The sequence below is a fragment of the Crocodylus siamensis genome, chromosome 8, assembly GCF_052110815.1.
Source record: "Crocodylus siamensis isolate JL-2025a chromosome 8, ASM5211081v1, whole genome shotgun sequence".
In the NCBI taxonomy this organism is placed as follows: Eukaryota; Metazoa; Chordata; order Crocodylia; family Crocodylidae; genus Crocodylus; species Crocodylus siamensis.
Window position 1 is genome coordinate 51,222,751 of NC_143402.1, and position 121,896 is coordinate 51,344,646.

General features: G+C 47.7%; 1 protein-coding gene and 1 pseudogene across 3 annotated transcripts; both read right to left on the reverse strand.

Moving 5' to 3' along the window:
• Positions 1 to 10,657: 10,657 nt before the first annotated feature.
• On the reverse strand, positions 10,658 to 11,676 carry LOC149858451 (olfactory receptor 2D3-like; annotated as a pseudogene).
• Positions 11,677 to 43,438: 31,762 nt separating this feature from the next.
• On the reverse strand, positions 43,439 to 121,331 carry LOC149858452 (rho GTPase-activating protein 6-like). 3 transcript variants are annotated; one of them, XR_016443882.1, is made up of 11 exons: positions 121,227 to 121,331; positions 106,718 to 106,874; positions 97,076 to 97,138; positions 84,619 to 84,872; positions 74,052 to 74,247; positions 72,261 to 72,316; positions 69,595 to 69,745; positions 56,378 to 56,526; positions 55,114 to 55,284; positions 48,830 to 49,036; positions 43,439 to 44,188 (listed from the first exon to the last, which is right to left on the reverse strand). XR_016443882.1 is itself a non-coding variant. In XM_090060479.1 (11 exons), the coding sequence occupies exons 2-11, from the start codon at positions 106,830 to 106,832 to the stop codon at positions 44,143 to 44,145; spliced, it is 1,299 nt and encodes a 432-aa protein (XP_089916605.1). In that variant the 5' UTR covers positions 106,833 to 106,874; positions 121,227 to 121,331; the 3' UTR covers positions 43,439 to 44,142. The 3 variants fall into 3 exon arrangements, 2 of the variants coding, with proteins under 2 accessions (XP_089916605.1, XP_089916606.1); XM_090060479.1 differs by having other exon boundaries at positions 48,939 to 49,036; XM_090060480.1 differs by having other exon boundaries at positions 43,439 to 49,036.
• Between the last annotated feature and the right edge of the window lie 565 nt (positions 121,332 to 121,896).

Here is a 121,896-nt window from a genome sequence, read left to right on the forward strand (position 1 = left end):
CCCTTCCCGCCCCCCCCATCCCTGAGCATGTGTATAGACAGCCTTAGAGCTTTTGATGGATTTGTATGAATTCAAGTCAATAGAGTCTGATGAACTTCATCCCATGAAGGAGCTGTTAGAGGAGATTTTGGAGCCCTTGGCAATAATATTTATGAAGTTGTGGGAGAAGGATGAGGCACCAGAGGACTGAAAAAAGACCAACTCCTTTTTGCCCTTGTTAAAGACCCTCTTTAAAAAGGGCAAAAAGGAGGACCCAGGGAACTATAGACCAGTTAGCCTTAGCTCAATACCTAGGAAGTTAGGGAGAAGGTTAGAAAGGCTAAGGCAGCAACTGAATTTAATCTAGTGACAGAAATCAAGGACAATAAAAAGTCTTTTAGATAGGTAGGGAACAGGAGGAAAACAAATGAAAGCATGGAGCCATTGCTTAACAACTCAGGACAGCTGATTACCAATGCTCAGGAGAAAACTGAACTAAATGACTACTTTGCTTCAGTATTTCACCAAACTAAGGGGAAGATCAGATTAGATAAGGTTCAGAATGGGCATGGTGGGAATGACTGCCTTCCTACTGTTGATGTTGAACTGGTGTGTGATCAGTAAGAAAAGTTAAACATTTATAAGTCAACAGGACCAGATGAACTTCATCTGAGAGTGCTAAAGGAGCTGCCCGAAGTTACCATGGAACCCGCCCCTGGTGAAGCTCCTCCAAAACTCGTGGCACATGGTGGAGGTCCCTGAAGATGGAAAGAGGGCCAATGTTGTGCCTATCTTCAAGAAGGGGAGGAGGGAGAGAGGACCTAAGCAACTATAAACCAATAGTTGTAGAAGGTGGGATTCTGAATGACTGCCAGCATGGCTTCATTGTGGGCAGGTCTTGTCTTACCAAAATCATCTCCATCTATGACCAGGTAACTCACCACCTGGATACAAGGGCGGTCATCATCATATACCTAGACTTCCAAAAGACCTTTGACTTGGTATCCCATGATGTTCTCATGGGAAAATTGGTGGACTGGGGGCTTAATTGCTCGATAGTCAGGTGGGTAGGAAGCTGGCTACAGAGTAGGACCCAGAGAGTTCTAATGAATGGATCTGTGTCGTCCTGGTGAGAAGGGGCCAGTGGTGTCCCTCAGGGGTCCGTGCTTGGTCCAGTACTTTTCAACATCTTTCTCAATTATTTGGATGTAGGGGTGAAGAGCTTACTAAGTTATGGGGGAATCTATGAAGTTACTGGAGCACATCATAAGGAAGTCCCTTTACAAGTGTCACGGAGTCACAGAGGTGCCCCGTGATTCTGAGGCTGATTGGCAGGGCTGCCAATCACCCAGGCAGCTCAGGTGCCGGGTTACCAGGGCAACCAGGCGGTCACATGACCGGAAGGGGGCAGGGCCAGGCCTTTAAAACCAGCTCAGGCCAGAGCCTGAAACACAGTTCCCTTCTGGCTGCCGCAGGAGCAGGAGCTCTGCGGCTGAGCTGAGCGGCCGGGGTTAGTGGCTGCTACTTCATGGCGCTAACCGGCCGCAATGATGCAGGGAACAGCATCGCCCTGACTGGAGGTAGGATTGCGGGCCCTGGTGGGGCTTGGAGTTGTTAGGCGTGTGGAGCCTTTGTATTTATGTTATAGCCAGATGGCTGGAGTATTAAGTTACAGTTTATCCGGAGGACCGGGGAGGCTGTAGGGGAGCGAGGAGGCCTCAGGGGAGCTCCCCAACAGCTTGGGGGTTCCCAGGGCCCAGTTGAGGCACAGTGCCGGGGGCACTAGTGTCAGTGCGGCTGGGCATGGTATTGCGCCAGGGAGGTGCAGTGTGCGGGGTTATAGACCCCAGCCCATAAGGGCGGTGTTTAGCCCCGGAGCGGGGCAGGGCCAGGGCGCCAGAGGCGCGGAAGTCAGCCCCGAGAGGGCAAGGCCCCGGAGCGGGGCAGAGACAGGGCGCCAGGGGCGCGGAGTCAGCCCGAGAGGGCAAGGCCCGGAGCAGGGCAGAGACAGAGCGCGGCGAGAGCGGCCTAGCTAGCCACCCGAGGGCGCTGAGATTAGGGCGGCGATAGTGAGCCGGCCCGAGGGCGCCGAGGCCAGGGCGGCGATAGAGCTTAGGCCAGGGCGGCGATAGTGCCAGCCACCCGAGGGCGCCGAGATTAGGGCGGCGGTAGTGCCGGCCCAAGGGCGCCGAGACTAGGGCGGCAATTGAGCCAAGGCTAGCGCGGCGAGAGCAGCCTAGCTAGCCACTCGAGGGCGCCGAGACTAGGGCGGCGATTGAGCCAAGGCTAGCACGGCGAGAGCAGCCTAGCTAGCCACTCGAGGGCGCCGAGACTAGGGCGGCGATTGAGCCAAGGCTAGCGCGGCGAGAGCAGCCTAGCTAGCCACTCGAGGGCGCCGAGACTAGGGCGGCGATTGAGCCAAGGCTAGTGCGGCGAGACCAGCCTAGCTAGCCACCCGAGGGCGCCGAGACGAGGGCGGCGGTAGTGCTTGCCCAAGGGCGCCGAGACTAGGGTGGCGAGAGACCCGAGATCCGGGCGCAGGGAGTGAGCCGGCCCGAGGGCGCCGAGGCTAGGGCGGCGAGAGTGAGCCGGCCCGAGGGCGCTGAGGCTAGGGCGGCGAGAGTGCTCCAGGCTCAGGCAGAGCCGGCGATTAGCCAGGCGCCGGCTAGAACCCGGCCCAGGGGGCCGGTAGTGAGCGGCGCTGGAGGAGCCGACCCAGGAGGCGCCAGCAAGTGGCTGGGCGCCAGCGTGATAGGCCCAGGGCGTGGGGAACGGGCCAGAGATTGGGGCCCGGCCCAAGGAGGCGCCAGGTGGGCGAAGAGCCCCGGTGCCCGAGAGTGAGAACAAGGGCACCCGAGGGGCGAGGGACCATACAAGCGTCCCCCGCTGCGAGGCTTGGGGCGTGCTAAGGGGGAGGCTTGGAGGCACGCATTGCCCTTAAGGCAGGACGCTTATCAAATACCCGTCTGGGAATAGGGACGACTAACAAGACCGTCCATTAGGGAAACTGGCAGCCTCCACATCATATATCTTAACATCAAAGTCGTGGCGGGCGAGATTCTGAGGGTGCTACGTCACCCTAACGTGACGGTAGGCGGCGCCAGGGAGTTCACGGCCGCCCCTAGTTGCCGCTCCCGCACAACAAGCATCTGGAGAAGGAAAGGCTCATCATAAACAGCCAGCATGGATTTACTATGAACAAATCATGCCAAACAAACTCGATCTCCTTCTTGGACAAGATAACTAATTGGGTGGAAGAATGTAATACACTATATTCATTGTATCTGGATTCCAGCAAAGATTTTGACAAAGTCCCACATGACCATCTCATAAATAAATTGCAAAATGTGGGCTAGATAAAACTAACATAATTTTGTCCCCTTTAAGAGTGCCTCTTCTTTCTGACTTGGTGATCTATCATAAATCCCCACCATTATATTGATGCTGTATCATTCACCTCTTATCTCCTGGCTGGGTAGCCTCTAACACTTCTTGAAGTCTGCAATAGTGTTCTTTTGGAGGAGTTCAAGATAATAATATCTTCCATAGCAATGTCCACATCATGAATATGCTCATAAATAGTGTGTATGGCTTTATGATACACTTCAGGAGTGGAGGCAATACCGAAAAAATAGACTTAGAAATCTATAACTTTCAAATGCAGTATTTAATTACATAATTGAAAAAAATCTTACCTTTGTGAATTGGGTCTTAATCTCTTTTCTAGGTGGAAATTTATAATGTTATCATTTGATAGTCTTATCAAAGTGCATCAAATCCAGATACATATAAAACCAGTCTCTTGTTTTTCCTCAATAATAATTACAGAGTTCATTAATTCTTTAGGTTCCTGGATTTTCTGTATCACTTTTACATTTTCTATTCTTGTTAACTCTGCCTTAAGTTTATCACAAAAAGCAAAAGGCACCTTTCTGCATGGCTGAACAATGGGAGGCACATGCTTATTTATTTGACTTACATATTCACCTGGCAAGGAACCTATCCCTTCAAATAAATCCTTGTACTTTGACATGGGTATCTCATATTCTTGGCCCATGTCTTCTGACATTGCAAGCACACACTTAGCTTGTGAGAAATTGAATCTAGTTGCCAGATGCAAAATCTGTGTCACCTCCCTAGGTACAACAACAAATGTAGTTTATATACAGTACTCTACTCTTATACTGGTCAATGCCACACCACAAGCCATGATGCTTCCTCCCTTAGCTTTCTCCTTCAAGCTCTATCAGATGGCTTGGGTTCCTCCTGTTTTGTCTCCTGCAGCCATCTCCTTTTTCTTACTTTACATTAATTTCCTTGATAAATAAACTCTGTATTAGGTTTTGCCATTCTAACATGTGGGTCCCATTTTGATTTTAATCAAGCATCTTTTGGCAATGGAATTTTCCTCTGTTCTCTCCCATTAAACATTTCTAATTTAATAATATTGGGAGCTGTAATGTGCTGTATATTAAACAGAAAACCTATGTTATCTGTAAAACCAGCGGACCAGAATTTGCCATATTACATAATGACTTCTCAGACAAATTCCATGACTGAGGTAAAGTGTGAATACATATATACATATATATTAGGCCTGTGCAAAGCAGCTAGTATTCACTTTGGATATGGATTTGGCCGATTCGGTTTGATCATTTGAATCACTGTCCTGAATTGATTCAGCCAAATCTGATTTGGAGATTCAGCTGCTGCCAAATCTCCAAATCACCCAAGCCCATCCCTCGCCCACTCTCCCAGCCTGACTCTTCCATGAGCCCCTCAAAGCCCCGAGGCCATGGGGAGTCCAGAGTGGCCCTCAGGGGGCGTTTCTAGACGGGCCAGAGCTGGGCTCTGTGGGGCAGCCATGGGGAAGGCTGGGGGAGTAGGCAGCTCATGGAAGAGCCCCCCCATACAGTATAGGGCAGGGGGGAAGTGGGGATCACCTCCCCACACCCAGCAGCACCCGGTGAGTGGGGGCTTTTTTTTAAAGCACTGGGAGCTGGGGCAGGAAAAGCAGCGGGCAGGGGATGGGGCCTAGCAAGGGTCTCCCCGTGGTCCCCTCACTCTCCCCCTGGTGTGGAGTCTGGCTCCAGCTCCCTGCTGCAGCAGGCGGGGGCTGCCCAAATCATCAAAGCTCTCTGAATCTTTTCTGAAGATTTGGAGAGCTTTGAATCAATTCAGACCTTTTTATTGGTCCCCTGATACACTTCAGATTTGGAGATTTGACCACCAAATTGGGCTGAATCTCCTCTGAATTGAATCAGCACCCAAAGCTTCACACAGCCCTAATGTATATGTATATATGAATATAAACACAGTTGGCCAGATTCCGTTGCAGCTTTTAGGCACATAACTGGACTTAGTCAGGTGACTATTCCACCCCATTAAGGTCCCTTAAAAATCCATAATGAATCTATTTATGTAATATAGTGTCATCTGACTATTGAGGCTGATTCACAATAAAGTAGTGAGCCAAGGCTTCTGTTACAGTAAAGGGAAAGCACAGCAAGCTAAGCTTGCCGTGGGAAGCTAGCTATACTGCAATAAGCAGCCAAGGGGAAGCTCCCAGGCAGGGCAGGAGTAAAGACTGAAAGCAGCTGGGCTAACCTGCAGCAGAGGAGGACAGGCTGGCCATCAAGACAAAAAAAAACTCCTGTGTGCAGCTGGAGAGCCACCTAACAGAAAGGTGTGGGGCTTTGGAGCACATAAGACCAGCATCTGAGAGCAAGTGGACAGTCTTTCCCTGCGGGCTTTCCCAGGGTAGCTACAGGGTAGAATGGAGGACAGAAATACTGCCCGTAAGTCAACTGGTGCCTTGAGGCCCTAATAGGGCCAGGAGGGCCACAATTTAGTGCCCAAGAGCAAGGCTAAGGTGAACTGGGGCCTCACTCTGGAGCTCTGGGTCAGCTTCCCTAAACTCCATAAAAATTCCATCAAGATGTGGCAAGCAAAGAAAAAAGGAAGGGTGCCCTGCACAGCTGGAGTGGGGCAGGAGTCATGTGGGCACCATGGGGCACCACAGCTTCCTTTGGGGGCAGACCTGCTACATAAGAGGACTCACCCACCTTTTGCATTAACTGTTTCTCAGAAGAAACATGCTCAGGTGCATAAGTTCCATTGTGGCTATGGAGCTGTTGAACTCTGTGTAGGATGCCAGAAGTGTTCCACACAGCTCACATAACAGGAGTACAAAGTGCAGTTCCATGCATACTCTGATTTAAAAACATGGGCAGAGATTCAGATAGGAATGTTACGTAAGAGATCATTTGTTAGAACACTCGCTCGGGGTCCTGACTGTCCATGCTCTGACATTCCACCAGGTCTCCCAAACCAAATGGCTCCAGAATAGCACCTAAGAGGGAATTCTGTACCCATTATGCTGAAACTATATAATAGAAAGAATGCAAAACTTCCAGGTTCAGAACCACGGCCTGCAACAAGATCTGTGACTGTGGCTCTAACATAAGCGCCACCCTCTTGGGTTTTTCTTCCTGCACTATCATAATAAACCCAGTAGTTTGGTTACTCATATAAAGGACTCAGCAAGAGTACTATATTATCAACAATTTACTGTGCCCACATGAGCCAGATTCATTCCCAGTTTATTGCCCATTTGTTTGTTGTTCACTTCATTATTATTAATTTCTTCCCTACTGCTCAGATACCTGGAAGGCACAGCTGGATAACTGCCACTAAATCATCCACAATATATTGCCCAAACAGGAAAAATGTGTGCCAGATTTAAATCTTGTGTCTTTATTAAAGCCCAAGTCAACAGTAGCACAATTGTGTATCTCCATATTTCTTTCACGTGCAACTGGGAATATAATTCTCAATATATTGCCATACTATAGTTGTCATGAGAGCAAAAACAAGCATCCTAGTCACGTAGAAGACAACGTAACATTACCTTTTGAGCCTTGTGTGGGGTTGTGTCAGATTACTTAACAAAGGGTAGAACAGAAAATTTCTTGGCCAGGATCATAGGTATCACAATCACTTGTGGGGATGTCCAAGTGGTAGTCCCAACTCTCAACTGCCACACCTTGATATTGAAAGATCTATATCGGGGAGGAGTTATTCATAAACACCACTTGACATTGGGCTATCAGGTCGGGTTCTCTTGGGGCTGCAACCTCCCCTATACCACAGCCTAGGATAACCCAGCTGTAAACCTGACTTTCATTAATCAGGATCTCACACAGGTCTTTCTTTTCAATATTTTTCTTTTATTTATTAAATTGCTTTCCTTTGTTTTAGGTTCTCACAGTTCTGGCCGATTGTAGCAGCAGACTTCAGTATCCACAGACTGTCAGATTGCCTCTTCTGGCTCAGGTGAGCCTAATGTCCAGTCTCTCTAGAGATAAAACCCATTTTTGCAATAGGAATTGTAAAAGAAAATTACTAACAAAATGAAAGAAAGCCCATCTGGGCTGCAGTCATTCAATTTTCCCTTATCTTCAGGGTGTATCAATCCCATCCAGGAGGGTGTCTTTCCCCCTATAACCCGGCAGGCTGCTTCAGGTTGTCTGATACATTAATTCATCACCCAGCAGAGACTCCAGTTCAGTGTATCTCAAAAATAAAATAAAAGTGAAAGGAAAACTTTACTTGGTTCAGTAGGGGTTCAGCCACACTCCCCTAAGCTAGTCCCGCCTCTCTGGGCCATCAGTTCATCTCTGGCACTGCCCCCTCTGCTGTGTTTCTCCTGCCAGTGGAACTCCTCAAAGCGCCTCTGCCAGCTTGTTGCTGGCTTGCTGCCTCCAGGGCCGTCCCACCCATCTTTTGGGGTTTTGGAACACGTGTCCTTCCCCCTCATCTCCACATCCAGATTCTCTCCCCACTCCTGGGGCCTCTCTAGTGTTATGCAGCAGCTGCTCCAGAACCACAGTTCCTGGGGAGCATTTTTTACTTTTGCTGGTTCCTGCTGGCACTCAGTAAGTATCCTCATAGTCTCCTCTTCCCTACAACTTGGTAATGCCAATAAATGTAAAAGAAACACAAATACAGGTCCCAATGTATCTCTAACATAGACAGATTACAGAAAAGTAATAAAACAAATCCCCACAAAATTCCCATATGTAGAGAAAACAGCCTCACTATCACAAGCTATCATGGCATTATGCTCCTATTTAGTTTGTAATATATAATACCACAATATGAAATTTCAAATGTAGCCCACCTGGAAAGCACAACTATGATATTCCTTTAGTATCTTGCTACACATGTATAAGTGCAGCAATTTTTCACATCATTATCAGACTATCTCTTGAATACCCCAGCACCAACATTTCCTTTTTAGACACTGTGATCACTATCCAAAATGGTAAAATACAGGCTACCATATACAAGAAACCCACAGACCAACATACATACATACCTGCACAGAACCAGCAATCACCCTAAACACACCAAGAAAGCTGTAATATACAGCTAAGCCCTCCAATACCACTGAATTTTCACCTCACAAATCTCAAAGGGGCTTTCACTCAACAAAGACACTCCTCAGGAAAGACTAGATCACACTTTTGAAAGAGCCACCCATATAAGACATAAAGAATCACTGCAGAACAGAAACAAAACCCCCATGAATCACGCACCACTAGTTATGACATATCATCCCTCCCTAGAACCTCTACAGAAAATCCTCAATAATTGCAACCCATACTAGAAGAAGACCCAATTCTTAAAGAGATCTTCCTAGAACCACACATCCTAGCCTTTAAACAAGCACTGAACCTCGCCAACCTCATCACCAGAAGCAAAGTTTCTATGGCCCAAAACACCAAATGGATCCAAACCATGCCATGACAAGAAATGTAAAACCTGTCAACATATCTCCATCATTGTCACAATAACTCCACCCCACAACAGAACCATCAGGATTCCTGGATCTTACACCTCCAGAAATATAATACATCTCATCCTGTGCACCAAATACCCTGATGGAAAATACATAGGAGAAACCAAACAACAACTGTGTACCAGAAGAAACACACACCAAAAATCCATCAGAGACAAGAATACCCAATTACCTGTGGGGGCACATTTCTCACAAAAAAAAACACTCTCTCTCTCCAATGTCTCAGTTCTAATCCTCAAGGGGAATTTACAAAACCTTTTGCAGATGAGCCTACAAACTTCACCTCATCAGCCTACTGAATACAAAAAAAAATCATGAACTAAATATAGACATTGTATTTATGACACATTATAACCTGTCTAAATCTGATACCCCAGGTAACCTTGCTACTATCTACCAGCTATATTCTTATCACCAGGTCTACATTCCTCCCCCTTCCCACTCCCCACCTGTCTCTCAGCCATTGACAGCTTCAATTAGCATTTTCACTGACTGGCATTCTCGCATGCATACTGGCCTCTGACTTCTATTCTATTCCATCCAGGAAGAGCACAGACCAACTACAGATACTTCCTCAGCCTGAAGAAGGGTGTTCATACCCAAAAGCTTGCAAAGAAGAATTTTTTCAACTATTTTAGTAGGTCTAATAAAAGATATCGGATTTACCCAAAATCCTTGTCTTGCTTTGTATGGGACTCTGTGTCAAGACTTGTTAGAAATACGTATGCAAGACATTGGTAAGTTTTAGGTATGCTGTGATCATACTGGTATGAGTTTACTGCATGCTTAGTAATCCGTGACAGCTTCTCATGTAGGAATTATTGGCAAGTAGTATACCTGAGTTAGGGGAGACTCGGGCAGTAGCCCCAGGCATCACAATTTGAGGGGGGTGAGGGAGTGGACACAATAGCCAGTCAGTGATCCCCCATGCACTGCTGCTGCCCAGAACACAGAGAAGTGCTGTTCCACCTCTGGTATCAGGGTTACTCTTTGCTTATCCTTATCCACCTAGGTGACACTTATCTGCATAACCACAATGTTATGCAGGAGGCCCAGTCCCTGAAACGAGGCAGAAACTGCCTCAGTACGTTTTATTTGATTCACTTTGAATATAAAGTGCAGCAGGGGCCAGAACCCCAGATAAGGGTTCTTTTCCATTTTACTTCTGGCAGGTCTACATGCATCTGAACAGTCCTACCATGGCACAGATGGAGAAAGAAGCAAACCTTTATGAATGCCCCAACTTGCAGCTAGATGGTTAAAGGCCACTTGGGCATGTAAATGTGAAACTGGATTTAGGCACTAGTGTGCAGTAAGCAAGCCACTATACACTTACTGCATGTTACAAATTTTCATGCTCAGAATGAGCATAGAATAGCTAAGCATAAATATAAATTCACCTTTTACTGAATTTTACAATAACCATAGATAAGGCCACACTTGCTGCAGGAGATGTTTTCCATCCAGAGAGGATCTTTGGTGAGATTTTTGTTTTGTTTTTAATACAAACAAACAAACAAAAAGCTTCTTTTTATCAGGGATCATGGGACCCTAAACTTTCATGCAGGAGAATGGGAGCCTGTCAGCTGAAAAGGGAGCCAGCATTTCATGTTGTGAAAAGTCCCCTTGGCCCAAGACAAAAGGGCTGCACAGGCACAGCACAGATTACATATCCTGTGATGTCCTGCAGCTACTGTCTGCCAAGTCTTTTGTGGACCAGAGAAGAAAAATCCAAAATATGCTTGGTCAGAAAATGTGCCAAAAGCAGAGGCTTCCTGGTAAGTGGCACCGCCACTCATACCTGGGCCTTCCCAGATTCAGGATCTGCTCAGGGTCTTCTCTGTGAGGAAGGGAAAAGGCCTGGCCACAGGAGGCCAGCAGCCCAGGAGGTGAGTCACATCTCTGTGAAGATTTTCCTGGTGGCAAGTTTTCTCAGTGCACCCTTCACCTCCTTGTTCCTCAGACTGTAGATCAGTGGATTCAGCATGGGAGTAACTACTGTGTAGAAGATGGAGACCGCCTTGGCCTGGCCTGTGGATGAGGTTGCTGAGGTGGGCCTCATGTAGGCAAAGACAGCTGTGCCATAGAAGAGGCTCACCACCAGCAAGTGGGAGGCACAGATGGAGGCAGCCTGGCGGCGACCTTCCACTGAGTGAATGCGCAGTATGGCAGCAAGAATACGGCCATAGGAGGCAGTGATGAGCAGGAAGGGTACCAGTAGTAGCAGGGTCCCAAAGACAAACACCACCACTTCTGCTGTGGTAGTGTCAGCTGATGCCAGTTTAATGACAGCTGGCACTTCACAGAAGAACTGGTTGATGCGATTGGGGCCCTGGTAGGGCAGGTGCAATGCAAAGCCATTGACAATCAGAGAGTTGAGGAAGCCACTGATCCAAGCTGCAGCTGCCAACCTGCTGCAAAGGTGCCGACTCATGATGGTGCCATAGTGCAGGGGGTAGCAGATGGCCACATATCGGTCATAGGCCATGATGGCAAGCAGCACACACTCAGCCATCCCAAAGGCCAGAAAGATGTACATCTGCAGAGCACAGCGAGCAAAGGGCAGAGCCTTGTGTACTGAAAGCAGATGCACTAGCATCTGGGGCACTGTGACAGAGGAGTAGCACATATCTAGCAGTGAAAGATGCAACAGGAAAAAATACGGTGCGGAGGTATGGATCAACCCCAATCAGCAGAACCATCACGGCATTCCCTGACAGGGTCACCAGGTACATAACTAGGAAGAGCACAAAGAGCAGTGTCTGTAGAGCCATGCTCTCAGCCAGTCCCAGCAGCACAAACTCCACCACGGTGCTTCGGTTTTCCACTCCCATATGCCTGACTGCCACCTGGAAAGAAGCAGAGAGCGTGGAGTTCATAGCCAAGATGTCCAGAGCCATGTCAGCAGCTTCATCCAAATCAACCACATCAAGATGCCCCCTGTTGTCGGATCCCAGTGACCTCTCCCCAGAGGAAGATGCTCTACCACACCAGCTAGGCCCTCAAGGAGCCCTCCCTGCAATGCAGGATGCAGCTGCCTCCCTCTAAAAACCCCCACTTTCACTAGAAAGCTTTAACTGAGTGCAAGCAGCTTCACATGGGTATTTGCAACCTTTTTGAAGAAAGGATCATTCTAAGGGGGTGTAATCCTGCTCCTATGGCCACAGAAGCATGCCACTGTAGCGTGGGTGCCACCAGCTACAGTGCTGTGTGTCCTTTATTAAGCATGGAGTCATACAGGTGACCAGAGAGCAGCTGGTGGCCTTAATTCATGGTTTGCCTGTTATGTCTGCAGAAGGAAAGGAAACAAGAAAGATATCACCGCAACAGGGCCTAAGAAACTGAACACCCCAAAAGGTACCCAGAAAATCCAATAGTTAAGCCTGCTTCTGACCAGCCATGTGTCCAAGAGCAGACATGAAATCAGGCTTGCATGTGGGGCAGGAGAGCAAGATGGTTTCCCACCACAAATATAAAAAAGGTGTCTGTAAATAGATTATCCAAATGGAAATTAACCCCCACCCCCCCCAAAGAAATTTAGAAGTTCAATGGAAGTCACTGAAAGGAAATTTGAGGCAACAAAAAACAACAAACACAGAAAAATGTGTAGCTAAAGACTACATCATTCTCTCTGTCCAGGCAATTTGCAGATGAGGTTGTGGGTTCTAATGAAAAATGTTTTCATCATATACATTCTGCATAGCTGAAAACTTTTTTCCACCAAAAAGTTCAAAATAGACACTTCTCTAGCTTCCTGGGTTTTCAGCTCTTTGCAGTATATAAAGATGAGTAGCAGATGAATAAAGTATTTCATTTTATTCAATGTAGAGTAGGGATGGGCAAAATATCATCCGTGGGCTGGATGCAGCCTACCAGGCCATTCAATCCAGCCTGTGGGGCCCCTAAAAATTTAGAAAAATAATATTTATCTGTCCCTGGCTGCCTGTCAAAGATGACAGGAGACAAGGGAAGTAGGACCCAGGGGAAGTCACCAGTAGGATCAAGTGACTGCAGAAGCAAGGCCTGGCAGACACCCCCGCCCCCCAAAGAAGCCCCATGAGAAGCAGCTTCTGGCTTGGGCCCCTGGGGCTGCTCCTGCCCCCCTGTACCAGAGGGAAATTCAGATAAGGTGGGGTGGAGAATGAAGGGAAGGACTGCAGGTGATCACCCCAGTCCTTAGGGTTGGGCCGAGCTGGCTGCTGTGGTCCTAGTGCTGCAGCCAGGAGCCACATACTGCCAGAGTGGCTGGCAGGGGTGCAGAGGAGTGGTGGCAGCCATAGGCAGGGAAGCTGTGAAAGTGGCAGCAGGCAGGGGAAAGGGGCAGTGAGCAGGCACGCAGAGCTCAGCAACAGCTGGATGGGAGTGTGGGTTCCATGCCAGTGCAAGATGGCAGGACCATGGGGCCAGACTGGCAGGGCTCTGGAGCCAGGCCAGCTCCCCTTCTCCCTGCTGGTGCAGCCCAGCCTGGCTCCACAGAGCCCTGCCAGCCCACGCCCTGTTCTCCCACTCTGAAGCACCCCATTCTGGGCCCTGTGCTTCTGCCCAGCTGTCACTGAGCTCCACACACCCACTCACTGCCACTTCCTCTGCCTTCCACCACCATTTGCTTGCCACTGGTACCACTCCCCTCCACACCTCTGCCAGTCGCTGCAGCACCATGTGGCTCCCGGCTGCAACGCTGGACAGCAGGATGCAGCAGGAGCTGGCCCAGCCCCTGTGATTCTCAGCTGGCCCCGTGTGGTGCCATCTGGGCTGTTCTGGCTCCTTCTGTATCCTGCAGTCTCATCCATGCAGCTAAGACATGGTGCCAAAGCAGTGAGCTGGAAGGTGGTGGGAAGTGGTGATAGACGGGGGGGTGGAAGTGGCTTTGAGTGGAAGCATGGCACCACACTGGTGCCTCAGAGTCAGGAGCAGCAGGAGAGCAGAGCCCCAGCTTGGAGAAGCACTGCAGAGGGGCTCTGGGCAAATCTTCCCCTCTCCACATGCCACAACCCACCCCAGCCACCTTCCCCCCCACACACTCACAGCCCCCCGCAAACCCCATACCCACCCACACCACATATCCACACATACACATGCTCCCCCACCTCACATACACACACAGCCACACCCCACACACACACCTACACCCACACTCTCCCTCACACCCACAACCCCCTACAATACAGGAAACCCTTGCTATTCACAAACTCGGGGTTTGAGGATTCAAATATTTGCGGGGGAGGGCAGAGCCGGGAGGTGGGCAGAAAGCAAGCACCAGGGAAATGGAGGTAGGCAGCGGCAGCAGCATCTTCTCCCCCAGAGGCAGCCGCAGTGCCACTCGGGGGCAAGGGATCAGTCCCCAGGCACTGCGGGGAAGCAGGGAGAGGCTGTGGGGTCTGATGGGGCACCCCGTCAGTCTGACAGGGTGCCCCATCAGTATTTGCGGGGATTTCCAGAACATACCCCTGTGAATGGCGAGGGTCTCCTGTATACAGGAATAAGACCGCATTTTAAGCTATTGTGTGATCACCTCTGTGTACACTACACAAACATATGTAAATCAGGACAAAAATATTTTTTAAAATCAAATAATGAATTTTGTCATAAATGTTTGATTTTTAGAATATAATTTGATATTTTTCTGGTTCCGAGATGGCAAACCCTTGCTAAAAGGAGTACTTCGGGGGGGGTAAGAGGGGGGTCCCAAGGTGGTGACCAGGGGGTGGGGCATCTGTCAAGGGGAGGGTCTACTCTTGTGGCCCTTGATGGCTTGCCAAAACTTGGTAGGTGACCCTCCGCACGAAATGATTGCCTGCCCCCGATGTAGAGTCTACAGCTTATTAATGTTACCTCTGTTGTGGCTTATGGTATGATGAATAACCTGGTTTGAGATATATATATATATCGAGGGGCAGCCTCGAGATATAATAATATATAATATATATCTCTCAGACTGACCCTGTAGCCCCAGCCCTGGGATTTCTATGTGCCCAAGGCCCTGCCTCTTCTGGTCAGCTGACCACCTGCAGGTGCAGGCTAATTCCCTCATTCCTGCTGCCACAGTAACCTGCAGCTGTGGGGTTCCTGCCTGACTGCTAGGGCCCTCCTTAGGTAGTTTCTGCCCTTAAAGGAGCAGGCGCATTAGTGCCCAGCAACACAGACAAGCTCACTTTATGTTTAAATTAAAAGTGAGCATAAAATGTCTTTTAAATTGAGGTACCTTACCAGTTGGTACTTCCACTTTCTGGATAAACAACAGGGGAAAAAAAATCCCAAGTATTAAAAAATAAACCTATCACCTCTGTACTGCTATGGAATAGAATAGAGTTCCTGGTTCACTGCTGACAATGAGGTTCATTCTTGCCCTGCAGTCTCTGCATTGATCAGAATTCTCACAATCATTAACTTTTTCCTTTAGAGTGAACACTTTGTAGGTCTGGACCCTGAACCCTGTGCATTTAAGAAAAATAATTATCATAAATAATTATTAAGACTCTTCCTCTCAAACTGCAAGGCAGACAGTGAGTGACCTTTCTTGTGGCATGTTGACTTATCACATGGCCAAGGTGCATTACCTTCTGCAAGAAAAACTTCTTTGGTAAACCGCTTGCTAACCACAAATGAAATAAAACTCTCCAATCTGGCTTGCAAGAAGCACCTGGGGTTTATTCAACACAACATTTTTAATTTATTCAAGAAATATGTCATTGTTCTGTTTGATCCAATCCATTTTTCTCCCTGTCATTTTGGTTTGACCTCCAAACCAACAAAATCCATCAGTCATGCGTTTTGACTGTGGAGTGTTTATGTATAGCTCAGCTTAATATTTCCTATATATCCAGGTACAGCTCTGAGCTTCCTGTCTCCATTTCCTTCTATACACAGTCTGATTAAGGACCTCATACAAAGTTCATCCAGGTAAGATCAAAGGTTCCCATTAACTACAGATCAGATGCAGGGGACTTTTTTCTGTAGTGTTTGATGGTAGAAGTGAAACTTTCCAATCATTCTTTAACTCTACATAGAGGCTTCTGCTCTAAATCCTTGGGCTACAATCCTGACCCAGCTGAGTTTTGCCATCCTTATCAGTTTTTCCTTTAGGTTTTCCCCATCTCTTTGGTTGGTCCATTTCAGCTGCCAAATGTTGATCCAACCTCTGGTACTGTTCTGATTTACAGGGAAAGATTCAACAAGGCCACAAGAGATTTCTGAATATCCTTCTTACAACTGCTACACTGGAACAGGCTAAGGCACTAAACCTTGTAGAGAAGGCCCAGTGATTTCAGCTCCTGCTCTTTGCAATCAGCATGACAGGCAGGTGCTCTGCATCCAGCAGAAGTCATTCATACCAGCTGTTGGATGATGACCTGCTGTTTATGCCTTCAGCCTGGAATGTGCAATGCAAAGGATTTTTGGAGATACCTTTTATTAGAGAAACTATATACTACAAAGAGATGTTGAAAAGCTTTTAGACACAAAATGCCCATTCTCAGGTCTTAAAGAGAAGAAGGTACAGCTTATTTCAATACACTTGGTCCAATAAAAGATATTACTAAAACCTTGCTTCTCACATTCCCTGGGCCATCACAGCTACAATACCTCAACCCTACTTCAATCCCAAAGCTCTTTGAGGTTGGTCATTAAGAGTATTCTCATTTTCCAGACTGGTAAACTATCATCACAGGCCACTGTCCAAGCTGGGAAAAGTGGTGAAGTCCTGATGCCTGCCCTGATCCCAAGCCTCTCCCACACACCATATCTACATCTAAAATTCCCCCAATTTGGGAAAAATCTTAAATCCTAAAAGGGACAAAATGCTTTAAACCTGGACACACCCTGAATTCCTGGACACTGTGCCCCCTCAAGGGGAAGTGGACATGGAAAGGGGCACAAGAAAAAATCAGCCTGTGCCACATCCAGCTCCAGTACCTCATAGGCAATGGGCCAGCTGAAGCCCCTTCCATTAACAATCCTATACTGTTCAGTTGACAGGCACTTGCACTAAAGGATGATGGCTTTGCAGAAGTAATAGAGCAACAGAAGCAGCCAGGAATTTCTCTGCGTCTTAGCTATTTATACACCTATCATCAATGTAGCTCAATACTTCACTGTCTATCACACATGCACAACTACCCTATAAGCCACATACTGTCTTTCACCTCATGGCATAGAAGCACAGAAAGGAAACATGATTTACCCAAAGTCCATGGTAAAGCAGGAGCAGAAACCCAATTCTCTCAAGCACAATACTAGTACTTGAACCACTGAACTGCTCTCTGGAAAGAATGAAGTAGGAGAAAAAGATGGAAAGCACAGGGCTTGGCTTAGTGTTGTCACAGGAATGACACTGTAAGAGTCTGAGAACAAGCTCAGAAATGTGAAGAGTGTAAACATGAAAGAGGGAGCTTTCCTTTTCTTTTCTTTTCTTTTCTGTTTAATAGAATGTGCTGCAGATGAGCTGAGCCAGGGCTACTGGGATAGAATTTAAAAATGGAAACTTTAACCTGAATGGCCAAAAAACCTCAAGTAAAGCCTGTCTCCACTTCTGTTTCCCTTCCTCCCTTTTGCTTGCCTCAGCTGCTTTAGAATAGAGCATGTGCCCTATTTTGGTAGGGTGGTGGGGGCTGGACCCAATAATCTCACAAGTTCCTTTCCAGCCCTAAACATCTGTAAATCTGTGAATCTGTGAGATGCTACTGCACAGTGGTTACTGCGCATTTATTTAATACTTGCATAAGCAAGTATTAAATAAATGCACAGTAACCAGAGTTACTGTGCAGTAGTGCCAGCAAACATCTTTTAAGTGATGCTACTGCGCAGTAGCCTGACAACACTGTGCAGTAGGATATTAGCACTGTCCATGTTGTGATGCACTAGTGTGCAGTACTGCTTGGCTACTGGAAAGTCAGTGTCTCATGTAGACATGCCCACCATGTCCAAATACCTTCAAATGGTTTAATAACTCATTTGGACATTGATACAAGATGTCTAGGCCACACTACATAGTAACACAAGGCAGTTAGTGAACTCATAAACTGATGAAAGAAATGCCCAGTAGTACTTACCTGTACAGGTGACATTTCAGCGTGGGGGGAACACCTGGCCGAAGACCCCATTTTATCTGCATTTGCTCAGTCAGTAAGACAACAGAAGCCTCTCTCCAATCTTGAAATTAGACAACTTTGAGATCAAGGAGATGTACTTGACAATTGTTGGAAGAATCTGGAGCCACATGGGAGTCCATACTTACACGACCCATCATTGTCAGACACATCTCGAAGTAAACAGTTGTTCAAATTGTCCTGGACACTGTTCAGCAATTCCCACTTTGGGAGACTTCAAAAACCAGCTTGTCCCTCAAGTATTTGTAACTTGGGACTTTTGTCACAAACAAAGGCTGAACTTTCAGCCTCCAGAGGGCTTAGCATCCAGGCCCTCAATTATATCATAAGTTTTATTGCTTAGCATGAAACTTTGAAAAAGTATGTAATGATGCTGAAGTGGCACTTGAATAAACAAGACTTTGTGAGTCTCTGGAATAAACAGGAGTTTGTGATTCTCTGGTGATCCTCTGCAGAGGCACTTAAGCCAAGGGATGTAGTTGTCATGGGTGATTTAAATTACCCGGACACCTGCTGGGAGGAACAGTCAGCCAGGTCAGACTGTTCCAGGAGGTTCCTGGCCAACATACAGGACCTCCACTTAATTCAGGAGGTGCACAGTCCCACCAGAGGAAATGCCCTGTTGGACCTGGTCCTGGCCACAGGCAAAGACCTGGTAAGGGGCCTCCAGGTTCTTGACCACCTGGGTGATAGTGATCATCGCTTGCTGAAATTCACCATCCAGCGCAGGGTGTCAAGGGCCTGCAGCAAGACGGTAGCCCTAGACTTTAGGAGGGCCAACTTCAACAAGTTGAGGAGACTAGTGGGTGAGGCGCTGGGGTCCTTGAGGGCAGGGGAACTCAGTGTCCAGGACGAGTGGTTGTTCCTTAAGGAAACGATACTCAGGGCCCAAGGGGAGGCCATCCCAACAAGATGCAAGGGGGGCAAGAGTGCCTGAAAGCCCCCCTGGCTCACCAAGGGCATCCGGGAATGCCTGCTTGCCAAAAAGGCAGCATACACCCAGTGGAAGGGGGGTGCTATCTCCAAAGAGGAGTATACCTCCTCTGCTCAGGCCTGTAGGAGGCCTGTCAGGAAAGCTAAGGCAGACATAGATCTAGGACTAGCATCCAAGATCAAGGATAATAAAAAGTCTTTTTTCAAATACATAGGGAGGATGAAGAAGGCACCAGGTAATGTGGGGCACCTGCAAAGTACACTGGGCAATCTGGTGGTTGCGCCAGAGGAGAAAGTGGAACTCTTTAACCGATTCTTCACGTCCATTTTCTTGTGCAGGGACCAGGACTTCCCCTCTGTGATGCCAGACGGACTTGAGGGGAACGCCTCCAGACCTCAGGTCGGGGAGGACCGGGTTAGAGAGCTTCTGGAGGGGCTGGACGTGTTCAAGTCAGCAGGTCCAGATGCTCTCCACCCCAGGGTGTTGAGGGAGCTAGCTGGGGTTATTGTAGGGCCCTTGGCATGGCTTTACGAGTGCTCGTGGTGCTTGGGCCAGGTGCCAGATGACCGGAAGATAGCCAACGTGGTCCTCATCTTCAAAAAAGGGAAGAGAGAGGACCCGGGCAACTATAGGCCCGTCAGTCTTATCTTTATCCTTGGGAAACTCTTTGAGAAGATCCTCAAGGAGCACATCTGTGATGGGCCGGCTTCAGGGATGATGCTCAAGGGCAACCAGCATGGTTTCATTAGGGACAGGTCATGTCAGACCAACTGATTGCCTTTTATGATCAAGTCACAAAGGCAATGGATGCAGGTGTTGCCATGGACGTAGTCTTTCTAGACTTCAGCAAGGCCTTTGACACCGTCTCCCACCCCATCCTCATTAAAAAACTAGGCGACTGTGGCATTGATGCCTACACAGTCAGATGGATTGCAGATTGGGTCAAGGGTCGTACTCAGAGCATGGTGGTGGATGGGTCATATTCAACCTGGGGGAAGTGGGCAGCGGAGTCCCCCAGGGCTCGGTCCTGGGGCCTGCGCTGTTCAATTTCATCATCAGCGATTTGGACGACAGGGTGAAATGCAACCTGTTTAAATTTGCTGATGATACCAAAATTTGGGGTGAGGTGAGCACACTAGTAGGGAGGGAAAGACTGCAACAAGACCTGGATAGGTTACAGGAGTGGGCTGACATAAACAGGATGCGTTTCAATACTGACAAGTGCAGGGTGCTGCACTTGGGCAGTAGAAACCAGCAGCACACTTATAGAATGGGAAACTCCCTTCTTGAGAGCACAGAGGCAGAAAGGGATCTTGGAGTCATTATTGACTCCAAGATGAACATGGGCTGACAATGCGAGGTCACAGTTGGCAGGGCTAACCGGACCTTGTTGTTCATCCACAGGTGCATCTCAAGCAGGGCCAAGGAGGTGATCCTCCCCCTCTATGCAACACTGGTCAGGCTGCAGCTGGAGTACTGGGTCCAGTTCTGTGCGCCCCACTTCAGGAGGGATGTGGACAACCTGGAGAGGGTCCAGAGGAGGGCCGCCCACATGATCTGGGGACAACAGGGCAGACCCTACAATGAGAGACTGCGGGACCTGAACCTGTTCAGCCTTCACAAGGGAAGGCTGAGGGGGGACCTGGTGACTATCTATAAACTCACTAGGGGGGACCAGAAGGGTTTGGGAGAGACCTTGTTTCCCCGAGCGCCCCCTGGCATAACAAGGAATAATGGCCATAAGTTGTTGGAGAGGAGGTTTAGATTAGACATCCATAAGAACTACTTCACAGTTAGGGCGGCTAGGATCTGGAACCAATTTCCAAGGGAAGCGGTGGTGGCTTCTACCCTGGGGGTCTTTAAGAGGAGGCTTGATGCCTACCTAGCTGGGATCATTGAAGCCCAGTTTTTTCTCCTGCCCAGGTGGGGGGGTCGGACTTGAAGATCTACAAGGTCCCTTCTGACCCTACTTCTATGATTCTATGAGTAAATAACAAGGTATTTAATAGGTAGTCAACCTTTTCTTGAAGGCCTGGTGAGGTGGCTGCCATTCTGCTTTTATGTCCAAAGTCACTAAACATGACAGTGTTCATCTCATAAAGACTTTATCTTAGCAAAAGCACAAGGCCTGATTCTTTTCTTACTCATTTCACTACAAATGTGATGGAACCCCATTGGAACCAGGTGGACTGGCTTCTCATTCATGCACTCTGGTACAAATCTGCCGTGGCCTAAGAAGTCAGTAGGCTTGACTCCTATTGTACTACAGTAGTTTATGAGGATTTTAGATTTTAGTTTTTGCAACAAGTGAAAGCTAAGGTTCAGGAAAGGCCTTAATTCCCTCCCTCGTGTCTGCTCCTGCATGGTTGTTTAAATAATACATCAAATAAGCAATAAAATAATCAAAACATCAAATAATCAAATAGTGAAAAATCTTACACACAGGCACACAGACACATGCACACACTACAGTAGTCTATGAGGATTTTAAATTTTAGTTTTTCAGGGGAAAAAAGTAATTTCCTCAGGTCTGAAACCTGTACCAGGTTTCTTCTTGTTTGCTGGCCAATACAAGACCTCCAGCAAATTCCCTCTTGGGGTCTGGGTAGTAGGCCCAGGCCTGTGGGCTCTTCACCCCACTTTCCCGCCTCTGCACCTACTCCTCCATCGCAGCCTTGAAACTTTTGAATCATTGCTGACAACAGAGTAAGCTGTGATCCTGAGCTACAAGACCCTATATGATATGACACTTCATATAGTCTTCTCTTCCTCCCAGCTATGACCTCTGCGGTCTGGGTAATAGGCTTTCTGCCCCACTTGCCCTCTGACTTATAATTACAGTTCAATTCCTTATGATGATAAATCACACACTGGGTGCAAGATCTGAAAATACCTTTTTAAGATTTCTAAATACCATTTTTTCCACCTCTCTGTTGCACCCTTGTAACTTTGGAATTCTTGCTGTACAATAAAACCCTGCCTGCTTCCTGCCCTTCCTCTTTGGGAGCCAGAACCACTGGAGTAGCAGAAGCTGAGGCTTCTTCACATGCTTTGGTGCAAGCATCAGCACTTGTTTCACCCTTGTAACTTTGAAGCTGGTGCTGGCCACAAAGCCTTCTTCTTGGTTGCGGGCCAAGACCTCTTCACCCCAGAAGTTCTTCACCTGCAGAAGTTCTGCAGGTCCACTTCATATAGTCTTGTCACACTCAACCCGGTTACTGGGCATGTACCTACCACCAAATTCATATTGGGGTACATATCTTCTGACACCTACCCACCACTCTGTCTCCTTGAGGGAGGGTTCTGTCTCCTTGGGTGGAGGTGTGGGCACAGAGAACATACACTATAGGTGGCATGGGGGCCCAAAGAATTAAGAGGGGGGCAGAAAATGAAGGGATTATTTTCTAAGCTTTCACCAAGGAAAGATTCCAAAGTTACAATGTGACTGACATGGAGAGTGAGTAGCATGGCCTGCCTCAGCCAGCCATGAGTTGGGCCATCCATCTGGACCTAAGGAGGCCTCAACCATGCCTGGAGGCTCCCACATGAGCGACCATGGCTGCTCCCCCCTCCTCCGTGTTCCTGCTGTGTGGGACATGCTCAGTAACCAGGAAGGGGGTGTGTGGGAAGGTCAGGAGTACCCACTTCATGGAAAGCCCCAACCGAGAAGATCTGTCTGGCCATTGCAGCCCCGCTGTGCTCTGGAGCGATCTCCCAGTCTGCCCCCATGGAGTTTTATCAATTTGCTGGGTGAACCAAATTGGTGCAATTACCTGGCCTGGAGCTATTTCTGGCAGTGGGCAGTGGTGAGAGGAGGAGGAGACGTAGAGGAGAGAGAGCAGGGGCAGCAGCGAGGGGAACCACCCACCTGCCGCCCAGGACTGAAGTCCCCAGGAATGGGGCAACAGACCCGTCGAGTCTTTAGAGCTCAGAGGAGCTCAGAAGAAAAGAAAAAAAAACCAAGACAGAATGAGAGAGCAAGAGTGGAAACCCTGGCTCCTCATTAATTGGCTGTGGCTGACATGTGATTAAGCCGGTGGGACAGCAATTAGTGGAGGAGAAAAGAAAAAAAAATGCCTGATCGCTGGAGTCGCTATCGAGAGACTCAGAAAGTGAACAAGGAAGGAGACAGGAAACGCCATTGGGACTTGGAGGGTATTTTCTTTATTTTTTCGTTTCCTTTATTTTGCCTGGTCGGACCATCCACCTGAACAAGTGTCAGCTGGCTTTGGGTCAGGAAAACTATCACCCTCCTAGGCTTAATCAAAAATCATCAAAGATGTGGCAGGAAAGATAACGGGGCAGGAGCCCAACCCAATTCTGCTGACTGGCACCTGCCCTGGTACCAGCAAGACAAGTGGATGTCCTCAGGACACTGGACCCCACGTCTGTATCCTGTGGTATCCTGGCATAGTGATGCATTGGCTGGAAACTCTGACAACGGCCAAGGGGAGTCTGAAAACATGGAAGTCACAATGGTGATGGCCGCAACTAGCACAGACCAGATTTAGCAGACACTACAGCTGATGGGGCAAGTCCTCCAGCAACAGCAACAGCAGTCAGCCTGTCAACTCACGCTGGAAGTAAGCTGGATACAGCAACAGGCCTGGCACCAGAGGAATGTGGTAGAGCTAAAGGTACCCAAGATGACCCTGAGGTATTCCTAGAAAGCTTTGAGCAGGCACCATTGGCAGCCAGGCTGGAGAAGTCTCGCTGGGTGGGACAGTTGGGAGTGTTGTTAATTGGAAATGCCCAAGCATCCTATGGGGCTATGACGTGAGAGTTTGCCACAGATTATGACAAGGTGAAGTGGAAGAACCTGTGTCGACTAGATATTAACCTGGAAACCTATCGACAGGTTTTCAGGGCTAAAAAGAAGAAGGAGATCCAAGGGCTTTGTTGCAGCGCTTGGCAGATCTGGTAACAAAGTTGTTGAAGCTTGCTGAAAGTTCGAAGACAGATATCTGTGTCAAGATCTTACTAGAGCAGTCCTGACAGACCTGGGTGAGGAAACCCAGAGCTGGGTCTGATATCACAGGCTGGTGTCTTCAGATGAGGCATTGCGGCTGGCCAAAAACTTAGCTGCTGCCATCAGGAGCCATAGCCACTGCATTGGCAGAAAATGGGGAGTGCAGGGCTTGCAGCAGGTGGAGAGTACCAGGGGGGCTGGAGGACAGGAGGGTACATGGGCAAGGGGAGAAGACATAGACAATAGGTGGGGGGGGGCAACAATTAAGAGGGGGTAGAAAATGATATTATTGCTCTCCCCCATTCTTTCAATCTTTTAAATAAAATAATAAAATAAGAATAATTGGTCAGTCCAGTCAACCAAGCCTGTCTTGACCTGACTGCAGAGGGAAGGGTGAGGAGTGAAAGGAGGTTAAAAAGAACACACAGCACCACCGACTGGCTAGAGGCTGGGATGCAGTGGCCCCTTGTGGCAAAGGGGGTTAATTACAAGTCTCTGGAGTCTGCCTATTTGCACTAACAAAATACACATTTGGAGTGGCATAACAGGAAAGGGACACAAATTAAAACATCTCTGAGTAGTTTTACTTTAAGGCACTAAATGGACTTTAAAGCAGTGGGAAATCCTGGGTCATGCAAAAACAAATACAGTTGCATCAATATAAATAGGAAATTTTGTTTCATCTACACATGCCCCTCTTCTCTAAACTAAATAAGCCCAGTTCCCTCAGTGTTTCCTCATAAACAAGGATCCTGGTTTTCACTGATAAAAAATTGAAAATTCTCTGATAAAATCCCCAAAATCCATTATTAAAATTAAAGCCCCCCACAGCCCTGATGGTGCCCCTCACTACCATCCCCCCAGCCTTTCCAGCCTTGCTGGTGTCCCTCTTTCCCCCCACTACAACCCCACAGCCCTGCTCATGTGTCCCTTGCCACCCACCCACAGGCCCTAGCCCCACAGCCCTGCCAGATTTCACAGTTTCATAATCTGTACAAACAGAACCAATTTGTTTAGGATCCAGTGCTCAAACAGTGCAGAGAAAATCAACTGCTGGCTGTTTACTTTTCATGCTGTACTGTCTCAATTTATCAGAAGCACTCTGAGCAGCTATGGATCCTCTCACATTATCAGCTGCTAAGACAAGATGCTCCAACCACGAAATTGTGCTACTGCTAACAGGCTGGCCAGTTCCCTCAGAACAGCTGTATCCCCTTGTTCTGTTTGTTCAAGTTTCACAAACCCATGGTAGAGCCAGGAGTACTGTGCATGGTACTTGACACAACTGAACCATGCGCTCACCTGGTCACAACTGGTTCTGGTGGAAGTGCTGGTGAATCAACACTCTGGTCCTCCAAGTATCTTAAGAACCATGCACGATGAGCTGGAGCTTTCACTAAAAGGAACTTCATTAAAGCTACAAAGCGATCCACTTGCTTGAAGGTCTCTCGCCAAGTAGTCCCTGCCAAAGCAACTATATGAGCATAGAAACAAATATGTATACAGTTTTACCACAGACCACAAAGCACATCATTCCAAGCCTTCACCATTTAGCTCACATTGTCTGTTACAAATGCCAATATTCACTGAAGCAGTATGGCAAATTCCATCAGACAAGGAATCAAGGCTTGTACAATGGTGGCATGATTAACTTTCCTCAGGCACACTGCCTTTACCAGATGTGGTGCAGGAATGCTTAGGAGGTTGTACCTTGAGCACCTGAAATAAAATGTTGAAAACTGGCCTGTTTTGGAAGTCAGTTGTTTCATCAGCAATTGCAGCAATGAAGTTTCCTTCAAAGTCTTCAAGAAGGCACTGTTTTTCCTCTTCAAAAAGAGCTGGTAGGTGGGAATACAACTGGTCTGACTTGGGAATGACACCCCTTCCATTAATGTATTTGCTCAAAAAATCCCTGACAACAGGTAAATCCATTTTATGCAGAGGAATGTCTGCTTTTAAACACATTCAAATAAAATCCAAAGTGATGGTGTCACAGTGGTCTTTAGCAGTGCATTGTTTCTTTGATGGTCCTGCTTTTTCAGTATCCTCTTTTCATCTCTTTTCATTCTGTTTATGGTTAACACTTTCCATGTGCTCCATACTCGTCTGCCTTTGAACGTGATCTACAGCTTTATTGCATGCAGCACAGTACCATCAGTGTAAACTTACCTTTGCCAAGTTCAGCAACATGGTCTTTAGGTGTGCGTTTCACTGTCCTTGGCTTATTTTCTGGACTTGAATACAATGTCTGGAGACTGAAGTAAAATTTGAGATGCATCAAACACACAAACCCTTGTACATAGGGACCAACTCAATTCGCAGTTGCACTTTTTTTTACTGAAAGTGTGAAACCAAGTATTTTCCATGAAAGAAAGTGAGCACACCCTGCATTTTTGTTGGGGCTGGGAAAACAAAAAGGGCACTTTCATTCTAAACAGAAAAGGTAGGAAGCCTTTCCCCCCTAGAGCAAAGTGTGACAAGATGAACTGAAGCCTTGAAATGCAGGGGCAGGGGTCTGGGGCAACATGGGGGGGCGGGGTAACACAGGACTGCCAGTGCCAGCTGGCACTGCCTGTGGGGCTTGGCTCAGTGCAGCCAGTCAGCAACTGCTGCAAGATTCCAAGCAGAGGCCATTGCCCCTACTGCAGAGGAAGACAAACCCCCATAGACTGTACCAATCTGACCAAGGGAAAATCATTCCTGATCCACAGCATCAGTCTGACCCTGAGCCAGATGGCCAAGACCCTGTAGCCAGGACCATTCAGGACTGAGTCTCAGGAGGAGCACTGGCACATCCCTGAATGGTGGCAGACCAACCTCTTCTTGAAAACCTCCAGTGCAGGACAGTTCATAGCTTTCCTGGGTGTCTGTCCTATTGCCCCTTGTTCCAACTGGGAGTCAAACTGGAACTGAACCAAAACCTAAGAACTGGTTAGAACTGGTGTTTGATTTTCCCCTGAACCATCAATTGCCCTGTCCTACTGAACCACAGTGGGAGGGAAACAAGCCACCAAAAATCACTGGGTTCACCAGCTAACCTTGCCTCACTGGTTAGGCTGGGGTTACTGGTTAAATGGAGGTCACTTGTTATCCCACAAGTCAGATTGAGGTGACCAATGCAGTCTTCATTAAACTGCCAATAACAATTTATTTAAACTATAAAACTATAAAAACCACTGGCTCACATCAAAACACACAAAGATAGAATGATATACTCACTGCTACCACAAAGACTCATCTCACTGTTCTACTGTGAATCCTGGGACTTTCTGATTTTGCAATTTCTATCACACTTCTCTTTCACCCCTTTAGTCTGTATACTTAACAGAGAATGGAGTTAAATGTATGTAAACAGCTGTTACTGTATGTATGTATCACACCTGAAGGGGAACCAACTCAGGGAGCTATGTATGCTCATCTGCAAGGCTTGGGTTGCCATGTAGGGGAGGAATGGAGCCACAGAGTGCATTGGGGCAGTAAATGGGCAGCCTTCTGCTTAATTAACATCTATCTCAATCAATTAAGATCAAGGCGTGGCAGGATAGAAGGTGAGCAGTTAGCCCAGAAACAGGTGGGCGGGCCACAGGGAGATAGGCCTTGAGCAGGCCTCCTGTTACAGGCTTATTATGCTATGGCTAGTAAAATGCTAGAGGGCATGTCAGAACTATTTTACCTTCATTTCAGTCCTACCTTACTGCCAGGTGGTGCTTTAGGACAAGAAACACCCAGCTGTGACATTTCTGCCACTCTCTTTTCCTGGGTGCAAGTTACACAGGAGATTCAGGGCGGCTAAGGGGTGCTTGGGGAAACTGAGGCATGAAATCTTTCCATACAAAGCTAACCCCCAAAACACGGGGTGCCTGGGCACTTTTTTTCTGGTGCCAAACTTTTCCATGCAAAGCCCCACAGGGTTCCCCAAATGTACACAAGCATCTCCCAAGGCTGGGTAAAGGGGGGGGGGGGTCACCATTCGGGTTGCACACTATATCTACAGGGTATTGGGTGCAGGGTACCCTTTGGGCTACTCCCAAGTGCTTTCATACAAAAGCACCCCAGAGGCTGCCTGCCTTCTGCCTTGCTTGCCCTGCTTCCCCTTACTTTTTTGGTGCTTGTTGAAACAGCCTCCCTCTTTTTCTGCATGCTTTTTTTGTCCCAGGTGCTGGGTGTTGGGTACCTTAGGGATACAAAAATGTATGCAAACATTGCATCTCCCATGCACCTGCTTTACAAAGCTTCATCAGCAAACTTTTTCCCAGCTACTTTTTGCATAGGGAAGAGTTGTTTTGGTGGGGTTTTTTGGGCTGTGCTTTTTGTGCACTTTTGCAGCCCACAGTGCTTTCCATGCTGTAGCAGGGCACTAAGGTGCCTGCTACTGATAACAGTAATATGGGCTCAGCTGCCACTTACTGGGGCAGCCCAGGTGTGGGTTGCTGAGACAACCAGTCTGGTCAGCTGACCAGAAGGGGGCAGGGCCTGGCCTATATAAACAGCGAGGCTGAGGCCAGAGTCAATTCCCCTTTGGCAGCCGAAGAAGTAGGAGCTCTGCTAGAGCAAGCAGGGTGGGCATAGCAGGGAAGCCTGATGGCCTGAGCAGTGTCAGCATGACGGCAGGGGGTGGAGAAAGCCCTGATAAGGATATGGATGAAGGATAGCCAGGTTGGCTTGGGATTTATGTTATAGCCCAGGGGCTTTGTGTTTTATATTTTGTTGTTGTGTTACACCAGAGGACCAGGTGAGGCTGTAGGGGTTGGAGGAGGCCTCATAGGAGCTCCCCAGTAGTGGGAGGGGGGGGTTCCTGGCACTGAAGAGGGCACTGCATTTTGGGGTGTCCCGACCCTGGCCCCAGTGTGGGCAGTATCGGGAGGAGCCCAGCGTGGGCGCATGCAAGAAGCCTCAGTGGGGCATAAGACCCGAGAGGGCGGGTCTGGGGGCCAGGTAAGGCCGAGGCTGCCTGAGCCCCAATTGTGAGGAGCCCAGTGCGGGCGGGAGCGCAAGCAAGGCCCTGGTGCGGGCGACAGTACAAGGGCACGCCCAGGGAGGGCAATGAGACAGAGCCCCAGTACATCAAGGCACCGTGCCAAGGAGGGCAAGAAGGCAGCCTCCCTTTAACGATATTTACCAGCAAGACGTGGCGGGCAAGATAAAGAGGGTGCATTTAGACCCGATTTTGGCACAGTAGGTAGGGGCACTAGGGGAGTTCACAGCACCCCTAGGGTGCGCTGCGACACATGCCTGCACCAGACTGTCTCTGGGGTTGGTTTTGTTTTTGTTTTTTTACACCAGAATGAGGCCAGTAGTGGTGGGGTCTCTAAATTCAGACTCAGCCCAGTGAGAACCAGTTTGACTGGTTCTATGCTTGTTGCCAATGTCTAGTGCAGTGCAGCATATCCTAGAACAAGAGACTTTCGTGGCGGATGGGACAAATGGCCGGCATGACCCCCACTGAAGTGTAGAAAGAAAAAAACCTCCCCAGGTGCAATGAATTCCCCCCCCCCCCCCATCCCCTGCCAATCGCCACAGTGGCCAGAATTAAGAGGCTGCACTGCTGGGGATGGTGGTGGTTACCAGGCTATTGTTGAATCAATTAGTCTATTTGCATGTGAATCCTATTACAGTTTGCAGTCATGCAAACCAAAGTGGTTTTAGACCTGCTTGTCTTCTCAAGTTGCCTGCCACTACAAACCCATCCCCCCTGCCACCCACCCAATGCACCCCCTCCCCTCCATCCTGCATCCCAGACAGACACCTCCCCTTTATGAACCCATTATACAAGACAACTTTTTATAAAAAGGACTTTATTCAATGAGAAATTAATATGAAATGGAACATTAATGATAAAAAGGATCAAGTCACACAGAGCACATTCCCCCTACAAAGTGGCACTTCCGTGTGCCACCAGATGATTTCTGATCACAGCACCCTTCCCACTATTTGCCTGTATCTCTAGCCCCCCATGCTCAACTGCTTCTCTGCTGTTTAAGGTTACGGCTTGTGTCAATTCTCTTAACTGATTACTCCCAAGCGTCACTGAAGACCTTGCCCCTGGTTTCACAGATATTATGCAGGACAAATGCTACCACTGCGTAAGGGGTAATGTTATCAGTATCAACTTCTAGCCTGTAGTTGAGTGATCTCCAACGGGCTTTCAAGTGCCCAAATGCACACTCTACACTCATGCAGCACTTACTTAGCTGCTTGTTCAACAGCAATTTCTGTGGGTCACTCACTCGCCCTGCATACGGCTTCATGAGCCAGGAAAGAAGCGGGTAGTCACATCAGCTAGTACTGGGGGGCACTGAAACACCCTGGATGACCTCCTCCTCCTGCCCTAGGGCATATTCACCCTTGTCCATCATCTCAGGAGTGGTGAGTTTCAAAACACACAAGCATCATGTGCGCTTCCTGCCCATCCCATGTAAATGTAAATCTTCTTCTGTGGTCCAAGACAGCTTGCAGAATCACAGAAGGAAACCCCTTTATGTTTATGAATGAATGTTTGTCCTGGGACCAGTTTAGGATGGGAATGTGTGTGCTGTCAAGTGGTCCTACACAGTTAGGGAAGCCCACTTTGTGGTATCCTTCTACCACCTCACGGGGGATTCCTAGACATATGAATTTGTTTGCTGCCAGGTCCTGTAGCAGTTGGCAAACCTCACTGATGCCCCTCCCAACAGTGCAGGGAGCCACGCTGAACTGATTTGCAATGTGGCACAGGCTTGTTGGAGTGGCCAGTTTCATGATGGCCAAGGCAACACGCTTCTCTGGGCTGATGGGCTTCCATATGACAGTCATCTGATGGTGGATGTGTGGGGTCAGCAAGCTAACAATGTGGAAGAACATCTCTTTGCTCATTCTGAATGTTTCTAGCCACTGGTCATCATTCCATGTTGACATGGCCAGGAAGCAGCTATAGTCTTTGGCAACCATGCTTTCTGTTTGTTGCAACACAAGAGCAACTTCCCCACTTCAAATAATAGCATCCTCCTCACAGCAAACCTGTGAGTTTACTCTTCATGAGTTTTAAAATCCCACACCAGAGGTACATCAAGTTTCTGAATACCACCAGTAGAACCATATGTCTGTGATGTGAATATTTGACAGCCTTCAAGATTAACCTCTACTTTCTCTGTAGTCCCTCAGGATTCAAGGAAGACATTGTCTTTAGCAAAATTTGGGGCTGTGGAGTGACCTCTGTCTCAAATGTCTACAAAAAGTCACTCTCCTAAATTAGCATGAAATCACTCCTGTCATTTATATGTCAATAGCTACTGAAACCATGTGCTCCCTACAACTGAAGTCTGCCTGCATTTCTTGAAAAGAGCTGAGATGTTACCACATACTAAACATGGGATCCTGTGTGCTTCAATACTCTTGAACAAACCATACATGTCCCATACATGAGAGAGCCCTTCGGTACCACCACCCCCATTCCCCCCCTCCCCCCACACAGTAAGAGCGAGCCCTGATCACCCTTGTGGAAAATGCAAAGAAAGGATTTGTTTTGGTCCACATATCTAAAGGAAATGAGTGTCTTTGAGCCATTTGAACAGCTTCACACTTTCTCACCTAAAATGATAACCCAGGATTTTAAAGAATTTCCAGCACAATAGTAGTGTGGGTATGCTTCTGAATGCCGTGGGCTAGACCATCAAAAGTGAAGAATTGCCTCAAATGTCTGGAGACTGGACAAATCACACTTCTTTTATGCATCTCTTAATAAAAGGTTCACACGTCCCAGAACAGGTCCTAGAACAGTTCCTAACAGCAGGCACAGGCTGTTGTGTGTATCATCTGCTCTGCTTAATGTTTTGTTGGCCATGGAGGGGAGCAAGAAAAGTCAAATTTTGGAAGACATGATGGATCCTTCACAAGGACAGGGACCAAACTGGACTTATGCAGAAGCTGAGGCACTGATTGACATTTGGAGTGAAGGGAGTGTCATGACACACCTGGGAAACCGCAGGAATAAACCTGCTTATGTCTCTATTTCTGAACAATTAGGGAAACTTGGCATCAAACATGACTGGGAATGGTGTTGCAGTAAGACAAAGACCTTAAAGTGTGCCTTCCATCACATCAAGGACAATAATTCTCAGTCTGGTGCCTCACGTAGAATGATTCCATTTTACAACAAGCTGTCTATCATCCTTAAAGGAGATGCTTCAGAGGCTTGCGTGACTGAGTTTGGGACAAGAAGTATCTATCACAAGCAACCAGAAACTCCCCAGTGCCAAAGTACTTGTCAAGCCACAGCCACTTTGCAAGTTCCATGCAATCAGCCTCCTCCTCAAGAACAGAATCAGTCACAGACCAACAACCTCAGTTGGGACTGCTCAAGGGACCTCTTCAGCACACAGCCAGAAATGAGCTCCCCCTCTACTGTACTCCACCCACGTGTTTTGGTACCAGACACCCAGAAGACTCAACCAATGCTCAAAAGAAATAGCTCTCCTGTTCATGATGAGGAAGAGGAGGAGTCCAACTCAACCTTCATTGTGTTGCACGACTCGTCAGATTCCAAAAGGAGTACTGTGTCAGGGAGGCAACAGCAGAGTCCTGAGATGGAGACTCCAGCACAGCTCTCACCCCATGCAGGGCTGCTGCAGCAAGGGCTGGCTGACAGCCACCTGCAGAGCTAGCTGATTTTTGGTGAGGTATGGGCACGCAGCTGGGGGGAAAGGGCGCAGATCTTGATTCAACGTGCAACCCAGGAAGCGGGGTGCATGCTGTGGTGCTGGGACAAATATTTCAGGTGAACAGACTTAAGAAAATGGTTGGGTGAGAGACACTGGTTCTCACTGGGCTGTCAGTAGTAATTATTGAAGTGGCAGTCATGTTAAAATAATTTAAGAATGACTCACTGTTCTTTACAACTGTTCAAGAACTGATGAGAGCTTTCTTTTTGTCTGTGGACAGGTGCTTCTTCATCTTCATCTTCAAGAGCAGCTGGAAATGCTCAAGGTCAACCTACTTATTGAAAAAAATCAACAAGAAGCTAAAGAAAATATTCTTCATCTACTGACAGACACATCTGAAAGCATAGCTACATCCAGTGCAGAAATGACATCCGAATTGAAAGATGTGTTCAATGTGGTAAAGTGTAGTGAGCAAGCAAATTTGGATGTTATGAAATCCTCTAATAATGAAATGGTACAATGTTTTAAAGAATTTAATCAGTTGCTTGATCTCATTTTGAGTGGGGATCAAAGGTTCAGACAGGAATTTGTAACAGAATTCATGAATGCCAATGTGTACTGGGAGAAGCACTGACAGTAGCCCACCCAAAGAAACTCTCCAGTCTCTTGCAAAGGAGAGCCATGCCTCATGTAGTCACAAAAGGAGAGCCCCAAGGCACTTCAGGGATGAAGAGGAGGAAGAGGAGGAGGGGGATGCTGATGTAACCCGGGAAGGGTGCAGGAGGGGGGCATCTCATGGGGGGAGCAGGTTCTTGTCAGTAGAGTCTTTTATGACCCCCCCCAGGATTGGTGTGCTTTTTCCTCCCTCATGTACTGCCAACCCAGTATTCGCAAAGCAGATTGCACTTCAATATACCACGGGCTGCATGGGATCTGTGTAACCCAGTTTAGGTTCACAATCCATATGTCACTTTTATATACTGGGTGGGCTCCAGAGGTACACAGGGGGGCTGCCTGGCCTGCACACACAAAGGCTCCCTCCTCTGTCATCCCCCACTCCCAGCCTGGCTTGCTTTTTTGCAAGCTACCACCAAGCAGCCACTTGCACAGGTACATTGTGTATACAGGGGAGCTTCTTCATTCTCTTTCTTGGCTCACATTTAATAGATTTCATAGACCTTAGGGCTGGAAGGGACCTCGGAAGATCATCCAGTCCAGCCCCCACCCCCCCAACCCAGGCAGGAAGTCAGCTGGGGTCATAGGATACCAGCAAGATAAGCATCCAATTTTCGCTTAAAGGCATTCAAAGTAGGTGCTCGAACCACCTCCGATGGCAGGCTGTTCCAGACCTTGGGGGCTCGGAAAGTAAAGAAATTCTTCCTTATGTCCAGCCTGAAACGGTCTTGCAGGAGCTTATAACTGTTCGACCTTGTTGTCCCTTGGGGAGCTCTGGTTAAAAAACATTCCCCCAGATCCTGGTGGACCCCCTTTATAAACTTATAGGTGGCCATCAGATTGCCCCCTGCACTTTTCCAGGCTGAAGAGTCCCATAGCTCTCAGCCTGTTGTCATAAGGTCTGTTTTCTTGACCTCTGATCATGCGCGTGGCTCTCCTCTGGACTCTCTCAAGCTTCTCCACATCCTGTTTGAATTGTGGAGCCCAAAACTGGACACAGTACTCCAGCTGTGGCCTCACCAAGGCCGAGTACAATGGGAAGTATTGTCCTGGGATTTGCTTGAGAAGCATCTATGGATGCAAGCCAGCATTTTGCTTGCTTTACTAGCTGCAGCATCGCATTGAAGGCTCATGTTCATCTTGTGGTCAGTCATGACCCCCAAATCCCTTTCATCCGTAGTGCTAGCCAGCGTAGCACTGCTGAGCCTATAAGGATGCTGCAGGTTTTTCCTCCCAAGGTGGAGAACCATGCATTTTTCAGTGTTCACCATCAGGTTCTCGTCCACCCATTTCCTTAGCCTGTCGAGGTCAGCCTGGATCACCCTCCTATCCCCAGGTGTGGATATGTCGCAGAGCACTTAGGTGCCCTGCGCCGGAAAACAGGGATGGCTCCAGAGGGTCCCCTAGCAGTGAGAAGGGGGAGGCGCAGCCACCAGTCACCAGGGCAACACAAGTGCTGGTTGCCAGGGCAACCGGCAAAACCCCCTGACAGGAAGGGGCAGGACTTAGCCCTTCTTAAACCCAGGCAGGAGGCTAGGGTGGCAGTTCCTCCTCTTACAGCCAAGGAGTGAGGAGCTCAGCCAGTGCAGAGAGAAGGCCAAGGTTTGGCTGCACGAGTATCTGTGGGTTGCTGCCATGAGCTGGAGTATTTTTGCCTGGTAGGGATTAACTGTTGTCTGACCAGACGGTTTAGCTTTATGTTATAGCCCGGGGGCTTTGCATTTTGTGTTTATTGTTTAACCGGAGGACCGGGTGAGGCTATTAGGGGTGGAGGAGGCCTCATAGGGACTCCCCAGTAGCAGGGTGGGGGTTCCCGGTGTCGGAGAGGCGCAGTATGTTGTGGGGTGCATTGGCCTAGCCCCGAGAGTGCAGAGGAGCCCCGAGAGTGCAGAGGGGCAGCGAGGAGCCCCGGGAGAAAGAGAGAGAGAGGGGGCAGCGAGGAGTTCTGAGAGCAAAAGGAGGGCTGAGACATAACAGGGCCAAAGTCAGATCACACCAGCACTATCTGCAAAGCTTGGGCTGCGGTGTAGGGAAGGAAAAGAAGCTGCAGATAGCGCCCCCTGTCATCGGGGCGTGTAGAAATGGGCAGCCTCCTGCTAATTACAACAATCTATTAATTAAATAAGATCAAGGCATGGCAGGAGAGTAAGCAGGCAGTTGGCCCATTACAGGAGGGCAGAGCCATACCCGGAGAGGCTCCAATAGTGACACTCCTGTCACAGGATGCTTTACCCCAAAGTTTGGTATCATCAGCAAACTTGGCCAGTCCACTTCTGACTCCAATGTCCAGGTCATTAATGAAGATATTGAACAATACAGGTCCAAGGACAGATCCTTGAGGGACCCCACTGGTCACAGGGCACCATGACAATTGACTTCTGTCATCCACCAACCACATAGCCAATTCCCCAGCTAGCAAATCAAGGTGGACCCAAGGCCACATTTGGCCAGTTTTGCCAAAATGTGATCATGGGATACCAGATCTAAGGCTTTTTTAAAGTCAAGATATACAACATCAATCTCCTCTCCCTTGTCCAGGTGATTGGTCACCTGGTCATAAAAGAAAATAAGACTGGTCAAGCAAGACCTACCCAAAACAAACCCATGCTGGCTATTCCTCAGGATGTTGCCATTGGCCAGTTCGTTAAGGATGGCCTTTTTGATAATCTTTTCTAAAACTTTCCCTGGGCTGATGGGCTTGTAGTTTGCCAGATCCACTTTCCTGCCTTTCTTGAAGATAGGCACCACATTGGCCTTCTTCCAGTCTTCAGGCACTTCACCAGAGTGCCAGCAGTTCTCAAATATCTGTGCCAGGGGCTGAGCTATGATTCTAGCCATCTCCTTGAGTACCCTGTGGTGTAAACTGTCGGGGCTGGCTGACTTGAAGGTATCCAACCTCTCAAGGTGTTCCTTCATGAGGTCAGCATTCATGGAGGGTAAGGGATCTTCCTCACTTGGGCCTCCCTCTCCCATGATGGGCAGAGATGTCCCATGGGATTGGTGAAAGAACGATGCAAAGTACCCATTTAGTAGGTTGGCTTTTTTCTGGGCGTCAGTCATCAGTTGTCCCATCTGGTTTAGCAGGGGTCCAATGTTGCCCTTGTGTTTCCTCCAGCTCCCCACATATCTAAAAATGGACTTTTTATTATCCTTGATCCTAGTAGCCAGTTGGAGTTCTGTTGCAGCCTTGGCTTTCCTGGTTCACTCCCTGCAGGTCCAGAGCAGTGCAGAATATTCCTCCTTGGAGGTGGATCCAGTCCTCCCTCCTTTATTAGTCTTTCTTTTTAGACACAGGAGGTCCGCTAGTTCCTTGCTGATCCAAGGGGGCTACTGTGCCCTTTTGCTGCCTTTCCTCCAAGATGGAATAGCCTTAGCTTGTGCATCTAGGATCACTCCTTTGAGAAGCAACCATTCTTCCTGAACTCCCCTCCCCTTGGGGTCATGCTCTCTTAGGGCCTCACTGACAAGCCTCCTAAGCTTATCAAAGTCAGCTTTCCTGAAGTCAAGGACTTCTGTATTGCTGACTGACTAGCCAGCTTTACGGCAGATGGTGAAGGCGATCAGCTCATGGCTACTGTCACCCAGCTTCCCCTTGATCATTAGGTTGCTGATTAGGTTGTCCTCAGTTGCCAGTACCAGGTTGAGCAGCATTTTACTTCTCATTGGCCCGTAGACTTTTTGTGTCATATAGAGGTCATCCACGCACAAAAGGAAGCTTTTTGACTGCTCAGATTTGGCCAACTGCTCTTCCCATGAGATGTCTGGGTAGTTGAAGTCTCCCATGACAACCATGGACCAGGAACATGCAGCCTCAGCCAGTTCCCTGGTGAACTCCTGGTCAAGCTCTTGACTTTGGGTGAGAGGTCTGTAGTGGACTCCCACCATTGTGTCCAGTGTGCCATGTTCCCCACGGATTTAACTCGGAGGGTCTCCAGTCATCCACCCTGGTCATCAATATCAGCTTGCAGGGATGCGTAGCTCTCCTAGACATAGAGAGCTACACCCCCACCCCTTTTATCCCCTTGATCTCTCCTGTACAGGGTATAGCCATCTATACCTGCGGTCCAGTCATGGGTGGAGTCCCACCAGGTCTCCATTATCCCTATGACATAGTATTCCTTTATGTTAAGCAGGAGGACAAGTCCCTCCTGTTAATTCCCCAAGCTCCTGGCATTTGTGTACGGGTAGGCAAGTGTCCCCTTGGGGGCCCTTGCCTTGCCTACAGATTGTTTCAGGGCTGAGGCCAGGGTGGGCTCCCTTAAGTGCCTTGGCCTGCTGGCTTTGCAGGGGTTGCTCAGCAGGCCAGCAGTGGTGGTAATCCCCCCATCCCCTGGCAGGCTTAGTTTAAAGCCCAGTGGAGCAGGTCAGCCAGTCTGGCTGAGAAGAGCCTCCTCCCCAGGGGAGAGAGGTGGAGGCCATCTCTTCCCAGCAGCTTGCTGCCTCTCTTACCAAAGAGCAGACTGTGGTCATGAAAGCCAAAGCCTTCCCAATGACACCAGCGCCGCAGTCTTTGATTCACTACCTGGATCCTCCTCTCCCTCCTTGGCCCATAACCTGAGACTGAGAGGATCGAAGAAAACACCACCTGTGCCCCCAGACCCTTAAGCCCCACTCCCAAATCCCTGTAGCACTTCATGACCCAGCTGGGAGCACTCCAAGTCATGTTATTGGTGCCCACATGGATAAGGAGCATAGGATAGTGGTTAGTGGGCTGGAGGAGTTTAGGGATCTTCTCTGCAATGTCTCAGATGCGGGCTCCCAGAAAGCAACAGACTTCCCGGGTTAAAGGGTCAGGGTGGCAAATTGTGTCCTCAGTCTCTCTCAGGCTGGAGTCTCCCATGATAAACACTTTGTGTTTTGTCTTGGGGAGAGTGGGGGCAGTAGCTACAGTAGAGCTGTGTTGCCTGCAGGAGCTGGCAACTCAGCAGGCTCTGCTGGGGCTGCAAGAGGTTCATACCTGTTGCAAAGCTCCAGTGGGGCAGGGACCTTGGTCACCTTGGTCCAAGCCCTGGGCTGAACAGAATGGGAGGTCTCTGAGTCCTCCCTTGTCCTGGAGGGAGACTATAGTCTACCCTCCACCTCCCAGGGAAGAAGGGCCTGGCAGTAGGAGTCGATCTCCTGCTCACAGTCCCTGGTAGCTGGAGCTCCTCCAGCTGGTGCACCAGAGACCTTCTGCCAGAATTCCTTGTGCCAGACACCAGTGTGTGTGGGACACCTGATTGAGGCTGTTGTTGCGGGGGTGAGGGGGCGGGCACCTGGGTTTGCAGCTTTGCTTGCACACAAACCCAGGGACTTTGCAAACTGTCCTGCCTTTTTTTCATGCCTTTTTTCAGCCTGGCACCAGACTGTCTGGTTTTGTTTCCATTCCACACCAAATTGAGCCTGCCAGGGGGAGGGGGTAAACCTGCTCAAGCACTATAAATTGTGGGAGCAGAGGTCAGGGTCCACATTTGCTGTATCAGTGAGGGAGGTTTGAGGCAGGTGAGGGACAAAAGCACACAGTGGGGGCAGAGGAGGACTCATCCCAGGAACGAGACTTGCCCCTGGGGGACACAGCAATGTGAATCCGGGGTTCATGAAGACTGCAGGCTGATCAAGTGAAGTTTTGATGTTCGCACCTGTGCTGTGACATTCAACTTGAAAAAGGGCTTGGTGATGTCCAACTGTTGTAACACCTGACACTTGTCTGTGCCCTGAGGGGCCACGAATACAAGTTCACCAACTCACCTCCACCACGGCCACAGCACGCAGGATTGACTGTACAGTGGGGAGGAGGGGACACTGGTTTATTTGCCCAAAGCCCTGCTCAGCATTGTCCCTTTTCCAGCCCTGTCTGAGCCCACATCCCTACCAGTTGAGGCAGAGCAGCCCCCAAATCCTACAGGTGCCATGCCTACAAAGTCTAAAATGGAGACTGGTCATCTGGTATAGTGTGTGTGAGAGATAAAATCATAAATTAGGTTTGGAAAGTAACACAGGAGGTCATTTTCATCCAACCCACTGCTCAAAGCAGGACCACTCTCAACTAGATCATCCCAGCTAAGGCTTTCTCTAGCTCAGTGGTTCCCAACCTTGTTTTGCTATGACCCCTAAATTGGCCACCAACAGGACCTCCAGTGCTGCGGGGGCTGCTAGGAGTAGAGTGCGGCAGTGGTGGTGGCAGGAGAGCTGCCATTGCCCCCTTTCTGCACGGTGGCCCCGCCCCACCCTCCACTCCCAGGTCACGTGCATGTGTGCACAGACCCTTCATGACCCTACTGAGGAACTCACATGACCCTGACTTGGATCTCACCCCAAGGTTGGGAACCAATGCTGTAGCTGGATCTTAAAAACCTCCAAGGATGGAGATTCCATGTCTCTAGGTAATCAGCTCCACTACTTTACTACCTTCCTCATGAGAGAGGTTTTCCTAATATCTAACCTAAACTTCCCTTGCTGCAACTTGAAACCATTGCTCCTTATTCTGTCATCTGCCACCACTGAGAACAGTCTAGCTCCATCCTCTTTGGAACCACCCTTCAGGCAGTTGAAGGCTGACATGAAATCCCCTCTCAATCTTCTCCACTCTAAATAAGCCAAGTCCCCTCAGCCTCTCCTCAGAAGTCATGTGTCCCAGCCCCAAAACCATTTTCATTGCCCTCTGCTGGAATCTCTCCAATTTGGCTACATCCTTTCTGTACTGGAAGGGGCCAAAGCTGAACACAATATTCCACATGTGACCTCACCAGTTCCAAACAGAGGAGAAGAATCACTTCCTTGATCTGCTAGAAACACTCCTACTAATGCAGCCAGTATGCTGTTAGCCTTCTTGGCACACTGCTGTCTCCTATTCCACTTATTGTCTACTAGAACCCTCACATCCTTCTCTGCAGAGGCGCTGCTTTACTAGTCAGTCCCCAACCTGTACTGGTGCATGAGATTCTTCCGTCCTATAAAGCAGGACTTTGCACTTGTCCTTGAACCTCATGAGATTCCTTTTGGCCCAACCCTTCAATTAGTTGAGGTGTCTCTGAATGCTAGCCCTACTCTCCAGTGTATTTACGGGACAGGCTGGGCATAAGGAAGAACTTCTTTACTGTCCGAGCCCCCAAGGTTTGGAATAGACTGCCACCAGAGGTGGTTCAAGCACCCACTTTGAACGCCTTCAAGACACTTTTGGATGGTTACCTTACTGGGATCCTATGATCCGTGCTGACTTCCTGCCCCTGGGCAGGGGGCAGGACTCGATGATCCTCCAGGATCCCTTCCAGCCCCAATGTCTATGAAGTCTACTGCCCCCACCTTGATGTCATCTACAAACTGGCAGAGGGTGCACTCCATCCTATCCTCCAGGTGGTTGATGAAGATATTGAATAAAACTGGTCCCAGGACTGAGCCCTGGGGCACTCCTCTTGATATTTGCTGCCAGCTAGACATCAAGCCATTGATTACTATTCTCTGAGCCCAATGATCCAGCCAGTTTTCTGTCCACCTTTCAGTACATTCATCTAACCCATACCTCTTCAGCTTGCTTGTGAGAATGTTGTGAAGACCATATTAGAAGCTTTGCTAAAGTCAAGGTATATCACTTCCACTGCTCTTTCCATATCCACAGAACCAGTCACCTCATCACAGAAGGCAATCAGGCTGGTCAGACATGACTCACCCTTGGTGAATTCATGCTGACTGTCCCTAATCACCATCTCCTCCAAGTGCTTAGAAATTGATTCCTTGAGGGTCTGCCCCATGATTTTTCAAAGGACTGAGGTGAGGCTGACCAGTCCATAGTTCCCTGGATCTTCCTTCTTCCCTTTCTTAAAGATGGGCACTATATCTGCCCTTTTGCAATCATCCAGGACCTTTCCCAATCACCATGAGTTTTCAAAGATGATAACCAGTGGCTCTGCAATCACATCACCCAACTCCCCCAGCACCCTTAGGTGCATCACATGCAGCCCTATAGACTTGTACACATTTAGCTTTGCTAAATAGTCCCTAACCTATTCTTTCATCACTGTTAGCTGCTCACCTCCTCCCCAAACTGTGCTGCCAGGTGCTGTAGTCTTAGAGTTGACCTTGCCTTTGAAGACTGAGATGAAAAAGGCATTAAGTACTTCAGCCTTTTCTGGATCCTGTCACTAAATTGCCTCCCCCATGATATTCCTCTTATTCCTGGCATACTTGTAGAAACCCTTCTTTTTACCCTCCATATCCCTTGCTAATTGCCATTCCAATTTTGCTATGGCCTTCCTGATTTCATCTCTGCATGCTGAAGCAATCCGCTTATACTCCCTAGTTTGTCCAAGTTTCCACTTCCTGTAAGCTTCATTTTTGTGTTTTAGTTCACCAAAGCCAACATTGTCTTTTGCCATACTTGCTACTCTTCTTGGGATGGATTGTTCCTGTGCCCTCAGTAAGGTTTCTTCAAAGTACAGTCAGCTCTCCTGGACTCCTTTCTCCCTGATCACCTCCCAGGGGATCTGCCCATCAGTTCCCTGAGTGAGTTGAAGTCTGCTCTTTCTAAGTTCAGGATGCTTACCCCATTGCTCGCCTTCATTCCTTTCCTTAGGTTCCTGAAGTCAATCATCTCATGGTCACTGCTGCCCAAGTTGCCATCCACAGTTATATTCCCCACCAATCCTTCCCTGTTCATGAGCAGCAGGTCAAGAAGAGCATGGCTCACAGATGGCCTCTCCAACACTTGCAACACAAAGTTGTCCCCAGCACTCTTCAAAAACTTCTTGGATTGCCTGTGCACAGCTGTATTGCCCTCCCAGCAGCTGTCAGGGTGTCTGAAATCCCCCAAGAGAACCAGGACCTGTGTTTGGGCAACTTTCACTAGTTTTTTAAAGAAAGCCTAACCCCCCTTATCTTCCTGATCTGCTGGTTTATAGTAGACCCCATGATGACATCACCCTTGTTGCTCTCCCATCTTACCCGAACCCAGAGATTTTCAGCAGGCCTTCCTCCAGTTTCATATTGGAGCCCTGAGCAATCATACAGCTCTTGTACATAAAGCACAACTCCCCCTCTTCTCCTCTGCCTGTCCTTCCTGAATACTTTATACCTATCTATGAGTGTTCCAGTCAGGTGAGCTATCATAGTTTCAGTTATCCCAGTCACATCATAGTTCTGTGACTGTAAGGGGACTTACAGTTCTTCATGTTTGTTTCCCAAGCTCCATGCATTTGTGTTCAGACACCTGATAGAACTAACTAGTCAACTGCCCTACTTTCTCAAAAAGAAAGAGAAGGCCTCCCCTGTTTCTCCCTCCTGCTTGTGCTTCCTCCACGTCAACCACTTCCCTGCATATCTCAAGGCTTTGGTCTCCATCCCCTGGCAGACTTAAAGCCTTCCTCACCAAGTTAGTGAGCCTGTCTGTGTAGATGTTCTGCCCTCTCTTCATCAGGTGGACCCTGGCTCTTCTTAGCAATCCTTCTTCTTGGAACCCTGTGGTGAAAGAAGGCAAAGCCTTGCTGGCAACACCATCTGTGCAGCCATGCATTGACCTGCAGCCCTCCTGCCAGGCCCCTTCTCCTTGACAAAAAGGATCAAGGAGAATACCACCTGACCCTCACCCCCTTCATCCTTGCACCCAGAACCTTATAGTCACTTTTGATCTCCTTAGGGTGTCTCTCAGCAGTATCATTGGTGCTCACATGGATAAGCAGCATGGGGTAGTAGTCAGAGGGCTGGATAAGTCTTGATAATCCATCCATGACATCTCAGATCTGGGCTCTGAGCAAGCAGGAGACCTCCTAAGACAACAGGTCAGGCTGGCAGATAGATGCCTCCATCCCCCACATAAGGCAGTCGCCAACCACCACCACCCATTGCTTCTTCATGGTGGTTTTAGTCTCAATCCTTCCAAACTTGGGGAGGCCTGTTCTGTCCGAGTCCACCAATGGAACATGCTCCTCCTCCTCTGTTGCTAGATGCACTGACTGACCACTTTTCCAGACTCTAGGCTGAAGGTGATAAATAGCAGAATGATGTAATCTAGCTGATTAAATACTGTCAACTGAACTCTTGCTTTCACGTGTTTGTGGGAGGAGGGGAGGAATGTGCCAGGTGGGTACATTATGGGGCTGGGGAGTTGTAAATTTTCAACTGATTGCTGAGCTGTGTTCTTGGGGATGTTGAGGGAAGGAGGGAAGGGAGCTGATGGAGCTTGGGCTGTGTAAGGCTGTAGGCTCTGCACAGAGACCCAGGAGGAGGGAAATAGACAAGGAAGGAGGAACTGTCTCTTTCAGTTCATCCTTGCCCAGTTTTTTTAAGTGACGTGGCCATAATTTTGAAAACAGGCAGATCTTTTATTAAACAAAATAGAATGTGGAAACAGGAGCACAAGTAAGTAAATAGCTGCAACAAAGTAAACAGATACAATATTTTTAAAAAGCAAGAACCTTAATGATGTTTTTAATGAATGCTTTTACTCCCCACAGGCCTGGTGTGGCCAAAAAACATGCATATGGTGTGTCCTCAGATGGCAGCAGCCACTGCTGAAAGATTGTTCAGGCCAGGGGGTCCACCTGCCTGAAGGCTAGTGGGTGCTTACTCATATTTCTGCCAAGGGGAACACCTGTGGAACAGTGAAGCCCAGTGGCAGCACATACCCACAGGAGCAACTAGACAGTCCCACTTGCGGGTTAAATTGTGGGGTGATGTGGAGAGCACCAGGTTCATGGCAGACATGAGGCAATCCACAGGCTCCCTGAGCATCTCATTTGTACACTCAGAAATGTCTGTGTAGTGCTCCTCAGCCTCTTCATGCCACCTGGGAAGACACACAGCAGAGCAATATAATTCCTTGGTCCCCTGCCTGACAGTGGCCAAGCACTGGAGGTGCTGCATTAGCTCTTCTTCCCTCTATTGCCTGCCCTCTGAGACCCAGGAGTGCCTGACCTCTGCCAGAGAAGCCAGCAAGTCCATCTTTGTGCAGACACAGGTTTACCTCTGCCTGGAAGTTCTGGGCACCAGTCTCTGACCTCATCTTCAGTTCATTATCTGGTTCCAAGGTGCCATTGCCACCACTTGCAGGTGTCTGGCCTGAAAGTACAGAAGGACGACTAGAATCTCATTGTTTTCCTTGCTGTTTCCTGATTGCATGTAGAACTTTTCTGCAAAAGTTGGAACTTGCAAGGCCACCCAGCCAGTGGGCAGGTTCATTCAGCCAGCAGACTCAACATGGTAAGTTTGATCTCCTTTGGGCTCCCTAGGGATCTGCAGAAGCAGAAAGTGTGCTTGGGCTGCCACAGGAAAACAACTAAGGGGTTCAGCAAGGGCCAATATGGTACAGCCTGGGCCTCTAGCTCCTATAGGGCCTATGAAACACAGCAGGCCAGTTGAGTGGGGTAGGGGAAATCTGCTGAGCATGGTCTGTTTACCTGGGACCCCCTACTTCCCCTTCTCTATAACTGCAGGTTGGCACCCTCACCAATGCCATCCTGATCCATCTGAGCCCACAGCAGAGATGGCACCTGTTCATTGATGTGCATGGCAGTCCAGTGGTCTTTGCTTGTCTCTTGCTACAAGAGATGATTGTCTCTGATGACTTTGACTCATGGGTGAACGTGCTACAATGGCTCCCCAGTGTGTTTCACTCTTCCTAAAATGTCAGGAAACACCTGATGGTGTACTTTACTACCCACTACAACCACCCTGCACAGTCCAACAAAGGCATGTCTCTACCCTGCCTGTCAGCCAATAAATCACAAGGGCTTCAGAAATGGAGCTGCTGCACCACTGAAAATGCACGGCTTAAGCAAATATCCCCCCTCCCATCCACTCCTGCCTTAAGGGGAAGGTGAAAAAAGCCTACCTGTACAAGCTATAGAGGGTGTGTGGAAGAATTGGGGGGGGGAGGGGGGCAAAAAACCTTTCAGGGTTGGAGAATCTGCCACCACCACCTCTCATTCTCTTTCTTCACATCTCATATGGATTCAGGGTCTCTGGTTCACTCTGTGAACCATCCTCTTCCCCTGAGTTCACTAGGATAGAGGACCAGAGGGAGTTTGAACAGACAATTGTGGCTGGCAGTATTTAGAAGAGTCCAAGACAGTACAACCAAAGCTGGGGCCAGTTACAGGGGAACCTGAACTCCCATGGTGGTCTGCACCAATTCACCAAGCAGCAGACCTGATGATTTAAAAGCTGTTTATTTTATCCTTTCCCTGCTGCTGGCTTGCAATTCACTGACTGTAATAAACCGCCTTTGTTTCTCCTTAATACCTTGTCTGCATGGGTGTCAACTGCTTGAATTCTGCTGCTCAAATTCTGCTGAACCAATTGCTCCTTGTTGCTTAGGAAATCCTTCCTGAGTCTCAATGCGGCTTCATACCATCAAAAGGCACTGTGGACATGCTTTCTGTGCCACAGCAGATCCAGGAAAAAGCCAAAAACAACACCAGGAACTGAATATGGCTTTTATTGATTTGACTGAAGACTTTGACTCTGTTAACCATAAGGCTTTATGGAAGATCTTATCAAAGTTTGGCTGCCCAGGGAAATTTATCACCATCCTAAGACTCCTTCATGACCAAATGACTTCCTCCATCCTGTGCAATGACTCTGCTACAGAGCCCTTTGCCATTCAAACTGGTGTCAAGCAAGGCTGCATGATCATACCAATTTTGTTTTCCATCTTTCTTGCAGTCACCAAGATGCTCACCTATGACCATCTGCCACATGGCATCAGCAATGAGCACAGGATGGATGAAAACCTATTCAGTCTCTCCCACCTCTGAGCCAAAACCAAAATTACTTTGGCCTCAATGTCAGAACTTCAGTATACTGATGATTGTGCTGTTGTTGCACATATTGAGGAGGACCTACAAACAGCCCTTAACTGCTTCTCTCAGGCATACCAGTGACCCTTAACATCAGAAAAACAAAGATGCTCCACTAGCTTTTTCTGGGCCAATTAACTCCCCCAGCAAAGATCTTCATTGATGGACAGGAGTTGGATAATGTTGAATACTTTGCATGCCTTGGCAGCCATCTCTCAAAGAAGGCTAACATCAACAAGGAGATCCAGTATATGATCCAACGTGCCAGCTCTGCCTTCGGAGGACTGCATCATTGTGTATTCAATGATCATGACATCAGGATTTGAACAAACTCCTATTATATAAGGCTGTGGTAATCCCAACTATTCTGTACAGCTATGAAGCTTGGGTAACCTACAGGGACCACCTGAAAAGCATGGAACACCTTCACCAACTCTACCTGTGGACAATCCTTGGTATAAAGTAGGAGGATTGTCACACACATGCCAGTGTCCTCACCAGTGCTACACCACTGTAAAACAGTAAAAAGTCCATGCATGTGCCATATGACTAGAGGTAAGAAGTTTCTAGAGGGTTTGAACTCTCAAACTTGATGAAGTCATGACCTACTTTTAAGGGCTGGGCATGCACAGTATATAATGATATTGCTTGTACTGAGTTGAAATAGTTTGAATTGATTGGTCCTTTTAAGCACTGTCCAGATTTGAATTTGATTGGGTATTGTGCAAAGGGCGGTGATTGGTCCATTGGGTGTGACAGAAGGTATGATTAGAAGGCCATAAATCCTGTCCAGAGCAGCCAGCAGGACCTCTGGGGTCTCAGACAAACATCTCACATTGGAGGCAGAAAAATGACAGAAATGAAAGTAAACAAGACCAAGAAATCCATGGTCCAACCCCCCTTTAACCACCACCTGTGGGATTTGCCAGAGTCTGTAACTCTAGGATCAGCCTTCTTAGCCATCAACAGAGTCATTTACAACCCTTTACTAGACCTGTGGGAGTGATCATCCTTGATTGTGAGGGATCACTGATGATGACAAGGCCACTGATGCTACTTTCTCAGCGTGGGAGCCAATGCAAAAAGCTGAAGGGTCTGGGAAAGGGGGGGGGGGAGAAGTGCCTTGTGGTAGTGCTTCATTGCTTCATTGCCCTAACATCTGGGCATAAAGCCAGGATTAACATGTTATCTTGAGCTCTAGAAGCTGCAGGGAGGGTCCCTACTTTTGTGTGCTACTGTATTTCTAGTACAGGAATGGATGAGGTGTCAAGTGGGCAATTAGCTTAAGCAGTATTAACTGGACAATTAAAGATGCCCCTCCAAAAACAAGGCTAGTTTTATTAATTGTCCACTTTGCCTAAAATAGTACCTATTACCACACCATACTTGCATATAGGATGGCCACTGGGGAAATGGGAGCAGTCCCAAGGAAAGCCATGAGATTCCACCACAGCAGCCACATATTGCATTCTGCAGGGGGCCAGGGAAGGGGACAAGGGGTCATGGTTTAAATGCTGCAGATGCCCACTGAGCCATTAAGTTCCAGAGAGCTCTGACTCCTTGCCCACTCACCTCCCATTTCCTGACTTTTCCTAACCCAGCCATAATGGTGGCCTCCCACTTTCCATCCCCATTGATGGGGATATCCCATTGTAGCCTGGGTCTTCTGGGGCACTGGGACTGTGTTGGGAGAGAGATGGCTGGATGGGGTGATGAACATGGTCAGGGCGGCTAGGATCTGGAACGAACTTCCAAGAGAAGTGGTGCTGGCTCCTACCCTGGGGTTCTTTAAGAGGAGGCTAGATGTACACCTTGTTGGGGTCGTTTGACCCCAGTACTCTTTGCTGCCATGGCAGGGGGTTGGACTTGATGATCTACTCAGGCCGCTTCCAACCCTAGAAACTATGAAACACTGGGGGAAGGCAGGATGCTCCAGGCCCTCATTGTTCAAGCCCAAGTCCATTTCAGAGTCCGCACAGCTTTGGCAGATGGCTGGTGAGTCTGTGCGCCTCAACAGGATAGACTGGATGTTCCAGATCTGGCTCATCACTGTGATGACCTGAAAAGGTTGCATGTCTTCACCCATGGTTGGAATCCTCATCACTCTCCTGGATAGCACAGGCCACCATGTCCACCATGTTTTCTGACATGACCACAAAGACATGAGAGAGTGCCTTACAGTGGATGTATCTGCATGGTTACTGTCTCATGTCCTTGCAAACTGCTGCCTCAGTACCTGGCACTTGTCCATGAATGGGCTGCATACCAGTCTAAATGCCCAGGTTGTCATTTCCTTTGCAATCCATTCATAGAATGCCTTGTTTTGGTGGCTTGTACCTTCTGATTCTCAATCTAATCCTAGATAATGATGAGATCTGCTAACTCCTCTCTGGTCCAGTTGTTGCCACAGCTGTTCACAGCATTTAAGTTGTTGGACTGAGGGGCCATGGTGGAGGGAAGATGGATGGGTGTGTGGGGGTATGAAAGTCCAAACTTGCCTTGGATGAGTGGTGGTTGGGTCCACTAGGGCCTCCCTAACAACTGGATGGTTTGTTGGATGGAGGTTCCCAGGGGCTGTGGTGATTAAAGTTGGTTCAGTGGCTGCTGTTTCCGATGCTGATCCTGGAGGGGTGATGAGTATGGAATGGCTGGCAAGCAATCACGCAGGGCAATTAACAGGAAGGGGTGGCCACCTGGGGCCTGACAGCTCTGGGCAGTAGAGTTCTATGGTCAGGGCCAAAGCAGCTGCACAGAGTTCTAAAGGAGCCAGGATTGGGACTAAAGCAGTGTATTGTAGGATGCCTGGAGGACCAACTGGTCCATTTGCCCCACAGTGATACTGAAAGACAACCATTCAAGCAACTCTCATGATAACATGGGACAAAGTATAAGTATCTCTTACCCCACAAGCATTTGGGAGTATTTGTCCCATGGGAAACAGTAAAGATGTCTGAAAGCTTGCATTCTGTCTTGCAAGAATATATTTGTGTTCTTTCCTGACAAGGACTTACAGAGTGGTTTTAAACTTTCTGCGTAGGAGATAGTCAATTACATCAGGATCTGTTTGAAACAGACTCCTCAGGATGTCCTGTTGCACCTCTGTGGATACCTGGAATAGTTACAGAGACATGTAAAATGGTATTTGCACTGTTTAGAGGAGAAAAAGAGAAATCACTAAGGCTGCTAATCTCCAGGCCCAACACGAAACAACCAAACCCTTATGCTATTTAACACAATGCGGTGATACTGCAGGGATGTTATGTTGTCCATTTTTTTCCGGTTAGTCTGACTAGAACAAAGCCAAGCTTGCACTACATTCTGGGAGACCTAGACAATGATCAGAGCAGATGCTAAAGAACTGAACAGCTATCCAGCAGCTGACTAGGGTAGTTCCCCCAACATTATATAGGTTCACACTAAAGGCAGATTTATACATTTCTCACTTCCAGAGCACTGCTCATCTTACTCACCCACAGAGATGCCCCTTCTTTTTTCCTCATTTCTGATTTCATGAATCTTTCCTTCTTGGCTTCCCAGTGGTCTGGCTTCAACAAGAAGCTCCTGGATGCTACTACCCCTTGGTCTGGTGGATATATCTTTTGCTAGAAAGTGACAAATGTAGGCTCAACCCTTCCACCTCTTAATTCCACCCACCACCATGGGTTTCAGGAGCCTAAAAACTGGGTCTCCCACTATGTAGCCAGCTGCACTAGCCTGTTGGGCCAAAGGGATCTCCCCTCCTCCAAATGTTCTCTAGTTGTGGGGTTCATTTTCAACTGTTTTCAGGGCCTTGAATGTAGCTCCGTGCCTTTCCAGGCAGAATGGGATCTTAGCAGAGCAAAATTTGCCATAGCAGATGTCTTGGACATGTTCAGAAGAGAAGTCAAGTTCCTTAGCAGGAGACTGGGATCCAAGAGAAATCCTGCTCAATCATCTGAATCTCAGAGGTGGCTTCTCCACTAGCATACAAGTAGCCCCAAGCATCACTTACATAGTGTAGATGCTTAAGTAACACTTAGCTGCAAAAAGGGGTGGTTGGATTTGCTGCAGCACTTAGCACTTGATGGTGGTGGAAGTCCCTGCAGAATCTGTGGAGAACTAGAGAGCAAAACTACCACATTATGGATTTACTCTTACAACTTTACCCTCATGGAGCAGCTGTGTCTGCACGCTATGCCTGAGTGATATTTACTGAATGGAGTTCTGTTTATAGAACTAGCTCCTGACCATAAATGGAAGGGCTGCATTGTGGAAGTTGGCTTCCCTGGATAGTTATCACTGGGTGCTGCTATTCTGGGAACCTGCACAGTATTACACATAGTAGCTAAAGGACATGAGATCATGAGAGCAAGCAAAAAGATTTTTGAGGCATTCAAATAATCAAACTTCATTATCTGTGCCGGCAATATAGAGAGGCAGATACTGTTTGGTAATGTAATTTCCTGGCCATATATCTAGAGCACCTGACAAAAAGCTCACCGCTACAATCATGAAAAACTGGGCTGAAATTTGAGTGTAGTACACAGAGGTTCATTTTCAGTGTATGATGTTAATGGGATATCCAGCCCATGATGGCATTCCCAGATTACAGAGAGGACATGGAGATGCATTCAATTGGGGCACAATGCTGTCAGAGTGTGTTTTTAGGAAAAAAGGTAACGTAGAGATGGCTGAAAAATGCAGTAACTAGTACTATTGCATTGCTTCTATTGCATAATCCATAATCCTCTGAAAGCAGAGGTGAAGAGGAGTTAAGAGCTGCAGATTATGTATGTCTGGAAAGATGTATGTTGCCTTCCAATATCTTTTAGCAGACCCTGTACTTGACATGCTTAGATGGCACTTACATAGCAGCATAACTGCAGTTCCTAACATAATTCAGTCTAGATTAAGTTTCTCTCTCTCTCCACACTTGTCCTAAGCTTCCCTTGCAATATGGCCATATCGACTCTGTCAGAATACAATTGCCTGGATATGTGCCTAATACAAAGTAAATCCCTGGAAGCTTAGTCAGAGAAAGAGTGAGGAAAAGTCCTACACTTTTGCCTAACAGCCTACTAGTTGTGGGGTTTGTCTGCTGAAAAGGAAATCGGTATTATAGATTCCTCTCACCCACAGGGTCTTTGAACTTGCATTTTCCACTTCCTGGCACTTCAACTGCCAGGTCACAGTTCAGGCATGCCCAGACTGTGCACACTGTTCTTCAAGCTGATCCCTTGGGCAGCCAGAAGGAAAGCCAGGAGGACAGAGAACCAAGTGGAGAGCATAAACTGCACTCCATGACCTAGACATTGCCCTGAAAGGGAGAGAGCCATGGTCCCTGTTTTCAAGGAGAGAGGAAAAATCCCACTGCTTTCCCAATGAACACTAAATGCAAGGTGTAGAAAAATCCATTGGGGCAGAGAAGAAACCCCAGGGCCTTCAAGTGCTGAGGGCAGTCCCCATCTCACTGAGGTTTATCCCCTCTAGCTTGCTGATCTCCTCCTGGTTCTTGGCCAGTAGGCTAGCTTCAAAAGGAGATTTAGAGTGTGGTCTAGCAATGCTCATCCTGTGACCTGTTGGTTAAAGCATTTTGTTGAGTAAGAAAGAGATGTAGGTTCCCAACCTCCTCCAGTGAGGGGAACCCAGAACCTGTATGTTCTGTTCACTGGGTAACTGCCTTAACCGCTAGGCTGAAAAGTGAGTGCTCACCTCCTCCTGGTTTACTCTAGGCAGGTAGGTGCATCCCATTCTGCCACAGGTGGAAATAGAACCCCAAATCTGCAAAAGTCCTAAAATGGCAGCTACAAAGCTACATAAGTACCATGTAGGCACATAAAGGTAAAATAGGGTTTTAACCATATACATACTTCCAGGGACTTTCCAGTTGGTGGAGACATGACGCTTGGATATATTGATCACCAAGGCATATGCTGTCATTATAGTTCATTACTTGTTCTTATAATAAGGCCAGACCACAGCTCTGTGCCCAACTTGTTCCAATCAGAGAATCAAGGCAATTCATCCCCTGAGGCTACAGGGAAACAGGCACCACCTGCAGCAAGCTAGGAGTAGTGCCCTCAGCCCAGCTGGTCCTAGTGGGGTGATCAGGGCAGCCAATCTCCCAAGGCCACAGGCAGCAAGCCCCACCCACTCCTTTAAAAGCTAGGCCCAGCCTGCAGTATTCTGTCTGGACAAAGAGTTAGACACTTACTCCTGATCCTTGGACATGTCATTCAGTGCCATAGCAACAAAAGTTGGCACCTGGGGCAAAGCCTGCAGCAGCAGCCCACCCTTGACCTGTGTACAGATCAGGGGGGCACACTCCCCCTCCCCCCATGCATGCAGCCCTGGGCAAGCAGCAGTGGGAGCTTGGCTTCTAATTCCAGTTCTGATTTCTGGCATATCCTGACTCCTGGCTTTCTGGAAACCCAGCCCTAAGTTTCACCTGTGTGTCACGTGACTATCCCCTGCCCGCTCATGCCCTGGGCCCTAACAGTTCTATTGTTCCCTGTTATGTACCTAAAAAAAACCCTTTTTTAATATTATCCCATTGATTTAATGTGCCCAGGAAGAAACACGGTAGTGGAAACAATTTTGCAGGCATGGATGTAGCCTCAGGTTTGACTGATCCAACCGCTACCTGTAGTATTGTTGCTTCTTTAACTATGGGTTTAGACCAGTGAGGCTCAAGGAGGGCAATGAGGCCTTTTAAGATCTTTTAAAGTGCGAGATCTTTCAAAGGGTGCTGTGAGGTGTAATACAAGCAGGTAAGTATAGATTCAGATTCATCCTTACTTGGCTGCTTCCCTGCCACCACTGACCGACTCCTCCTGGCAAGGAGGTTATCAGTGATCACTGTAGTAAGTTAGTTTTTTTAATGCAGTGCTGTTCAATTCACACAAGTAATGGAGAGGTACCTTGGGTCTAAAAAAGTTGAGAACCACTAGCTTAGACTTCTTTGCCTCGCTGCCTTTTTCTCTTCCAACTTAGAAGAGATTTTTTGTAGGGTAAAGTAAAGGAGTTTAAGGAAAAAGTGATATCTATATTTGATCTATAGTCTTTAGATATGGACAAAGATATAGATGACTGATATATTCAGTGTACAGAGATAGGATTTCAGAATAAACTATTATGCAAACACAAACAATATAAGTGAAGGCCATACAAAGCCCATCTTGAGACCAGTTTTCCACCATGTGCTACTGGTCATTTACAGATGTGAACACATCAGTAGGCACTATTGACTTGTGACACTGAGCATGCAAAGCACAAATGCAGGGTTTGCTGCTCAGACAGCTGAGGTATCATCAGCTTTTGAACATGCAGAAAGTTCCCTATAGAAACACCTGCCATCACGGCTCCTTTCTCCTGTAGTAGTTTGTCATAAGTTCTTTGTTCCCTACCTAAACCTCCATTTCTCAAAAGTAGCCTTGTTCTAGAACAGTGGCTCAACCTTTTAGAGTCAGGGCACCTCCCCCATAACTTTTAAATTTGGTGGCATCTCAGTTGAGAAGCACTGTTGTACTGCCTCTGATTATCAAGTAGCTCCTTATTCAATAGGGAATCTACCAGACTCCTAACGTTTTTCTTTTCCCACAAAAGCAAAAGACAACATCAATGCAATTATTGGCTCCTGTCCATGCTCATGGTGAAAAAAAACAAACCTTTTTTCTTCTCCTGTCATTTGCACAAGAAATTCTCAGTTACTGTGGTGTAAAATCAGGAGCAATTCCAATGGAACTAACTGAGATGGAAATGAAGGCTAGACAACAAGATTAAGTGAAGTGGTATTCTACTTTTTCTCTTTTGAGAGACTCTGGTAGATATGAATGGGATTGTTGTGAGTAGAATAAAGGTAAAATACTGAATTAAATTCATTCCAATTGATCCCATGTATAATAGCTTACATAACACATTTTTCATCCCCTGAATTTACAGAAAGTAAGAAGGTGTGAACTCTTGAAAAAGCTATTCTAAGTGGGTTGCCTACCCTGCTTGCTTAGCTATGCAAGTCAGCTCTGGCTTCAGTCTTTCAAAGAAGTTTCATCTCAGGAAGGCTTCACAGCCATAATAGACAAATTGACAAAAACACACCAAACAAGTCAAAACCTGCTGTTTGTCTTCAGATAATAAGAGAGGGACCTTCTTGGCTCTGTGCTCATCCTAAGCCAAGTCTGTCACCTGTCCCCTCTTCTATCCTGGAGTTTAAGCCTCCTGGTGGCTCCACCCTCATTAGTGGATTATCAGTCCCAGAGGCCCCTAGCCTCCCAGCCTCTTATCCACAGGCCAGCTGCAAATGGATTCCAAGTTCTTGAGGGCAAAGCAGCTCCTTATATGCATACTGTGTGCAAGTGGCAACAGAACAAGGTGCATCATAAATAAACACAGACTTTTTTTTTAAAACATAAGATTATAGATATCAGTGGCATACTGAGCAGAGTTGGTGCCTGGGGCAAATTCTGCAGGAGACAGAAAATCAACTGCACCTCTTTAGCTAGCAAAGCCTGCATTCTAGTAGGGCCCTGAATCCACTATTAGCTATGCTCCACATTCTACTTCATCCCCTCCTGCCCAACAGCACTTGACCATTTCTACCATTTCTCCCCTGCATTTTAACATTGTCCTCCACCATCCCCTGACACTCAAAAAATTCACCCACATCCCCCATACTGTGGGATTTCCACTCAACATGTAGTATCCTTGCCCCTTCTCATATCTCATCTCACTTGAAGTTCCTCACCACAATTTCTTTCCCCACCTTCGGCACTACTCCCTCTTTATTTCTGGCCTGTCTATGAATGAAGACAGGATCCCCCCGCTAGAGGATTTGTTTCTGCTTGGCATGACAGTCCAGAGGAACAGAACCACAACCCTGGTTCTCTACCTATCCTACCAGGTAATTGGTTGCCAAAAAAGGCAAAAAAAACCTCACAAGAATTGCACTGAAATTGGTCTGCGTGGTTTGTGGAAGCCAAGAGGGAATAGGAAGGAATTCTTTGCATACCTTTCTCTAATACTGCCCAACTAGCCAATCATATTCAACCCACATGCAAAGAACAAATCAAATATGTGCACACCAGTTACAGAGTGTCCTACTCCAAAGACATGCTGGAAATACTATCATACTTATGCTAGCATTAGAGACAACTACACAGAGGAGCGGAAAATTATGAAAAATGTTACTGAAAATTGCTCCTTTCCTACCGTAAACAGGGCTTCATAGTTCTCAATTAATCTCTGGACCACAAGAATGACCATGGTGGTGTCTTCAATTTCCATGACACTGGACTCTCTCTCCAGAAGTTTCTCCCTTTGCAGAAGGTTAGGACCAAAAATTGTAGCCAAATTTGAGGCAGTCATCTTATTTCCCAGAATCTGTCAGCCAAATAAAGAAGTTAATGTCAGATAATGACACTGACAAACTGCTCTCGTGAGCATTCTCTTTCCCCAACAACTAAGGCCATAGGTCATCCACACACGCACCTTTTTGTCCAAGGATAATCTGGTGATGCTTCCCCAAGAGAAATAAAATTTCCTACTCCACCACATCTTTCATCTGCCCTTTGAACATTCTGACATCTTGAACTTTGAGTCCAGTATTAAGTTTCAATAAACTAACAGTTTGGTCACAGAGAATTTTTTTCTGAGCCAACTTCCAATACTTTAAAAGTTCCCTTTAAAGTATGATGCATAAGATCTGCCTTTTTATCTGCCCCATATGCTTGGCCTTCAGATTCACATCAATCATAAAAATAACAATTAATTTCTGATAGCACTGTATACCTGAAGATTTAATACGGAAAACTTCAAATGTTGTAGAGATGCCTAGGTTCACACCTCTCCAGCGTAATAAAAGTCTAACTCAACCCATTACATAAAATTGTTTTTAATAGTCATCAAAAGCTAAACATAGAAAACTAATATTAAAAAAATGCCTACTGATGCCACTGAGCCATGGAGCCAGAAGTCAATGAACCAAAAGGAGCATGCCGAAAATTAGGTCGAACTGGTGAACAAAATATTCCACTTCTCATAAATTTTGGGGGGGGTCCATCATTTGACACTGGTGCACACTCTACTGAGCATGCTCAAAAGCCATGTGGACACAGACTTCAATACTATGCAAGGAATATAGAATCATAAAGTGGCTTAAGTGTAAAAAATGGTAGTTCACAGCTAGAAAACTTCCATTTGGTCATCTAAAGCAAAATAGGATTCTGGCCTTAGGTTTTCTACAATTCCACTTGTGATGTCATGTTATTAACTGATAAGGCTTGTAATCCAAAGCCAGTATTTAAAATATACAGGGAATCATTTTAGAACAATGCACTCTGATTCTGCCAGAGTCAAAAGAAAGCGGTACGAATCACTGGGCAGCAATTGCAATCAACTTTTCTACGTCACCATCTCTACAGACAATACATACCAGAACACAAAAATTATGGGTACATGAGCAAAAATGTCTTACCTCTTGTCCATCTGAACCTGTGACATTCTCAGCATGCTGTGCCACCTTGTTCAGAAACTGTAGTAGTCGGTAGAGGGTATCACTGTTACAGGGTGGCAGTAGGTAAACCAGCAGCTGCAGTGTCAAGAGTTGAGCCATACCTTTCACAGCTATTTAGATAGAGAACAGCAGTCCATTTAGCCCAGCAATGGGCAAGACAGTCAGGTTATTCCATTCCATTTGTTTCCTTAAGCAACCTAACAAGGATCATATCCCTACTTCATGGTTTGGTTAGAGGAACACATGGTTGCCCCATTGGCAGGGCATGACAGAACTGAAGGAGCAGAGAATAAGTTTGAAGTGGAGGAAGGCAAACTAATCATGAGATTTCTATCAGAAAGGCCCCGCAACAGTATATCTGAAGCAAACAGATGTTGTGGTGACCTAGACTGAGGATTACCAGGACAGGTCTTGCAGCAGGTAAAAGGAGCAAAGGAATCCTTGCTGCAGTAGAGTGAAGTGTGGAGAGCATCAACTATCAAAGGAATGGAAGAAGGGGGAGAGAAAAAAGAAAGCAGAGAGCCAGGAAGAGGCAAGAGGACTAGAAGTCTCTGAACCACTGAGTCACAGTGCATGGCAGAGACTCATGGCTAAGGTTATGTAATGGTCAAGGAGGAGAAACGCAGAAGCAGAGATTGGAAAAGGAGCGGTGCCTGGGGAAGGTCAGGTCAAGGGTATAGCTCTCATGGTGAGCAGGTTAGTTGGGCAAGGACTGCAGGATGAAGGTGTGGAAGTATACACCTTAAGGTTGGTGTAATCTATACAGTAGCTGAAATCATGGGGATGAGAGGAGTGGTTGTGAAAAAGGAGACAGTAAAAATGAGGGGGGGGGTTTGGGGGCGGGGAGGAAATCGGGACGAGGAACCCCAGCCCTTCTCACATAGTTAGCCTCAAACCAGGAAATGTGAGGAGAAGCATCCCAGGAAAATTGCTGTGTCAATGTTGGATGGACACATTGCAATGAGTTCTAGGAGCTGGAGAAAGAAAGATCAGAAGACGGGAAGGGGTACAGATCTTTTTGGAGATGGCTGGATGTTGCAAAGAGGATAGTCAATCAGCAAGATCAATGCCCCTTTCCTCCACTGGGGGAGTGGCTGGGCAGCAAGACTGGCAGGGTCTGGTTGGGATGATTCAACTACCTGAAGCATGGTTACAAAAAGGGTGGAGCTAAACTCTTCAGTGGTGGCAGATGACAGAACAAGGAGAAATGGTCTGAAGTTGAAGCAAGGGTAGTTTGAGTTATATATTAGGAAAACCTCTCTCTCATGAGGAACATAGAGAAGTACTAGAACAGGTTACCCAGAGAAGTTGTGGAATCTCCATCCCTGGAGGTTAAGACATGGATAGACAAAGCCTTGGCTGGCATCATCTAGCTGGGGATAGTCCTGCTTTGAGCAGGCAGTTGGAAGGGACCTCAGGAAGTCATCTAGTCCAACCCCCTGCTCAAAAGAGGACCACGCCCAACTAGATCATGCCAACCAAGGCTTTGTCCAGCCAGGCCCTAAAAACCTCCAAGGATGGAGATTCTACTGCCATTCGGTATAACCTGTTCCAGTGCTAGTGAAAAAGTTATTTCCTAATAGCTACCCTAAAACTTCTCTCTGCAACTTGAGACCATTTCTCTTTGTTCTGCTATCTGCCACCACTGAGAATAGTATAGCACCATCCTCTTTCAAACCACCCTTCAAGTAGTTGAAGGCTGCTATTAAGTCCCCTCTCCAAACTAAATAAGCCCAGTCCCATCACTCTGTCCTGAGAAGTCATGTGCCCCAGCCCCCTAGTTGTTATTGTTGCCCCCCACTGGGCTGTCTTCATTATTCCTGCATCCTTTCTGTAGTGAGGGGCACGAAACTGGACACAGTACTCCAGCAGTGGCCTCACCAGTGCTGAGTAGAAGGGAAGAATAACTTTCCTTGATCTGCTGGCAACACTTCTGCTAATACAGCCCAGTATGCAATTAGTCTTCATCGCAACGAGGGCACACTGTTGGCTCCTATTCAGCTTACTGTTCATTATAACCTCCAGGTCCTTTTCTGCAGTTGCTGCTTAGCCAGTTGATCCCTAGCCTGTACGGGTGCATGGGATTTTTCCATCCTAAGTGTAGGACTTTGTATTTGTCCTTATTGAAACATGAGATTTCTTTTGGTTCAATCCACCAATTTGTCTGAATCCTAGTCCTACCCTCCAGAGTATCCACTACCCTGCCCCAGCTTGGTGTCATCTGTAGACTTGTTGAGGGTGCACTCCATCCCATATTCCAGGTCACTGATGAAGATATTGAACAAAGCCAGTCCCAGAAGCAACCCCTAGGGTACTCCACTTGATACTAGCTACCAATTAATGGGATAATGGAGCCCTTGTGAGATTCCACCTATGGAATCTGCACAGGTGTAGATTGCTATACCTTGTACCGGGGGGGATCATGTTGTAATGAGGGGTGGGGGTGTAGCTCTCCATGTGAAGGAGCAATACATTTCCCTACAAGTGAAGATTGGCACCCAAGGAGGGCAATGAGACCCCCTGGGTTAAAAATACAAGGAAAACGTAGTGAAGGGGATATATCTCTAGGAATCTATTATAGACCTCCTAACCAGGAGGAAGAGCTTGACCACTAATTCTCTAGGGAACTGGTAGTGGCTACACAATTGCGGTGCATGGTCGTCATGAATGACTTCAACCACCCTGACATCTCATGGGAAGGGCATTCAGCAAATATGATCAGTCACAAAGCTTCCTCATTTGCACTGATGAGCTCTATTTGACTCAAGAAGTCTACAGGCCAACAAGAGGTAAGGCACTGCTGGATCAGGTTCTGGCCAAAGGGGATGATCTAATGAGTGACCTGAGCATCAAAGGGAAGCTAGGCAGCAGTGATCATGAGTTTATCACTTTCCTTATCCATCACAAAGCTTGGATAATCAGTCAGCAATGCAGAAATTCTTGACTTTAGGAAAGCTAACTTTCACAAGCTCAGGAGGCTGGTTGTTGAAGCCTTGAAAGATCATGATCTGACAGGGAAGGGAGTCCATGATAAGTGGTTGCTCCTTAAGGATGCAATCCTAAAAGCACAAGGGAAGTCCATTCCAGCCCATAGGTAAGATAGCAAATGGGCTGGGAGACCCCCTTGGTTCAAAAGGAAACTCATGTACCTTCTGAATCTAAAAAGTGAAGCTCATAAAGGACAGAAGTCAGGAAATACCACTAAGGAGGAGTATGCAGCACTGGCACGCACCTATAGGAAGCAGACCAGAAAGGCTAAGGCTGAAACCAAACTCAAACTGGCTACAGGAATCAAGGACAATAAAAAAAGTCCTTCAGATACATGGGAAGTCAGAAAAAAAAAAAGGGCAACGTTGGACCCCTGCTGAACCAAATGGGGCAACTGATAACCAGCACCCAGGATAAAGTTCATCTCATCAATTATTACTTTGTGTCAGTTTTCCACCAGCCCACAGAGATCACCCTGCCAGATAGGATGCAGGATTACCAGGGTAAGGGTGATCATACACCTATAATTGGTGAGGATCTTGTGAGGGAACACCTTGAGAGACTGGACAATGACAAGTCAGCTGGCCCAGATGGAATGCACCCAAGAGTGCTAAAAGAGTTGGCTGACATCATAGCATGACCAATGGCAAGGATATTTGAGACCTCATGGTACTTGGGAGAAGTCCCAGAAGATTGGAAGAGAACAAATGTGGTGCCGATCTTTAAGAAAGGAAGGAAGGAAGATCCAGGGAACTACAGGCCAATCAGTTTGACCTCAATCCCTGGAAAGATCTAGGAAAAAAATTATCAAAGAATCCATCAACAACGGGTTAATGGAAGGCAACATTCTGAGAGAGAGCCAACATGGCTTTGTTGTAGGTAGGTCTTGCCTGACCAACCTCATTTCCTTCTATGATCAGGTGACGCGTCACTTGGACAAAGAAGAGGTTGATGTCATATATTTGGATTTCAAAAAAGCCTTTGACCTGGTCTCCCATGATGCCCTCATGGTAAAATTGGGGAACTGTGGCCCTGACAACTTTGTCCAATGGCTGGGGAACTGGCACCATGGTTGGACCCAGAGAGTGATATCAATGGAACCGAGTCAACATGGTGACCAGTAGCAACCCCCAGGACTCAGTACTCTTAATATATTCATAAATGATCTAGATTCGGGTGTCAGAATCAAACTGGCTAAGTTTGCAGATGACACCAAATTATGGGGAAGTGGTCACGCTGGAGGATAGGCTGGCAACTCAGGCCAACCTGGACAGGGTCACAGGGTGGGCAGATCAAAACCTGATGACATTCAACACAGAGCTGCACCACCTTGGGAGAAAGAGCCCAAATCAGTCATACTTACAAGCTCGGCAGTGCTACACTTACTAGCACCATGACCAAAATAGACTTGGAGGTCATGATTGATCACAAGATGAATATTAGCCTCCAATGTGATGCCACAGCTGGCAAAGCAAATAAAACTCTGCCTTGCATGTACCAATACATCTCAAGCAAGACCCAAGTAGTTATTCTCCCACTTTACTTGGCCTTGGTGAGGCTGTAGCTGGAGTACTGCATTCAATTCTGAGCTCCACACTCTAGAAAGGATGTGGAGAAGCTTAAGAGAGTCCAGAGAGCCACATGCATCATTAGAGGTCAAGAGAGCAGACCTTATGAGGGAAGGCTGAGAGGCATGGGACCCTTCAGCTGGAGAAGCAAAGGCTCAGAAGTGACTTGGTGGCAACCTATAAGTACGTAAGCGGTGTACATCAGGAACTGGGAGGATGTCTCTTCACCAGGGCACCCCAAAGGAAGACAAGGTCTAATGGACACAAACTGTTTGAAGACCATTTTAGACTGGACATAAGGAAAAACTTCTTTACCACCCGAGTCTCCAGAGTCTGGAATAGACTCCCCCAGAAGTGATGTAAGCACCTACTTTGGATACCTTCAAGAAACTCCTGGATGCTTATCTTGCTGGGATCATCTCACCCCAAATGATTTCCTGCCCTTTGGGGAGGGGGGTGGACCCAATGATCTCGCAAGGTCCCTTCCAGCCCTAATGTCCATGAAATTACACATCAAGCCACTGACTACCACCCTCTGAGTCTGACAATCCAGCCAGTTTTGTCCACCTGACAGGCCATTCATCCAACCCATACCTCTTCAGCTTGCTTGTGAGAATGTTGTGAAGACCATATTAGAAGCTTTGCTAAAGTCAAGGTGTATCACTTCCACTGTTCTTCTCATAGCCACAGTACCAGTCATCTCATCACAGAAAGCAATCAGGCTGGTCAGGCATGACTTGCCCTTGGTGAATCCATCCTGACTGCTCCGAATCACCATCTCCTCCAAGTACTTAGAAACGGATTCCTTGAGAACCTGCTTCATGGTTTTACAGAGACTGAGGTGAGGCTGATGGGTCCATAGTGCCCTGGATCTTCCTTCTTCCTTTCTTAAAGATGGCCACTATATTTGTCCTTTTCCATTCATCCAGGACCTCTCCCAATCACCATAAGTTTTCCAAGATGATGGCCAGTGCCTCTGCAATCACATCAGCCAACTCCCTCAACACCCTTGGATGCATCCTGCCCAGTCCATGAACTTGTACATGTCCAGTTTTTCTAAATAGTCTTTAATCTGTTCTTTCACCCCGTTTGGCTTCTCACCTCTTCCCCAAATTGTGCTGCCAGTGCAGCAGTCTGGGAGCTGACCTTTCTTGTGAAGATTGAGGTGAAAACAACATTATTGAGTATTTCAAACTTTTCTGCATCATCTGTCTAAGTTGTATCCCCCATTTAGTAAAGGACCCACGCTTTCCCAGATATTCCTCTTGTCGCTGACATACTTGTAGAAACCTTTCATGTCCCTTATTAGCTGTAACTCCAATTATGCTTTGACCTTCCTGATTTCATCCCTGCATGCCCATGCACTGCTCTTATACTTCTCCCTAATTGTTTGTCCAAGTTTCCACTTCTTGTAAGCTTCATTTTTGTGTTTTAGCTCACTGAAGAGTTCCCTGCTAAGCCAAGTTGGTCTTTTGTCATACTTGCTAGTCTTTCTGCGTGTTGGGATCATTCTTGCATTCTCAGTAAGGTTTCTTTAAAGTACAACCAGCTCTCCTGGACTCCTTTCCCCCCTCAGACTGGCCTCCCAGAGGGAACTGATGGGCAAGATCCCAAGTGAATCAAAGTCTGCTCTTCTGAAGTACAGGGTCCTTACTCTGCTGTTCTCCTTCCTTTCTTTCCTCAGAATCCTAAACTCAATCATCTCATGATCACTGCTGCCCAAGTAGCCATCCACTACTACATTCCCCACCAATTATTCACCATTTGTGAGCAGCACAGCAAGAAGAGCATGGTCCCTAGTCGGCCTCTCCAACGTTTTCTCCAGGAAGTTGTCCCCAACACTCTCCAAAAACTTCCTGGATTGCCTATGCACTGCTGTATTGCTCTCCCAGCAGATGTCAGGGTGACTGAAGTCTCACATGAGAACTAGGACCTGCAATTGGAAACTAGTAGACCCCATCACATCACATTTGTTGCTCTCCCCTCCAACCCTAACACACAGACTTTCAATGGCCCAGTCTTCAGTTTCATACTAGAGCTCTAAGCAATCATATGGGTCTTTTATATAAAGCACAACTCCTCCTCTTCTCCCCTGCCTGTCCTTCCTGAACAGTTTGTACCTATCCATGACAGTGCTCCAGTCATGCAAGCTCCTACCATGTCTCTGTTATTCCAATTACATCATAGTTTCATACCTGTGAGAGAACTTCTAATTATTCCTGCTTGTTTCACAGGTTCCATGTATTCATGTAGAGACACCTGAGGTAACTAGCCAACTCCCCTACTTTCTCAGGGCAGTTGGCCTATTGCCCCTTCGTGCTTGCACTTCCTTCAAGTCACCCACTTCCCCACTTACCTCAGGACTTCGGTCTCCATTCCCCAGCAAACCCAGTTTAAAGCCCTCCTCACTGGGTTACTGAGCTTGTCTGAGAAGATGGGATCCACCTGATGAAGACAGGAAAGAGCATCTCCTTCTAGCCATCCTTCTTCTTTGAAGAATATCCTGTAGTCGAAGAAGGCAAAGCTCTGCTGATGACACCATCTGTGCAGCAATGCATTGATTTGCAGGATGCACCTGCTCCTGCCTGGGTCCTTCCCTTTGACCAGGTTTGAGAACACACCTTCACCCTTGCAACCAGAGCCCCGTAGTCATTTGTGATCTCCTCAGGGTCTTCCCTAGCAGCAGCACCAGTGCCCACATGGATGAGCAGCATGGGATAGTAGTCAGAGGGCCAGATGAGTCATGGTAATCCTTCTGTGAAATCTTGTGTCCAGACTCTGTATAAGCAGCAGAGCTCCCAAGACAACAGGTCAGGCTGGCAGATGACTGTCTCCTTCCCCCACAGAAGGGAGTCTCCAACAACCACCACCCATTGCTTCTTCTTGGTGGCAGTGGTCTCTATCCTTACAACCTTGGAGAGGCCTGGCCCGTAATCCTCCAACACGATAATATGCTCCTCCTCCTCCATTGCGAGGGCTCCATATCTATTCCCCAGGCAAACTACTGCAGGTGCGGATGAATATTTCTGCTTCCTGCCAGAGTCACACGTTTCCAGCTTCCACCTCCCTGGAAGTCCATGTCCTGTTCCTTGTCTAGCACTGCCTTTGGCAGTCCTTCCTCAACAGTCTCAGAGGTTTCTTTCAGCATAGAATTGATAAAGTCCTCAAGGCAGAGGATGTTTGGAGCCTTACCACCTCCTTCTGCAGCTCTCATGCCTGCTCCCTAATGAACACCACAAGGAGGCACCACTCACATCTCAGGCACTGCCCCACCTGGCTGTCACTGGAAGGAACCTGCAAGCCACAGTCTTCAAGGCACCAGACCAGGACCTCAGTGGTAGCACTGATAGTGACTGGCCCTGCCTGGATAGACACCTCACAGTGCATGCAAAGGGCAGCTGAAAGTAGCAATGGCCCTGGAATTGTGATGTCCTCTAGCCATTTCTCTTGGTCTCTAAATCCATCCCTCTTCCAAGCAGACCTTCCCTAGCAAACTTACATGTAAGCTAGCCTGTTCGTTGCTCCTTGGTCCCAAAAGGTTCCTTTTTCCCTGCTTACTTTCACCAAGCTTAGAGTAAAGGATGATAAGAGAGAGTTTCCAGGCAAACTCCCTAGCAAACTCCCCCTCACTTGGGACTCAAGTTAAGCAAGGGGCTTAAACATTGGTTGAATGCCTGAATGTTAACTGCTTACACCACAGACACATACACACTCACTCTAGCTACTCTTGATCAAAAGAGCTTGCCTTAAGGGTTCCCCTTCAAAGAGGGGGTGGCAAATTGACTTGTGAACTGATTGGGAACTACTTGCCCTGTTCGCTGCCCCATTCACTCATTCCCTGGTCACTCAGGGAGTCTCCTTTTATACACTGCTGGGCCTGGACCAGTTCCACCCTCTTGTTAGGGCTTCTGTCAGACACAGGCAGCAATCACTCAGCTAGCAGCACTCCCAGCTGCTCAGAACACACACCCAAAACACACAGAGACCACCAAACAAACATTCAGCAAACCAAACATACAATCATATTCTATGACATACCTATTAGGGCTGTGCAAAATTTCACTCCCAGTTTTGTTTCAAGGCTGTTTTGACTCATTTCAAAGTTGAAACAGCAAAATTGAAATGGAACAGATATAGTCAAAACAGCCTTGAAACAAAACAAAGCAAGTGGAAATGTTTTGCCATTTTGACACGGTTTCAACATTTTGCCCATAGGCTATAATGGGGAAGGTTGAAACAGCCTATAACTTTGTCATTTCTGGCCTGATTTGGATGAAACTTGCAGGAATGGTAGCCCCTTCTGAGGGCATGAAGCCTGCGAAGTTTAAAGGAGATAAGTGCAGGGGTTCAGGGAAACTGCACCGCTGAACCACAACATTTTGTAAGCAAAACTTGTGTCATGTGTATGTGTTAAGCCACAGTGGGGTCAAAACTCCAGGCATGCTAGCCCCTGTGGAGGCCACAAAGCCTGCTAAGTTTCAAGGAGATAGGTGCAGGGGATTTGGGGAAACTGATTCCTTCCTCTCCTTAGTCTGTGGTTTCATAGGTGTTAATCCTTGCTTATTAACTCATTATCCTAGCTAACTACTGTGAATTGAGCTGGTCCCTGAGTGAATCATGATTGATTGCTAACATAGTAGCTAGCTAGGATAATGAGTTAATGAGCAAGGAAAACCACAGACTAAGGAGAGGAAAGAACCAATACAGAGCCAGGAACTGCTTCTGCCCAAGACAGACAGTCAGTTGCACAAGCACCCATGTCAAGAGTTTTGCCTATCTGCACCTAGGGGTGCAGGGCCCCAGAACCCCCTTGCACCCATCTCCTTAACAGCTGACAGGCTTTGTGGCCTCAGCAGGGACTAGCAGCCAGACCTGCAGTAGTTTCCTGACCCCCACCTCGTGCCCCAAGACAAACACAGTTGCACAAGCACCCATGACACGAGTTCTGCCTGTCAGCAGCTAGTGGCACAGGGCTGCAAAATCCAGAAGCCCCTGCACCTATCTCTTTAACAGCTGGCAGGCTTTGTGGCCACAGCAGGGGCTAGCAGGCGTGCAGCTTTCACCCTGCTGCACCTTAACACTCACAGTGTCACCCATGTCATGAGTTTTGCTTGTCTGCAGCTTGAGGTACAGTTTCCCCCAAACCTGTGTGGCAGAGCACTGTGTGTGCCTGCCACTTTAAGGCCCTGGAGCTGGCGGCCACCAGGTGCCTAATAAGGGCAGCCATTTTAGGTTCAGGTCTGTCCATATAAACAGGCCAGCTTAGCTGCCAGGGGTTAGGCAATAACATTGCCTGGTTAATGGGCTACTGAGTTTCATCTGGAGGTAAGGGAGGCACTGTAGGGGATAGTAAGGAGGCTCCTGGTCCTGGGTATGACCTAAAACTGCACCCTCCTAGGAGTGGGTAGCCTGGTGGGGCTCTCAGTGGTATGGGAGCCCCCAGGAAATGCCAGGCCAGTGATCACCCTGGTGAAATGTGGGTTGGGGTGCCTTAACCCCTAGCCCCCATCACTGGGTGGGCTACCCCTTTATGTGTAGGGCCCAGAGGTGGACCCCTAGAGAGAGTGAGGGGCTAGAGACTCAGTATTGATCAAGAGAGTACCAGGACCAGATTGGTCAGAAGGGCCAGGGGCCCACCGCGAGGGATGCCCGAGAGCCAAGGGCCAGGGATTCTGACTTCCCTGGAGGTGGGCCAGAGCTGACAGCCGAAGGTCCCAGGGGGACCATACCCGAGAGGGGAAAATGGCTTCAGGGAGCTACATAGCCTGCATGAAGGCAGATGAGGCTGCCTGATGAGAGGACTCTAGGTTGGGGTTCAATAAAAGCCAGCAAGACACATGCATGAATCTGTGTGTGCTGAGTAGGGACTGTGCTGTGGAGCCTGCTGCTACTGTCTTGTGCCCTATAGCACCGCTGGCCTGGGAACTTCCTCTCCAGCCACCACTACCTCCCAACTATCCCTCCTCTGCCTGCACCAGTGCTGCACAGTGGTGTTCTTGGCTTTGTGCTTCCAGCCATCTCTGCTCTGCTTTGCTCTCCATTAAACTCAAAGAAGGGCACTATTGAAACAAAGGTCCCAAAGATTCCTGTAGTTCACCAACAGCCTTTTTTCCTTCAGGTTCTCCAGCACTAGGTACAACTTCCTTGTCAGCTAAATTAGCCTGCCAAGGTAGATTCCCTTTCTCTATCTGCAGTGTTTACCCTGCAGCGCCCTCCCCTGACTGCAGATGCCTGCTCACTGGCTCTCTAGTGGCAGAGCACAAGCTGTGCATAAAAATGATACAGAAATCAGAGAAGTAGGGCAGGAAGGGACCTCCGAAGGTCATCTAATCCAACCCCCTGCCTGAGGCAGGATCATCCCTACCCAAACCACCCTATACAATCAATAATCTAAGATATTCTTAAACTACCATAAACCCTGAAAGAACACAAGACATAACACCCTAACCTGCCATAGGTAAAGCAGGGGAACCACAGCAGCCAACATTCTGCTTCCATAAAGCTAATATAAGCTTGAGAAATCCAAGGTAGTGGGCCATGACCCCTACTACAGAGGAAGGCAACGACCCCCACAGTCCCTACCAATCTTATCATGACAGGAAAATTTCTTCCTGACCCCAAATAGGGTGATCAGTCTGACCCTGTGTGGAGGGGCAAGTTCCTCTATCCAGGAACCTCCAGCTTTGGGCTAAGCAAGAACACTGGCACACACCAGTCAAACTTCCCAGCCTTGGCTTAAAAACATCTGACACATAACAGAAATGGGAGGGGAAGGCAACTAGCTCAGAAGTAGAACACAGGCTAGATCACCCCTGACCAGTGGCTGTCCAACCTCTTCTTGAACATCTCCAGTGATGGAGAGTCTATCCTACTGCCTTACTGTTCTAACAGTGAAGAAGTTTTTCCTGATATCCGAATTAAACTTACTTTGCTGCATATTCAAGCCATTGGCCCACATAATACTTTCCACAGCAAGACAGGAAAGGTGCTTTGAGTCTTCTTTATGGCAATCCTTCAAATATTTAAAGCTTACTATCATGTCCCCTCTTAAGCGCTTTTTCTACAAGCTGAACATGCCTAGCTCCTTCAGCCTCTCCTCATATGACTTGCTTCCTAAGCCTTTATCTCCCTCGTTGCCCATCTCTGTACCCTCTCTAACTTCTCCACATCCTTTATAAAACAGGGACCCCAGAACTGTGCACAGTACTCCACATGAAGCCAAACCCGTGCTGAGTGGAGAGGCATTATCACCTCCCACATCTTGTGCCTAATGCTTCTATTGATGCATTCCAAAACTGCATTTGCCTCTTGTGTGGCTATATCATACTACAGACTCACATTGAGTAGGCCTGTTCAAATAGGAAAGTATTTGATTCAGATTCAGCCAATATAGAGGATGGTGATTTGATTTGAATCACTGTCCCGAATCGATTCAGCTGAATCAGCTTTGGGGGATTCAGTGCTGATTCGGAAAGATTTGGTGATTCAACTATAGATATATATAATAGGGAACCACTGAAATACCTATAACTTTGTCATTTTTTTACAGATTTCAATGAAAACAGCAAGGATGGTAGCCCCTTCTGAGGGCACAAAGCCTGCCAGGTGTCAAGGAGATAGGTGCAGGGGTTTCTGGGAAACTACACCTCAAACTGCTGAAAGCCGAACTCATGTCACTTGTGTATGTTAAGGCAGATTTGGATGAAAACAGCAGAGATGGTAGCATATAACAGGGGGCCTTCCTGGTGCCAATTAAATCTCCACCTGCCTACCTGTTTCTGGGCCAGCCACCCACCCCTCTTTTGCTCAGGCAGAAACAGCTCACAAAAGGGACAGAAAGGCTGCAGACAAAGGCTTCTATTCTGTTTCTACGTCCCTCCCCCAAAGCACTGTGATTGGAAGGGGACTCAGGGAAAGAACACAGTCACTGGCCAGCTACAGATGTCAGTCTCTCCCCCCCTCCTTGCTCCCCCTCCCTCTTCTCAGTTTCTGTTCCCCTGGAAGACTGCCTTCTGAATCTCCTAATCTTTTTCCAAACCTTTTCCAAATTGATTCAGAGGCCCTGAATTGATTTGAAGGGTTTTTTTGGTCTCCTGATTCAATTCAGATTTGGTGATTCAGCCTCCAAATCGAGCCGAATCTCCTCTGAATCGAAAAGGCAACCAAAGCTTTGCACACCCCTAATATCTAGTCTGTGATCTACCAAGACTTCCAAGTCCTTCTCCTTAGTGATGCCATTCACCCACGTATCACCCATTTTGTTTTTGTATCTTAGATTATTCTTCCCAAGGGACTCCACTCAAAACCTCCTGCCATTCTGACATGGACCACAGATACCTTTTGGACACCAAGGCTGGCAGTCCCTTCCCAGTCATCTAAATGGCCATTTTTGGCTGTCTACATGGCATCTGGGGTATTTACACACTGGTAGGAATTCTGTTCCTGGCTGCATAAGCCTGCACACATGGATGACTCCATACACACACACAACCAGCAAAGGGAACTCTGTATTGAACTTTTTACCTTCATAAGAACAAAATGTTCATATGTTTCCTTAAGAAACTGAAGCGCTGACCCCTTGTCCCCAGTCCAGTTAGGTAGGCTGTGGTTTTGTGTACTTACAGGCTGTGCTAACAAAAGCTGTATAGAGCTTTCTGGGAATCAGAGAATCCGGCATGTCCCGGAAAAACTCTTTCAGCAGAGCTGCCACATCATGGACACTTTGATGCTCATCCAAGAAAACATCAAGTCCCTGATCAAACTCTTCCCGCAGCTTAATGACATAGAGGGAAAGAGAAAGGGAAAGTAATAATTTGTGCCTTCTCCCCGCAAAACCACTGCAGTCAGAGGTCTATCAATATGACAGTGCTAGGCATCGAGTCCCCTTTGACATGAATGGAATTAGAGCACAGAGATGACAGGTTTAGTACTAGATTCTACAAAAAGAATAATCACCCTCTTTGTCATCTGTGCATTTCAGCCATAATTCCTAGTTACTCTAAGGGATGGGACCTTTAAAAAAAAAAAAAAGACATCTAATATTGATTTTAAGACTAAAAGGGCATGTCTACACGATACTATGGTGACGTAGCAATATGCTACAGCAACATAGTGTCTGTGGGTGTCTACACCTGACCAGCAGCTACTTTGCTACAGTGACGAACTCCCCCAGTATAACATGCCACTACGGCAAAATAGCTGCTAAAAATAACCGTGTGCCATGCATACAGTACAATATAGGATGTTACTGCACTGTGATTTAGTACTTCCAAAAGGAAGTATTAAATCACGATTTAACATCACCATAGCAACACATGTAGATGCTAAGTGATAGAGAAACCATCACATCTAAGATAAGTGATTTATTCTAATAATTAAGTGTCCCATTTAAAAATGTCCACCTTCTTTCTAATGTGAATCTCATCCAGCAATTGTATTTTTTCCTGTCCATCTGCCAGACATCTAGAAGAATATTCTGTCTCACATATTCTGTATGCAAATAGCTGTTAGCATTCTGCAAATTGTTACGTGTCTGTTGTGGAAGGTTCTTAGGCAAGGGTCCAAGCCCTCATAGTGTTTGTGCTGGCAGGGGAAGCTCTCCCTATCAGAAGGCTGTCTCTTACTATTACTTTCAAAAAACTCTATTATTGCTTCTGGAATCTGACTCAGACATGTTGATCAGAGTTGAATAGAGTTCTTATGTGTCCAAGGTGGTGGTTCTCAACCTTTTCAGAATCGGAGCACCAACCGCCACTTTTTGAACATGCTGACACCCCCAGTTGCAAACCACTGTTGTGCTCAACTTACCTCAGTGTTTCTCAGTGGTGCTGCTACTGCCAGGTGAAAATATTCCACATATTTATTGAACAGCCAGACCAGGGAGAGTCGTGGCACACATGCATTCCTCCTGAATTAGGGCTTTCTGATGACCCCAAAGTAGGTAGGAGAGCTGGCTACATCTGTAGCCCTTCCTGGTCCAACCCTGCACCGCACTCCCAGAAACAAAGGTGCACAGGACATGTGGAACTGTCCTACATTCCTTTGGCTTGTAAGGGGGAGTTGGCTTGGGAAGGGGGGGGGGGGGCTGGACCAGGGAGAGCTGTATCCCAAGTCAGGTCTCCTGCCTGCTTTAGAGTGCTGCAGCCCTGCAGGTGGGGCAGTTTTTCCTGGCTGTGACCGCAATGGTACCTGCATTGTAACACTCCAGAGGAGATCTCCAATTAGCTGAAGGCTGCCCCAGGGCCAGTACCAACAATCAACTTATTGTCAGCACCAGCTGCCAGAACAGCCCCAGTTCTTCTTCAGGCTGCCCTACGGGAGGGACAGGGAGAAGTAGGAATCGGAGCCTCCTGGTGGAGGGAACTGAAGGCTTTACCCACTGGGGACTTCAAAACCTGCACCTGGATCATGATCCTGGGCTCCCCCCTGCACAGGCTGTAGAAAGGGTGAGACTGGGTTCTGATCCCTGATCCCACAACTGTACTTCCTGCCATGCATGTGTGGTGTGCCAGGCAACATAAGTGCTGGCATGGGGGATTAGATCCTTTGGTGCCTTTAACTGAACATGTGGGACCCTTTCCACCCAGGACACATTAGAGAATGTAGCTAGAGCACTGTAATCCTTAAGGCTGCTCTGATTCTAACACAGGCCAGGTCAATTCCCAGGGGCTCTAGATCAGTTTGGTAGCTCTAGGTCTGTGTCTTCCCCAGATCCTTTTCACTAATTTCCGAAGCCCAGCCCCTGAACTATATTCTCTGATTTTGCAAGACCATGCCTATGTTATTTTAAATTCCTGTATTCTGAACTGCATTATATCAATGTTCTTCAGCCTTTGGCTTTCTTATCTCCAGCTTTTAGTTCAGACCTTGTGTCTAATCTTTAGTCTGATCTCTCTTTTGTTTTGTGCTCCTCCCTCCCTTGTACTGCCATATGCCTCTTTCCTTCTTTTTTCATCTCAATCCCTTGGCCTTTAGTCTCCTCTCTTTCCCCCTTTCCCTTATCTTGTTCTTTCTACTTCATACTCAGCCTCATTCCTCACATGCATAAGGCACAGACAGCTACTGCACACACAGAAGGCACAAACAGGCAGAACAGTTTTCCTGCACACATGTGTATCTCTCTACAGCTTTTTTTGTGTAAGCAAAATAAGGAGCTACAAAGAGCCATGTTTAGAGTTGGTTATGTGTATAGTATAAGCAAGGTCTTTTTTTATATGTCCTATCATCCCATTATCTCTTTAGCCTTTTGTGGTGCCTGTTCAAATGGGTTGATAAGCTGGACACTTCACCTGTTGAACTCTTTTCTTAGAGCTTCCAACACGGAAGATACCCACTGTCTGTAGACCTGAAAGGAAAGCAGGTTGGTGAGCAGCTCTGCATTCAAACAAATGTCTTCATATATCAAAATTTATGATTTATCTGGGCCACATAGGTACCCCAAGAACTTTCTTTTTACATGTAAGGAAAAACATAGCTCAACTCTAACTTAAAAGATATTTGGTTGTTGCTGTTTCTTCCTGTGCTGCTCCTGTGTCACTAGCCTCCCTCCCTGGGGTACTGTTAGCAATTAGGATGAAATCCCAGGTCTCTAGCCTCCCACCAGTAGAGCTTTACTTTTTCTCTCTATGCTACTAGGGGGATGCCCAGACTTGGCATTTAGAATACTTTTTGGTCAAAACTTTGTTTAGTAAAAAACTGCAGCTTTTGATGATAACAAAACAGTGGTTGAATCCATGTCAGTTTTGCTGACCTTTTTTACCTTGGGAGAGAGAACTCTGGGAAACAAATACAATGTTTGTATTTTTATTTCAAAACATTTTTTTCATTTCCAAATTTCCCTCAAATTTATTTCTGTTTCAAAAAGCTGAAACCATACAACACAATATATTTGGGAATATAAAAGGATATATGTATAAAAACAATATTTTTTTTCTTTTTGAAATGGTCAGGAACCTGAGATAGCTGTTATTCATATGGGTCTCCTTGGTACTATATTCTCTATGTGGGAGTTGCTGAGTAGTGAAGATATCTCTGAGATTCCAAGCCCCAGAGAAACTTCCAAGTTTCATTGCTAGCTCCTCTGACCCTGAAACTCGCAAATTAAATCTAGGCAGAAAGACAGGGTTTCAAGGCAACTCTAGAGCCGTTGTCAAATACTGAGGTATATGGCAAAAATGACTTGTCATAGATGAGGTTGGAGATTAAGTTACTACTTGCTGTGCAGGTGTCCTCTGTCAGCCCATTCATGCAACGACACTTAGGCAGGAAGGATCATTCAACAGTATCAGGATGTTTTAGAACCTCAGAAAAGATCTTGCTTCTGTTCTACAAATAAGTGAAGGCCCATGGAGCTGGGATGTCTTTTATTTTGGTTGAGCCTATTTGTCTATCTTTAAGGTCTCTGCTGCAGGCTAGCAGGACAATTTCTGTCCCTTCCCACTTCTGTCAGAGGGGCTGGAAAGAGGGATTTAAATTAAAGGAAACTGAAGGGATGTGTTCCCAAGACTTCCTGGAATCTCTCTGAAGAGCAGCATCCATTATAATATACCTGTAACATGCTCAGATCCATGCTCTGGGCCCAGCCAGTCCTAATGTGAGGGAGCAATGAGCTCATACCCATGCCCTGGGCCAAGCTCATCCTAACTGACCAGTTAGGGTAAGCAGTCTCTTGAGGCTGCAGGAAACAGGCCCCACCCACTCCAGCCTTTAGAAGCTCGCTCCAGAAAGCAACAGGTTGCCAGGCAAAGATTTGGGTGCTTGCTCCTGACCCTGTCACAGTTTCTTGATTCCTTGCTCATCTAAAATTCTGGATTTGACCCCTAGCTTACTTTGACTCTGAATTAGACTTCTCATTTACCTTGAACTTCAGCTTAGACTTCTACCTTACTTTGCATCCTAAGAAGCTAGCTCACAAGTCAAAGCTTCCTGGCTAGAAGCAAGTGTATTAAGTCATAGAAATTAAGGCCCCCATTATGCTGCCCTGAGTTCACAGGGCGTTTTGTCATTGATATCAGGCTACCACCCAGCACTGTTTAGCACTCTAAAAGCACTGGTTCATGTGGAGGGAAAAGCTGCTTTACCATATGCTTCAATGTGCTGGCAACATCTGTCCACAATGCGTGGAACCTGCCTGTAGATGGGGTTGAGGCTTAACATCCTTTTCCTCTCCAGAGTTCTCCTAAGGTCCAGCTCATTGGGATGTGACAGCTGCAGTGCTTCCAGCAGCCTGGAAGTGTTGTCACCCAAATCAGTAATGGAGTCCACTGACACTGCCCCCTGAAATCAGACACAAAAATTATTTGTGCGCTGGTAAGTGCATGAAGTCCTCAATTTATAAGCAGCCTGTGTTTTGTGGAAGGACAGTCTGACATATCACCAATCCATTGACCATGCACAAGTTCCACTGTGACTCAACAGAACCTCTGCATTAAAGAAAATCACCACAAAACTTCCTTTGCTAAGACAGGGCTGTCCCACTTCTTGACAAACTGAGGCCAGACTGTATTACAGCAGCACACCTGGGGGCTGGATAGAAAAATATCACTCTCTCTCCAGAGCTATTCCTCTCAGGCAGTTGGGCTAGCCCCACAATGCAGCCGAAGTAGATGCAGGAAAAGAGATGCTCTGAAAGAAGGGCCCCAATCAGGGCTGAGACTACTGCCCCCATATCCTTTTAGTGGTACTTCCAACAGTCCCTCTCACTTGAGGCCCCCTTGTGAGCCAGCAGTGAGGCACCTTCCACATCCCAAGGTCTGCACCCTTTCCCTACCCACAAGACAGAGGCATTACTAGCCTGTTACAGCTGGGCTTTGCCTGGGTTTGGGCAGGGGCTGTGGGGTTGGGAGAAGTGGGGGCATGTATAAGGTTAGGGGAAAGGGGACTGTGGGAGAAGGTGTAGGTTAGGACATGGGTGGATCTAGGATTTGGAAAATGGGGGTGCAGGTGGTGTGGTGCATCATCACATAGTACAATGCATATTTTTCTCCAATTAAAAATTATCTAGAACCTTGACTAATATACTACGGGTAAGGGCTCTATTATTCTGCTTAAGAATCCAAGCAAAAACAAATATAATTGAGTTTACATGGGCCAGCTCTGGCCACAGAGAGAACTGCTCCCAGCACCCCAACATGTGTGGGTCCCCCCCAGACATTCCACCATTGCCTCAAAGTGCCCCTCAGTGCTTTTTATGCATTGCTCCTGCCGCCTCAAGTACCCCTGGCTCGACTCTGTCCCCTCTTATCCTACATGTCCCCTAGACTCAGCCCCACCTCACCGTGATCCAAGCCTCATGAGACTCCACCATCCCCCTCATGTCCCAAAGTCCTATCTTGCCTGCTTAGTACACCCATTAACTCACCACACCCTGCACGGACTCACACCATCACACCCCAGGCCTTCATGACCCCTCACTACCACCCCCTGCACCTCATACAACCTTCCCCTGCCCCTCTCAGCACTGAAACCTCATTGCAGCCCCCCACACCTGCCCCTACCCACAATCCCTCATGCTCCCAATGCCCTCACACACCCCATTTCATTCTCATAGCAACCCCCCAAAGACCCAAACCTCTCTGCTCCTCAAATCCCACTCCATGACCACAGCCCGCTCTTTGGAGAGAGAGGCAGCGAGCTGCTGGGAAGAGACGGCCTCCACCTCTCCCCCCTGGGGAGGAGGCGCTTCTCAGCCAGACTGGCTGACCTGCTCCACCGGGCTTTAAACTAAGCCCGCTGGGGGATGGGAGGACTACTGCCACTGCTGGCCTGCTGAGCAACCCTTGCAAAGCCAGCAGCCCAAGGCACTTAAGGGAGCCCACCCCTGCCCCAGCCCTGGTATAATCTGTGGGCAAGGCAAGAGCCCCCAAGGGGACACTTGCCTGCCTGTATACAAATGCCAGGAGCTTGGGGAATAAGCAGGAGGAACTTGTCCTACTGCTTAACACAAATAATTACAACATCATAGGGATAATGGAGACCTGGTGGGACTCCACCCATGACTGGACCAGGGGTATAGATGGCTATACCTTGTACAGGAGAGACTGAGTAGATAAAAGGGGCGGGGGTGTAGCTCTCTATGTTAAGGAAAGCTACATGCCCCTGCAAGCTGATGTTGGCAATCAGGGTGGATGACTGGAGACCCTCTGGGTTAAAATCCATGGGGAACACGGCACAGGAGACACAACAGTGGGAGTCTACTATAGACCTCCCCCGCAAAGTCAAGAGCTTGACCAGGAGTCTGCCCGGGAACTGGCTGAGGCCAAATGCTCCAGGACCATGGTTATCATAGGTGACTTCAATTACCCAGCCATCTCATGGGAGGATCACTCAGCAAAATCCAAGAAGTTGCAAAGCTTCCTCTCGTACATGGATGACCTCTACCTGACTCAAGAAGTCTATGGGCCAACGAGAGGCAAAGCGCTGCTCAACCTGGTACTGGCTACTGGGGAAGACCTAATCGGTGACCTAGTGATTGATGGGAAGCTGGGTGATGTCAAGTACAAGTTAACAACAGCGTCACATGCACACCCTTGCCTGTACCCCATCCAGATCACTTGAAACCCCCACACAGGAGAAACTAACCTTGAATTGAATATGACCCTAGTACCGTGACGTCAAAGAAGAAACCGGTGCCTATGGCAACCAGATGAATGAGGCCCCAAAATAACTAGCCCATCTAAAACTGTAAGATCAGATTGATGTGCCATGCTCGCCCTCTTGTGACCAAACAGGCTCAGTACCACACAAACTAAAAGAAAGCCCCCCCTTTCCTGACGGCTGGGCTGCCAGGAGAGAAAAGCCTGTGTTGAAACCTGAGAGACAAAGAAGAATCCGTTTGTAGTCATAATTGGCTAACACAAGGTAAAACCAAATAAGAAAAGTTATAAAAACTTTTCCCGTCCTTTGTTCAGAGAGACTGTCTCCACCTTGGGTAGAGACACTGCTACGCAACCCAAAAGCAACTACGTATGCTGGCCACCTACGTAGACTGTCTCCCGCCACCAATATCCTCCTGGTGTAACCCGACCCTGCATGCCTGTCTTCTCATCGTTAAGCTTTCGGAAGCCTCGGTAGGCTAGCAGCTCCCGATCGATCTAATCAACGCCTAACTCTGTAACCAAGACTCCAACCTACACTGCAACCTTTAGTAGCGTAAGTAAATAAACAACTTTTCTATAACCACCTGAGTGTAATGACCACCTGACTCCTAGTCGCCGTTAGTACCCGCCTGCTCAAGCATATCGATCGCTACCAACCCACTGGTCTCCCACCAGGTCAGGACAGGTGACAGCAGCCAGGAGCTAATCACCTTCACCTTCACCATCCTCCGTAAAGCTGGCAAGTCAGTCAGCAACACAGAAGTCCTTGACTTGAGGAAAGCTGACTTTGACAAGCTCAGGAGGCTTGTCAGTGAGGCCCGAAGGGACCACAACCCCAAGGGGAGGGGAGTCCACAAAGAGTGGTTGCTCCTTAAGGGCGCGATCCTCAATGCACAAGCTAAGTCTATTCCATCTTGGAGGAAAGGCAGCAAGAGGGCACAGAAACCCCCCTGGCTCTCCAGGGATCTAGCAGACTTCCTGAGGTGAAAAAGAAAGGCCTACAAAGGATGGAAGATGGGATTCACCTCCAAGCAGAAATATTCTGCACTGATCTGGTCCTGCAGGGAGCAAACCAGGAAAGCCAAGGCTGCAACTGAACTCCAACTAGCTTCAAGCATCAAGGACAATAAAAAGTCCTTTTTCAGATATGTGGGGAGCCGAAGGAAAAGCAAGGGCAACATTGGACCCCTGCTGAACCAGATGGGACAACTGAAAACTTACGCCCAGGAAAAAGCCGAACTATTAAATGGGTACTTTGGTCAGTCTTTCATCAGTCCCATGGGACGCCCATGCCCGCTACAGGACAGGAAGGTCCAGGTGAGATCCCCTGCCCTCCATCAATGCTGACCTCATGAAGGAACACCTTGGGAGACTGGATACCTTCAAGTCAGCCAGCCCTGACAATCTACACCCCAAGGTACCCAAGGAACTGGCTAGCATTATAGCCCAGCCCCTGGCACAGATCTTTGAGACCTCCTGGTGCTCTGATGAAGTGCCCGAAGACTGGAAGAATGCCAATGTGGTGCCTATCTTCCAGAAAGGGAGGAAAGTGCATCCCGCAAACTATAGGCCCATCAGCCTGACTTCTATCTCGGGGAAGATCTTAGCAAAGTTTATTAAACAGGCCATCCTTAATGGACTGGCCAATGCTAACATCCTGAGGGATAGCCAGCATGAGTTTGTTGTGGGTAGGTCTTGCTTGACCAATCTCATTACCTTCTACGACCAGGTGACCTATCACCTGGACAAGGGAGAAGAGATTGATGTCATATATCTTGACTTCAAAAAAGCCTTTGATCTGGTACCCCATGATCACCTCTTGGCCAAACTGGCTAGTTGTGACCTCGGGTCCACCACGATCCACTGGCTGGAGAACTGGCTCTGTGGTCAGACCCAGAGGGTGGTAATTGACAGAAGGCAATCATAATGGTGCCCTGTGACCAGTGAGGTCCCCCAAGGCTCTGTCCTTGGACCCTTATTCTTCAACGTCTTCATTAATGATGTGGACACTGGAGTCAGAAGTGGACTGGCCAAGATTGCTGATGATACCAAACTTTGGGGTAAAGCATCCACACCAGAAGATAAGAGGGTGATCCAGGCTGACCTGGACAGGCTCAGCAAATGGGCAGACAAGAACCTGATGGTGTTTAACACCGAAAAATGCAAGGTCCTCCACCTTGGGAGGAAAAACCTGCAGCATCCTTATAGGCTCGGCAGTGCTGTGCTGGCTAGCACTACAGAAAAAAGAGACTTGGGGGTCATCATTGGCCACAAGATGAACATGAGCCTGCAGTGCGATGCTGCGGCTAGTAAAGCGACCAAAATGCTGGCTTGCATCCATAGATACTTCTCAAACAAATCCCGGGATGTCATTCTCCCCTTGTACTCGGCCTTGGTGAGGCCACAGCTGGAGTACTGCGTCCAGTTTTGGGCTCCACAATTCAAAAAGGATGTGGAGAAGCTTGGGAGAGTGCAGAGGAGAGCCACGCGCATGATCAGAGGTCAGGAAAACAGATCTTACGATGACAGGCTGAGAGCCACAGGGCTCTTTAGCCTGGAAAAGTCCAGGCTCAGGGGTGATCTGATGGCCACCTATAAGTTTATCGGGGTGACCACCAGTACCTGGGAGAACGTTTGTTCACCAGAGCGCCCCAAGGGATGCAAGACCATTTCAGGCTGGACATAAGGAAGAATTTCTTTACTGTCCAAGCCCCCAAGATCTGGAACAGCCTGCCATCAGAGGTGGTTCAAGCACCTACACTGAACACCTTCAAGAGCAAATTGGATGCTTATCTTGCTGGGATCCTATGACCCCAGCTGACTTCCTGCCCTTGGGGCAGGGGGCTGGACTTGATCATCTTCCAAAGTCCCTTCCAGCCCTAATGTCTATGAAATCTATGAAATCCCCCCACACCCAACAGTCCCTCCTCACCCCACACCCCTCTGCCCACAGACCCACCCAAAAGCCCCATGGTGCCCATGACCTCCTAACCAGCCACTCAAGGCCCCCTGGAACCTCTTCACCTCAAAAACCCTCCTAAACAGATCCCCCCAACCTCTCATAACCCTCAATCATAGGGCAGGTGGGGGCTGGGTTTTAACTGCCCCCCTCCCTAACACTATTCCCCTCCCCACAGCATCCCATAGCTGACCTCCACCCTCCACATAAAGAAACAAATAACTGAGGTCAGGGACAGACTCCCTTTAGCTGCTGACACCCACCCCCTCCCCGCACAAAAGACCAATTCCTCTGGATCTGCCCAGCTTTATGCCATCAATGTTGTGCCACTAGTTCAACCTCCCAAATTCTCCATTATCTGCTGCAACAAATGATCCAGGAAAAGGCCACTCCTTCTTGCCTCTAATTGCTGTGGCACTGTATAGCTCCTCCTGCTTTTAAACCTGCCCTCCTCTCCGTGTCTCTGGTTTCTTGTGGGTTCTAATCCCATGGGAACAAAGCCATCCTGTACAGGTTCCTACATAGCAGCATACCTGTACTGGACATGCTGGGGGTGAGCAGAGGAATATAACCAAGAGTAGATAGACAGCAGGATAATTGTAGAAGAAAGGGTAGTTTGATTACAGGATTAACAAGGATTTGCTTGATTAAGTCATTAACATCTATGGAGTGGAAAGATTAGCAGAAATCAAGTAGATAATGAGCCACAAAGTCAACTGACTCCCTCAACTCCACTTGAATAGAAACATATCTGTTTCTGCTGGGCAGTTCATTTTAAGCTTTCAGTGAAGCAGGAATGAGGGGGGGAAATGCCTTCACCCCCGCCTCCCCACCCACCACATCCCAGATCTACCCCTGTGTTTGGAGTGAGGGGAACTGTGGGAACACTTGTGGGACTGAGGGAAATGGCAACGATGGGATAGTGAAAGGGATTAGGGAGAAAAAGGTGAGTGCTGAAAGTATGTGCAAGTTTGGGGAGACAGGGAGTTGTCAGCACAGGAGCAGAATTAGGAGGAAAGGGAACAGTGGATGCATGTACCTGGATAGCAGAAGGCAGAAAGGTTGCGTGGTCCCCTTCGGCATAGAGCAGCTCCTGCACTCCCCCCTCCCCCCCATTCCCACCACACACCCCTCCCTCAGCCCCATGTGCCATCCCAGTCCACCTCACTCAGATAGCCCCACAGCTTCTCTCCCTTACCATCCACCTGCCAGGCTTGCTGATGAAACCCAGAACTAGCTCTGCACGTGCTGGCTCCAAAAGCAGAATCATCAAAGCCATGTTTTTCTTGCACTGTACACAGAAAAACTGGCTCTGCTGCAGGGCTAATTACCCTGGATTTTGCTACACAAGGGCTCATCTACACACTGCCATATGGCAATGTTGTTGTGGTGCTGTGCTTTAGTATTTCCTTTTGGAAGTGCTAAGCACAGTGCAGTAACTGTCCATACTGAGCCATGCATGCAGCACACGGTTACATTTTGTCGCTATGGCAACGGAGCTGCCGATCACACGATCACGTAAACTCATGTGACCGCTACATCACCATAGGGTGACATGTAGATGCACCCAGCATGGTGCAGTTCAAATCTATGTTACAGGTCAGAGGGCCTTCAACTTTGATAGCCCTGCTCTAACAAACCAGAGTTAGTTTCTCATGGGTAGCAAGAGACAAAAGGTGACCCAAACTGGGTGCGGGACCTTGTGGAAATCAGTGTGTGCAGGGCCCCACCCCTGGACACAAGGAAGCCAATGGTGGATTTGACCGGGTAATTGGCAAGTGTCATATCCCTGTTTTCTTGCACCCCCTTTGCCCTTCCCCCCTCAGCAGGAGGCTATTGTTGAAGAGGCAAAATGGGCTGGTGACCTACCCTGCTCTCCTGCAGCTTGTGGTGAGAAAGAGCAGGCTGTTGCCTAACCCACTCTTGGATCTTCCCAAACAAGCTGCTTTACCTCTTTTCCCCCCAAACTGTAATTTTCAGGCACCCAGGAGCCCAGCAGTCATTCTTCACAACCCCAAGATCACCCACCACCTACAGGCTGCTTGCCCACTCAATCAGCAAGGTCAGAAAATGCCCTTTTGGACTGGCCACTGCCACCTGAAAGCCATTTTCATCATTCTGTCCTGCACAAACATACCCAGTGCTGTGACTTACAGGTTCTGCCAGGCAGGAAAGAGGCTGGTTGTCAGAACTGTTCAATACAATTTTCTGATGGTGCAATGTTCTGGGTATTTTCAGTACAATATTACCTAGAGCACCCAAATGAAATTAGGACCACACATCTAAAAAAGGACTTTTTATTGTCCTTGAGCTACAAATATCAAGGACAATAAAAAGTCCTTTTTTAGATGTGTGGGGAGCTGGAGGAAAAGCAAGGGCAACACTGGACCCCGCTAAACCAAATGGGACAACTGACAACTAATGCCCAGGAAAAAGCAAACTTGCTAAATGAGTACTTTGCATCGGTCTTTCACCAGTCCCATGGGATGCCTCTGCCCATCACGGGACAGGGAGGCCCACGTGAGGGAAATCCCTTACCCTCCATCAATGCTGACCTCATGAAGGAACACCTTGAGAGGCTGGATACCTTCAAGTCAGCTGGCCCTGACAGTTTACACCCCAGGGTACTCAAGGAACTGGCTAGCATCATAGCCCAGCCCCTGGCACAGATCTTTGAAAATTCCTGGTGCTCTGGTGAAGTGCCTGAAGATTGGAAGAAGGCCAGTGTGGTGCTCATCTTCAAGAAAGGGAGGAAGTGGATCCGGCAAACTACAGGCCCATTAGCCTGACCTCTATCCCAGGGAAGGTCTTGGAAAAAATTATCAAAGAGACCATCCTTAACAGACTGGCTGACGGCAACATGCTGAGGGATAGCCAGCACGAGTTTGTTGCAGGTAGTTCCTGCTTGACCAGTCTCATTTCCTTTTACGACCAGGTGACCTATCACCTGGACAAGGGAGAGGAGATTGATATCATATATCGTGACTTTATAAAAGCCTTCGATCTGGTATCCCATGATCACCTCTTGCCAAAGCTGGCCAACTGAGGCCTCGGCCTCACCATGATCTGCTGGCTGGGGAATTGGCTCTGCGGTAGGACCCAGAGGGTGGTGGTTGACGGAAGTCAATCGTCGTGGTTCACTGTGACCAGTGGGGTCCCTCAAGGCTCTGTCCTTGGGCCTACTATTTAACATCTTCATCAATGATGTAGACATTCGTGTCAGAAGCAGACTGGCCAAGTTCGCTGATGACACCAAACTCTGGGGTAGAGCATCCACACCTGAGGACAGAAGGTGATCCAAGCAGACCTTAACAGGCTCAGAAATTGGGCAGATGAGAACCTGATGGTGTTTAATACCAAAAAATGCAAGGTTCTCCATCTTGGGATGAAAAATCTGCAGCATCCTTATAGGCTCAGCAGTGCTATGCAGGTTAGCATTATGGACAAAAGGGATTTGGGGGTCATGACTGACCACAAGATGAACATGAGCCTTCAATGTGATGCTGCGGCTAGTAAAGCAAGCAAAACACTGGCCTGCATCCATAGATGCTTCTCAAATAAATCCCAGGGTGTCATTCTCCCATTGTACTCGGCCTTGGTGAGGCTGCAGCTGGAGTACTGCACCCAGTTTTGGGCCCCACAATTCAAAAAGAATGTGGAGAAGCTTGACAGAGTCCAGAGGAGAGCCACGCACATGATCAGAGGTCAGGAATACAGACCTTATGACGACAGGCTGAGAGTCTTGGGACTCTTCAGCCTGGAAAAGCACAGGTTCAGGGGTGAACTGGTGGCCACCTGTAAGTTTACCAGGGGTGCTCACCAGGATCTGGGGGAACATCTGTTCAACAGAGTGCCCCAAGGGATGACGAGGTTAAACGGTCACAAACTTCTCCAAGACCATTTCAGGTTGGACATAAGGAAAAACTTCTTTACTATCTGAGTCCCCAAGTTTTAGAATAGACTGTCGCTGGAGGCTGTTCAGGCACTTACCTTGAATGCCTTCAAGAGACATTTGGATATTTATCTTGCTGGCACCCTATGATCCCTGCTGACTTCCTGCCCCTGGGGCAGGGGCTGGACTCAGTGATCGTCCGAGGTCCCTTCCAGCCCTAGCATCTATGAATCTATGACCCTGTTGCACCAGAGGTTGCAGACAACTAACAACTGGCCATCCTGAATGTGCCTAAAAGGCAAAGAGGACAAAGTCCAAATTACTATCTCCATTTGAAAGTGAGGACTGAGGCACTTGGCAAACACCCAAGATTAAACAGGTGTGCCATCTTCTTTGTGCTTTAAAGTAATAGATAAGAGTGCTCAAAAGTAAAGCCAGATGGAAAAATAAAGATGAAATACTGAATTTGCTTATAGCTGGCCTGAAACCCAGCTCTCTCAGCTGCCTCCCTCACTGTGCGGGTCTCGATCTGCACCCCACTCTCCTTACTCCACAACAGACTTACCAGCCGGACACTGCTCTCCAAGTTGTCTGGCTGCATATTGGTAATCTGATTGGTATAGGCCGATATGGCTCCTTAAAATTTGGCCATTGGTATCAGCCCAAAAAACCTCTATCAGTGCACCTCTAGAGTATATTCCTTGTCTCCCTTAAGTACAATAAAGTCCCCCTAGAGTACAATACAGTTCTTTGGCAGCTGAGAGAGCACAGGGGCTGCTCGCCCCCAGCTGCTGGCAGGCTCCAACCCCAACAACAAGAAAAAGGATCAAGCCCCTCACTGTAACGTGACAAAAAAATTGAAACAGTTTAATCCTTAGAGTTTTATTTTATACCCCACTGTTTCAATTTAGGGGGCATAGAATAAAACCTTGGGGATTAAACCCCTGTCATGTGTACAAGTGCCCCCAGTTACTATAATCCAGTCTTTGGTCTGCACCAATTGTCAATGAGATCTCAGGATTTTATGTTGCTAGATACCCCACTGAAGCCAGTACAACCCAGGATACTACATTAGCGAAGTTTCTTCATGCTAGTAATGGCCCCTAAGAAGTAGCCTTAGTTGCTGAAGTGCCAAGGCTTTTCTTTTGCTTGAGTCCAGCACACACATTGGTTCTATGGGGAAAAATCTGAAGCTCTACCCTTCGCTGGCTTCGGGATCTTCTGTCCAGGAAAATGGGAGAAAGTGGCTCATCAGTCAGCACTTCATACGACCGCATACAGCTTCCACCCAATGGGGATTTCTTCTGAATCTGAGTTCGGAATTCAGTCACTGATGCTTCCACCTCCAACCAGACTCTGCGGTTGCCTTTCACTGCTTCCTGCATTTGCTTATGTGCCCGATCATTGGCAATGACTTGGGAGAGTGGAATCCCAAAGGCTAGAGGACAGCAGTCTGGGAAAATACAGGACAAATGGAAAAGTATTTTAGTATCGGTGAAAAACAGAATGACAGAAGAAAAACAGAAGGAGTGGTCCTGAGAACTGTATTCCTTCCAGTCAGGATTTGTGCATTCCACCATGCAGTAGGACTGCAGGCTACACCAACCAAAGATTCAAGTAATGTGAAGCTACTGACTCATTCCCAAATGGAGCCTTCACTCTCAGAGGTCAGTGGCTGGTCACATAAGAGCTGCCAGCTGAGATGGGTACATCTTACCTAGCTGGGGCCTCCCTACCAACACTTGTGTCTGTAGGTAGGTTGGTATCTGTCCTAAAGGACTAAGAGCTCAGCTCCTACACATCAAGCTGTGGGGTGGGAAGCCCTCTTATACCCCGCAGCTAACCCAAAGCCTTCTGCTGCAGTGTTGCCGAGGGGCACCCTTAAAAGCAGAGGGTCTCAGATTCAACACCCTAGCAATAGAGAAGCAATTCTCCCTTTCAGACTGATTGACTCAGGCAGATATCACCATGTTACTTACAGTTGGAGTCACATTTTTAAGGTTTCCTTGAAACCATTTTTTCTCCAAATAAACTTGGAGTATCACCACTAGCCAGATTATCAAGATAGCAAGATGTAACAGGGTACAGGCTGAGGCCTATTGAAAATCTGAAATCTGTGGTGAGTACTGAGTATCTGATCCCTGAATATCTTTAAATGCAGACTGGATAATTTTCTTGATTATAAACTTTAGCCAAACAGTGGTTACAGGATTCAGTTCAGTTATCACTGGGTGAAGTTATCTGGCTTGTGTTATATAGCAGGTCAGACTAGATGATGGAAAACTGTAAACAGACATCTCATTTGAAGCCGTCTTGACTGATCCGAGTCAAAACCTGAACTGGTGGGGAAGGGGAAGTGGAAGGAGAGCAGCGCGACCCCAGAAGGCAAGAAGGGGTGGGCCCCCAGGCTGGGTGGGCAGGGACTGGCGGGCCCAATGCAGGCTGCCAGGAGCTGGCAGGGTCCCAATCTGGACCACCTCCAGTGCCCCAGAGAGCAGGCAAGCCAGGCAGGCACAGAGTCAGCTTGGCTTTAGCCATGCATCTGTTCACCAGCCCTCTAAGGGCAGGTTAGAGCAGCTCATATTAGCCCTTAACATGCAACTGCTCAAAGTTTGTGCTAATTTTAAAACCAATTACCAATCCTTAAAGTTAGCAAGTGTTAATTGCAAGGTATAACTACACCCTTGCAGACATATATAGCATTGCCCTGGGGAGAAAGTATTAGCACATTTTATCTTGTATACTTCATGGGTACGTAAAGTTGGACAATAGACAGATACATCTGTAGGATCCTGGAACAAAATGAATTCCCCCAGGAGAAATGTGACATCAATGCATACCTTAAAAGTCTCTTCTGGCCTCAAGCCCTATTCAGGAAAATCTGACTGATGTGGCCCCAGGTGTTGTGGCCCTAGGTCCTTACCCACAGTTGCTAGTAAAACACCCTTTCTTAGCATTCACTGATACAGTAAAAGCTGCGTTAACCAGCACTTCATTAACCAGCATGCTCTATTAACCGGCATGCCGGTTGACACTGGTTGACGTGGCAAAAGGAAAACAAGAAGTGAGACTTCCGGTTTTGTCGAATCCCACAGCCCGGGGGAAAGCAGCCTGCGCAGAGCCCCTCCTCCCTTTCCCCCAGCACACCAACACCAGGGGAAGGGTGGCGTGGTTAATCTGAGATGTGGACACGCCAGACGCAGCGGGAGGGGCGTCTTTCCCGACCAGGTAAAGACGCCTCTCAGATACCGGCATGTTTAGTTATCCAGCACCCCCCATTTTCCATGGGTGCCAGATAACGGAGCTTTTCGTATAACATTCAGTGATGACCAGGGGATTTTCAGTGGAGATTGTTTTTCAGAAAAGCTTTATTGCTAAACTGTTCAAGCAGCCTTAGCTATTCTCCCAGAAACACTGACTCATCTCCAGGGATCTTGGTTTTCTCCAATTAAAAATGGCAAATTCTCTGATTTTAAAAAAAACAAAACAAAACAAATTCTGTGATTAAAATCTCAGAATCCACATTTTCCTGCAACTAAAATGAAACCACTATAGATAGAGCTATAAAATGAAACCTCTATCTATCTATATATATGTTTAATAAAATGTTTTATTGATATATTTACAATTTTAAAGCAATTTGGAAGCCTAACAGTGCCTCAAATTGTCATAATAAAATAACTTCTGAATACCTAAATATTTTGGTACTTGATTTTGGATTTTTATCATGGAAAATCAGAGCTCCCCTGCCCCCTTTGTTCACCATGACACGGGTCCAGCTGCAGATGTCCCTCCCACTGCTTTGTGGCACTAAGCACTTGATATGCTGGTGCCCTGCCCATGCCATTGCCTCTGAGTCCCAAGCCACAGGCCCCCCAGCCTTGACAGTGTCCTTCACTCCCAATACATAGTCCCCCATCCCTCCCCCCACACCCCAAACATGCCAGTACCCCTAACTCCCAACCCACAGCCATCCATCCCTACTGGTGGCTTGCACTCCCAACCCACAGCCCCCTGTCCCACATTATGCCCCTCACTCCCAACCAGCAGCCCTCCATCCCTGCCAGTGACCCTCATTCCTGACCCAAAGTCCCCTGTCCCCCCCAGTGCCCTTCACTCCCAAGCCACAGCCCAGCCCCGCACCCCAGCCCTGCCAGTGCCCCTCACTCCTAACCTGCAACGCCCCATCCCTGTTGGTGCTCCTCACACCTGATCTGCAGCCCCCCACCCCTCTCAGCCCTGCTGGTCCTGACCCACAGCCCCCTGTCCCTGCAGCCCTGTCAGAGGGGGCCCCCCAACTGTCCCCATCCTGCCTGGCTCCACACAGGCTACAGGGTGGTGGTCTGTGGCAACACAGCAGGGACAGCCTCCAGCATGAGCTGTATGCAGCACACCTCATGCAGAAGCACAGGCAGTGGCAGCTAGGGCACCACATGCTGCCCTGTGCTGGTGGCTGAGGCTGGGGCTGTGGTGCAGCACTGTGGGGAGGAACAGTGCTGTGCTCCAAAGCAGCAGCATGAAGTGGAACACGGCTCCGGCCCAGCCCATGCTGCAGGCAGCAGGAGAAGGGCAAGGGCTTCCAGGTCCTGTCCCTCCTGGGCCAAAGCACAGTGGTGGCAGCTGCAGCTCCAGCGGCTCCGGCTCATGCAGGCAGCAGCAAAGCAAGTTCAGCCCCAGCACGGACTAGAGGGAGGAGAGGGTGATGCCTATGGCATCCCACACTGGTCTGGGGCCCCCACACTGCACCAAGCAGCCTAACCATGGCTCCCTCCCCCATCAAGGAACCATTTTTGAGCCACCCTGTCTCTGACAGCACAGGCACCAGCCTCCGGTGTGACTGGCCCAGCCACACAGCTCCCTGCCTCCCCCAAAGGACCCACCCTACCCCCTTCCCTGCTGGGGTGCACGTGCCTCTGGGTGGGCCCCCACTGGCAACAGCGTGTAGTTGGGCTCTCTGGTGGCACAGAGTGTTGCTCCACTGCAACCCCAGTGGCTAGACATCTTCTCCCCACCCCTTTTAGAATGGAAGCATATAATTCCCAAAACATACATGTTGCAAAAGCAAGAAAAACAGAATACTTCCCAGATAATAGATCCACACAGCCTTAACAATGCCCTGGGAAATCTGCCCTAAGATAAGTCATACCTTTTTGTTTGATATAATTGCCTGCCATTCCCACAGGGCAGTGTTAAGGTTGCATGCTCTTGTATAACAAGAATCTTGTTGGCCTCAGAATCATAGAAAAGTAGCTCTACAAGGGAGATCAGGAGGTCCTCCAATTCTGTGAAGGACCACCTTTTGGGCATATGTGCCATACATTACCCCCACACCCTTCCCAAATTCCACTCCAATCCCTATCCTCTGACTGATCTGCTGCTTTGCTTTCTGATCCCCGAGCTGTTTTCCTGCTCTGCTTTTTTGTAGTATCTCCCTGTCCCCAATCTGCCAGATGCAGAGGTTGCCCATAGCACTTGTGTCATGCGTGCCACAGGTTAACAATCTGTAGCAGAATACGCCCTAGGGCCAGCCATAGCATCCCCTAGTGGTTGCTATAACCCTGCCCGTCTTACCTGTTCCAGCTTTTTAGCATCTCTCCTGCTTCCTTTCCTTCCACCCCTTGGTGTTAAAGATAATGAGAGGAAGCTGTCCTCAAGGGCTGGTGACCTCTAGGTGCTCTCTCTCTATACTCAGTCCTGCTCTTGGGCTCAACTCAGCCTGCCTAATTTGGGTTCTGATCCTGGCACCCACAGTCCTATCTCAAGCAGGGTGTTGGACTAGAACATGGATGATGCAACCTCTCTCAGCCTTGGGGCTCTGACTCCACGGGCCCTAATCACCTTAACAGCTAAATTCATGGTCTCTATCCTACCCTACAGCCACACCCATGCCTCACTGGCAGTACTCCATACTCATTCAGAGGGGACCCCCTGACCCCAACACAGCTTTTGGCTCTCAGGCCTTGAACTTTTGTCCAGACCTCAACCTTCCCAGTGTTGGCCCTTTTATTCTGGCTACACCCTTCAGCCCTGGTGCACTGCCTTGGACCCTGGTTCCTGGACCCCAGCCCCCTCATATGCTCTGGGCCCTTGACCCTGCCCTATACTCTTACATCTCCAGCCCCAGCCTTCTGAGTCCCTGATCCCAGGCTAAGCTGCCAGTAAGAGAGTGCCCCACCACACTCCACTCTATGGCTTCCACACCTTCCCTGTAGCCACAACCCAGTCCTCCAGTTCCCTGCCAGTTACTGGTAAACCGCTTCTGGGTATCCCACGAACCAGCTACCTCCTACCCTTTGGCTGCTAATTGCTTGCAGCTCCTCAGGTACCTGGTTGGTTGAGTTTCCCCCGTTACATCTCAGGCCAGCAGGAGTTCTGCTTGCAGTGGGAGTCAGGGCCAGACTGAGCCTTCTCGTGCAGCAGCCAGACTTTTGGTGAGCTGAAGAGGGGGAGCCCCAGCCTACATGGCCCATATTCAGCCTGCTCCCAGACGTTGCAGATTAACTACTGGGCTGCAGCCACAGCTTTCTCCCCTGCTGTCCTTTAATCCCTTGTAGGCTGCCCTGGCTGCATGTTGCTCTGCAGTTGGCCTTAACCCAACTGCTCACCTAACTGCAGCCCTTTGGTGTTGGCTCCTGACCTCTCAAATAGCAGGGTCAGAGGTCCCTGCTGCACCATCCACGTTCTAGTCCAACCCTGTGCTTGAGATAGGATCACCCCTGTTTAAAACATCCTAGACTAGTTTTTGTCTAATTTGTTCTTAATAACTTCCAAGGATGAAGTTTCTGCAACTTCTGAAGGTAGTCTGTTCCCATACTTAACCACCCTCATAGTGAGAAAGTTTTTCCAAATATCCACCCTAAATTTCCCAAGCTGCAATTTAAGACCATTGCTCCTAGTCCCATCACCTGCAATCACAGATAAAAAGTCGATCTCTGTCCTCTTTATAATTGTCCTTCAGTTATTTTAAGACTCTTATCAGTCTTTTCTTTTCCAGATTAAAGAATCCTAGTTCTGACCTTTCCACTTAAATCATGGTTCCCAGACCTCTAGTCAGCTTTATTGCTTGCTACTGAAATCCTTCTAATTTGTCCACATCTTTCTTGAAGTACAGTAACCAAACTAGACACAGTACATTAGTCAGGGCCTCACCAGTACCAAAGAGAGCAGAAGAATCACTTCCCTTGATTTGCAAGCAACACTGCAATTAATACAGCCCATTATTCTTTTGGGGTTTTTGCAGCAAGAGCTTCCTGTTGGCTCATATTCAGCTTACAGTCCACTGTGACTCAGGTGCATTTCTGAAGTGCTGCAGCTTAGCCAGTCATATTGAGTCTGTACTTGTGCATGTGATTGTTCCATCCCAAGTGTAAGACTTTGTACTTGTCTTTATTGAAATTCACTTCAATTAATTTCAGACCTTGAAGGTGAATCCCACATCTCATGGCCTTGCACAGTTTAATATTGGTAAAGAACTGGGCTAAGAAAAGCCAGCAGCCTTGCCTCCAAAGATTTGGTACGTGAATACTGAATATGAAAATATTGAGTTTGCCATCCTCCCCATGGAGCAGGGCACCTCTTTTGGTAATAGTTTTGAGAGGGCCTGGAGGTATGGGGGGCAGCAAGCCAGAAGTGAAGAGCTGTAACAAGGAACCCTAGCCCTGTTACCAAGAAACAGGGTGGTCCCTTTAAATCCAGACCCTTCCAGTCACAGTCAGCCAGTCAAGTAGAGCTTAAGGATCGAGCCCTGCCAACCAGTCAGGTGACAGGAACCCTATAAATGGCAAGTGGAGAAGACCAGAGAGGCAGCAGAGAGGGCACACAGTATTTGGGGGTGAGCAGACCCCAGCACCAGAGAGGGCACAGTATTCAGGGGTGAGCAAACCACAATGCCAGAGAGGGCACAGTATTCAGGGGTGAGCAAACCCCAGTGCCAGAAACAGCACAGGAGCCCAAGTGAGTTTTGAGAGCTAGAGCCTTGGAGTCAAGCCTTCATTAGTGGGTTTTTGACTGACAGGCCTAGCTAGAGGGAGAAGGGGTAAGCCCACAGTAGCTGAGACCCCAAAATAAAGAGGAATTTATAAATGCCATCTGCAAGGCTTGGGCTGCGGTGTAGGGGAGGAATGGAGCCACAGATAGCGCCCCCTGGCATAGGGGCAAGAAATGGGCAGCCTCCCACCTAATTAAGATCATTAATTAATTAACAACAAGGCATGGTAGGTGAGAAGGCAGGTGGGCCAAAGACAAAATCGGCCCTGAGAAGGCCCCCTGCTACAATGGTGCATTGGCTGGGAAGTTTTCATATGGCAGTATGCATCATAAGGTGGTGGTTCACCCATATGAGGGAAAGAGCCCTTGGGGCCATAAAGAAGCCAGAGAAATGGGGGCAGACACTAGCCCCAGACCTGGAATCGCAGCAACACATCTTGGGTCAGCTAAACCAAATAATACAAGGCCTACAAGATCAAGCCACAAGAAAACAGGCACTGTTAGCCAACATGACCGGGAGTATCCACTTGCGATCAATGACCCAGGTGGGGATGTGTGGCTATGGGGCCAGAGTTGACTCTGAGGTAGGAGACGAGCTGTCCGTGTTGACAGTGGAGGTGACAATAGTGGGGAAAAGAGTATGAGCTATGCTAGACTCAGGCTTACCGCAGACCATGGTGCAAAGCAATATGTTACCGACGAGAGAGGGAAATAGCAGACCACGTAATTGTGCAATGCTAGGATCCCATAGAAGTGGAAAGAGTGGGAGCCATTCTGCAAGTAGGCGATAAGACCCACCAGATGCCAGCTGGGGTCACTGAGCACTTACCCTACCCAGTAATACTGGGCTGTGACTGGCCAGAGTTGTTGGCAGAGGTAGCCAGAGCGAGGCAGAAAGAAAAGACCGAGGTGAGAGAAAGTTGCCATTGGAGCCCCTGGAGGGCTAGAAAGCCCGAGGCTGGATGGGAAGATGATCCTAAGGCTGAGGGGTTCGCGAGTGAAACCGAACAACCTCCACCAGAGGAAGAGACTGAACAGGAGGTGGATGTTGCACATTTGTGGGAGGACGAACATTTCCAGTTGGAGCAGAGCCAGGAGGCAGAATTTTGGTATGCTTTGCAGGAACTCCTAGCTCAATGAAATGGTGAGGTATTACGACCAGAACTGATGAAGACAACACCGAGGTTTGAGGTAAGAAATTACCTCCTATACTGAATTGAGCAAGGAAAGCCTGAAGGAGAGGACGTCATACAGTTGCTGGTACCTCGGCTATATCAACAGGCTCTATTGAAGGTGGCTTATGAGCTCCCCATGGGCAGATAATTTGGGCAGGGCCAAAACAGAAGCCCACATTCAGGCAAGATTATTTTGGCCAGGGCTGTTATGGGAAGTAGCAAGGTATTGCGCTTCATGTCCTATGTGCCAAAATGTGAACCCAAGACACCCTCCAAAAGCTCTCTTAATTGCTGGAGGTTCCCTTTGAGCATGTGGTGGTAGACATTGTGGGGCCACTGCCCAGGAGTAGCACTGGAAATCAGTATATTTTAGTTTTACTGGATTATACAACACGGTACCCGGAGGCCATGCCGATGTGGACAGTGTCCACTCCAAAGGTGGCAAACAAGCTATTGAAAATTTTCTCACAAGTAGGACTCCCTAGAGAACTGCTGACAGACCAGAGAATGAATTTTACATCATGCATGTTTGAAGAAGTGAGTAGAGTTTTGAGAATTAAACACCTAAAGATGGCAGTGTATCATCCCCAAACGGACAGGATCATGGAGCGGTTTAATCAGACATTGAAGCAGATGTTAAAGAAATTTGTGTTTGAGAGTCCTCAGAACTGGGATAAAATGGTATGACCTTTGTTATTTGCCATAAGGGAGGCACCACAGGCCTCAACTGGGTTTTCACTTTTTGAACTGTTGTACGGCCAGCAACCAAGAGGAATCCTGGATTTGATTAAAGAAAGTTGGGAAGAGCAGCATAACAAAATCAGAATTTGATCCAATACATAATACAACTGTGGGAACACCTTGAAGCAGCTTGGAAAGAGGTTTTAGGAAAGCTCAGAGAGGCCCAGTAATAACAATTGATGCATTATAACTGAGGCGCATGGGAAAGGAAGTTTGACCTGGGTGTCCATGTGTTGGTTCTATTGCCTGACCATGAGAATAAGTTACTCACATGGTGGCAGGGACCCTATGAAATTATACACCAGGTGGGGCCCGTAAACTATGAGGTGTATCAGACAGACAAACAAAAAAAGCAGCAAGTATTCCATGTCAATATGCTGAAGAAGTGGGAAGAGCAAGAGTGCATGTACCTGGCCCTTCATCCTGAGGAATTAGAATTGGGACCCTCTTTGACAAAATCGAATGGACCAGGTGACACAGAACTGGCCCCGCGACTATCTGAAGAACAGAGAATGCAGGCCACCAAGCTAGTCAGGATATATGGAGATGTGTTCCAGGAACCTCCTGGGGAAGCTCGGGGTGTGGTACATCAAATAAAAACTCCTCCAGGCCAGGTGATCCATGAGAACTGGAGATGGATTCCACAGTGATTGCAGAGTCAGATAAAAACAGAGATTGAGCTGATGCTGGAGAAAGGCATAATATGCGAGTCCCACAGTGACTGGCAGAGCCCCATTGTAGTTGTGCCCAAGCCAGATGGGAAAATTTGTCTCTGTATTGATTTCCAGAAGATAAATGCAGTGGCTAAGTTTGATGCCTATCCAATGTTGAGAGTAGATGAGCTGGTGGAAAACATTGGGCAAGCTCACTACATTTCCACTTTGGACCTGACAAAAGATTACTGGCAGGTCTCAGTAGCACCTAAAGATCAAGAAAAGACAGTGTCTGCCACCCCGTGGGGTCTCTTCCAATTCCAGGACATGCCATTTGGATTACATGGAGCCACTGCTACATTTCAGCATCTAATGGACAGAGTTTTGGTTCCCCATAGAGGTTATGGTGTAGATACATAGATGATATTATTATATACACTGAAGACTGGGCTGGACACTTAACCACGCTGAGAGCAGTAATGCAAGACTTGAGAAGGGTCAAGCTAACAGCCAATCTGAAGAAATGTACAATAGGGAAAGAAGAAACACGATACCTTGGGCTCCTAGTAGGAAGCTGTAAGGTGAGACCATTGTTAGACAAAGTAGAGGTGTTACAGAAATACTGAGCTCCTCATACGAAGAAACAGGTGAGAGCTTTTATGGGGCTAGCTAGTTATTATAGAAGGCTTGTACCTCATTTCGCAGACTTAATAGTACCTTTGATGGATATGATAAAGTCGGGGGCCCCAACCAAGGTGAGGTGGAAGCCGGAGGCAGAAAGGGCATTTCAAGTGGTGAAGGATGCACTATGTTTGCAGCCCCTACTATATACACCAGATTTTAATAAACCTTTCCTGGTGCAGGCCGATGCATCAAATGTGGCTACTGGAGCAGTGCTGGTCCAGAGAGAAGGAGAAGAACAGCATCCTATAGCATACATAAGTAGGAAATTACAACCACCAGAATGGAATTACGCCACAATAGAGAAAGAGTGTTTGGTGATTAAGTGGGTTGTTGAAACACTCCAATATTATCTGTTAGGGTGACAGTTCATGCTGATCACAGATCATGCACCTCTACGCTGGCTGCAGAGCATGAAGACGGATAATGCTAGACTGATGAGATGGGCCCTTGTCTGCATCCATATGGTTTTGAGGTGGAGCGTTGCCCAGGAATTCAGAATGTAAGTGCTGATTTCTTCTTGAGACAATACAAAGAAGAGGGTCTGGGGGAGAAAGGAGGACCCCAGACAAAAGAGAAGAGAGGAGGGGTGAAACAGGGAATCCTAGCCCTGTTACCAAGAAACAGGGTAGTCCCTTTAAATCCAGAACCTTCCAGTCACAGCTGGCTGGTCAAGTAGAGGTTAAGGATCGAGCCCTGACAGCCAGTCAGGTGACAAGAAGGGGCTGGCCAGAGCCCTATAAACAGTGAGTGGAGAAAGCCAGAGGGGCAACAGAGAGGGCACAGTGATCGTGGGATGAGCGGACCCCAGCGCCAGAGAGGGCTCAGGAGCCTGAGTGAGTTTTGAGACCTAGAGCCCTGGAGTCAAGCCTTCATTAGTGGGTTTTTGACTGACAGGCCTAGCTAGAGGGAGAAGGGGTAAGTCCACAGCGGCTGAGACCCCAAAATAAAGAGGAATTCATAAATGCCATCTGCAAGGCTTGGGCTGCGGTGTAGGGGAGGAACGGAGCCGCAGGTAGCTCCCCCTGGCATTGGGGCAAGAAATGGGCAGCCTCCCACTGAATTAAGATCATTAATTAATTAATAACAAGGTGTGGCAGATGAGAAGATGGGTGGTTGGCCCAGAAACAGGTGGGCGAGCCAAAGGCAAAATCAGCCCTGAGAAGGCCCCCTGCTACAGGGGCACTAAGTCAGGACTGGCCACTGATGTTTACAAATGGTTTCTGGTACAAAAAACATTGAGAACCACTGCTCTAGGCTACTGGGCTAAAATGTAAAAGATGTCCTCCCTGTTATGGGTTTGGAGCCTTATATGCAACCCTGTGGCTGTGTACACATAAGCAGGGGCGTGCCTTTGCAGCAGCACACATTTCTGCTGCTACTTTGTACTGCACTGCATGCCCCTGCTAACATGCTTTGCAGAGGGACACTTTGCCCCACTGCTCCATGTGCTGCAGGGGAAGGGAGCCTGACTGGGGCACAGGGTGCCTCAAGAATGGCTAGCCATCCCCTGTGCTGAGGCAACCTGTGCCCCAGCCAGCCAGGGAGCAGCACATGGAGATAGGGGAGCAAGCAGCCCTGGGCTGCTTCTCCCTCCCCTATCTCTGTGAATTGCAGAGCCTCCGCACTGAGTCACCCTGTGCCCCAGCCAGCCACTCCCTAGCTGGCTGGGGTGCAGCGTACCTTGAGACGGGAGCAAACAGCCTTGGTATGAATGCTTCCCTGTCTCTGCATGTTTCAGTTTAGGGGCTCCACTGTGAAGCCCCCACACTGAGGCACATGAAGCACCCATGCTAACACACTGTGACCCAGTCAGCAGCTCCACAGTGAAGCCCCCATGCTGAGGCACAAGAAGACAGGGAAGCAGCCAGCCCAGGGCTGTCTGCTTACCTATTGAGGCACCCTGCAATCCAGCCAGATGGGAAGTGGCTGGCTGGGGTTCAGGGTGCCTCAGCACAGTGGCTCCACAGCACACAGAGATGAGTTTGTCCCCATCTCTGTGTTTGTCCCAGCACCTGCCATTTTGGAATGGTTTGAGCCACATTTTTCCAGGGGTTTTTTTGTTACCAAAAATCCCGGTAGCAAATTTTGTCCTGGCACTGCAAATTAGCAGCACTGCACACTGATTAAGGTGCAACTCATGCAGTTTGTGGTGCTGCAAAGAGGTTTGCCTTGCCACAAACCACGTATGCCTCCATGTCTGGATCTAACCTGTGTGAGTATATGGTACTGTGTACCCACCCAGCCACTGCACCAGCTACTGAGTGTGTTATGTGCACGTGGCTGTTTGGGCAGCCAGGGCTGAATCTGCACATAAGAACCAAAAACTGCAGATATGCAGCTGCATAAGTGGCATTTAGATACATAAAGCAAGTGTTATTTAGCCCATAATTTCAGGGTAACCGCTTGAATCCACTCACCTTTCTTCTCCTTGGAGAAGCTCTCCAGTTTGCTCCGGATGGATTTGCTTTGTTTAGGTCCAGCTAAGGAAGGAAAGGAAAGACTACATGTCATTAGATTATCTGCACCACATTTGCTATCCAAACATGTGGAAAACTTTCAGTCACACAGTGTAATGTACAGTTCCGTCTCTCAGCCCAAAAGCTTCTCCAGATTTCAAGTCAGATTTCTGTCCACTTTCTATAGCCACTGGGAGGAGAGGTTATGTTTTACCAGAATCTATCATATTACTTTCTGCAATGATACACTTCCCTTTATTCCACCCTTACCCACAGCTTTAGGTCTAATGTTTATGATGTCCTCTTTTTGTAAGAAAAAGCAAGAAGCCAAAGAGTAAATTCTGATGGTTACATATCGTGCCTGCCCTTCTTCCGCTGTCTAACTTCTAGCAGCCTCAGTGATGTGCTAGCAATATGCAGCAGCTAAGATTTAGTACAGACATGGAAGTAACCACTAGGCAGCCAAAAAATGTATTGACACAAATTAGTTCAGCAGTAATCAGAACAGTAATTAATCACTTCAAATGTACCATTTTCCTGAAGCCAAATGAAAACATAAATATCAGCTTATTTGGTTTTACTAGACTTCCTTCCCTTAGCATTCTCACACTTGTTTTTTTTAACTCCACTATTTTAGAAGTGCGTGATGAATGCATGAATTTGTCTGAGTGTTTGAGACTAAATGTTCCAGATGACACGTAAAAAAAACAACATACAGAATTTATTGGTGAAACTTTAGAATGGCTTCTCAAACACTTTAAACACCTCCAGATTAAACCATCCTGCTGTCTGTACATAAATCCTGATAAATTAAAGGCAACATCGGAATTGTCTGGGTAGAGGAGCTTTGCTGAATGTTTTTGAGGAAGAAGCGTTTATGTGAGGACAGGTCAGAGACAGGAGCAGACAGCACACAAAAACGGAGTTTCTGAGTGTTATCATGGTTTTACTTTACAACTAAAGCATCTACAACTTTCATGTAAACTACCGTAATCTTCAAATATACTGCACAAGAACACAAACATAATTAGCTTCTAAAATTCAGTACAAACAAAGGTAACTATATAATAATGTAAAGCAATACTAATAGCTGGCTTTATTTTTATGAATAACCATTTTTGCATTAATATTGGAGATTTTCTGCTCATCAATGTGTGTTGCCATGCATATCAGACCCATGTTCTTTCTAGTGCAGTATTCTTCTCCAGTCTGTAACAGCTCCTGACCCAGGGGCAGATCCAAGGAGGAGTTTGGTGATAGTGTTGTATCCTGCCTTTGATTCCTGCTCCACTCAAAATTTAAAACAAATTGCCCAGTAGGGACTACCAGTTTCTAGTCAGGCAGAGCTGAGGGAGTCAACTGACTTCACAGCTCATTATCATCTATCTTTTTACTGATAACCTCTTCACTCTATAGGCATTAACAAGCATTTGGTCTTCCACTAATTGAGCTGTTCTTCCATATACAATTATCCTGTCTTCTACCTATTTCTGGTAATGATTCTCTGCTAACCCCACCGTGTGAACAATAAAGGTGTGTCATCTACCCTGGTGATCTTCAAAAAACATCTTGATACTTATCCTGCTAAAGTCATCTGATCCTAGCAGTCTTTCCTGCCCAAATGCAGGGAGGGCTGGACCAGATGATCTGTAAAGTCTCTTCCAGCCCCTAACAACTATGAAACTACCTAGGAACCTGTACTGGATGGCTTTAATCCTAGAGCAGTGGTTTTCAACCTGTGGTCCACAGATCCTTTGGGGTCTGCAGGCTGTGTCTAAGGGGCCTGCAAAAGATGACTATGATCAATCAAAAGTATGTGAATGCCTACACTTACAATTCAAAGGGGTCCACACTTCCATTAAAAAAATGTTAGGGGTCCAAAAATGAAAATAGGTTGAAAGCTACTGTCTCAGGGGATTTGAGCTCACAACAAATCAAAGGCGGGTGGTGGGGAGGGTGAAGGCAGGCTGTGTTGTGCAGTGGTACAGCAGTCAGAGGATAGAGGGATCTGTAAAGGTAAGGTGAAGAGATCAACCCCTTTATGGATTATTCATTGTAGTAGATGGAAGATGCTGTGGGAGACTGAACCAGTGGCACAACCACGGCAGCATAAAACCAGGGTGGACCCAGAGGGGTTGATCTTCCTGGCTGAAATGTTTCCTCCCTTGATCCCAACTGTTAGTTTCTGTACACCGAGGCTAAAGGGCAGTTGAGGCCAGTTATGGCAGGCTGAAAGGAAATATGGGAGGAGTTGGCATTCAGCCCCAGCCCCCTCCCCGCCCCCCAACTCAGTTCTGATTGTTTTTGCTTGGATCTTAATATAGCCCTAAGTCCCTAGCATATAGGTAGAGTTTCTAGTTTTTTTTAACTGAAGAAAAATATGCACTGTATTATGGGATGATGCATTACACCATTTGCATCCCCCTCCCCCCTTTTCAACATCCTATATTGGCCCATGTTAAGACACTTAAGTTTTGTTGGCATAACTGGGTAAGAACAGCCCCCCTCAGCCAACATAGCTCTGCCAAAAAAAAGCCAGAGATGTAATAAGCAGTTTCTGTTTCCTGAGCTGGCAGCAGTAGCACTGGGTTGGTGCCCCAGTCACCAACTCCTTGTTACATTACTGGCAAAAGCTATGTCAGCATACACTATCAAAGAAGGCCTTTTCCTGGTATAGTTTATACTGTTTGGGAAGCCGGTCTATCTAAACAGCGACCTATATGGCTCTACCCAGGGGCAGATCCAGATGTTAAAACGGGGGTGTGGCAGCACGGTTGCATCCCCCTTTGGTTGTGTCACATGAGCTCTCAGCGTAGGGTCTGCTCAGAGCCCCTCCTTTCACACAGCTCCAAAGCCCAGAGGGTGAGCATTCATCCCCTGGACTTTGGGTTTTGGAAACATGTGAAAGCTGGTGGGCCCCAATCAGCTGGTGAATTCAGAGTCCACTGCTTACATGGAGCTCCAGCAGGAGCCTGCATATGTGTGAAACAGCTGGGGTTGGAGTGATGGGGAAGGGGGTGTTCACATCCCTCTTGCTGCATTTCTGGATCTGCTACTGGCTCTACCAGAAAACACGTTCCAGTACAAAGAAAATCTAAACCACTAAACACCAGCTGCTCCAGGCCTCAGATTCTTCCAACCCCACTCTCCCACATGTATCCTCGTTTCCTCCACAGTGACCTCTACCCATAACTCTCCAGATGTTCTCTACTCCCTCTCACCCTCACCTTATTGCAGCCTGCTTCCTTTCTTATCTAGTTTTTCAGCACTTCCTACTAAAGATATTGCCTAACCCAGTAGAGGTCAACCTTACTAGCAGATGTGCCACAAATTAACTCTGCACCCTCCCCATGAACGCCATGTGCCCCCAGAGGCTGGGGAGGCACAGCAAGCTCCCACAAGTGGTGGCGGTGCTGTTGGCAGCGGGGGGGTCAGCAGTCAGCAACCACCTACAGATGCCACCGGCAGTGTCAGTGGCTGCCAGTGGTGATTGCAGACCACCCACAGGCACCGCCAGTGGTGTGGACAGTGAAGGGTGGGGTGGCAAGCAGTGAAGTGGGGGTGGCACTGCCAGCAGTGTTGGTGGTGCCTTTTCACAGGGGGTGCACCGCCATGCTCAGGGGGTGCGTGTGCACCCGCATGCACCCCCTACACGTTGCCCATGACCCTCCCCGAGTGCCACTCTGATTCCTTGTTCTTATCAGAGTGGCAGCTCTGCTCCCTGCCCTATCTACTACTGTGCTGCCTGTCCCCTCCCCAATCTGTTGCCTGCCATACAGAGGCTGCCTGTGCCACTTGTGGCACCCATGCTGCAGGTTGGCCAACTTTGTCCTAGCCTATTCTCCTAAACATGGCTCAAAATAAAGGAGGGGGCAGGGAAAAAAGAGAGAGAGAGAGAGCATTATTCATATTCCACTGAGCATATCCCCTCCAACACACATCACCCCTCAAGACACCTTCAAAGTGCAGATTCCTGATTCTCAAAATCTCTCCAGGCCCCTTTGAAGCCTCCATCTCATCTTGTGACAATGAAGGTGCGGAGCATTTGGGACCCGTTTGGAGATAAGGTGATTTTAAATCCCTGTTTTACTGTTACCAGGTGGAGCTCAGCATCTCAGTATCATAGGCATCAGCCACTTCATGTCACCACTGGACCAACTACTAAGTACAGAGTAAAAGGTGGAAAACAGTTGCAGCATTTGGAAATTAAATGGTTCTGATTCAACATTTTCTTATTTTTCTTTAGCTACATAAAGTTGTAGACCATAAAACTGTGGTTGGCTCTTTTATATATGCCATGAAAAGGAGTTTTAACATTTTTATTTTGGAAGAGAGAAAAAGGTTGTTAGAATCATACGGCTGGCAGGGACCACAAGGCCCAACCCCCTGTTCAAACTGCAGGATTTCCTGCCTCTGATTTTTCCCAGACTAGCTTATCCAGCTTCTTGAAAACTTCCAGTATAGAGAGTCTGTGATTTCTCTAGACAGCTTATTACACTGATGGTTAAGTGTTTTTTTTATTAAATGTAATCTAAATCTGCTTTGCTGAAATTTAAACCTGTTGTTCGTGTCTGCTGTCTGACCCAAAAAAGAACTGTTTTTCTTCATGACCACATTTCAAGTATCTGAAAAATGTTATCATGTCTTCCCTTCATTTTCCTTTCTCTAAACTAAATATACCTATCACGGTTCTCTCATTGTTTCTCATACGATCTGCATTCCAGATCATTTATCATATTCATCCACTTGTGGATCTTCTCTACATCTGAACTGCATACAATATTCTAACTGAGGTCTGAACAGTTTTGAGTAAAGTGGTACTATCACCTCGTGTCTTACATACAATACTTCTTTAATGCAGCTCCAAAGTACATTTGTTTCTTTGGTGGCTTCTTTGGTGACTCATAGTGAGTCTGTGATCCACCAAAATCCACAGACCCTTCTCAGCAACACTGCTGACTCACCAATCATTTCTGTAGGTGTGCATTTCAGGTAGAATCCTCTTCATTTCATGCACCATAACGACACTTGCATAACCCAGCTAGATAACTGCCAGTTTTGGCCTCTCTGCACAGTCTGCAATCCTGTTGATATACATATGTAGTATTCACATGGCTACTGGGCATGTACAGGTATGTGGCTCTGCACAGATATACCTGAGCCCTGTCCTGTACCCTGCTGGTTACAGAACTTTTCTGGGCAGTAAAAGAAGGCGGTTCAAACCCACTCAGACAGAGAAGGATCTATAATCCAGCCCCTCTTGCTGAATGAATACTCTAACCACTAAGCTGCTGATAAAAGATGGGCTCCACCTTGTCCTCGCCCAAGTCTGTATAGGTGCTTTAGAATACAAAAACCAAAATTTATAAGCCAGGATTTCAGATGTACACCCCTTCTCTGCACCTTCTATCAGCTAGCCCATTTAGTGTCCTGGCTACTGTGACTTTCTATACCAACTACTTCTCTCTTCTCTGTTCAAAGTAGACACACATTTTTTTTCTTTTAATTTAACTCCTGGATACTCATGCCTAAATTTTGGGAGAAACAACCCTTGAGTTCACTTAAGCACCTAAATTAAGATTTAGAACTCCAGATATGTCTGAACCATATTGGCCTCACAAAAATACAGTTGCTTTCCTTTTAAAAGAATAAACTACTTTTACTATAATAGCCCAGGGGTTGGAGCAATCATATGGGAAGTGGGAAGGCTGAGTTTTAGTCCTCTTCAGACAGGAGTTCAAACCCCCAACTTCCAGCCTTCTGAAGGATTCTCCAATGAGCCTATGAGCCATCCACAGGTTAGGTAGACCCTACACTCATCTTAAAGTAGGATAATTGTGCTATGAGAAATGCAAAATCCATGCAAGAAAGAAAGAAGCCAAGAGAGAACTAGCTCTATAGCTGGCTCTTTGACCTATTTATGCGTTTTCACTTTCCAAAGCTATTGGATTAAAAAGAGAGAAAGAGAGTGTGTGTGTCCTGGGAACAATGACCAAACCCCAGGACTCCCCAGTGCTAAATGGCTAATCACTAGACTACAGACCGATATACCCTCTTGTGATGCGTCCTGTTGGCTCCATGAATCTTGCATTCTTAACTATTTTGTGGCCCAACTTCAAAACAGACAAAGACTGCTCCCTCACCAGCACTATTCTATATAGCAATGGTTAAAGCACTCTCTACAGAGGTGAAAAATGTGATTTTGAACCTCTGCAGGCTGAAAAGGGCTAGAACCTGGATCTCTAACAGCTAGGCTTCTCGGTAAAAGGTGAGCAGTGGCACCACCACCCTATCCCCTGGCAGCTCTGTTTCTAAAAGGCAGGAGTGAGGACAGCTCCCATTTTTTAGAAAGCACCACCTATTCCAGGCAAAATTTCAAGATTCTGGATTCTGAGTGGATTAGACTAACCTTCAAAAATTGAATCAATTTAAGCTCAGGCTTCTTGAATCTTTGTCCCTAGCCATGATGTTTATAGTGCTTTCAGCAGTTTAAAAGCAATATAAAAAGTTAGCAGATCAAAGACACAGTAGCATAGTGCTACAGATTAGTCTGATCCACATCAACTATGGCCCTAGATGGAGCAGGGATAATTCTGAAGTGCTCCACTGTGCAAGGCATCAAATCAGGCAGTGTATAAATGGATCATAACATAGGTGTCACCTTTCAGACACAACCAGAGCTGGCATCAGAGCTGGACCAAGGTGAAAACCATGAAGGCGCTAAACAAGACCACTTCTGATTTCAACCAGGTTTCAGATGCCTTGTAAGCAACATATGCTTACTATGAGGAGCTCTCAAAGATCCTCACCAGAGACAACACTGCTGAGCCCTATGTTGCCACCAACTCTGGGGTGGACCCGGAGCCACCTGACAACAGCAATGAGGCAGTAAAAGGAATGTGAAGAGGCCCCAGTCCAACCAACAGAAAAGGAGCTGCCCAAAAGGACAAGGAGGATTCTGGGGTGTCCCGCCTCCTGTTTTGGACTGCCAGGCAGGAGGTGTACCAGCAGCTGGGACAGGGAAACTCAAATGGCACTGGCATCAGAGAGGAGTAGCCTACCACACTGCCACCACCATGTCACCAGCTAGTAGAGATGCTTGAAAAGGAAAACAAGGGAAAAAAAGAATGGAAGTCTAAGTAAACAAAGACTCTGCCATGAAGTAAAGAGTAGAGCAAGTAGCTCTTGGCACAGTTCAGTCAGAGACTGCAGGGCAAGGACATGCCAAGTATCCATTTTCTGCTCTCACTAGGAGAGCAAGGGATATGAAATTCAAGTAACACTGGGAAGGGGTTGTCCCTCTCTGCTGGGAGGGAGGTGGGGGGATAGGAGAACCCTGGACCTGGTTGTAGCCTGCTCTTTGCAGGTCCGACAACACTGCAGGGTGGAGCCTACGGAGTGAATAAAAGGGGCGTGCCCAACACATGGCAGACGCGTTGAGGGACAGAGAAGATGACAGGCAAAGAAGAGCTGGTGTGAGCTGGCCAGCAGGCAGAACCAGCACCCTGAAGAGCCCAAAGATGCCTCTTTGCGAGCAGAAGCAGTGAGCGGCTGCATCCCCAGATCCACTGCAGCGAACATGGTGTCAGTGCACGGCTCAGTGCACGGAGCATAGACCCTGGGAGCCTTTCGAGTCAGCTTGGGTCTGCAACCCCTGACATGAGGCCAGGGACCCAGTGCACGCAGCGGTGCATGGAGCCCAGACCTTGGGAACTGCACGAGGAGGCTCGGGTCTGTGATCCCTGGCAAGTGGCCAGGGAACTCAGTGCAGGCAACGCTGCATGGAAGCAGACCTTGGGAGTCACTTGAGGCAGCTCAGGTCACCAGTCATCAACACCAGGCCAACGGCTCAGTGTAGGCGACACTGAAAAGGGCCCAGGGGCAGATTAAGCCCCGGTGCTGCACAAGACTGCCTGGACCTCCAACCCCCAGCAGAAGGCAGAGCCCTCAGTGCACGCAATAGTGCACAGGGCCACCTGCATATGGCAGCACAAGGAGAGCCAGTGGCCTGGGAGGGCCTGCCTGTGAGAAGCAACTCAGCCAAGTGGATGAGGACCACCCATCTAGGTCCTGAAGTTGTAAGTTGTTGGGGAAGGGATTCCCACAGGGAAGGGGAGCTACGCCGGCTGTGAGGCAGTTTATCCTCAGGGAAGCTTGAGCTAACCAGTTGTTGAGGTGCCTTATATTTTGTAGGAGAGTGCCCCCTAGTCTGTGACACTGTTCCTTATATTTTGTAGCCATTTTAACTTTGTATATTAGCAGTTTAATAGAGTGTTAATTATAAACTTCTTAAGGGACACTGCTGGGACCCCTTCCCTAATGGCTATACTTACCTGTGTATATTTCTGTTTTGACTGTTGTTTAATTGTATTTACACATGCTCACCTGTACTTAACTGTTGGTTGTCTATTTTAGACCAACTGTCTATCAACACATTGCTTGGGGCTACCTGGAGGGGTGTAATCCTTCAGCCTTTATCTGTAGGGCAAAGTATTATATGATAATTGTATGTTTGTTTATTAATAGCAATTCTTTTAATTTTGTATATATTCATAAATCTGTATATAATTAAGTATCTCTTGTCCTGGCCTGACTCTATAGGGAGTAGAGGGATCTGGCCTGCACATTATAGATCCCTCTCACAGCACTCCTGCCTGCCACCCATCCCTTCTATCTGGAGAGGGGAAAACAGTACTTGTGTTCACCTGGGTTACGCTAGCATCAACTCCAATATATTTTGAGATGCTTTAGCAGCGAGGAGCTCTTTATGTTTGTGCAGTACTAAGGCACTCCAAATTAGAAGTCCTTTAAACAAAGTCCTTTATTAGATACAGCCCTAAATAATAGCCACACACTCTGGAAGGGTCCTAAACCCTCCTGTTTCAGAAATTTCCCATTTGGTATGTTATTCTATAGCTGTTACTACAGGATCTCCCAAACATTTCTCTCAGCCACTGGCACTGGCCACTGCTAGCACCAGGATCCTAGACTAGCTGGAGCCCTACTCCTGATATTTCTAACTGTGCTGGTATGCAGAGAGATGCTGTCTCTTGGGATGTGCTATATTTCTCTGTCAATTACGGGTAACCATCTTTCCTTGCGCCCTAAATTCTAGAGGGTAAAAATAAGCATCAATTTCCTAACATCCCAGCTCGTAAGCCGAATATAGGGACATTCCAAAGCTGCAGTGAGTCTGTTCTGTCCAGAAAGGATTAACGTTGTTCCCATTGGAAGGGTTTGCCAGATGTTTTTGCATCTGCTCAAGATTAGGGGGCTTGTCTCAGATACCGAGAACAAGCAAGGTCATGTTCTCACGCTACAAAGCGATTCCACATCCTTTAGCAATCCTGATGCAATGGGGACTGACATCAGACCAAACACATTAAAAAATACAAAACAAGAAGGCCAACCCCCCTACATAACCGCAAATCCACTTGGGTTCAAATGCAATAAACACTTTGTGCAGAAATATCTTATGTCAATTAATACTTTATTATTGCTACTATTCTTCTTAGCAACAGCAACAGAAACAATAACTACTAATCATGACTAGAACTCTGCAGTTCATCCCATCTCGCGCAGCATTTTTTCTCCTTCTCTTACCTTTAGGAAAGTTGATCACACTGATTACATGATTTTCTTGAAGCCGATAAAAAGCAATTCTTTGTAGACTGGCTCTTTCCAATTCTGAGAGGCTATGTAAGTGTACAGGCTGCATTGTGATTCCCTGTCCTAGCTTAAAACATCAGGTAAGATTTCTCTGAAATGCAAAAAGATTAACAAAAAAGTCAAAGTGGCCAATTTAGAGAGAAGAACTGATCAAACCTAATAAGACATCCTTTTAAATTAATAAATACCTTGAGTGTTTTACATCCCCATAAAGCCAAATTTCCAAAATTAGGTGAAAAATGCATTTAATCTGTTAGAATTGTAAATAAAGCAGTTGCAACTGTGGAAATGCCAGATAAGGATCTGCAGCCCTAACTTAGAACCCCGATTCATATGCATCACTACAATATCAGCTCAGATCTGATCCCCAACCAGATCTTGAATGCTGCTGAGAGCTGGTTTACCCCTGAAATAACTTCAGGGCTAATTTAACCCAGGCTATTTCCTTCATTCTCTTTTCAGTATAGGTATCTTGGGAGAAGTATAAACATACATGTAGGAGGAAGAAAGCATGATCTAAGAAAAATAAATTTCAATTTAAATCCAGATGTTTATTAGCATAAATAGATTATTTATTTAAATCAGAAGTTGGCAAACTTTTCGGAGCAGCTCAGCCCAAGACAGGCTGGTTGCCATTGCTACTGCTTCTCCCCAGTGCTAAATTGCCACTGATGCGCATGGGATCCAGCTGCAGTCAAATGCACAGAATCCTCAATGTGGAAACACTGCCAAATTGCCCCACTGCCAAAGTACAACCAATATCTAGGCTTTGCAGGGTTGATGAAATCACTTGGCAAGCCATATCCAGTCCATGGTCCATAGGTTGCCAACCCCAATTTAAATAAATGTTGCTATTCATTTACTTTCGTCCCATTTTCTAGTCCTACATTTCTTTAAATAGATCTTAATTGTTAGCAGAATTTTGTAGAATCCTAAAGAAGTAGGGCCAGGAGGTAACCTAATCCAGCCCTTGCTCAAGGCTGGATCATCCCTGTTTAAACCATTCCACACAAGTGTTTGTTGAACTTGCTCTGAAAAACTTCCTAATTTGCACAGGAGTTTTTATTCCTGTTAAGAAATTGTCTCCTTAAACACTGAAGTGCGTCACAAAGAGAACGCTGAAGCAGCCTCACTGTGATTGCAACACAAACTCAGATGTATTGTAATAAAGTAGCTAACCCATTTTAGGCTTTCATCCAAAACCACCTGCAAAATACTGAGCTCCACATAACCAGAAAGCCATAGTTCTTTATCTTTTCCAGGCCTGCAGCCTCTCCCTCTGCATCCTAGTTCCTTCAGTTCAAAAACTTTGTTGCTCCTGCTTAAAATCAGGGACTGGGAGTAACAAGAGAACCTGGGTCCCATGGGTGACTGGTGCCTCTTGAGTCTGAGGGACCACTTGCAGAAGTCCCCGGCAGCATCAGCAGTGGGGACAGCCCTGTTTGGGGGCGGGGGGCACGTGCCCCCCTCCTCCCATGTACCCTCTACCAGTCACCTATGCTGGGTCCTGCTGGCTCACTGAAATCTGCAGCAACATTCACTATACTTCCCCTCATCTCCTGCTGCCAACATCACTCCTGACCCTGTTCTCTCCACAGGTTTGCTCAACATCAGGGATATCAGCTGCTCCCAATTCCTTGCTCACTTGGCTCTACTGCCCTCAGAACTCAGTAGTTTCAACAGGTAGCCATGACTCCTGCCTACCTTGATCTCAGGGCAACTCACAGCCAAGAAAAAAACCCCCACACAATACTTTAACAAAGCTGAGAAAAGACACAGAGTAACAGAAGCTATACAGGAAAGCATACGTGGTCAGAATGGAGTCCACAGTCCCCCAAAAAAGGGATTAAAATATTTCTCTCTTTAAAAGAAAAAGAGAAATAACTTACAATAAAGGAAAATGCAATTAATTAATTAAATAAAAATAAATTATTGCAAAAGTACCAGACCAAAGATTCTATCCTGTTCTATATAGGTTCTTATACTACCCTCATCACATTAATATCTCAGCACCTTCCAAGAATGTGTTAAGTAACGTGAAGAACCTTTACCCGAAGTACCTTGTCTGCCTTAACTGCTGTGAGAAACATCTGTCCCAGATACTTCATTCTAATGCCTGCAAGCTACCAGAAAAGAGTACTAGACACTACTCAGGATGGCTTAATTTGGGACCAGCTGTATGGTATCAATTGCCATTTTTGATTCCAGACAAGAAGTGTAAATAGTAGAAGACGGCACTGTTGCAGATGTGGGGTGACAACAGTAGAAGAGGGCAGTGCTACAGAGGTGGGCAGATAGCAGTGGTGGGAGAAGTCTTTCCTGGAAAGCCGCACTGAGTGGCCTAGAGCTGTGGAGGCAGACTGCCAAGTGAATGTCTTTTTGAGTATGGAAAAGGGAGTGCTGATAGCAGTCTGGCAATAAACAGCTGCTAATGGCTAACAATTCATGGGAAACCAGTAGTCATTACAGTGTCTGATTATAAAAAAAGATGTTTCGTGCATACTTTCTGAGGCTTTTGAATGGCCACCAAGTCAACAATTCTGCACAACAACATTCCTATTCCTTGCCCTCAATTCACTCCCTACCTTGTCCATAGCAAGCCCATAGTCCTTGAGAGCTGAGTTGTGGGGCATCTGGCTATATAGTTAATGCTGGAGGTGTTGAAAGGATATTAGTTCCCTAAAGGGACTTTTTTGCTTATAACCAGGGAAGTAATTAAAGCCAGGGCTGACTCTTGGCAGCCTAGTGTTAACCCCAGAAAGAAGTGCCATTTGGTACCTGCCATATACTCAGTAGTCGTGTCTACACAAAATACTGACTGTGCAGTAGTTCATTACAACTGTGCAGTAGTGTCAACACATGACACAATGCTACTGTGCAGTAGTAACAAGCTACTGCACAGTCAACATCATCAAAAAGCCATTCAGGGATGTCAACAACTCATGTAGACACAGCCAGTGAGTGCATCTCTATACAGAAGTGACTTGGGAGGAACATTAATTAGAAAATATGGCCAGTAAATGGACTCTGCCCACTACAACTGGGACTTCACAAAATCACCGCACTTCCTACTTGTACTGGATGTTACTGCAGATTAAGTACAGTGTTTGCTTTGCTATATCTGCAACATCCCTGTTGATCATGGAACCCTTCTGGGTCACAGCCATAATTTTCTTTATGAGATTCTGCATTTCCTTCCTCATCTGCCTGATGCCTTGCTCTCATGATCCTGGTTCTAGTTCATCCTTTCACTCTAGGCCTCTATGGCCCTTGCATGACTCTCAGAGGAGTCTACCAGCTCCCACAGCTTCCTCCCCTCGTATTCTTCCTTTCTTGCCTTACATTTGCAGACACTGGATGTGCACGGCTGTCAGCATCTGTGACTTTAAGACCCCCAGAGTTGCAGGTGCTAATCCTAAAATGCAAGAAATGTAAAACTTTGTTATTGTTTCCTGCTGTCTTGCTTCAATAAAACTCCAACATCCCTGGAATTTCTGGAAAGTCACTACCAGAGCCTCTCCCAAAACTTGGGAACCTATAGGCGGTGGAAGGCCAGGGCTAATGGGGCTTAGCCCTCTCAAACACAGGGCAGCAGGCAGGGCTGCAGGAAAACCCAGCTGCAGGCTCTGGACTGCTGCAGCAGGGTGGGGAGGAGTGCGCACACTCAGATACACAGTCAGGATCACAGTCGCGGTGTGTGGTTGCCTAGCACAGTAGGCAAGTTTCAGTCTACTTTCTTTGTGAAGGGGCTTGGGGGCACAGATTGAGACCCCCACAGTGCAGGAGGGAGAGGGGCAGGGGTGAATGGGGCCCTGGCCAGGCCAGGTCATGAGACAATCGGAGCCCAGTGGCATGTCCAGAGGGGGGGGAGCACTCCTGCCACTGTATGCACTGTAGGGGAATCAAGGGGGGCATGTGCCCCCCCAATCTGTTCATGGGGTTTTAGGTGGGCTGCAGCTGCGGGCTGGGCTCTTCTCTGCCTCTGCACCTCGCTGCTTCGAGAGTGGTGCAATGCCATGTGTGTCCTGCCACAGGTCTGCACCATGCTCCCTGCCCACCTGGCAGTGGGACACACATGACTTTGCACTCTTCCCAGGGCAGCTGCAACAGGGAGCAAAACCAGTGCACAGCGGTAGCCCACTTAATGCCCTGTGCACAGATGGGGCAGCACATGCCCCCAGGCCTCTGCTGGGGTATATGCAGCAGTGGGAACCCCCCCCACCATGCCTCTGGATGAGATGCCTGGGCTCTGATTAGGGCCAGGTGGTGGGACATTCACCCCAATCCCTGCCCCTGCCTCACTCCCTCCCTCACCACTGGAGCCACAGTCTGCTCCACCCCCAGCACACAGCCTTTCCCCTCTCCCCGCCCCTTCCCACAGATTTACCTGCTGGGTGGGAGAGAGGGGGCATGCACACGCACGCACATGCTCAGCCTCCCCCGCCAATCCTTTTTCCCCTTCCACCTATGCAGAGATCTTAGCAATGACAATACTTTAATTCTGTAACCTATACACTTTTGAAGCCATCATCTGATATCAAAGACAAGAAGTGTTCAGGGGAGCTGTGGGGGAAGAGGGTGGGGGGGTGGGGGAATGATGGTCTCCAAAAGAGGATCATGTTCCCTACAGTAGTCAACAGAAAAAAGGAGAAGTCACATCTACGTACTAAAACCCTAGGGCAGTGAAGATAAGAATGACCAGAAGAGGCAGCTCAAATATCACTTAATGGATAAACTACCCAAGTCATGGAGGAGTTAGAAGAAACAAACCTGAAATCAGTATGTTTGAAAGGGTATAGAAGGGCCTGTTTCCTCCAGGACAAAAATGCCACTGATTTAAGAAGCTAAACCTGTTTAGGGTTGCATCATTGGTTTACAGCAGTTTTGAATTAGGACTAAGCCACTACTCACAGTTTAAGTATCACATTTGTCACTAAGACAGCCTGTGTAGCCCAGTGGTGATGAGCGTGGCAGTCTGACATTCAATTCCTTCTGTCCATCAACTAAGTAGCTATGCAAAGTAGAGCAGTTCCAACAGATGAATTTGAAAGAAGCCCATTCTATAATAACCTAGTTATCTGGGCACTCCCCTGGAATGGGAGAGGCATCTATTCAAATCCTTCTTGCAGCTCCCAAATAATTTCAAACCCAAGCTCCTACAGTTTCTGTAAATGTCTTAGCTGTTGGCTACAAGAAGTTAAACTTTCTCTTCCAGCTTTGACCAAAAATGGCACTGTGGAGCATAACAGTTTAACTGATCTTAGCATGTTCTGGCAATCCGTTCCAAGGAACTGCATTTTCCATTATAAAAACGTTTAACTGGAAAAGTTCAGTCCAGTTGTACTGGAAACTATTTCCAACCTCACCCCCTACTCTCTAAGTGCAAAGCACAATGGTCTGACATGCTTTCTGCAATATAAACAGAGAGTGGCATTTATTACAACTGCTACTGTTATTATCCCCATACTACTATGCCTCTACTGCTACTACTACTAGAACAAATCCAACTCTGCTATATACAAAAATCTCCACTGGGGAAGTGAAAGAAAGGAAAAGAGAAAGACCTTATTTTATTTCACTTTTCAGCCTCTTGTTATAAAAATATTAAAAACAAAAAGTAAAAGTACATAACCCCACAAGGAACTAGGCATGAAAGCATTCATCAATCAAAATTATATTGTGACCAATACTTGAAATCCCCTCCCCTGTCACATAAGCTCTTCATGCAGTCATGCTGTTGGTACTAGCCAGCTGTCTTCCACCACACAGAGAGCCTAGCATAACACAAATTGGTCTGTGTTTCATTGCTGGGTAAAGTACCCAGACTCAAAGGAGAAATGCACCCAGACCAAGAAGAGAAAGAGGTGGAGGACATCATTAGAGCCAGCCCCTGTGAGCCACTTCCTATGGCTGTTCACGGTTGTCATCTTGGGAGGGAAAGAAGGGATGAAGGAAGAAAGAAGGCACAATAGCCACATCACTTAATGCACAACTGGACAACACTCAGATACTTTGGTGATGCGGATGCCACTGTATATAATACAACGGATTGGAAGTTGTCTCCAAAAGACTTTACATTATCTGTGTGTGAAATAGGAAGCTGCAAAAGGCAATCCTGAACACTTTTAACTATATCGGGCTTTGCCAGGCATTCAGTGTAAAGAATAAAACTAGTACAAACTCTGAAAAACAGTTTTCTCAGGGCTTTGTTACATATTACACTTTGAGCTTCTCAAATGTTGATCAGCTAGTGTTAGCTCAAGTTTTGAGTGGTTACGCATTCAGGCTAAAAACCTCTACCACTAAAGGGTTGGCGAGCCAAGACAGGCTTCTATCCCTGCTCTAGGTGGGGGTGGGTTGAGTGATAGGTTGATGGGGGTGAGGTATGAGGCTGAAGAGTTTAATGATGGGGACCAGGTAGTGAAAATGGAAGTGGAGAGGCAATGGTTTGGAATGGCAGCTGGGCCCAGCTGATGAAATGAAGGAAGTCAGCCACTGAAGCCACTAAAGGATAAAATACAGAGTAGTGAAAAATAGAATTTAAAAAGAAATAAAGAGGAAGTAAATTAAAGAAAGTCTCATGTTTTAATAAATTGGGATCAGGTAGCCAGAGTTTATGGGGACACTGTCTTTGCCTCAGGAGGGCATTCCTAGCTCATGAGGATCCCAATCTGGCCCCTTACCTTGCTGTCCCCTCCACCATCCCTAGTCCACCCTCCCAGACTGATCTGTGCCACTCCAAGCTGCCTGGCTAGGTCTCACTCCGGGGGGCAGGAGAGGGAGTTGGCTTGGTGCCAGTACCACCCCTAGGGCAGTAGAGTTCAGAGGGTGGCTATTTTGTCCACACATAACAGGAGGGTGAGGGCGAGTGCCACTGCATCCTGGAATGGTGGAGGACTGAAACTTGGGTGGCTTATCTCTGGGGAGTGGCCACACATTCATGAAACATGAGCTGGGTAACATGGGGCAGAGATAAGCCTGTCCTGGAGTGGTATAACTTTAAGACACCTAAAGGGTGCTTAAAACTAGTTTACACATATTAATGTGTAGGAATTCCAGGGGTTAAGAGCTCCCTGAACCACCTAAAATTAATGTGTAACAAAACCCCCACTCATATATTTCCAGTACACTGGTATTGCCTAAGGGTGTGCCCTTTACCTAAACACAATTAACTCTTGCTTCAGACTCGCAGCAGGCTTGGCAATGGACAATTCCACTAAGTCACATGAAGAACCACACTACTGAAAATACATATGCGATTCAGGTGACTGAACTTACTGAGAACATGCATATGTCACTCAGCACAGTCGCTGACTTTCTAGGAGATGAAGCTCAGTTTGCTGCATTCCCAGACAACCGTTCACCCAAGAAATCCTCAGAATTGCCCCTTGAAATGCTCACACACAAGTACAAAACACAAAAGCTAAAACTAAGAACACCTTTCAGCAAACACTGGTGAAAACAGGGAAGTACAAATGCCCTGCCACTGCCATGACAGGGAAGTAGTAGTTATCAGATTCACAAAAGACCCTAGGGAAAGGACCATGCTCCATGCTACAGGGGAAGGCAAAACATCCCACAAACAATGACAATCTGATTTAGGGCAGCATTTCTCAACCTGGAGCTCATGACCCAAAACTGGGTCACAAGAATATATGAAAGGGTCATGAACGGACTTTAAAAATTAATCAACTTTAAGAATGGATTCTGCTTTAAAGGAGAAAAATGTGGCGAGCCGTGGTTTTTTCCTTGCAGGCTGGCAGAGGTCCAGCCTGTGAGGGGCTGCCTGGAGCCTCCATGCCCCATACACACCGGGGGACTGGGGGTAGGGGCACTGGGTCAGGAGTGAGGGGCACTGGGTTGGGGACTGGCCAATGTTTGCAAATGGGTCCTGGTACAAAAAACATTGAGAACCACTGATCTAGGGGATCAATTCCTTCCTGACCACACATATGTAGAGTGGTTATGACTCTGAACCAAAGAGCACAAATGTTCAGCCTGACACCTCCCAAGTTTTCTAAATATCACCGGGGCACCAGCTCAACTCAAAGGGTAACATTTTGCCATGGATCCATATCAGAATGGCAGGAGGTTTGGAGTGTAGTACCACAGGGTTCAGTCCTGTTCAACATGCTTATTAATTATTTGGATGCTGAAATAAAGAATTTCCTTATCTACAAGTCTGAAGATGACACAAACATGTGAAGGATTGCAAGCACATTGAAGGATATAAGCACAATTCAGAAGGATCCTGAGAGATCAAAAAGCTGGGCTAAAGCCAAGAGACTGAACTTCAAAGCTGACAAATGCAAGAATTTACACTTTAGGAAGAATAATCTAAAACAAACACAGAATGGGTGGCAAGTGCATGAATGGCAACACTACAGATAAGTTCTTGGAGTCTTCAGTGTGATGAAGCTGCAAAAAAAGGCGAATGCAGTTTTAGGATGCATCAACAGAAGTATTAAGTATAAGATACAGGAGGTGATATTGGCACTGGTTAGGCCTCATCTAAAGTGTTGTGTGCAGTTTTGGATGCCACATTTTATAAAGGATGTGAAGAAGTTAGTGTTCAGAGGTAGGCAACAAAAAGTATAAAGGACTTGGACGGCAAGTCTTGGAAGGCAAGCCTCATAAAGGAGAAAGTGAAAGATAACTATTAGGGTGGAAGTGCTTGACTTTAGGAAGGCTAACTTCAGTGTGCTTAGGAGTCTAGTCAACGATGCAGTATAGGATAGGAGTATTGGCGAGATGGGAGTTCAAGAAGGGTAGTCATTCCTAAAGGAAGTGATCTTTTGAGCGCAGAGGGAAAGACTATTCCAGTACAAGGGAAAATGGGGAAAGGAGCCAAAAAACTTCCTTGGCTAAACAGGGAAATTCAGGGGAGCCTAAGGGCAAAAAAGAAGGCCCGTAGGTGGTGGAAGCAGGGGGAAGCTACCAAGGACTGTGCAGTTACTCCAGTTACTGTATAGTCTTTTAGTACTTGTTTATACAAGAACTAAATGACTGTGCAGTCACTGTCTCATGTAGACGTGGCCACAGAGGTGCAAACAGAGAGGTTGAGCAGCAGACTGGGAGGGGAAGGGCAGGGGGAGGCGAGGTGCTGTTGAGCATGGAGGGGAAAGGAGTGGGTGCCAAGAGCTTCCAGAGGAGATTCCTACCGGATTTGTTAACTTAAAAATATCCCCAGCTGATGTCCTTATGGTATGATCTGCCAGCCCCGTAAGGGAGGAAGCTGGGAGTCAGGGTGGGTGCAAGCACCCCTGCAGTGCCAGGTACTATTCCCACAGCTCCCCTTTCCAAAATCCTGTGTAGCAGCATTAAAACTCTACTCCCCTGAAGGGATAGGGAGGGCTACCCTGCAGAGGGACAGAGAAAGAGAGTTTGTCCCACTAAGGACATTGTTTGCCCTGAGGGTGAGTGAAGCTCCTATGACCCCAACTGACTTCCTGCCCTTTGGGCAGGGGGCTGGACTCGATGATCTCCTGAGGTCCCTTCCAGCCCTAATGTCTATGAAATCTATGAAATCTATGAAAGCTGCTTTGGAGGCAGCCCTCTTGGAAATGGGAGGAGTGATGTAACCCCAGCAGGGTTTGAATGAGAGGGACCTTAGCAAAAGCCTGGGAAGAGTCCTGGCCTGGGTTTAGCTGAAAGGGCTTGTTTAAAAGAGGGGAGCAGTTTTTCCCAGGGAGAAGCATAAAAAGAGAAGAGAGGGCGTGAGATACAGGCTGGAGGCCAGGAAAAGGACCTCACCATGGCCGTGCCTCAGAGAGCCCCTGTTGGAGGTCTGCAGAGGTAACAGCAAGAGGCTGCACAGGAGAGAGAAACAGTGCATCCCTTCTTCTCCTCACCCCCCTTGGAGCTCTGCCCGGGCAGGCACAAGAGGGGACTTTGAGTCTGGGAAGACCCTCCTGCAAGCCCCTGTGTGGCTTGGGAGGGGAAGGGGCACAGAACCAGCGGGAGACTGCCCTGGTTTGCTCTGGCAGGAGAGGTGCAGGCTCAGTGTGCCAGAAGGAGCACAGGGCTAGAGGGAGCAGGGGGTTGCTCCAGCCCACCAAAGCCCCGGGGGAGGCAGGGCCCAGGGAGGGGGCTGCATTTGCCAGGTGGTGTGAGGCTCTGCTGGACAAAGGGAAACTCTTTACAAGCTGCAGCCCAGACACTGCACCCTCTGTGCTAGGAGATGAGGGTCAAGGCAGGAATAAGCTGTCTTTCAGGGATCGCAGGGGAGGAGCCACCCCCGCCCCCAGCCCCCCAGCTCTACTCCCTGCAGGCAGCAGTGGCATGGGGTGCTGGCTAAGGGGGACAGAGGGGACAGCATAGTTTCATAGTTTCTAGGGTCGGAAGGGACCTGAGTAGATCATCTAGTCTGACCCCCCACCATGGCAGGAAAGAGTACTGGGGTCAAACGACCCCAGCAAAGTGTACATCTAGCCTTGTCTTAAAGGCCCCCAGGGTAGGAGCCAGCACCGCTTCTCTTGGAAGCTGGTTCCAGATCCTAGCCGCCCTGACCGTGAAGTAGCCTCCTGATATCTAGCCTAAACCTACCCTCTGCCAGCTTGTGACCATTATTCCTGGTCACTCCTGTCAGTGCTCAGGGGAACAGGGACTTCCCCAATGCCTGCTGATCCCCCCTGACTAGTTTGTAACAGGCCACTAGATCCCCCCTCAGCCTTCTCTTGTGGAGGCTGAATAGGTTCAGGTCCCATAGCCTGTCCTCATAAGGCCTGCCCTGCTGCCCCTTGATCATGCGAGTGGCCTCCTCTGGACCCTCTCCATGTTGTCCACATCCCTCCTGAAGTGCGGTGCCCAGAACTGGACGCAGTACTCCAGCTGCGGCCTGACCAGTGTTGCATAGAGGGGGAAGATCACCTCCTTGGACCTGCTCGAGATGCATCTGTGGATGCATGACAAGGTATGGTTGGCCTTCCTGACTGCATCCCCACACTGCCGGCCCATGTTCATCTTGGCATCAATGATGACTCCAAGATCCTTTTCCACCTCTGTACTGACAAGAAGGGAGTTCCCCAGCCTGTAGGTATGGTGCTGGTTGTTCCTCCCGAGGTGCATCACTTCGCACTTGTCAGTGTTGAATCCCATCCTATTCTCATCCACCCACCCCTGTAACCTGTCTAGGTCCGATTGCAGCCTATTCCTCCCTTCTAGCGTGCCCATATCCCCCACATCTTAGTGTCATCAGCAAATTTGAACAGGGTGCTTTTTACCCCCTCGTCCAAGTCACTGATGCAGATATTGAACAGCACAGGCCCGAGGACCGAGCCCTGGGGGACCCCACTGCCCACATCCCTCCAGGCCAAAAATGACCCGTCCACCACCACTCTCTGGATGTGGCCCTCCAGCCAGTTGGTGACCCATTTGACTGTGTGGGTGTCGACACCACAGTCCCCCAGTTTCTTAATGAGAACGGGGTGAGAGACAGTGTCGAAGACCTTCCAAAAACCCAGGAAGACCATGTCCACTGCTACCCCTGCATTTAAGGATTTGGTGATCTGATCATAGAAGGCCACCAGGTTGGTCTGACAGGACCTGCCTCTAATGAACCCGTGTTGGTTGCCCCTAAGCATGATCTCCCCTGCTGGCCCCTCGTGGATATGTGCCAGAATAATTTTCTCAAAAAGCTTGCCCAGGATCGAGATAAGACTAACTGGCCTATAGTTTCCCAGGTCCTCCTTCTTCCCCTTTTTGAAGATGGAAATCACTTTGGCCCTCTTCCAGTCCTCCGGCACCACACCAGATCACCACGAGTGCTCGTAAAGCTGTGCCAGGGGTCCTGCAATGACCTCAGCCAACTCCTTTAGTACTCTCAGGTGGGGATCATCTGGACCGGCTGGCTTGAATACGTCTAGTCCCTCCAGAAGTTCCCTAACTAGTTCCTCACTAACCCTTGGCCTAGATGCACCTCCCCTGGGGCCTGAGGGGGGCCCAGCGGGTGGGTGGCTGTTGCGGTATCTGCTTAGGAAAATGGAGGCAGAGAAATCGTTAAATATGTTGGCTTTGTCGTCTGGTGTGACAACCAAATTTCCTAACATGTCCTGCAGGGGCCCCATGTTACCAGGAACCTTCTTTTTATCCCCTATGTATTTAAAGAAGGACTTCTTATTGTCCTTAATCTGGGAAGCTAGTCCCAGTTCCATCTCTGCTTTGGCCTTCCTGACTGTCCCCCTACATCCCCAAGCAACTGCAGTATAGTCATCCCTGGTGATGGCCCCTCCTTTCCATTGGGTGTACACCTCCCTTTTAGCTAGGAGACATTCCTGGATGCTTTTGGTGAGCCATGGGGGCTTGTGTGCCCTCCTGCTCCCTTTGATCCACATTGGGATTACCTCCCTTTGGGCTTGGGGGATCGTCTCCTTAAGGAGCGACCACTCTTCTTGGACACCTGTCTCCCCTCCCCTCCGGGACCTCAGTGCTTCCCCGACTATTCTCCCTGTTCCCCCGCTGCTCGTAGGAGATGGAGACGGAGACAGTGCGGGGTGGTGGGTGGTAGCACTCCATCCCTGCCCTCCCTTACCTCGACCCTTTGTCTTTCCTGATGGATAATTTGCTAGTAGTTTTATAATGGTCTGCAAGGTTGTTTTAATTGTTAAGGGAGGCTCTCCCCTCAGGGACCCTGCAGCAGCTACCCAGGAACTACCCACCAACTACCAGGTACCCCAGGATCCAACAATTTAGGTAAGGGCACAGGTAGTATCATCCCCAGGGTTATTATACCTGGATCCACTATGCTTGTAGACAACCAAAAATGGTCATTTAAACAACAAGGGATGACTCCTGCAGCCTCTATTTTCTCCTCCCTTCTTTCATACTCTTCGTCCATGCCAGCCTATCATCTCATCTTGTCTGACTTCTTCAATTATCAATATGCTAATGGTTTCTCAATTCTATTTCATCTCCACGAGCTGATCAGTTTTGTTCCTTTGTACTCACAGTAACATGCCTCCAAGGATTCCCCTCCTCTTCTGTAGATCTGTCCATGTGATCATTCTTTTAGTGTCAGAGGCTTCTCTTTTGTGGGCAAAGCCTCATTTTTGTTCTCCCTACTCACTGGATGCCAAAGCTGGCAGTTAAGCTTCTGTATAGTGAAGAAGCTCCATTCTTAATTAGGCTCAGCTGGTTGACTTCAGTCCATCAGATTGTTGAATGCTGGGAGTGCACTGGGCTGGGAGCACACTGGAGCCCTTCAATCATCTGATCAATGTTCCCAGCCCCAGAAGCTCACTGCCCACAAAATTCTTACACTATTTTGTGTAAGAATTTTGTGACTTATTCCCTGTTTTATCACACCACTAATTGCATGAATGTGTGGCTGGGTTACTATTTAAGACACAATTAACTAGTTAATCACGTAATATAAATGGAATGGAATGTCTGCCAGCGGCCTGGTGGACAGCACACACCTCACGTCCTGCACAAAGCTGTATTTCAGTGACTGACAGCCCAGCCATTGCATATCCTCAGAGAACTGTACCTCACTGGCTGGCACCATAAATCTCATACCCAACATACCACAGCATTTCTCTGACCACAGTAGAAACAGCATTTCCAATGTAGTGTGGTACATCACTGACTGCTGTCAGTCAGCAGCTTGGGTATCATGCTCTACATGGCATGGTACCTCACTGTTCAGGAGCCCAAAACTCCCATCAGCATGGCACAGTACCTCACAACAGCACAGATCTCACAAAAAAATAGCCTGGTTTGCATATCCATCAAAACGTAGCACTTCCCTGACTAACGATGCACACTTTATACCCCACATATCACTCTTCCATACTAAACTACAAAATAGTGCTCACATCCAGCACAGCCTGGTACTTCAATGACTGACAGCATGGATCTTGCATTCAAGGTGGCACTGTGTCCCATAAACTGATAGCAGGCAGCATGACTCTCACATCTTCTACAGTGTTGCACCTCACTGTAGATCACCTCAAATCTGGCTTGGTTTTTCACTGACAAACAGCATTCTCACACCCAGAACAGTGTGTTACCCCAGAGATTAATTGCACAGCTCTCATACCCAACAGGATGCATACTGCCAAGATGCAGCTCCCATCCAGCTTAGCATGCATAATAAGAGTACTCTCTGAAAAGCTTTACACATAGTCACACTTACTCCCCAGCAGACTGTGCATAAAACACTATGACTTTCGTAATTCCTGAGTGAAATGGCTGAATAATCCAATGACACTTTAAAAGCAGTTATAGAAGGTGCCAGCTAATGCTGATTTCCAGTCAGCTGACTGTGAGCAACTATCTTTTCTTCCCTAAAATAAATGTTTCCTTTCCTAATTAAATCGATCAGTCAAATCTCTATCTATTTACCTCCTCAACCCCTAATACATCTTTAAACAAAGCTGCATTTGGTGCTGTTTCTTGGTAGTTGCAGCCTTCATGCAAACAGGAGAAAAGAAATTGCTTTTACCTTACACAGGTATGCTGACTTCCTGGTTCACTTCTTGTTAAAATGCTTGTTTAAGCAGTTGTCTCCACCTTGTCCCCCAGCACCCTGTAACTTACCCTAACTGCCAGTAGATGAGAAGTGAGGAAGGGAAAAAGAACTGAATTTGGAAACAGAAACAGGAGCGGAAGGGAGGGAGAAAAGGAGATAAATTTCTTGCCAAGTCAAATGAAAGCCAGAAATACCAGATGCAAGAAAAGGAAGAGTTAGATGAAACAAAATAAAGTTCCCAGGCCAGCCGTGTTTATTTTTTAGCAGAAGGGATTGTTATGAAATTGTAGCACATTAAATTCTACCATATCTATATAAAATTCTTCCAGCGTGTGTGCACTTGTGGTTTTTTGTACCTGGTATCTGCAACGCCTGGAAAAACAGTTCCTCTTGTTACAGTTAAAAGAGAGCATGCAAATGCAGCATAACATTTGGAGCCATGCTGCCTTCCACATTTGCTCCATGTCTGACCCTTACTGTTGCCTCTCTTAGAAGACTCCTTACCAATGGAAAATTCAACCTGTGAAGTGGCTTCTTCTGGCCGCATTCTTTTGTGCCGATCACATGGACAACCCCCTTTTGGTGCACTCAGCTTTGCAGCCTGGGCCTTCGCAGTATCTCCTGCTCTGAGTATTTGAACAGT

What these genes read in the sequence shown, in the direction of transcription:
- LOC149858452 (XM_090060479.1), bottom strand. Translation starts at nt 106,832, where the DNA reads ATGCAGCCTGTACACTTACATAGCCTCTCAGAATTGGAAAGAGCCAGT. An exon ending in CCAGCACATTGAAGCATATG is followed by an intron (nt 72,317 to 74,051) that starts GTAAAGCAGCTT and finishes CTTTCCTTTCAG; the next exon opens with GTCTACAGACAGTGGGTATC. An exon ending in CTAAGAAAAGAGTTCAACAG is followed by an intron (nt 69,746 to 72,260) that starts GTGAAGTGTCCA and finishes TATGTCATTAAG; the next exon opens with CTGCGGGAAGAGTTTGATCA.